At 22.7% G+C, this 133,636-nt stretch overlaps 25 protein-coding genes across 25 annotated transcripts; 11 read left to right on the top strand and 14 right to left on the bottom strand.

Annotated features, from left to right (window-relative positions):
- Positions 1-155: 155 nt before the first annotated feature.
- PBANKA_0418500 (Plasmodium exported protein, unknown function) lies at positions 156-1,738 on the bottom strand (the record flags this gene model as incomplete). Its single annotated transcript, XM_034568232.1, has 2 exons — positions 156-1,535; positions 1,682-1,738. The coding sequence occupies 2 exons, from the start codon at positions 1,736-1,738 to the stop codon at positions 156-158; spliced, it is 1,437 nt and encodes a 478-aa protein (XP_034420242.1).
- A 3,347-nt stretch (positions 1,739-5,085) lies between these two features.
- On the top strand, positions 5,086-5,574 carry PBANKA_0418400 (conserved protein, unknown function; the record flags this gene model as incomplete). The annotated part of the gene is made up of 1 exon (XM_034568231.1): positions 5,086-5,574. One exon carries the CDS (start codon positions 5,086-5,088, stop codon positions 5,572-5,574), a length of 489 nt encoding a protein of 162 aa, XP_034420241.1.
- Positions 5,575-6,169: 595 nt separating this feature from the next.
- PBANKA_0418300 (protein RER1, putative) lies at positions 6,170-6,907 on the bottom strand (the record flags this gene model as incomplete). The annotated part of the gene is made up of 2 exons (XM_034568230.1): positions 6,170-6,222; positions 6,355-6,907. The coding sequence occupies 2 exons, from the start codon at positions 6,905-6,907 to the stop codon at positions 6,170-6,172; spliced, it is 606 nt and encodes a 201-aa protein (XP_034420240.1).
- Positions 6,908-8,885: 1,978 nt separating this feature from the next.
- On the bottom strand, positions 8,886-10,921 carry PBANKA_0418200 (ras-related protein RAB7, putative; the record flags this gene model as incomplete). The annotated part of the gene is made up of 7 exons (XM_034568229.1): positions 8,886-8,955; positions 9,190-9,338; positions 9,450-9,524; positions 9,660-9,806; positions 9,973-10,031; positions 10,135-10,202; positions 10,869-10,921. 7 exons carry the CDS (start codon positions 10,919-10,921, stop codon positions 8,886-8,888), a joined length of 621 nt encoding a protein of 206 aa, XP_034420239.1.
- Positions 10,922-14,947: 4,026 nt separating this feature from the next.
- On the top strand, positions 14,948-23,278 carry PBANKA_0418100 (conserved protein, unknown function; the record flags this gene model as incomplete). The annotated part of the gene is made up of 1 exon (XM_034568228.1): positions 14,948-23,278. The coding sequence occupies one exon, from the start codon at positions 14,948-14,950 to the stop codon at positions 23,276-23,278; it is 8,331 nt and encodes a 2,776-aa protein (XP_034420238.1).
- A 1,125-nt stretch (positions 23,279-24,403) lies between these two features.
- On the bottom strand, positions 24,404-31,835 carry PBANKA_0418000 (ATP-dependent RNA helicase DDX60, putative; the record flags this gene model as incomplete). Its single annotated transcript, XM_034568226.1, has 2 exons — positions 24,404-24,844; positions 25,014-31,835. The coding sequence occupies 2 exons, from the start codon at positions 31,833-31,835 to the stop codon at positions 24,404-24,406; spliced, it is 7,263 nt and encodes a 2,420-aa protein (XP_034420237.1).
- A 3,094-nt stretch (positions 31,836-34,929) lies between these two features.
- PBANKA_0417900 (nucleoporin NUP138) lies at positions 34,930-38,643 on the top strand (the record flags this gene model as incomplete). Its single annotated transcript, XM_034568225.1, has 1 exon — positions 34,930-38,643. The coding sequence occupies one exon, from the start codon at positions 34,930-34,932 to the stop codon at positions 38,641-38,643; it is 3,714 nt and encodes a 1,237-aa protein (XP_034420236.1).
- Positions 38,644-40,018: 1,375 nt separating this feature from the next.
- PBANKA_0417800 (conserved protein, unknown function) lies at positions 40,019-44,489 on the top strand (the record flags this gene model as incomplete). Its single annotated transcript, XM_034568224.1, has 17 exons — positions 40,019-40,258; positions 40,531-40,638; positions 40,799-40,936; positions 41,048-41,099; positions 41,308-41,315; positions 41,443-41,886; positions 41,982-42,075; positions 42,213-42,312; positions 42,431-42,493; positions 42,596-42,710; positions 42,807-42,920; positions 43,013-43,477; positions 43,614-43,676; positions 43,769-43,870; positions 44,018-44,085; positions 44,192-44,326; positions 44,456-44,489. The coding sequence occupies 17 exons, from the start codon at positions 40,019-40,021 to the stop codon at positions 44,487-44,489; spliced, it is 2,343 nt and encodes a 780-aa protein (XP_034420235.1).
- Positions 44,490-46,275: 1,786 nt separating this feature from the next.
- Positions 46,276-48,329, top strand: PBANKA_0417700 (alpha tubulin 1; the record flags this gene model as incomplete). The annotated part of the gene is made up of 3 exons (XM_034568223.1): positions 46,276-46,337; positions 46,755-46,875; positions 47,151-48,329. The coding sequence occupies 3 exons, from the start codon at positions 46,276-46,278 to the stop codon at positions 48,327-48,329; spliced, it is 1,362 nt and encodes a 453-aa protein (XP_034420234.1).
- A 1,265-nt stretch (positions 48,330-49,594) lies between these two features.
- PBANKA_0417600 (LCCL domain-containing protein) lies at positions 49,595-54,326 on the top strand (the record flags this gene model as incomplete). Its single annotated transcript, XM_034568222.1, has 2 exons — positions 49,595-49,789; positions 50,100-54,326. The coding sequence occupies 2 exons, from the start codon at positions 49,595-49,597 to the stop codon at positions 54,324-54,326; spliced, it is 4,422 nt and encodes a 1,473-aa protein (XP_034420233.1).
- Positions 54,327-55,745: 1,419 nt separating this feature from the next.
- PBANKA_0417500 (60S ribosomal protein L32, putative) lies at positions 55,746-56,466 on the top strand (the record flags this gene model as incomplete). The annotated part of the gene is made up of 2 exons (XM_034568221.1): positions 55,746-55,832; positions 56,158-56,466. 2 exons carry the CDS (start codon positions 55,746-55,748, stop codon positions 56,464-56,466), a joined length of 396 nt encoding a protein of 131 aa, XP_034420232.1.
- An 858-nt stretch (positions 56,467-57,324) lies between these two features.
- On the bottom strand, positions 57,325-58,359 carry PBANKA_0417400 (GTPase-activating protein, putative; the record flags this gene model as incomplete). Its single annotated transcript, XM_034568220.1, has 1 exon — positions 57,325-58,359. The coding sequence occupies one exon, from the start codon at positions 58,357-58,359 to the stop codon at positions 57,325-57,327; it is 1,035 nt and encodes a 344-aa protein (XP_034420231.1).
- Positions 58,360-59,515: 1,156 nt separating this feature from the next.
- PBANKA_0417300 (AP-4 complex subunit epsilon, putative) lies at positions 59,516-63,847 on the bottom strand (the record flags this gene model as incomplete). The annotated part of the gene is made up of 6 exons (XM_034568219.1): positions 59,516-59,564; positions 59,676-59,815; positions 59,929-60,024; positions 60,195-63,431; positions 63,571-63,642; positions 63,767-63,847. The coding sequence occupies 6 exons, from the start codon at positions 63,845-63,847 to the stop codon at positions 59,516-59,518; spliced, it is 3,675 nt and encodes a 1,224-aa protein (XP_034420230.1).
- A 2,397-nt stretch (positions 63,848-66,244) lies between these two features.
- On the top strand, positions 66,245-67,204 carry PBANKA_0417200 (PH domain-containing protein; the record flags this gene model as incomplete). Its single annotated transcript, XM_034568218.1, has 2 exons — positions 66,245-67,023; positions 67,123-67,204. 2 exons carry the CDS (start codon positions 66,245-66,247, stop codon positions 67,202-67,204), a joined length of 861 nt encoding a protein of 286 aa, XP_034420229.1.
- Positions 67,205-67,663: 459 nt separating this feature from the next.
- PBANKA_0417100 (conserved protein, unknown function) lies at positions 67,664-75,936 on the bottom strand (the record flags this gene model as incomplete). The annotated part of the gene is made up of 10 exons (XM_034568217.1): positions 67,664-71,148; positions 71,287-73,800; positions 73,887-73,998; positions 74,143-74,239; positions 74,384-74,589; positions 74,769-75,025; positions 75,169-75,219; positions 75,320-75,455; positions 75,595-75,621; positions 75,736-75,936. The coding sequence occupies 10 exons, from the start codon at positions 75,934-75,936 to the stop codon at positions 67,664-67,666; spliced, it is 7,086 nt and encodes a 2,361-aa protein (XP_034420228.1).
- Positions 75,937-76,655: 719 nt separating this feature from the next.
- PBANKA_0417000 (signal peptidase complex subunit 3, putative) lies at positions 76,656-77,213 on the bottom strand (the record flags this gene model as incomplete). Its single annotated transcript, XM_034568215.1, has 1 exon — positions 76,656-77,213. One exon carries the CDS (start codon positions 77,211-77,213, stop codon positions 76,656-76,658), a length of 558 nt encoding a protein of 185 aa, XP_034420227.1.
- Positions 77,214-78,584: 1,371 nt separating this feature from the next.
- Positions 78,585-79,082, top strand: PBANKA_0416900 (prefoldin subunit 4, putative; the record flags this gene model as incomplete). Its single annotated transcript, XM_034568214.1, has 2 exons — positions 78,585-78,795; positions 78,904-79,082. 2 exons carry the CDS (start codon positions 78,585-78,587, stop codon positions 79,080-79,082), a joined length of 390 nt encoding a protein of 129 aa, XP_034420226.1.
- Positions 79,083-81,245: 2,163 nt separating this feature from the next.
- On the top strand, positions 81,246-85,558 carry PBANKA_0416800 (ubiquitin specific protease, putative; the record flags this gene model as incomplete). Its single annotated transcript, XM_034568213.1, has 2 exons — positions 81,246-85,313; positions 85,466-85,558. 2 exons carry the CDS (start codon positions 81,246-81,248, stop codon positions 85,556-85,558), a joined length of 4,161 nt encoding a protein of 1,386 aa, XP_034420225.1.
- Positions 85,559-86,305: 747 nt separating this feature from the next.
- PBANKA_0416700 (bacterial histone-like protein, putative) lies at positions 86,306-86,982 on the bottom strand (the record flags this gene model as incomplete). The annotated part of the gene is made up of 2 exons (XM_034568212.1): positions 86,306-86,704; positions 86,818-86,982. 2 exons carry the CDS (start codon positions 86,980-86,982, stop codon positions 86,306-86,308), a joined length of 564 nt encoding a protein of 187 aa, XP_034420224.1.
- A 2,617-nt stretch (positions 86,983-89,599) lies between these two features.
- Positions 89,600-91,345, top strand: PBANKA_0416600 (replication protein A1, small fragment; the record flags this gene model as incomplete). Its single annotated transcript, XM_034568211.1, has 2 exons — positions 89,600-89,613; positions 89,899-91,345. 2 exons carry the CDS (start codon positions 89,600-89,602, stop codon positions 91,343-91,345), a joined length of 1,461 nt encoding a protein of 486 aa, XP_034420223.1.
- Positions 91,346-92,035: 690 nt separating this feature from the next.
- Positions 92,036-98,165, bottom strand: PBANKA_0416500 (copper-transporting ATPase; the record flags this gene model as incomplete). Its single annotated transcript, XM_034568210.1, has 3 exons — positions 92,036-92,054; positions 92,206-92,551; positions 92,678-98,165. 3 exons carry the CDS (start codon positions 98,163-98,165, stop codon positions 92,036-92,038), a joined length of 5,853 nt encoding a protein of 1,950 aa, XP_034420222.1.
- Positions 98,166-99,625: 1,460 nt separating this feature from the next.
- PBANKA_0416400 (conserved Plasmodium protein, unknown function) lies at positions 99,626-100,438 on the bottom strand (the record flags this gene model as incomplete). The annotated part of the gene is made up of 1 exon (XM_034568209.1): positions 99,626-100,438. The coding sequence occupies one exon, from the start codon at positions 100,436-100,438 to the stop codon at positions 99,626-99,628; it is 813 nt and encodes a 270-aa protein (XP_034420221.1).
- A 1,241-nt stretch (positions 100,439-101,679) lies between these two features.
- On the bottom strand, positions 101,680-107,992 carry PBANKA_0416300 (nucleoporin NUP221; the record flags this gene model as incomplete). The annotated part of the gene is made up of 3 exons (XM_034568208.1): positions 101,680-101,802; positions 102,005-102,235; positions 102,332-107,992. The coding sequence occupies 3 exons, from the start codon at positions 107,990-107,992 to the stop codon at positions 101,680-101,682; spliced, it is 6,015 nt and encodes a 2,004-aa protein (XP_034420220.1).
- Positions 107,993-110,489: 2,497 nt separating this feature from the next.
- PBANKA_0416200 (mitochondrial carrier protein, putative) lies at positions 110,490-113,765 on the bottom strand (the record flags this gene model as incomplete). Its single annotated transcript, XM_034568207.1, has 1 exon — positions 110,490-113,765. One exon carries the CDS (start codon positions 113,763-113,765, stop codon positions 110,490-110,492), a length of 3,276 nt encoding a protein of 1,091 aa, XP_034420219.1.
- Positions 113,766-115,844: 2,079 nt separating this feature from the next.
- On the bottom strand, positions 115,845-133,349 carry PBANKA_0416100 (dynein heavy chain, putative; the record flags this gene model as incomplete). Its single annotated transcript, XM_034568206.1, has 1 exon — positions 115,845-133,349. The coding sequence occupies one exon, from the start codon at positions 133,347-133,349 to the stop codon at positions 115,845-115,847; it is 17,505 nt and encodes a 5,834-aa protein (XP_034420218.1).
- Positions 133,350-133,636: the final 287 nt, after the last annotated feature.

Here is a 133,636-nt window from a genome sequence, read left to right as displayed (position 1 = left end):
AACCCTGAACCCTGAACCCTGAACCCTAAACCCTGAACCCTAAACCCTGAACCCTGAACCCTAAACCCTGAACCCTAAACCCTGAACCCTAAACCCTGAACCCTAAACCCCTGAACCCTAAACCCTGTATATTACATTTTATATTTTAATACATTTCATCGAAGTTTTTTAAATAGTTTGTTAAGAAATACACCATATAATGGCACACCAATCAATAATAGGGATCCAAAAATTCCAAGAACAATGGCTAGATAATCTTTTAGTAAAACACCAAATATTGTAGGAAGTATTATGAACAAAGCTATTAATAAAAGCAATAAAGCTGTAGCTATTATAAATTTTTTTTTTGCGCTTTTCAATTTTTGTGACAACTTTGAATTGGTTTTATTATTCGTAGTATCCGGCTCTTTTTCTTTTGCGCCTTGATTTGGAGCAGAAGATTTGCTTATCATTGCAGGTTTAGTTTGTACACTTTTGGTTGGAATTGAGGCAGCTGACTTATTTTCCATTACAGATTTTTCTTGTACATTTTGTGTTGGAACTGTAGAAGCTGGTTTATTTGGCATTGCAGGTTTTTTTATCATTGGGGGGTTAGTTTTTATATTTTGGATTGAAATTGTAGCAGCTGTTTTGGTTTGTACATTTGATGTTGAAATTGTAGCAGATGGTTTGGCTTGCACATTTGGAGCAGCTGGTTTAACTTGTACATTTGATGTTGAAATTGTAGCAGCTGTTTTGGTTTGTACATTTGATGTTGAAATTGTAGCAGCTGTTTTGGTTTGTACGTTTGATTTTGAAATTGTAGCAGCTGTTTTGGTTTGTACATTTGATTTTGAAATTGTAGCAGCTGTTTTGGTTTGTACATTTGATGTTGAAATTGTAGCAGCTGTTTTGGTTTGTACATTTGATTTTGAAATTGTAGTAGCTGTTTTGGTTTGTACATTTGATGTTGAAATTGTAGCAGATGGTTTGGCTTGCACATTTGGAGCAGCTGGTTTAACTTGTACATTTGATTTTGAAATTGTAGCAGCTGTTTTGGTGTGTACATTTGATGTTGAAATTGTAGCAGATGGTTTGGCTTGTACAATTGGAGCAGCTGGCTTGGCTTGCACATTTGGAGCAGCTGGTTTGGCTTTTACATTTGGTGTTATAATTGGAGAAGCTGGTTTATTTGGCATTGCAGGCTTTTTTATCATTGGGGGGGTAGTTTGTATATTTTTGGTTGCAATTGGAGCATCTGATTTGGCTTGCATATTTCGGATTACAGGTCTGATCACTCCCGGTCTAGTTTGTATATGCGAGGTTGTAATTAGAGAAAATTCTTTACTTACCATTGCAGGCTTAGCTTGTGGTTTTAAGCTTGGAGTGGGAGAGGCAAATTTATTTACATTTTTAACTGGTGGCGCAGTTGTTACAACATGTGCTGATTTAATAAAAGGAGACCATCCTGCTTTCTCTGTTAATAAACGACTGCGTCTCGAATATGAAGTAATATCTACAGACGGATTTCGATTTATTATTCCAATATCGCTAATCTAAAGTGGTAATGCAAAAAATATGCATATATATGTATCATTTATGTTATATAAAAATTATCTATTATAGTATATTAATATTATTATTTAAAAATGTATAACTTTATGTAAATAAGTGTTTATGCATATATGAAATTATTATATACCGCGGCATTATGTTGCAGCCAATTAAGCGATAATGATCTAGGTACAAATACGCTCATCTTGATGCGTGTACTATTTTTTTTTTAATACCACTATTAAAAAACATTATAAATGTGTTCATAAAATGTGATATTACAATATATTTGAAAAATACAAATATATATTTATTTTCTTTTTATATTAAATTTTCATAGCATTTAATTTATTTCATGTGATTATATATTGTTATATTTAAAAATAAAGTAATAATAATTTTTTTAATAGTAGTAATGATACTTCCTAATAGATTATAATATTTACTTTTGTCGTTAAGCAATAAATATAATTATATTTTTTTAATAATCTAAAATAAGAAATATATCAAAATGGTAAAAATTTAATAATTGTACATTTAAGAGCAACCAGACTGGATATTGTTGTATTACGAACTACAAAGTAATGTATAAAAACTTACAAACGTACACAAAAATTAACTAAAAATAGGCATTATTACTAGGGATATATCATGTTTTATTATATATATAGATATATACATAAACATATATTATTCAGGTATTTATTTTAATTATAATAAAATTTGTAACCAATAATAATAATTATTATTACATTAAAATGTTTAGTATAAATATTATACTAAGCATGAACTATCTAATAAAATAAACAATAAAATTGCAAATACTAATAATTAAAAAACTTTAAATAAAATTTATAATAAACAACTAAATTATGAATCTAATTAATTAACATTTATTTCATTTTATAGAAAAATATAAATAATAATAATACTTTTTTTAATCCTTATAAAGTTTAACTCTAATAAATATAGAACAATTCATATTTGCAACGCAGTTGTATTTATATAAATATAATTAGGGCGAAAAAAAGAATAATCATGCACAAATATAATAGTAATTATAATTTGCAGCATTATATATCTTTTATTTTAACTAGCTATTTTAAAGTTTATTATTAATACATAAATTCATATATCCATGTTTAATTTTAAATGCATCATATTTTTATAATTATTATATCTAATCACAAAGTTATAACCTTTTTAAAAATGGAAACCATATGTAAAGCGTTATTTATTATATGAAAAACAATATATAATAATAATAATTACATTACATAAAAAACGAATTTACAATTTGTTTATTTTATATACAATCATATATCTACATTGAACAAATTTGTATAAACAACAATGTTATATTATTTAAAAAAAATAAAAATATAATGTTAAAAGTATATGTAAAATATATTAAACGAAGTTTGATGATAATCAATAATTCATTGTAATACTTCGGCAATGTGATATTAAAGATGCATTAAATTTATTGAAATTACTAATTCACTTATATATCAAATTGAAGGGCTATATTGATAAAAATCATTTTATATTCATTAAAAACTGTAAATTATATATTGTAATTTTATATCTTATTCCATTGATGATACTATAGGCGAATGGTAGCAAATACAAAATTATATAATTAAAAAAAAAATTTATAAACTTATAAAATATAAATTTATAAACAATATGTTGGCTGTGATGAAAAAATGTAATATAATGATGCTTCATTTACAAAAAAAAGGCTTCATTTCGTTTATAGTGAATCATAGGAAGTACTCGAAAAAACACTTCCCAAAAAAATATAATATGTTGAATAATCATTATCACCATCTTTAATAAAAAGGGTAATATTTGTCATCGAAACAAATTTATCTCACAATGAATTATCAATACACACAAATAGAAATCAAACACACATAATACAAAGTTCGTATTTTAAGAACAAAATATTATAAATTAACTTTTTCAATTTGCCATATGTAATTATACTCGCGTACAAGTGCAAAAATGGATGAGCTAAAAAAGATGCATTACAGCCAGACATCAACTACCACATCAGCATTTATAGAGCACGTATCCGATTTAAAAAACTTGCTACACATGGATATTTCAAAAAAACACAATATAAAAGACATATTTAAATAAATAAAAAATATATATATTTCGAATTAAGATTTATAAAATGAATAAAGCCATTTATACGTATATAAGAAACAGTGGTGGTGAATAAATTATAAGGTATAAGAAATAAAAATAAAGCAATTATTTATATCAATATACATTTATCTGTTAATTTAGAAATATAATATATGGTTTTATTATTAATAATCATTAATATATCGAGTTGTGAATTAGGGGGGAAACATATTTCATTCTACATTTTTTAAAATTATCCATTAAATATATTTTTATTTTTTTGAAAAATAGATTATTATATGCTGTACAAAATTATGAATACATGCATATATGTGTGATAGATTCTTAAAATTTTACCACTGCAATAATCTGCGCTTTATTAAGACCATTTCAAATATTCATAGGCCTAATTCTCAATGTCTAACTCAACTATTTTATTTTTTAGTGTATTTAAAAAAATAATTTTATATATATACAAAAAGAAATATATGTGTATGGCTGTTTGCTCTTGTTCAAGCCTGCAAAATATTCGGAATTATTTTTTGAATTTCAATTTCTGTGATAGTTGCTTCAGTATTGTAAAAAAATTGGCATATAAAAAGTATATATGTTATATAATATTTTAAACAATTTTAAGCATATCCCCAAAAATATAATTGTGATGAATATATTCAAAAATACGTATATGATATATAACATATTTTTAAAGTTCCTTTATTTTTGAATAAAATGAATTATCATTAAAAAAAATATTTCCTCGATACTAGCATCTGTGTTAACACATTTTAATTCTTTAAACATTTTCATATGTTGGATTATTATGCTTACAATTATAAGTTTAATTATAATTTTTTTCAAAAAAAAATAAAAATTTATGTATTTTTTTTGTAGAATTTTTGTATATACTACAGCAAAATACTTATATTTTTAACAAGTTTATGATAACATAAACAGGCAAAGTATTTTTATATTTTATAATTTTTTGTATATAATTTAGTACAAATGCATAAATTAAATTCCTAAATATCATTAAACAATCGAATTAATCAAAAGAAATAAAAAATAATGAAAAATAATAAAAAAGCAAACAAAGAAAAAAAATATATCATTTAGAAGCAATTAGGCTAAATTTCCGTATCCCCAAACGTTGTTTACATTCTCTGCTACAACTTTATATCATAAATAATTTTTACTTAAAATATAGCTAATTATAAAAGTTATTATTTTTTGTTTTCCATAAATTAGTTTCAGCCAAAGCTATTAAAAATAAAATATGTATAAAAGAAGGCCATCCACCATAATAAAACTCCTATTTATATATATGCATATGACACACGTAACCATATAATATACTCACATCACAAGCAGGCGTATCATTTAAAAGTAAATAAATACAAAAAATGCTATAAAAAAATGAATTATGTCTCTGAAGCAAAAAAATATTTCTCTATTTTTCAATTAAATCATATATTGTGCAGACAATGCAGAGTAAATAATATAAAAGAGCATTGTTATAATAAATTCCATTTTACCACGAAAAATGGTGACTATAATAACAACTCATTAAATACAAAATCTACTAATGAAACAAAAAATAATAATAATTATGATTTTTCAAAGCCTAAATATAAAATAATTAATTCACAACCAAAAAGAAATTTAAGTGTCTTTGGGTATAATAGAGGAAGATTTTTTGTAAGCATAAAGAAAGATTTTACTAGTTTTGTCGTTAATTCTTTAATTATTTTTGTTTTCCTTTATTCAGTTTATACATTAGCGCCAAAAGAAACAGTATCCCAAAGAAGAAAACGAATTATTACAGAAAGATTAATGAAAGAGTATAATATTTCGGATAAGGATCTCGAAATGATTGAACATTATGATGATGTTACTGGAAGATAACACTTTATTATTAAAAATAATTAAAATATATGTATTTATCTTAAATTGTGTTATTTACTATTTCCTTTTTTTGTGTTATATGCCATTATTTTTTTTTTGAATTACATATTTACTTCGCCTTGAACTAATTATGTGTATACCAATTATCATTGTTAAACCTTTTTGTTTTTATTAATAAATAAAAATATGCAATCACCAATTATTGATAAAATATTTATTCTCCTATTAATTTATAGTACCAATGATTTAATTTGAAATGCCATCGGTGTTCAAATATTACATAAATAATTCATAAAATATATATAAACTATATAATGCCACAGCTTAGTATAATATTCATTGAAACATAAACTTTTATATTTGTTTATTAAATTTTTTTAGTATTTAAAAGATTTAATTTACAAAATTACATGTAATAATTGTATAAATAATTTGAAACAATTGTATATTAAACAGTTTAACAATACATGAATAAAACAACAATCTTTTACTAAAATTAAAAAAATATAACTATAGTATATAAGAAAAAAACTATACATTAATTTCGTTCAAATATGAGTCCTCCTATATAATAATATGCATAGCATATTTAACTTTATTTGTTTCTCCCATTCCCCCGAACAATGGAACCATAAGTTTGCTTGGTAGCTGAAAAAGAAGAAAAGTAAATGGATATATGCACATGCCTATATATATGTATCATTATCCAATAATATGGTTATATACTTTCTTTAAAATTGAAAAAAAAAAAATCGTTTTTTTTAAATATAAAAACATTACATGTGTTAAAGGGTAAATATTTAAATCTGATCATATTTTTAATTTGCTCCTTCATAGTAGCCAAAAATAAACATATAAAATAAAAAAGTAATAAGGGCCAAAATACAGGTATGTCCAAAAATGGGAAAAACGTGCAAACTATTGATAGCAAAATAGCTCTCGTTGAATATAACCAAAATTTAAATTCATTTAATTTCCTTAAAAATGGTCTAAATTCTTTTTTGTCATCAGGATTATTATCTCTTTTTTGTTCGTTGACTTGTTTCATAGGAAGCAATAATCCATTATTCTCATTTTCATATTGTTCATATATTTCTTCAATATTGTGGGGGGTTAAAAACCTTAAAAATAAATTTAACAAAAAAATTGATAATGCATACGATACAACATAAAATCCGGTTACATAATAAACCCTAAGTACATATATAATAAATAAACACAGTAATGAAAGCCATCGGGTTTTCAAATATAAAGTTGTTTTGTCTATATAATAGTTGTGAGTGTTAATTAGTTTTTTTAATAAATCGGGAACAGGTACTTCAGCTTCTTCCATTTTTTTATATATTAAACTTATTTTGAATTTATTTAATTCTTATATTTTTTCTAAATTTATAATTTTCATTTAAGATTAATTATTATTAGCTACATATATGCATAAGAAATATGTACGCCCTTATTTCCTATATATAACTATTTATTCACATATAAGTGTAATATAACAAATCAAAAAAATCACGCGCACATTAACATATAATACCAAATTTAAAAAATATCATAAAAAACAAATTTTATATCCTACTATTTTAAATAATTATTGATGATTGTAAAAGTCAATTTATTTTTTTTGTCTTAAAAATATCCATATTATATACAATGATTTCCATAAAATAATACATGTTTTGCATTATAATAATATCACCAAAACATAATATTATATCAAATTATTTATTCATTTTTCAAAAAAAAATTCATATATATATAATAAATAGTTATATGAAAAAAATATTATATATATAAAATATAATTTTCTAACATTTGGCATACCAAAGTGTACATAATTATAGTTTTTCAAAAAACTTAAAGTAATACCACGAATTCTTCCCTTTATAAAAAATTCTTAATACTTATAATAATCAATTATATTATCACAAAGGAATACTATAATATTTTTTGTTGGTGAAAAAATACAAAAGTATAATTTCACTTATTTATTTTTTTTATAATAATATTTTTTTAATATAAAGAATATATTAATTATCCTTATGGAACAAATATAAAAATAACATTTTTATTTTTCTTATAAAAAATTATATATAAATGTTATTGTAGCAAACCTTTTTACTGAAAAAAATTTTATATGCACAAAAATGCAAAGAAACTGTGCATATTATAGATATTGCATATATTATATTTTTTTAATCTATAAACAACGAGCATTCAATAACAGTATTTTATTTCCATTGTCTTAAAATATTCATAAAAATTATATTATTACGAAAAAAAATAATAATAATATAATAGTTATCACCCAAAAAATATATATGATATTAAAAATTATAATAATTTATATTAAAACTATCCCCAAAATTACTAAATGTCATATTTTCTCACTTTATATATATATTTAAAATATATGTGATATAAGCATTGATATAAGTTTTATAGATTTGAATTACATATTTTTTAAATGGCATAATTTAATATCACCAACTATATATAATTCAAATATAAACAAAGAAAATGATATATATAAATATAATAAATAAATGAGTATAATTTTGAAATAAAAAGGGCTGCATTTATTACCATAATGTGTTTATATTAATTTTTACAAATATTTAGATTTACATTGTGGAATAGACTAATAAAGAAATAAATCCATTATTAAAAAGATGGAATGAAGGGGAAAATATAATCCGCATACACATATTTATATATTGGTTTACTTTTATGGAAAATTGTGATATATAAACTATCATCCACAGCTTCGAATTATGTTTGCCCTTTAAATAATTTAACATTAAAAATAAAAAACTATTATATACTTTGCGATTATATATATACATATATTGCTATTTATCTATTTAGAATATTTACGTAATAGTTAATTATGGAATGAAAAAATTGTGTTTATTCCTAAATACTAAAAAATATATTTGAACACAATATGTTTTCCTAAATCCACATCCTTGGGTATAATAATACATAAAAATTGGATTTTCATGATTTTGTTTTTAACGTATTTAAAAATAGATAAAATAATAATAAATTTCATTGAATGTCTCTTATGTGTTACCAAATGATAAATTGATTTGCATATAATATCATTATTATACATATATGCATTCATTCTGTAATAATCACGCACATAAAGACATTTATATACATATATATATAATTTTGGAAGGTATATATAATTTCCAGTGAAAAAATATAGTTTCATAGAAAAACAATTACAAAAGGCATCGGATAAAAAATATAATAAATAATGTTTTTTAGTAGTAAAAAAATTTATTATCTTAATATTTTAGTTAACAACATCGGCTTTTGTATATTTTTTGATCATTTTGGCTATTTAGAGTAAAGGTTTCGGGTAAATATCTGATTAGAATAAATAAAACAAGAAATCATTAATAAAATGTGATGTGTGCATGGTTTTCAGAAAATACTATTAATAAACAATAGTATTTTCGCATGAGTTATGCATAAACGCAGAAGATAAAATATGAATTCCCACATAAATACATGTATATTTTTATTTTAATGTATAAATAAAGAGAAAAAATTTTTTTATTTCCTATATTTATTAATATATTTGTTGCCGCATTTTCTTACATTTGCTCTTCTTGAAGTTCTTGTTTCATAGCCTTTCTTGCTATTTCATCAAATGCTTGATCAACATTAATTGCATTTTTGGCACTTGTCTCAAAGTATGGTATATTATTATTTGCTTTACACCACTGCAAAACTTTTACAGATTGAACCTGAAAAAGGAAATAACAATATACATATATTGTCCCATACCCACAAATATATGTATATATAGAGTATGCTAACATATTTATAAATAGCTGTGTTATTTGCTTAAAAATTACTTTTCTTTTATTCGTTTCATCAACTTTATTTCCAATTATAACAAAGGGGAAATTTTCAGGATCCTTTGGACTTGCCTAAAAAGGAAAAATATAAATTAATGAAAAAGTACTATCAAAAATATTATATGAACGTAAATATGTTAATGGTTATGAAAAGAGAACATGCTTCTGCATGCATTTGAATAATTTATTTTTCTTCATTTTATTTACTTGTATTAGAAATTCATCTTTCCAAGATTCTAAAGATTCATAAGTTTTGTAATTTGTTAAATCAAAAACTAAGACACAGCAATCTGCTCCCCTATAAAAGGCTACGCCTAAACTTTGAAAGCGCTCCTGTCCTGCTGTATCCCATATCTAATATAAACATTTTGTAAAATATGTACAAATACCAATAATGTGAAATGTGGCAATATATTATTATGTAATTCGTGATATTATAATATTACAATAATAGAAGTTAATTAATACACCAAATACATATATACGTCTATTTGTAATACTTATTTCATTCTCATATAACCTGCATAGTTAATTGCTCATTATCAACTACTGTTTCCTTTGTTAAAAAATCTGCTCCAACTGAAAAAAACAAAGTTTTATTAAATTAAATTAAGGAAATAATAATAGAATCTCTTCATATAGTAAAAACATCCTAAAATAATATATAAGATTATATAATTACTTGTAGCTTTGTATTGATTCGTAAACTTTTTATTTACGTATTGATTCATTAATGATGTTTTTCCAACACTGCATAGAGATAAAAAAATACATATAATTAATAGAATAGGCACAAATTATTTGATAGTAATATAGTCAACTTGAATCAGATAACAAGGAATGTGTAATATGAATGTATTTGTTAGCTATATAATATTTATTAACTCAAAATTATTAATTAAATTTTAAAAGTTATTGTTCTATATTTAATTGTATTTCGTTTTTTGTCCCATACAATTTTGATTTTTAAAAAAACGACTCCCCTTTATTTTCTTAATCTTTTTATCTTTCTAATATTTTACACAATTCTGCATATCAAAATATGATTGCTATTAAAATTCCATTTTTTTACAAACAAAATTCAAAACACATATGTGTAAATTTTATATTATAGACATATATATAGATATGCTCATTTATTATAACATTTCAGTAACCCTTTTATAATTTTAAAAGTATATCTTTAGTTTAGTAACATGTGTAATGCATTAATATGCATAAAATATACATTACTTAAAAAAATAGTACAAAATATGTTAATCGTATTTTCCTTCATAATTAATTATATCTGCAACGTAGTTTTCTTTTTTGTTACCCTTTTCTTTATATTCTTCTTAAATATAATATATGATTACATTTTTTATAAAATATTTAAAATATATATAAATAGATTGCTTTTATGTTTTTTGTGTTTACCCACTATCCCCAAGAATGATAACTTTTAAAATGGTTCTCTTTTTGTTTGACATAATTATTTTTTCTTTTTCTAAAAGTTATTTTTATTTTATTGGAAACTAATTTCAGTTTATCTTATATGTGTAAATAGCAGAAAAGCCTGAACATAAATATAAGAATATGTATATGGTTATATATTGTTTTTCTTTTAATTTAAAAAACTATTATGCTAGCATCCTTTAAAAATATACTTCGATAATGTTTCCTTATCGTTTTTGTTACTATACAATAATATAAGCTTTTTAGCTAAAGATTAATTTCGAAAATAAAATAAACAATATAATAATAAATCAAAATAAGAAACTTAAAAAATATATAAATATGGAAATAAATAATAAAAATCAGCGTTATATTGGTATATGCGCATAATATATTTTTTTAATATTTTACAATATATGTTAGGCAATTTATAAATACGATTTTTTTTCCCGTTTGTGCCTTTCAAAAATATATTATATATATATAATATATAATTGTTCTTATACAAAAATTACCCCATATGTATAAAATATAAATATTGTGATAGCAACCCATTAGCTCAATTACATATTTATATAAAAAATATGCATGACTTAATTGTTTGTATATCATGTTTTTATAGGATATTTATTAAAATTTAATGTAATATGTTTTTATTACACCAGTGTGCAATTATATGTTCCCTTAAATAGTATGAGCAAATTTTTTAAAAGTACATAAATTATATGGGCACCTTTTTAAGTAATATAGCAAAATATATTTATTTTTATATTCATTTGTGCTAGGGATATGTTCGCTCATATAAATACCATTGTACATAGGTGTAACAATTCTTATGATCCTTAATAATATGCTTCGTATACGTTTTCTATTCTAATACATATACAAGTATACACATATATAAAATCTTATAAATTATTAAGTAGCAGAAAAGGAAGTATATACAAATGATAATAATAATGCCTATATTATATTTTTTTGAGTTTGATAAATTATAGCACAATATTTATTTTAGATGAAGCAAATATACACGTATGTTCATAAAAATAGAATTATAATCAAATATTCACACAAATTTTATGTTTCTTTTCAGTCCCTGTTATAATAAACATAATTTCCATCCTACATACAATTTCATTAGTAACTGCATTCTATCAAAAATATTTGCATAGAATAAAAAATTGAAACCGTTAAAATAATGTAAGGAAATCATTGTTTTCTTTTTCTTCTCCAAGATGATTTATGGAGCATACTAAATTACACCAATCCTTTTTAATATCGTAGGATTTTAATGTTCCTCAGTATTTTGTTTTTTTATTTTACTTCTTTATAAAAATCATAAAAAATGCATAAACAAAGTAAATATTCCAAAAAATATGACATTAAAATAATTTATGGAAATTTGCTCATATTAGTACCTTTTACTACATATATAGTACATTGAAATGTATGCTTATATATTTGCATATCAATATATTATATCCCATAAAGAGGTTATTCCACCGAGCTACTTTAATCCTTTATCAAAATATATACTATTATAATGATATCAACGATAAACAAAGGCTGTAGCTAGTTCCAAATTCGAATATGCAGCATTTTATTTCATGTGTAAATATTGAATACTTTATCATAAACAATGAAAAATGAAAAATTTAATGTGAACGAAAGCATTAATAAAACATACAATAAATGAAATTAATATTTTTAAGTTAACATTATTTCAGTGTGAAAAAAAAAGAGAAATAGGTACTTGTTTGTATACCGATTTATGTATGCGTAAAATAATAGCACGCACGTAAAATAAAAATATTTTTATGAATGCATTACACATTATGGATCAAATATAATATTCATTTAATACATGTTTTATCATTCATTATAATATGTGTTTCGTTTTTTTTTATTGCAATATTTTTATTCCCTTTCGAGAAATTATTTAAAATGCTACTGGAATGGGGAAAGGGAAAAATAAACAAAAATAAATGTAATAAATACAATAAAAAAGTATAATGCTCCACTTCTGAAATGCATAATATTAAAGAAAAATATATTTTGTATTATTAAAAAGTATAAATAATAATTTGCATTTTATACATATACATATGTGTGTAACCTTAGTAAAATTTATTTCAAAAGTTTATATAACCATCATTGCATGTATCAATATAATAGTATATTTATATTTTTTTTGCATTAGCATAAATATCTTATGAATTTTATATAAATTTTTATAAGCATATATATAATATTTTTTTATTTTATTCTAAAATACATTAATTAAATTTTAAGAATGATATGTATATATTTATATTATCCAGTTTTCCTTTTTATCAACATAAATAAAATCATATTGGAAATATGCTAAGACAAATACTACTATTAATACAATAATCTTATATACATATAACTTATTCAGAGTTTTTTTTATGTTTTTTCGTATAGAAAACCAAAATTTTCATTTATATGAACTTTATTGAGTTTCGTTAAATGTGTATACATTTATAATTTTTATAATTAAATATGCATTTTGTCAATATTTATGAATAATATTTGTATATATATATGATATGATACATTTTGGTAAATATTTACTAAAATTTACAATCTATCTTTAATTTTGTTCTTGTGTATTAAAAACAGTTATAATTTTTTTTTAATCCGATGAGAACAATTTTGTTTTTTCCTTTTTTAAAACTAATATATTTGCAATTGATAGATATTTCTTATAAGCTTGTATAACATTATTATTTATATAATGTTCAACTCATCCTTTTTACCACATAGTACACGCCAATTTCCATTTTGCTATTCATCATTTCCTCTTATTTACTATATTTTTGGTTGTTCATACTTATCAATTTGTATATAAACACATAATTTATGATGTTTATTCTATAAATCATGCATAATAGTTAAATAGCACGTACATGCATATGTATTATATACATATATATGCAAGTGCATATACATGTGGTTTATTCTTTAGCTATTTCTATCATTCTATGTAAACATGTGAAGAATACACGAATACAAAATATGATTTATACATGACATATATTTATAGCGGTATTTCAATTCGTATATATGTATAATTTTCATAAAAGTCTAATAAGAATGTAAATGCTTGTTTTAACATGGTAAATATAAAATGATATTCTCGATACATTATAAAGTAGCTTACTAATAGAAATTAAAATTGCCAAATAAATATATATGCACAATTAGTAATAATGCATGATCCTTTAATTATAAAAAATATATAAAAATCGGGTTATTTTAATTGGAATTTGAATATCTCTCATTGAATTTATTTTTTTAAATGTAATTCTATATTATTATATTCCCATTTCATTTATATATTATGTTTTTTATTTTATGAAATCGATGGCCTATCTAAATATGATAAAAAAAAACCTTCTCTAACTAATAAAATGTGTCTTACTACAGCAATTATTATAATATATAACCATGTAATATATTTATACTGTTTATTGAATTTCATCATTTATTTTTTTTTTAATAAAATGCATACAACTCTTGTTTTATATTTTTACAAATGTTTTGAATTTTTTTGTATCCCTGTGCATATATGATATGTGTACTCACATATTTATAATGTAAACGAATAAATAAATAAATTGTTGTATATATGTAAATGAATGGAACTTTATTCGTTAGAACGTACATGTATACGTATCTATTAGAAAATTATATTTTTAATGTTCTAACATTTTATGTATTTTGTTTTTATTTTATTGATTTTGTGTCAATATATATTTTTTATGAATTATTAACATAATAAAATTAATAGTTTCTATTACATTAAGATATTAATTTTATGTAACGATTTACATTAATATAATTAAATAGATAAATGTCATAATTATATTTGGTCAAAACAAGACAAAAAAATAGTTGTCTTCATTAAATAAAACGTACATATTTTTTATTATCCACAAGTGGAGATTTAAGTAGTTACTATTATATAAATATGTTCTTATGTATTTTTATCAATTATATTTTAATAATATAAAAAAACTTTGAACATACGCAGAAAAATGATATATTTGACAAATTTAAGAAGTGATGATCTCCTTTTTAAATATCATGATGCAGAATTCGTACTAAATAATTATAGAAGCAGCCATATTTTTTTAAGTAATACATGTAAACTTAATGGATCTTTATATGATTTAATAGAAACTAATAGGGACAAAAAATATATAAATGCTTATTTATCATGCTTACACGAAAATAGACACATTTTTTACAACGAATACAATACTCCTCAAAATGATGATAATATTAACCAAGGTAATAAAAGAAAACTGCAATATAATAATAATTTTAATAATTATAATCCCAATCTTACAGGCTTATATAAAGACAAACCCAATTGTGATCATATCAGAAATCATAAGATCGTGAATCGCAATACTATTTATAATAAAATAATAATTAAAAAAATTATAGCAAATAAATATAAGAAAAATATAAAACACACTATGCTTCGAAATAAAAGAAAAATTTCACAAAAATATATTATATCAAATAATGTAAATAGCATTATATTATATTCATCAATATTCCCATATGGTAAACAAAATGAAATTAACAAATTATATAATATATATATAAAACTTAATATAAATCAATCCAATTTATTTTATTTGAAAGAAAAAATAATGCAAGATATAAAATATTACTTTAACCAATGTATATATAATGATTATCGATTAAATACTTTACTCCATAGTTTATTATACAATGATGAATATATAAAATGTATTCAAAAAATTAATTTTAGAGAATGTGATAGTGTTAAAAATACTGAATTTATTCAATTTCAAAGAAAAACTATGCGTGTAATAAAAATACAAAAAAAAAAAAAACTATGTAATTTATTTTATAAACGAATATATATTAATAAAATACCAAATAATGTTGAAGAATATGTCAAATTGCTTCAGCACATTATTGTGTTGTACTTTTTTATTATTTACCATGTCAATTATATTAAATATTTAAAAATAATTAACCGATTATATATTTATTTCTTAATTTTTATAAATATAGTCTCTCATACCAACTTTGATGATACTAACTACAGATTCAAGATTAAAATGAATTATAATAAAAAAATTTTGATTGTTAAAAAACCAGAATATTTAAATGTTTTCATCTATCAATTATATGAATTTTGCTCAAAATTATGTGCTATACATAATACCATTTATATAATATTCTTAAACAAATTTTGTGATATCCCAAATATTGGATATAAAAAAATTGTGCCTTTATGTATTATTATTGTTATTTCCCCTTTTTATCTTAGTATTGAGATACAAGAAATAATAATAATATTAGTTATTTTTAATAAAATTTTATTAAAAGACAATGTGAAAAACAATAAATTATCATCATATGTAAACTCCTATGAAGTCGACAAAACATATTTTATGATATTTAATTTTTGTAGAATAATTAATATTTCCTATGATTATGCCTATTTGTGTATTATTCATGTGAATCCGCTATTTCAAATACACCTTAATAATAGCACATATGATATAAAATATTTCCATGGACTTATATCATTCATCTCAAAATATAATAATATCCATGCTCTCTTAGATATTTACCATATCATCATAATTTGTACTCTCAAAAATATTAAATTGTTTTCCAGACATATAATACTATCAAAAAACAGTTTTTTTAATTTTAGAATAATTTTATACTATACATGTTCAACTGAATACATATATGAATATATCATCGTATTGCATCTCGAAAATGTCCTTATTATCCTTCTAACATGTAATTTGCGAAATATATGGTTGCAAACAATAATGCCAATTTTAGGAAGATGCGCAAATGAAAAAATCCAAATTATAATTCTTTATATTAATTCTAAGCTATCCAAAAATATAGAAAATTGTAGTAAACATGAGCTAGTAAAAATACACTTTATTTCAAATAATATATGTTTCATACGCGAAAATGTAGTAAACTATCTATACTACAATGTCCATAAGCAATTTTTATATTATCTAATAAATTGGAAAATATATTTTACAGTATTCGAATGCTTTAAATTCTTTCAAAATCATATTTTTAGCATAAAATTACTTGAGGAAAAAGAAAAAAGCATTCATACAAAAATTATATTAAGAAAATTACTAAAAAAATCAAAAAATTATAAGAAAACGAAGCATCATATTATTTATATGTTATTACTATTCTTTATATATTTTTATAAAGTTATAAAATCAAATTTATTTTTATTTATTGATGGAATCAAAAAATACACAATTTCAGAATTGCTATATCCATTATTTGTTGTAATGCAGTATTTATACAAATTTTTACATATCAAAAATGTTTTTTATTTAGCAGAAAAATGTTTTTATATATTTTTGAATAATAAAATAAGTCATGGAATCTTTTATTATACCATTATAAAACGCATTTGTTTTCAAAATTATAATATGGAAAATGTTGTCTTATATAAGATACTAAATTTATTTATATACCAATTTTGTATTTTAGGTAATATACTTATCAAATTATTAAAAAATATAATCCTGTTTCGTAACGAAAAAAATGATATCCATATGATGATCAAGGGGGAAAGAAATTTTCATCAAGAAAACGTTTTTTTTTGTAGTAAATGTAATAATGCCAATATGATTAAAAAATTAATGTGTGCAAATAATTTGAAATATTTCTATATTTTAAAAAAAAAAAAAATTATAAATATTGCTAAACATTCTAAAACAAATAATATTATCACCACATTTAATAAATGTATTACTAAAAAGTTTAATCATGATAAAGCTTGTTTCAATTGTGTATTTTCTTTTTTCCCTAAGATTTTCGGCAAACCATGTAGAATTTATATGCACATTTATAATATGTTTTTAAAACGTCAAATAAATAAAAACAATTTTTATAAATATGCAGGCATTTTAAATAATAATAGTCAAAATAGTTTTGGCTATCGTGAAAGTAATAATATAACATGTTCAAATAATAATGAAAAAGAAAACAATCATAGTACTAAGCACACAGAAGATAGTAAAAAAGAGGAAAGGCACACTTATAAAAATAATAATAATAAGAATAGGTCAAATAATTATGAGCGAACTAATGAAGGAAATATTGGAAATAGTAATAGAAACAATGATGATAATAATGATGACGAAAAAAGGAAAGATAATAACAAAGAAACGAACAAAGAGAACAGTTGCAGGAAAAAAAAAAAAAAAAAAATAAATAATAATAAACTAAACTACAGTATTTGTAAAAATAACAATAATAAAAAATTAAAAACGAACAAAATAGTGGCGCTTAAATCTAAGAGCAATACACAAAGAAAAACAAAATTTACCAAAACAAATCACATGCATAAAAAAAATGAAACCCTAATGGAGTATGATAAAGTAAAAATAGGCAATGTAGTAAATACTAAAAATACATTTATTGGTAACCAACACGAGGAAGACAGTAAAAAAAATATCGTGGCATGGGCTGTTCCAAAATATAATCCACGAATTTTTTCAGAAAATGAAAATGATAATATAACCACTAATTGTAATCCATTAAACAAATATTTAAACCATTTAAAAAACATAAATTATGATATAAAATTTGGAAATGCATACATAAAATTAAGAAAAAAATTAAGTTTGCAAAATAAGTGTCAATTTGAAATATATGAAGCGGAAATTGTTGCAATTGATAATATTTGTAACATGTTTTGTCCATACGTTCAAAATTTTGAAAAATTTTATCATTTACTAAAAAGAAATATAAATAACTATGATTTTTTAAAATCAAAAATGCTTGAAACGAAAGATGTAAAAGATCTTGATATTAATAAAGATAACATAAATGATTTTATTCAAACAAGTAAAGACTATGATTTAATTATTGATTATTTTATTAATAACAATTTCTTAAAGAATCAAAATCTCAAATCTGGGATCGAAAATGGAAACAATTATATATTTCCAACAAATACCAGTACAATCAAATCAATGGTTGATGATTATGTATATCCTTTATCGGAAGAAACGCAGAAAAATTCAATAGAAATGAATAATTCATTTCAAACTTATAATAATGATAATATTAATTTGAAAAGACAAAAAATATCGATTAGTAATAACCTTTTAGAAAAAAACCCAGATAATAGTACCCATAGGAACAATTGCATCAGCTCCATTAACAGTAATAATCGCAATATCATTTCCCAGGATAAAAACAAAGATAATATAATTAACAACGACAATACTATAAATTCAAATAATATGCATAATTCTATAATTATAAATATTGAAAAAAAAAAAAAAAACAATGAAGATAGCAATGTTCCACTGAATACATGTATTCGAAATACATCAAAAAGGAACTTTCATAATGTAGCACCAAGCAAACAAATATATAATGAAAATAGAAATATATTAATTAACAAGAATTCAAATATCACATATTCTATTATTAAAAAGGAAGAAAATCATATTAATAGCAAACAATATATCAACAATAATAGTAGTTGCAGTAGTAAGACAAAATTACTTTACAACAATATTCATACTATTTCAGGACACTATACTAGAAGTAATAAAGAGAAAACTGATTATGAAATAATACCGAATAATGAGGATAACGAAAAAGATTATAAATACAGTAATAAAGAAAGCAGCGAAATGTTTAATGGTAATAAAGATGACCCCATTAGTTTATTACTGAAAAGAGAAATTCTATGCAAACATTTAATTAATGAAGTTAAAAAAATAAGCTTTCTAAAAAAATTTGGATATAAATCTCTATATGACATACTAAAAGAAAGATTCAAAAAATATATACAAACTAACATGAACATAGAATCACGTATAATCTATAATATAATCAAACATATAAGTAAATATATAAACATTAATGAAGTTATAAACAATCCATTTTATATTTATCAAAATTCGATAAAAAATATTCCTAATAATAAATTTGCAATTAAAATATTAAATATTAATGCCTGTAATATACATAAATTAAAATATAAAATACACAGTTTATTATCCGAGGGGAAACAACTTAAAAAGGTCAATATGGAAATTACTAATTATAAAAGAAAAAAAAAAAATGAGCGAAATATTTGCCTATCGCACGAAGAAAGTTTAACATCTTATGAAATAAAAAAAAAAAAACATTTAATACTTTCTAAAAATGACTTTGATTTTGATATTATGCTATACACACATTGCAATTCCCATTTGCCTAATGATAAACAAGCACGTTTATCAAAAAAGCACCCAATAATCGGCAATAATGTTTATAGCCATAATTCTATACCTAAAATTATAGATATAAACAAAAAAAAATTGTATACAAAATCGTCATCAAATTATATTGACAATGTTAACAATGAAAACTATCCTAACGTTTTATTGTCTAATGAAAATTTTATTACTAATGAAAAGTATCAAACAAAAACTATGGGTCAAGACTCCTTAAAAAATCATGAAAAAAATATTCACCATATCAATATAATGAGCAGTAATATTAATCATAATAGTAGTAACGCTATTATTAATGCCATTAATATTGATATAAGCAATATTGAAAGAAATTTTAATAGTATGCTTAATTGTAGTATTAACAATCAAATTAGCTATACCAACCCTAGTCAGGATAATGATACAAGTATAGAGAACAATAATTGCTCTTATTTTTGTTGCAAATATTGCCTAAATATCTATTATGATAATCGTATTATTAACACATGCAAATTGAATCAGGAAACATTTGATAACAATGTGCTCAATAGTCGTTGGAAAATGTGTAATGATAATATAATCAATGAAAATGACATACACGAAAGTTTAAGGAAAAAATATATGACCATTTCAAATAAAAGTAAAATGGAAAAAAATACTAAAAAAATCAAATTCCAAAACAAGTTAAAAATAGTGAATATGACTAATGTTAGGAAAAAAAAAGTGGAAAGGAAAGATACTCAAGAAGCCAACACAAATCGAAACCGTGTTTCATCCAATAAAAATATTAATTGTGCAAAACTCGGAAATAATATTAAAAAAAATAATATAATTAAAAAAGAAAGCAATAATACTTCCAAAAATGTAAAAGAGTCACAATTAAAGCTGAAAAGCATTATTATTAACAAAAAAACAAGCAAACAGGCAAATATACACACTAATATTTTAAAAACAAAGGATGAAGAAATATATGAAAAGAATAAAAATAATTATATACAAGATTATGCTAAAGACAAATTTGTTAATGAAAAAAAACAAATGGAAGGACCAAAAAAAAAAAAATTAAAAAATATTATTTCAAAAAATGCTTTACCATACTCCAGTCTAGAATCAGCATTACAAAAGGAGATATTACCATTCAATTCAGGTGCGAAAAATGAAAATTATTTAGAACTTAAAAAATCATTTAATGATTGTTATATTCCACGCAATTCACTCAAATTGAATACCAATAGTTTCAAAAATATTGAACTTAAAGTTTGTAAAAACTGTGAAGAAAGAAATTTAGAAAATGAAAATTCCTCAACAAAAAAAAAAAAATATAATAAGTGTATATATATGAATGCAATACCAAAATTTTTGTGGTCTTCAGTTGGAACTACAAAAAATAACGAACATGTTCTAGGTGTAGCAATGCAAATGATTGAAGGATGCACACTAACATATATTATACAAAAACTCAAAGGCACCGAAAATATAAATTATGGATTATTTTTATTAGATATTTGTAAAAAGTTGGTTAAACGTTTAATGCTGATAAGTGAATCTATTGACAATCCTATAATTAATTGGGATACAAAACCAGGAAACATTATGGTAGAATATAAACTTTCAAAGTCAAAAATTATATGCAAAAACGTTACTATAATAGATATAGGAGATGCATTACCAGGAAGATGTTTTTTCTTTCCAACCAATCCATCATATTATGAAAAAATAAAAATTAATAACGCAAATAAAAATTTTAACTTTTTATATTATGTTATTTGTACAAAAGGCTATTGTTCTCCTGAATGTGCATTGTTAGTCTTTTTGTTATCTTCCTTAAATAAATCTGATCAATTTAGGAAAACATGGTATGGCCCAGATTCAAATATTTATCATATTAACAAAACGAAACAATTAAGAATCAAACACAGATGGAAAAAGTTGCTAGATCTCCGTTTTATTCAACCAATTGTAAAAAGAAAGGAAATAACAGATTGTGAAAACCCATTAAATGCAATAATTAGAAATTGTAATTGTACTACTGGAACAAGTGGTAATAATGCAACCTCATATTTAAATGAAAATATTCACATTGATTTGAGAGAAATACATTTGAGTTACGAGCAAAATAAAAATATCACTGATCATAACAATAATGATAACATACATATTAGTAACCACAGCATAAATGATACCAGTAAATGTAACAGCAAAAAAAACAGTGATAGTAGTATTACTAATATAAAAACTGACTTTTCTGAAAAAAATGACTTAAATACATATATAATGTCCACAAACAAAAGCACATATCTTGCTGGATGCATGAACACAGATTTTAACAATAATAATAATCATGATGATAAAGATTACATTTCTTTAAGAGAACAAACTAATGGTAATAATATGCTGAGTGGAAAAAAAATTTATTTACCTAATAATATTTATGATAAAAAAAACAAATTGCATCTTGAATACCCTATGAAAGAAATTGATGAAAATAAATTAGAACATAAAAATTCAGATGAATACCAAAATGATATACTAAAAAATTATTATTTGCATAATGTATGTCCACACGATATCCCTGATGATAATTTAAAAACTGAATATATTGATAATGATGAAATAATGGACTATTTAAATAATAAAGATTATTTATTAAAAAAAATGGAAACTGACTTAAATAATTGTGATAGAAAAGCACGAAGAAAAAAGGAATATGATTATTTAGAAATGCATCCAGTTGATACTTGGGTTATTAAATTTACAACTCAAACAACGATATTTAGTGTCGGCCTAGTATTATGCCAATTATTCGGGGGAAAAAATTTATTAACTGTTGCCAATAAAAATGAAGTCAAGGTTGTTGATTTGTTATGCGAATGGAATTGTAAAAATAGTACTAATATATACTCCGGAGAAAAAAACATTACTATTAATGATCTATTACCAAATAAAGGAATCTTTTCAAATGATATATGGAAGAAAAAAATTGATAAAATTATTAAAAAATGTTTACATTTCATACCATCACGACGATATTCATTTCAACAATTGTATAAAGATCTAAAAATTCTAAAAAAGGAATACGAAACATATTATAATTTAAAAGATTCGTGAACTGCTTCCTCACTGCATAACTACTAAAATTTTAACATTTCATAAGCATTCCTAACATAATGTAACAAAAAAGAAAATCATATCATAATCAAGGCAGATTAATAATATTAATCCGCATATTTCTATATTCTCGAATTTATAGATACCCATATTTACATGGTTAAATTTAATTCCGCTTTTTTTTGTGAATATTTTGTCTATACAAATGTATACTAAAAATTAATAATAAATTATTGAGAATATTTTTTTTCGTTATCTTAGTGAATCTTTTACTATTTTATTTTTCTTACAAATTTATATTGTCATTTTTTTCGGTTTACCCTATTTTTGTCATTTTTTTTATTGTTTAAACCGTCATATATGCGAATATGCATATATACATTATTCACTAGTTCACTTATCGGTATAACATGAATGTTTCACATTCACCTTGTTTTACAAACGTGGCCATGCTTATAGATGCATATATATGACTTTAGCATGTTACTACATGTGCATGCATTGTTTATCCTTTGTCTCTCTATGGGGCAAACTATATTTTTTTAGAAACTTATTAAAAAAATATTTGATCAATATCATTTTATTAATGTAACATGCTAAAAAATGAAAAGGGTTGAACAAAATAGCCAAAGTCATCGAAAATCAAATAAATGCCCCACACAAATCACATCGCCTATATGTTCTCTTATAATGGCGCATAATATATAAAGGATTATGAATATTACTAAATATTATATCCTTTACTTATCTATTTCGAATGTTTTGTGATAAATCTCATATTTTAAACACAATTGTTTCATATTATTATTCCAAAAAATAAGCAGCATAAAGCGAAAAAAACAAAATAAATAATTTAATTGAAATATTTTTTTATTTACGCAAATAGCTAAATGCAGGAATATATTTAACAAATTAATGCATCAAAAATATGTAATAGTCACAATAACGTTTAAAAAGGTTTATTTTTTTACCTTTATAAAAATTAAATATATGTATATATATATATTAATATATACTTATTCATCCATATTAAAATTATATTTTTTATAGTTAGCTTCACCTGCTCTTCCTCCCGTTGTTTTCACCCATTACAATTTATAGCAATTCATCAACTTTTTTCACTCCTTATTCTGAGTTAATAGATTTAAAATGCTTTTGTAAAATGTCCTTCATTGAACTTAGACACGTGTAAAAAACGTCATTTGAGAAATCTTTTTCTCTCTTAATTTCATATAAATAATTTTCAATGTTTTTTAAAGAGTCAATAAATCTATCTATAATATACCAAGTATATTGTCCTAGTTTATTTTTGTTTCTTAAAACGTAATACTTTCCGTGTAAGAAATAATCTATCATATAAGAGTTTTTTAAACATGCTTTTTCCTCTTTTATTAGTCCATTTTCAAACTTATAAAAATAAACATAGTCTTCCATTATATCTGGAATCATATTTTTTTTCATATCCAAATCAATTAGAGATGTGTAAAGTAATTCACATAAATTATCGAATTTATCGTTTTTATAAAGAGGGGCCAAGAAAGGGGATCTTATATTGTAATTGCCAACCTATAAAAAAATTATCAACAATGAGGAATGAATAATAACAAAATAGTAATACGAGGGTGCACATTAACAAAATGATAAAGATAACACACTAATAAGTAAACAAAAATATCGCAATTAAATTCATATCCACAATCTAGAAAAAATCATATTATATAGCTATGGTTATTACCTTTCCTTTATAATAATTTATGAACTCTGAATTTGTTTTATTGAAAATGTCAACCAAATTTGAAGAAGGGTGCTCCTCAAATATGTATAACTGTGTATATGGAAGTAAGTATGTTTTTTTCCTATTCCACAATTTTAACTTGCTTATAATTATGATTGAATAATTTATTAAATTATTTAATATAAGTTTTTCTAAATTATTAACATGATTTTGTACAGATTTTGGAAGCGTATGTAAAAGAGGGAAATATTTATGACTAAATAATTCCAATCGGTTTCTACTTTTATTATTATAATTGATTAATATATTGGTTAGAGCTATTTTATTTTCTTTTATTTTATTAATAAAATGAGAAAAAATAAACAATAGAATAAAATTCCCTCTTGATTTATCATCTACTATTGTGTTTCGAGAATAATTTTTTTCGAAAGTTATGCAATCAATTATTTTTTGTAAAGATACTTCACTATTTAAGTATGATAAGAATACATTGTCTCCTATAAGATTATGTATAATTCGTTTTCTAAGTAAATGTGTTAATAAAAAGTTATTATCACATTCCTTTTTTAATAATATAGATAATTCAGTTAAATTAATTACATTTCCATCATCATCTAATGCTTCCATTTCAACAAGAATGTTTATATATATAAGAAAATGAATTTTTATCATAAAAGATAATTCTTTTAAATTTTTCTGGTTTTCAAAAATTGATATATATTTTTTTTTCTTCTTATTTTCAATAATTTCGCAAATTAATTCGTTATATTCATATTTTCTATTGATAAAATCGGATGATATATCTTTTTCTTTATATTCTAAAAATTCTTCTTTTCGAAAATTTAAATAATCACTTTCACAAATTACATCATAATTATTCGTGTTATGTGATGCGCTATCACCCTTTATTGTTTTATTTACTCCATCTTTTATACGTTCAACAATTGGATTACTTTCTCTATCTGCTATTGCTTTGTTATTTTCATCATGAAACGCATTTATATAATACAAAGTATTGTAAAACAAACTTAATATACCATTAACTCTACTAAAATAGTTAATATTGATAAATCTGTTTTTTTCGAAAATTTCTTCCTTTTCAGCTACACTCATAGTTTCTTCTTTTTTCTTCTTTTTACTTGGTTTATTTACTATAGCTTTATTTCTATGTGCAATTTCTTCCATTTCTCTATATTTTTTCAAGCAATTATATAATAGCATACTTCTACATATATTTGTAAAATTAACACAATATGTACCTGAAAGTGTTTGCAAAGGGCACGTGATTAATCTTTTTAAATTCTTAAAATTAATATTCCATATTATTATGTTACCATATAAATCAAACCCACGTCGACCAGCTCTTCCAGAAGTTTGTTTAAACAAAAGAGAATTTAATTCATAAGTATGCCCAGTAAATATAATAGATTTACAAGGAATATTTATTCCTAAGGACAAATTTTTATTACTAAATATTATCTTAATATATCCTAATCTAAATAAAGATTCAACTATAATTGTAAATTTGTAAGGTAAAACTTCATAGTGTAAACCTATACCTCTTTTTAAACCTTCAATTAATATGTCCTTATTTTTACGTCCTTCTATTGCTCTTTCTGCGTCCTTTATCAAATCTTCTATTTCAAAAACATAATTGTGATATACTTTTCTATTACAAAAATAAAAATCACCATCATATTCTTCTGAAATGTCTATAGGAGGTTCTGGTATTTCATCTTCATTTAACATATCTAAATAATCTTTATCTAAATTTTGTTCTAATCTTTGGTTTCTAGATACAGTTTTTATTTTTAATAGCATTTCTCTTTGCTTTAATAAATTTTCATATCTTTCTTGCCGTAGCTTATTTTCCATCTTAGTATTAAACGCCCTCTCATCAGTTCCATAGTATTTATCATGTTGCCTTCTCATAAGTTCATTAATCAAATTGATAGTCATATCTTCTAATTCTTTTCTTTCAAAATTAAAAACAATGCATGGTAAAAAATTTACATCTTCTAAGTGTTTTAATAACTCTATTAAATTACCGCTATCTAAATATTCTTGCTCAGCATTTACAGCTTCAGTATATTTTACTAAATCGTTTGATTTGTTTAAATAATATTTTTCATCCAATATAACATTTTTGTATAATTCCTGAAATAATTTTTCTTTTGGGATATCATCTTGTACTTTTCGCTTGTATAAATGTTTCGTTGTGCTTTGCATACTTGTTATTTTCTTATTTTCTTCATCACTATCACTACTACTATCAACTTCTTTGACCATTTCCCTTTTATCTACCTCTTTTTTTTTATTATGTGTTTCCTCTTCTTTCTTTTCCTCTCGAGATACATCAGTATTCTTCAAATAATTTGATAACAACATGTGTATGAACATATCATAGTCTGAACTAGTAATATACTTATTTTGTATTAAATATATTATCATTTCTTTTACACTGTGCATGTAATATATAAATTGTTTCTTATTTATACATCGTGTATATTTGAAATAAAATGAAGGTTCTAAAAATTCTACCAAATCATAAAAATTTTTTTTTCTAGCTAATTCAAATAATAACATTATAATTTCATATATTTCTCGAGGATTGCAATAAAAATCTTTATTAATACCTTTATATAATATATCTCTATAATTATAGCAAGCCAACGGGTTTAAGTGATGCAAATTTCTATTAGTATATACATATAATACTAAATCTGAAAATCTTTCATAAAATTTAATTAAATGCAAATCTTTTTCATTTTTTCCCTTTTTTATCATAACATTTTTTAACCAGTCATAAAAATATTTTATATTACCAATAGTAGCAGATAATGCTAAAAATGGGCAAGTTGTTAAATGAATAATGTTTTCAATTTGTGGCCCATAAAATTCTTTATCTCCAATACAATGAATTTCATCAAAAATTATATATTCAATTCTACTAATAAATTTAGATACTTTTGTCTCTAAACCAGTATTTTCACCCATCGAATAATAAGATAATAAAATATTTTCTAAAACACTAGGTAATATTATAACTATTTGAGCCTCTAATGCCTTATCTTGTGCATATTTATCTGTTAAATATGAGCACAATTTATTTTCCCCATATTTTGAATAACTTTTTGTATTAAATCTTCCATTTACTTCATGAAATACTTGTAAAGCTAATGTATCATTTGGGGCAACATATACAACTACACTATCATTATTTAATCTTAATACCTTATCCATAACATAATAACAAATAAACGTCTTACCACTACTAGTTGGACAAGAAACTAGAATACTTTTTCTTCGATCTACTAAATTTAATATATTATATTGCCAAGTATCTAAAGTAAATAAAACACGTTTATCTTTTATGTTTCCTGTTGTTCTATCTAATAAATAGTACATATAATATAATTGAAATACATGTTCTTTATCTTCATCTATTTTTAATTCACTATATGTTTTTACTGATTCGATTTTATATTTATAAAGTTCTTTTAATTCTTTCCTGTCGGTTTTTTTTACCCTACTCTCTGAATTACTTTCTTCTCTTCCTTTTTTTTTTATCTTATCTAGACCCAATTTTTCCTCCTTGTTTTTTCCACCTTTTGCTCCACCTTTCAATTTTGTTTTTTCTTTTCCTTTTACATTTTTTTTATTTTTACCCGTTTTATCTTCTTCTGCATCGTTATCATTTTCTTCTTCCATCTGTTTCATCTTTATCTTAATATACTCTTCAAATAAATTATAACTACTATTTCTAAACCCAAGTGATAGCAAAACAGTTTGCAACTGAACAATATCTTTTTCAGTTAGATACTCTTTAAATTTGTTAAAAATTTCATTAACTAATTTATAAACTAGCATTACACTTCTAATTGCGTCTGATTTCTGTTTATTAGTTTTGACATTTTTTAATTTTGTGTGCATAATAATATCAAACATATTACTTAAAACCTTTATACTAATCTTAAGTTGAAGAGTTGCATTTTTTATTAAATTACTAACATTATTAAAATTGTATACATCTACTAATCTATTAAAACCTGATATTATATCTAATGACCATGTGTTCATTTCAGAATAATTATTATTGCTACTCAGTTTATTTATTTTTGCTTCTAATACATTATATCTTTCTAAATCTACTTCATATAATTTTTTTTCATTTGATAATTCTTTTCTTTTTAAAATTTCATCTTTGCGAGTTAATTGATTTGAATTTCCTCCTTTAATATTTTTCTTTTCTTCCTTTTCTTTTTGCCCTTTTTTCCCTTTATTATTTTCTTCATCATTATCGAGGTTACTATCATTACCACTTGTATCATCTAAAACTTCAAACATTTTAATGTAATTTTGCTGGTTTATATTTTTTTTACTTTTTTCATCGCAAATACTTGGTATATTCTCTTTCAAAAATGTCTCCTCAAATATTCTTTTCATCCTCATATTAATTACTTTTTTATTTTCTTCATTTTTTAAATAATTATATAATTTTTCAATATTATATATATAATATTTCAACCATGGATGATTTTCTGATATAATAATTGGATGATGTAATGAGCTAATATAAAAATATTTTGCAATTATAGCATTTCGTCTTTCTTCTTTTTGTTGTCCTCGTAATACATTTCTTTCATCTTCTTTTCTTACCTTTGATATTCTAGAATTTTTTGACATTTTTATATAACGCCTATAAATATCATATACTTCTTCTCTCTGTGTAATGTGTAATAATCCACACAACTCAAAAAATTCGTTATCATATTCTATACATTTATCTACATAATTTACTTTATACTTAATTTCTTGACTTTTATTATTTTCATTTATTATATCGTTAGTATTTCTTTCGACTTCATTTGACTTATTATTAATATGAAAAAAATTCTCTATAAACTCATTTTTAATGTTTATCAAGTTAACGTTGAATATTTTATTATCATTTGATATTTCATTTTTGCATTGATTTGCATTTTTAATAGGATTTTCATCTATTTTGTTATAATTTTCAATCTTACTATTTTCTATATCATTTTCGTCTACAACATTTGTTTCATTTTTAGGCAATAAATTAGTGCAATTTAGTAAAAATTCAAAATTAATTGGAAAAAATGGCATATCATCATTTCCTACTACATTTTTAAACGATTTTTCAAAAAACTCTGTATCTTCAAATGAAAAGTCCTCATAATTAATTATATAAATATTTTCTCTTATTTTATAACAAATAAAGCTTATTAAATTATGAACTATTGAAGAATTAAAAAAGTGCAATATATCTGTATTTCTAATATTTTGCAAAATATCACAATACATATATCCTTGTAAACTTTTCAATATTAAATTATAAATATTTAAATAAGATAGCACGTATCCCTCTACTTGTGATTTTATAAAATTATAACTGCAATAATCTTTATCCATTTTTTCGATATCAGGTATACAATTTAAATTTTTCATATTTAATTTTTCTATTAAATAATTATGCATAAATATAAGTTTCACAGCTAAAAATGTGAAATCCTTTTTCTCATCACCCTTAATAATTGTTTCTTTAATTTTGGAATAAAACACATTTAATACGACATTTTTCAAATTAATGTTATCTGATTTCACATTTACTGAAAACAATTCAAGCAGTTCTAATTCTTCTTTACTATAATTTTTTTCATCATTATATATCAAATCATAATCTTTTATATTTTGTGATATATTTATCTGTGTGTAATTACTATTAACATTCTCATAATCTATACTTTCTTTAATATCAATATTATTATATACACTCCTTTCAAATAGCGATGTTGATTCTTCATTTAATTTCTCGACTGTTTTAAAATTTATCATCTTATAATTTATAGAAAAGGCATTCACAGTGTTCTTCTCAATTTCCACATTGAAAAAAAGCACCGATTTTATGTCTCTTAATATATTGTTAATTAAAAGAAAATAAAAGCAAATTGATATTTCTCTAATTTCTTCATTATAGTAATCATATATTTTTTTTTTTTTCAAATATTCCCTACGATTTTTTTCTCCATCTAAAATTTGATCACTGTTGTTATTCGTTTTTTCGTCAACTTCCCTTTCCTTTGATAATGTTACATTATTGTCTAATTCATTTTTTTCATCAACTTCGCTTACATAAAACTTATTAAACAAATATAAAAAAGAAGAACTGTCTTCAACAAACATAAATAAAGGTTTATACTTTATAATGTATATATTATAATTATTATCATTATACCAATTATCAAAAATATAATAAGGAATCAAATTTTTTTTACAATGAATTATAAATGCATTTCTTAAGATATTATAATTTTCAAATAATTTTGTTTCTTTTTCAAAAAACAAATTAAAAACATTAAAAAATATTATATGAAAATTTGAATTACATAAAGCAAAATCCCTTAACACTTTTTCAATATAATATATTATACTACTAATATTCAAGCTATTATTAAAACTAAGAATATTTTGATCTTCTTCATTTTGAAATAAATAAAACTTAGATAATAACATACATACATGAATTAATAAACCTTCCCCATTTATAATATATAGACTAGTATAATCTGCTATTATCCTAAATATATCATGTATGCTACTGTTTAACTTGGAATAAAACAACTCTATTTTAATATCTATACTTATATCCTTATTATTTATTATGTTCTCTATATCTTCTAATTCATTTTCCTCAAATTTGTTAATGAACGAATATCTATTTATACTATCATTCTCTGCTATCTTCAAGTTTTTCAGGTCTTTTAGTTTAGGAACTTTATAAACATTATTAGCTAAAATCATTATATACGCTCTAACTACTCACATATATATATAAATCAAGTATTACTAGCACTTTTTCCTGATCCCTTTTAATATATTTAATCTCAAATACAATTGTGATTGTATGTATATATTTGCTCTCTACAATTCGAGCTTGATGAAATTCATGTAGACTATTAAAAAATATATAATATTAGCACAAGGCCCATATATATTTTTTATATGTATATTCTATGTTATAATAAAAAATTTTATAACAGTTTGATACATATATGAAAAAATATCAATAAATGAGCATATATAATATGTGGAATATAATATAATGCAATACTAATATTTACATATCAAAATGATACTATAATATTTTTTGTTCTGTTCAATTATAATGGATTATGTTTTTTATGAGTTATTAAAAATATATACCCTTAATTGTATATATTATTAATGCCCATTCATAATTTTATGGATTTTTTCTTAAATATGAAATAACAAAGGCCCTTTTTTACATTTAAAATGAAAAATTATATTGAAAATACAAATGTTAATATACATATATATATTCCTATATTTTGCAGAATGTTTCTTTATTCATATATTTATATTTTATGCTATATTAAGTTTATTTGCTATTTTCAACTAATTTGTTCTTTCAAAAAAATAACTTTAATATTTCATTTACTTATTGATAATTTTTATTTATTTATTTTTTTTATCTCCGAATTGTGTTTTAAATCAATATTGCTATATCAATGGCGCTATAAAAATAAATATAACAGTACCAATGATATATTTGTAAAATAAGAATGTGAACTTAAAACGAAAATATAAAAATAAATAAATGTGGAAAATAAATGGTAAAATATAAAATAATATTTATCCGTATTTTCGATAAGATTCGTTTGGTTTATTTATTGTTAATATCATTTATTTTTTACCAAGCTCTCTATACATATTAACAGTATATGCATAATATATATAATAAAATTGGGGCGCCAAACAAATAATAGGTTTAATTATTTAAAAATGTGCGTAAATATATATTATATAATCTTTACTTTGTATCAATTCTCGTGTTTTTACACGTTTATCCAAAAATATTAAATATGTATAACCGTAAAATACAGAAATACTAAGAACCGAAAAATGTTTTCATGGGTTTTCTTCTTAGTATAAGGAATACTAATATTGATTATTAAGAATAAAATGTAGAGTGTAAAATTTTAAAAGCTATTATATAATTACATACAGTAGTTTTTTTTTACATTTTATCACTTTTTTATTTAATATGTATCACAAAAATATAATTGAAAGATATACATAATAATAAATGTTATGATATTCAATGCAATTCCTATGGGATATATCACAACACTTCCTTAATAGTTTCGATATATTTGGTAATTCAAAAAATATACTACTCTATATAGTCATATTTATAAGTATTTTTTAAATAACATACCACATTCAATCTTTAAGTTATAATCTGCTTAATATTTATTTGTAATATTCAAATTAAACCTTATTTTACTATTGTTGTTTTGTTATAAAGTAATACCAAGAAATGCGCATGTAAATGAACAAATTATATGTATAAATGATTTCGACTTTCTTCAGAGTATTATATATAGCAGTTTTGCATTATTTTAAAAATTATAAACAATGGTACTAAAATTTTACCTCAGATTATGCATTATAAATAAAATTTCATCGTAATGTTTTTTATACTACGAATAAAATTATGAAAATTATTCATATTTATAAAAATATACAATTCATACAAAAATATATTATATGCAACTTCCTACCCTACACAATACATTTTTTCTCTAAAAATGCGAAGGGATAAATTTTCCTTTATAAGAACGATGTTCAAAATATATTTATTTAATATATTGCTTTTTTGTTTTTTTAAAAATGACTCTTATTATGTACTCCGATTTTTGAGAATGTCTACAGTTTATTCTATAACATTTGTATGCAAGCAAAAATGGGTCTTTTGAAATATACGAAATTAAAATTTTTTTATAAACTGTTATTTAAAAAAGGAGACGCATACATATGTATATAAATTTTATTATGTTTTTAAATAAAAAATTCTTATACAACTTTTTATATTCTACAAATCACCAAGTATATATCACACTGCTTTCTCTATTTTCCTCATAATAATACACCCAACTTGTAAAATATTTGTATTTGAAAATAAACATACATATGTAAAATAAATATTCTGTGTATTCTATTTGGATTCATTCATTTTTTAATATATAAGCATAATCGCTTTACTAAATTACAAAGTATAAAAAGCTTAAGCGATTTAAGCTGATTTTCCTTAATCACCAAAACCCATGAAAAATTCAAATCTCATTTTCCCAAAAAAATAAGCACAAACTTAAAGTTAGTATGTTAAATTTATATAAATATCAAAATATTCTTTTAATATAATGGTAAAATTAAGCATTATTGTCCTTAAATATACACAATTATTCGTGTATTTATTTATATATATAAAGGCACACGAATATATTTTTTATTTTACATATTTTAAAATAAAAATTATTCAATTTAAAAAAAAATAATTTTCTTTTTTATGTTATACTTTCATAATGTTATCCCTATTTAATATTTTTTTTGCAACTTTTGCTGATTTGAAAAGTAATTAATTTCGCAATATGCTTGCTCATTTATATGAAAATTCATATTTACTGAACAAATTAAAAAAGAGAAATTTAATTTGTAAGAAGTTTTATATTAAACATTGTGTTATAAAGGAAACCAAAGATAATAGGAATATAGCATTAAGTACAATTTTTAAAATATATTTAATTTTTCATTTACAAAAAATGCATATTTTATATATCGACCCTTCGCCAACTATATGAATATTATAATAATGGTGAATTGCCTTAATGATATAAAAATATAAGGGTGTATATATATATTATACATATTTTGTTCTCTATTCATATTTTTTTGTCAATTTCTTATATATATAATACCTCCAGTTTCCTTCTTATATATCTCTTATTCATTACAGCATAGCAAAAAGGGCTATTTAAGAGCAATAATAATAATAATAATGAAAAAATAAATTTGTTCACAATAAAACACAACAATGAATAACAATGGAGGAAATGCAAATAACCCCAATATGTGGGGTATGCCAAATAATAATTTAGGGAATAACAGTTTTTTTGGTACTAATATGAATAGTCAAAATGGTTTAAATGAAAATAATAACAATAGCTTAAATAATCAAACAAACATGACTGGGAATAATATGTTTTTTGGAGCGAGTGTAAACAATCAAAATAATAATATTTTTGAAAATAATATGAATTCTCAAAATAATGTTGGCAAAAGTGATAATTCTATTTTTGGAACTCCATCAAATGATCTTAATAAAAGCAACAATACTAGCTTATTTGGTAGCCTTTCTTCAAACACTTCTGTAAATAACAATACGACAAATGCTTTTAATGCAAACTTATTTAATGCCGCAAAAAAGGATGTATATCCTGGATTTACAAGAAGTTTATTAGGGAATTCACCAAATAATAGTTCTAATATATTTAAGCAAAGCACACTAGGTAGTTCAATAGCATTAGGAAGCCAATTAAATGAAGATAGAGGATCCGAATCAGGGGGGTTATTTTCAAAGGAACAATTAGAAGCAGCTAAGCAAATATTTGCAAATTCATCTTCAGGAAATTTATCAAGCTTTAATAATAAAACGAATAATAATAAGTTAACATTTAGTGGAGGTTTTTCATCAAGTTCTAGTGCGTTTTCAAAAAATAATATAAACCCTTTTCAGAGTATGGCTATGCAAGCAACTAATCAAAATGATAAATCATCACTTATGAATAATAATATGAACAAATTATTTTTTGGTGATACAAATAATAATAATATTAATGGTGGTGGAAAAATAAACCCATTTGGTATGCCTACCGTGAACAATTTAACTTCACCAAATAAATTAAATGAAATTGGTCCAGGTGGATTTAGTCAAGCTATTAAGTCATTTAATCCAAATACTAATAGTTTGTTTTCATCACAAACCAATACCGGTTCTACTGCTTCCACTAGTTTTAATAATAATGATAGTTCTCAGAAATCCCTTTTTTCAAATTTTGGTGGCGGCTTTAACTCATTTGCAAAGACAAACACAAATGATATTTTTAAAAAAAATACTACAGAAAATGCTACTAATAATAATAATACAAATACCTCATTTTCCTTTTTGCCATCTTTTAATGGTTCAAAAAATAATGATAATTCATTCTCTTTAAATTCATTCAATGCAACAAATAATGAAAAATCAAGTGGCAGTTTGTTCAGTTTTAATAATAATAATACTAACACAGCATCACCAGATTTTTCATTATTTTCTAATAATAATATAAATAAAACCACAACACCAGATAATTCAATTAATAGCAGTATTAATAAAGATGCTGAAAATAAGGCAATTGAAAAATCTAATCAAAACATAGGAGAAAGTAAAGATTCAGGAATAACAAGCGTAGTTAGTGAATCCTTTAAAGCTAACGATGCTAGTGGAACAGATAAATCAATTTTTTCTAAAGAAACTGAAGCGGAAAAGGACAAAGAAAAGGCTGGTGACAAAAACGAACAAAATGACAACGATAAGGAAAAAGATGAAACCAAAGAAACAAATGTTACCCTTGAAATTAAAAAGGATGAAAATGATTCAACCAAAAATCATGATGAAAAGTTAATAGATCATAAAAGCGAATCAAAAGAAAACCAAAATAATGAAAATGAAAAAGATGATAAAAATGATGATAAAAAATATGAAACTTCAGACAATGCTAAAGATAATAAAGATGGCACTAATAATGATAAGATGTCACTTTTTGGAAAAAGCTTAACATTTAACTCTTCATTTTTTAAAACGAGCACAGCCAATTTGACTGATAAAAAAAGTAATTTAGAATCATCTAGCAGTTTAAACAACGATACAGAAAATAAAAAGGAAAAAACTGGATTTTTCTTTGGAAATGACGATAAAAATGAAAATACAAATACTAGTACTGAATCAAAATGGGATTTCTCAAAATTTGGAAATAATAATTTATTTAACAAAGAAAAGGAGTCATTTTCCTTCAGTTTTAAGGAAACTAGTACTACTGACAAAAAAAATGAATCTACAAATTTAAAAGATAATAAAAAAGAGGAAGATACCAAACCTTCAGTATCTACAGAATCAAAAGATAAAAATAAAGAAGCTACCGCTACACCAAAAAAATCAATATTCAATTTTGGAATTAAATCGAATTTTTTAAACCAAAGCTCAAAAGATAGTAAAGATGACAACATAAATGAAAGCAATAAAGAGAAGGATAACGAGAAGCCGACTAAAGGAGCTGAAACTGACGAAACAGATGCAGACGGAACTAAGGATCACAATACTACAGGAGTGTATAGTAAATTAGATTCAAATGATGTTGGTGATAAAAAAAAAATTTGGAAACTTTCTTTTACAAAGAAAAAGGATCAAACTTCTACAGATGCACAAAAAGAATTGAAAGAAAATGAATTAAAAAACAACAACTTGCTTAATAAAGGTCCATCTCTGCAACCAAGCGATATAACACTAGGAAAAGGAAGCTTGTTTGGAAGTTTTACTAAAGATAATGAAAAAAAAAATGAAGATACAAAAAATACAAAAAGTGATCACTTTTCAAATATTAATTCTTTTGGGAAGAATAATACAAGCATAAGTTTTAATCAAAGTAGTTTATTTGGAAAACCTGATGAAAAAGGTAATACGTTATTTTCATCAAGTAATAACACTTTCCAATTTTTTAATTCTTCTCAAAATGATAAAAAAAAAACTGAATTTCAAACAAAAACTCAAAATATACCAGAGATTAAAAATAACCAAAATGCTGACGATGAAGATGTAAATAATGTAAGTAATTTAATAAATTTTATATCTTTAGAAGATAGGAAAAAAAATGTATATATAAATAATAATGCACAATGTGATGACGAAAATCATGAAAAAACGTACATTTCGTCAAACTTGAAATCTAACAATAATAATGAAACATCACATCGTTCACAAACTGCTAATTTCCAATTAAAAGAAACAAAAGGAACTCTTCGGATGGATAATAATGATGATTATGCCGATTTTAATGACATTGATTTTATAAATGGACAACAAAATCTAGAAATTAATATGGAACACCAAAGACAGTTAGAAAATGATAGGAAAAGCGTAGAAAATAATATTAAAACAAACGAATGTTTTTTAAAAAAAAATTTAGATCAAGAAATGGCTGTTGATGTTATTAATAATTTATCATCTTTTGTTAAAAATAAAATTAATTTTATGAATTATTGTTCTAATGAAATCTTAGATATATATAATAAAGTATCTCATTATGAAAAAATGTATGCATTAATATCAGAAGATCAAATCAAAATTGAAAAAAAACAGGAGTCATTAGAAAAAAGATTAAGACTTATACAAAGTGAGCAATGTGATATGCTTTCTTTACTTAATGAACTCGATAATGAAAATTCTTTAACTTTTTTAAAAGTTCTTAATCAAAAAAATTTAAATAAAGACGACAGTATAAATAATAAAAATCTTTATCTTGACATTGATAAATTTGAAAAATTAGCTGATAAAATAGAGAACTTAGAAGAACTAATAGATTCTATACATAACACTTCCAAACATGACATAGTAAATGATCTAGTTAATAAATGTTATACAAATGAAATCAATTGTGAACAAATAGAGAAACAACTTAATGGTTATTCTCACGAGCTTAGAAATATGAAGTAACAAAAAATCAAAAGTAAACAAATACACCCTTGAGCGATAAAATTAAATCAAACATTCAATTTAAAAAAATATTAGTTTTTTGTGTGCGTAATATTATTACTTTCTTTTCTATATTTATCCCATAAATTCGTATATATATATACATAACTTGGGAATAAAATGTGTATGCATATCTTTTGGAATTTTATATGTTCTCAATGATTTACATTAAACATAACATTCAGTTGTATTAAAATTTTATATTTGTTTTTCTCATTTTTAATTTTACTTTTTTAGTATTGCATTTAAATATTTACAACATATTTTTTCCAATTTAAATAAGTAAATAAATAAGCGATTCGTGAAATAAAGCATATTGTAAACACAAATTAATATGTTTACATGCGAAAGAATATAATAGATGTTAATTTATGACACTATTTAGTTAACTGCTTATAACTAAATTTTTCGCCATATTTTTTTTGTATTCATTGTTACTTTTTATTCTTAAAAATTGATAAGAAAAATGCCTATATATCCATATACACACGCATAACAAATTTGCATATATATATTTACTTATGTATATTTTCCAAATTATCTATACTCTCATCGTTAAACTACATTATAAACCAATGAGAATTTTCTATACTACACCCAATTCATCTTTATTTGCATTCAATCAAATTTAGTGCAATTCAATGATTGAAAAAAATAGACAAATAATTTATCTTAAATAAAAAAATAAAATATGTATATATAAATATTTTTAAAAGTTAGAAATAAAAAAAAAGAATGACCAAAATCACATTTTACAATATTTTTCATTTTATACTTTTTTTTCTGATTTTTTCCGTTTTTTTCCAATGTGCGTTCGTATATACAATTATGCAAATAAAAACAAAATACGCATTAAACAAAAAATTATTACATTCGAACTTATTTAAAAAAAATTGTAAACATTTTATATTATTTGTTATATTGAAAAATATAAATTTTTATTTTCCTTTAAAAATTATAACTATATTGGAAAATTTACATTGCATTATGTATGCATTAACTATATAATAATAACAATGCAATAATAATAGACAACTTTTTATTTTTTGGGGAAATTATCACCTTTTTTTCGTTCAATTTTATTGCAATTATTTCATATTACGTGAAGAAAATTTTATTTCAATTTACTTAATTTTAATTATATATATAGTTTTTTGTATCAAAGTAACCAAACAACAATTTTAACACATTTTATGGGAAAATAATAAAATTGTAAATTATGTGTACCTAATTTTTTTCATTTTATAATGATATATATAATTTTTTTTCGTTATATGCCCATGCGCCCCAATAAATAAATATATTAACAAATTTTTAATAAATTCACTTTTCCAAAATGAAAGATGCTGAGAAAAACATAAATTACATAAAGGATTTTATTCAAACTTTTTATTTCGCAAAAAATATCGAATTGATAATTGACGAATCAGCACTTAAACAAATAAATAAAACACATAAGGAAAATAACTCAAATGTAAATATATATTCATGCTATTCTATATGGTTATGTATGAATGAAATATATCCATCATGGTTTGACATATCTATCCATCCTGCTCAATTTGATTCGGAGATGGTAAGTGGCATTTATACGAATACGTTTTATTACAATGAAAAAAATTAATTTGTATGATATTTTCGCTCACCAAACACATCTTAATTACAACCATTTTATTAAATTACATAAAATAAACAAAGAATATAAACATATGCACCCACATATATATGTAAATTTTGTATTCGTTGTAATCGATATATAGTTTAGATATTTATCAAATACATTTCCATGATCACATTTGTTGTTCCATTTTTGCTTCATTTTTTATTTGATTTCTTATATTTTCAAAGGACGCCTACGAATGCATACTCAAATATCTTAATGAATACCACGAAAACAAATTCGAAATAATTATAAAAAAAATATTGAGGAATTTACTAGGATTGACAATAAACGACGTAAAAAAATTTTGATACATATATTCATGAAAACGTTTTCATTAGTAGCATATAGACACCTGAATAAATAAAATGGGAAAATTCATAGATATTTGCTACATATTCAATAAAATAAAGACAATTTTTTCATAATTTATTTATATATTTTTTTTCTTTTAAGTTCATTGACATTTACAGTTTAGTCATATTAGCAGCTCTCGTATCAGATGACAAACAAAAACATATAAATAGCATTTTATCTCTTAGCCATGAAACACAAAAATATATACACAATATTGTTGAAGTTTTGGATAAAACGGTATTATTCATTTACATTCTTTTGGATATTATTTATATTCTACAATTTATTATAACTTTTCAATCCAATCTTTTACATCTGATTTTCCACTATTTATTTTTATTTTTTCAGGAAAGTGCAACCAAAGAAACAAAATTGTCTCCACAAAATAGTTCCAATAAAGGTATATAAAATAAAAAACGAATTTAGAATTTTAAATTATTTATAATGCACATAAAATGCATAAACTCGATAAACAAGGCATACATACACACATACATATATGTAGACACATTTAATTGTGTATAAAACTAATTTTTATTCAATTTTTTTATTTTAATGAAATTATTTTCAATAACAACCCCACCATTATACATAACCACTCTATATAGATATTACGGTAATAAATTATAAAATACTATTCTTTTGCAAATATGTACATATATATCTGTACGTTAAATAAAAGAAAAAATATATCTAAAGTATCCCGTTAAATAATAGTTGCATATATATGTTTTAATATGCAGAATATAAATGAATCCATGAAAAATGAAATAAAGCAATTGAAAGAAAAATTGAAATATTTGGAAATCGAAAACGAGAATTTAACCAATTCAATAATAGAAAAAAACAAAATAGTTGAAGAAACAAAAGAAAAAATTAATAGCTTGCAAAAACAAATTAACACTGTTAACGAAAAGGCAAAAATTCAATATATTACTCAAATAGAAGAACATGAAAAAAAAATTCATGAACTCCAAAGCAATCTAGAAAAACAAACCAAAGATAAAAATAATATAGAGAATAATTTAAAAAATAAAATAAAAGAACTCGAAGATGAGCAAAACCTACTTAAACAAGAAAATTCAAATATAGATAATTTGCAAAATAAAATTAATAAATATAAAGAAAAAATAGACAGTTTAATAACAATTCAAAATATAAATAAAGAATTAGAAGAGAGACTTAAGGTAATTTAAAAAGACAAGGAATAAAAAATTATTTTTATGAATATATATATATATTCTAAATTTTTAAAATACATCTTTTATTAATTCATTCATAGGAAAATACCAAGAAAACTATTGATATGGAAAATGAGGTTCAGAAATTAAGAACAGAGCTAAATAGCACGAAGATGTATAAGGATAAATGTTCAGGTTAGTTTTTTTATTATTATTTTCCCCTATTTTTTCCATTTAGTTTATCTTTATTATTAACTTTTAATATTGTATAATATAATAAATATATATATATATATATATATATATATATTATTTATATGCACATTTATTAGACCTATCTGTAGAATTGGAAAAGACAAAAAATGAATATGAAAAACTTCAACAAGCCATTGGAGAAAAAAATAAAACCATGCAACAATTGAAAAACGATTTGTAACATAAAAAAAATAAAATTTCGCAATAGCAATTTTAAAATTATCATAATAAAACCAATAATGAACGAATATATATTCATTAAAATTATATATTTCTATTTTTTTTAACTATTCAGGGAGGAAAAAACAAAAGCTTACGATTTAATTAGAAAGGAGCAAAATCTTAATAAGTTCAACATGTAAAAAAATTAATATATATGTAGAATGCCAGAATATCAATTTATGTGTCTTAAATTGCTAATTTTATATTTTATTTTTTTCTTTATCCACCCATTATTTAGCGGACTAAGTAATGTAGATCAAACAGAGGAATTATTAAGACTTAAAAAGGAAAATGAAAATTTGAAGAATGAAATTGATTTAAAAAAAAATGAAGAATTAAACAAAGTAAAAGAGGTAATATTCAAGCAAAATTGTTATTGCATTGTGCCATCTTTCACCAGATACATAATATATATATATATGTGTGATTTTATTTATTCATTTTTGAAGCTTGAAAAAGAAATTTGCGATTTGAAAAAAATAAATGAAGAATTGAAAAATAAAACTAATGAAATTATGAAAAACAATTCGGAATCTGATAAAAAACTATCAGAAAATGATAATGTAAGAAACAAAATATGTAAACCTTTGAGCAATAATATAGACCATATTAATATTGTTATGCTACATTATTTTGTTTTGGTTTTCCATTTTAGTTATACTTAAAAGAGATCGAAGAGAAAAAAAAACACATAGAAAATAAAGAAAAAGAACTAAAAGAAAAGCAAAAGGACTTAGAAGACAAACAAAGAGATATAAATAATAAGCAAAAGGAATTAGACGAAAAACGCAAAGAAACAGAACATATAAAAAAAGAATTGGAAGGAAAAAATAAAGAAGTGGAAGATAAGAAAAAAGAAGTCGAGTCAAAACAAAAAGAAGTTGAATCAAAACAAAAAGAAGTAGAATCAAAACAAAAAGAAGTAGAATCAAAACAAAAAGAAGTTGAATCAAAACAAAAAGAAGTTGAATCAAAACAAAAAGAAGTAGAATTAAAACAAAAGGATATTGAAAATAAGGAAAAGGAAAACAAAGAAGAAAAAGTCGAAACGCCCAATGAAATCGAACAAATGAAAAAAAACATAGAACAAAAACAAAAAGAAATAAACGAACTCAAAGAGGTTAATACATATATATTACATAGTTTTCTATTTATATATAAATAATAAATTCGCATTTAAAATATTGATCATTACTTTGATAGTAAATATATGTGCAGTATCTTTATATATACATATGTATATTTTAAATATGCAGGTTAATGAAAAAATGGTGGTACAATTATCTTCTGTGCAAGGAAATGTAGATACTATTATAAATGTAATCCAATTTTAATATTTTTTATATTTTTATTATTTATTCATATATAGAATATCCATATAATTTTATTTTATCATTTTGATTCAATATAGGACAAAGTAATAAAATTGGAAGCTGAATTACTCATGGAAAAGAAAAATGCTGGATTTATTGAAGAAACCACAAAGAATAAATTAAGCAAGGAATTCAATTCGGTATTTACATATGATCATTAAGAACAAATATTTGATAAAACTTTTTCTTTAACCACATTACCATAAACTAACATGTATCTCTTATAAAAAAATAACAATTCTTTTCATATTTTTATCATATTCAAATTACATTTTACTTTTAATTAGGCTCTTCAAATTTTTAAGGAACAATTACAAATTAGAGAAAAGGAAATTGAATATTACAAGGACGCATTGTATGCTATATAGAAACAACTAAGTCTAATATACATATTTTTTATTTTATAAATGAAATCGTACACACATAAATAATAAAATTCCTTGTTTTATGCATATTTTCAGGAAAACGCAAATAGATATATCTAAGGACGAACAAAAACTGTTAAGCGATATTATTCATGGTCTAGGCCTCAAATATAAACAGCTGCAAACATATAACCTTTCATTGAAAAATGAAATTATAGGAATAAAACAAAGGTATTAATTTTATATTTATTTGCATATACATACAAATATCCATGCAGACAAATATATATGTTTATAAAGATTGCTTACCAAAGTATCAGTAATTATATATGTTCCTCTTTATTACCCTTTTTGATATAGAACGCAGGCATATGTAGAGCCAGAGAGAAAATGAAATTACCTTTTTTAACTTAAATTGTTTTATGTTTTCTTAATTGTTTCTGGATTTTTTTTGATTTTTTATAGAATTGGTATAATTTACAAATGAAAAGTTGTATTATTAATTTTTTTAAAACTTCTAACATTCATTTTGTTGTGAATTTCTATATCCTCATTTTAAAAACATTTTAATTACATTCCGCATACATATAGAACGTCAATATACACAATTATGTTTGTGCATATCCATAAATACATATGAAAGAAATGTATGTTAGTTCGTTTTTTATTTCTTTGTTTCATATGAAAATGATTTATCTAAAAAATACGTGCTGAGAAATTATAACATACTTTGTAGTATTTTTTACAATCATTGAAACTTGTACTTAAAACAAAATAAGTACTAAAAAATTTAAGAATTATTTGTGAATATTTTACATATAATATCAAAAATAAATTTAGGATTAATATTTAAGTCATATGAATAAGGTATAAAAACACCAAAAATATATACATATGGAATTAAAGGAAATTAATAAAACTTAAAAGCACTGAATTATATAAAGAAATATGTAAATATATGCATATAGATAAAATAATACAACTAATCTTATAAGCTTTGAAAAGCCCTAAATGCAGAACATAAAATGTGCTCTATATATTTTTTGTTGAGGTGCTTGTAATAAAAGTCAATAAATTCACACACATAATAGTATTTTTGTGTGTGTAAGTTTTTTTTAAATAAAATTATTTCCTATAACCTTTTAATGAGACTATATGAAAATTTTTATTTATTTTACACATGTGGAAAAAATAATATTTACATATGCATCGTTTACTAGAATAAACATATAATCACATTGTAATATTTCTTAGTTTTATTCTTAAAAACAATGAGAAAAGAAAAATATACAAAACATTATTTGGATATTTAATGTTTTCAGTTTTCCACTTAATTTTAAGAGCCAAGATATATAATGTTTTATTTTATAAATATTAATGTATAAACAATTTAACATATAATTAAATACCTAATCATTTCATTAATATCATTATAAAAAAATTAAGATAATGATAATGACAAATACTAATAAGAATATATACATACAAGCTTATTTTTTTTATTATCACAGCATATGCTAATTATATATACTTATAATATACAGAATTTATATATATCGTGATTGCTTGTCTGAATACCCTTAACAAATAAAAATTCTTATAAGTGCACCACTTAGCTTACATCCTGACAGAATTTTTTTTATATTTATAAGAAAAAATTATAATATAATTTACACCAAATATGCGTGTAAAAACCAACAATATATGCATAGTGTATTTAATCCATTTAAAGGAAAACACAATATATATTTATTTTCACCGCGATAAAAGTATAAGAAAAAAAAATATTGCATAAAATACTAGCATTACATATTTGTGAATTTTTTTTTCTTTTTTTACTTCAAAAAATATTGTTATTTTGATTTTACATACATTATTTAAATAAATGAAATTGAGAGTATTATATTATTTTATATATATGTGTGAGCTCTCAACCTCAATGTTTTAAGTATGCATAGCAATTTTTTACAAGTAATTAATAAATTTTACCCGAATTAAAAAATATTACAAAATACAAAAATTAGAACAAAATATAAGTAAATATATATACACATATAAACAAATATATATATGTATAATATCATTAATTAACATATTATCACATATTTTATTTACTGTTTTATATTTAATTTTTACTATATTTTAAAAACAATTGTTTATTTTATAATATACAAGTAAAAATGAGAGAAGTAATAAGTATACATGTAGGACAGGCTGGTATCCAAGTTGGAAACGCATGCTGGTAATTAAAGATATTATAATACTCTTGTATATCTTCCGTTTAATATTTTTCGTTTCCACATTCTTTATATGCATATTTTTTTATTTTATGTTGTATAATATTTTTCACTGAAATGAAATGACGATGTATTATTAACTTTAAACTATGCACACATTCGTTTTATTTTATAATGCATAAAGACGTATGCTCTACGCACTTCGCCATACATTTACTATTTTGGTGTTGTTATTATTGTTTTACTGATTATAAAAAAATTATTATTATCAATATACTTCATATTTATAGAGAACATTTCTGAATATATATATTACTACATTGTTGTATGCTTGTAAACATTTTTTGTAATCCATTATTACTGCCATTGTTATTTTTGCTATTATATATGTATTTACAAAATTCTAATTAATTTTTCTTTAGGGAGCTATTTTGTTTAGAACATGGTATACAGCCCGATGGTCAAATGCCTCCTGACCAGGCTGGTAGAGCAAATGATGATGCTTTTAATACCTTTTTTTCAGAAACCGGTGCTGGCAAACATGTAAGGAAATAAGAATTATATATATTTCAATAATAAAAAAAAATACAAACTTCTTTCTGCATTAAATAATGATTTTTTTTTATATATTATGATTATTGTTTTTTTCATACTTTTGTTTTTATTACTATTTCAAAAAAATATTTCAAATACGTGAGATTAAGTTGTGTTTTTATTACTTCTCATGAACTACTTAATAGCATATGCATATGGGTGCTCCGTTAAGCAATTTAATAAATGCACTATACACATATATATATTTGATCAAATTTTAACAGGTCCCACGTTGTGTTTTTGTTGACTTAGAACCAACTGTTGTGGATGAAGTAAGAACGGGCACATATCGCCAGTTATTTCACCCTGAGCAGTTAATATCTGGAAAGGAAGACGCAGCAAACAATTTTGCAAGAGGTCATTACACAATTGGTAAAGAAGTCATTGATGTGTGTTTGGATCGAATTCGAAAATTAGCTGATAATTGCACAGGATTACAAGGATTTTTGATGTTTAGTGCTGTTGGAGGTGGTACTGGAAGTGGATTTGGATGTTTAATGTTAGAAAGATTGTCAGTTGATTATGGAAAAAAATCAAAGTTAAATTTTTGTTGCTGGCCATCACCACAAGTTTCAACTGCTGTAGTTGAACCATATAATTCAGTTTTATCAACACATTCATTATTAGAACACACAGATGTAGCTATTATGCTAGATAATGAAGCTATTTACGATATATGCAAAAAAAATTTAGATATAGAAAGACCTACTTATACAAATTTAAATAGATTGATTGCACAAGTTATATCATCTTTAACAGCTTCATTACGTTTTGATGGTGCATTAAATGTTGATGTTACCGAATTTCAAACTAATTTAGTACCATATCCACGTATTCATTTTATGTTATCATCATATGCCCCTGTAGTTAGTGCTGAAAAAGCATATCATGAACAATTGTCTGTATCAGAAATTACAAACTCAGCATTTGAACCAGCAAATATGATGGCAAAATGTGATCCTAGACATGGAAAATATATGGCTTGTTGTTTAATGTATAGAGGAGATGTAGTACCAAAAGATGTGAATGCCGCTGTTGCCACTATAAAAACGAAAAGAACTATTCAATTTGTTGATTGGTGCCCAACTGGATTTAAATGTGGTATTAATTATCAACCTCCAACAGTAGTACCCGGTGGAGACTTAGCAAAAGTTATGAGAGCTGTTTGTATGATTTCTAACTCAACTGCTATTGCTGAAGTTTTTTCAAGAATGGATCAAAAATTTGATTTAATGTATGCAAAGAGAGCATTTGTTCACTGGTATGTTGGTGAGGGTATGGAAGAAGGAGAATTTAGTGAAGCTAGAGAAGATTTAGCTGCTTTAGAAAAGGATTATGAAGAAGTCGGAATTGAAACAAATGATGGCGAAGGAGAAGATGAAGGATATGAGGCAGACTATTAAATTATTTTCTTATCATTATAATGGTAAAAAAATTAAAAAGCATATTAGATGTCTAAGGAAGTGCATATATGTATATGTGCATTTAATTTTGTAATCTCTGAATTACAAACTAGACAATAATTATTATACACACATACCTATCCAAAACATCATAAAACAAATATATACATGCATGAAAAAATAGTTATAACAACATAAGCTATAATATATTAAATTCATAAAAACATAGGTATATACCATAATTATTATATATTTATACATTACATATTTTTATTTTTTTTTTTCTTCCTTTTTTTTTTTGTAATGCAACAATTTTCAATTAAAAAAAAATTAAATATATAAACAAATAAAAATTTTTAATCCATAAAAATATGTTTTCTCTACATTTATTTATAATGCTACTATATTACAATGTTTATTTCTACATATATACATGTGTGGGCATATAATATTTATTTATTATTTTAAGCATATGTATATATTATGTATGCGTTGCTAATCCACGACAATGTACTTCACAAATATTCATTTAAAACAATATATTTATTTCTGCTGAAATATTAAAAAAAAATTATTTTATTAGTTTAATAATTTTAGGAAATGTATAAATATATATAAGATATCAGAGAAAATGGCAATTCATAAAATAAAAAAAAGTATATAGCATATTTTATCATACTCATGAAAATATTTACGCATACGCTTTGTGAGCATATAATTTATAAAATTGAAAAAAGCATTGCATATATTTATTTTTATATTGTGACAACAACATATCGGTCCATACCATTTTTTAGACATTACTTTATTTTACTATTTTCTATTATTATTACAGTTTTATTTTTCCTCTCCTGCATCTACAATAATATTTAATAATATATAAAAATAAAATTGTGTAGATACACATGGGAACATGGATATTCTTCTCTATAATAACATGTATTTCGGTAAAAGAATTTAATTTTTTTATGCTTAAAATATTATATCCTGTTGTATATAAAATAACTTCTACATATTCTAATATTTAAATAAATTTATAATAAAACTTTATCTTATATTTATTTAGTTTGTCTTTGTTTTATCTCTATACTTATATCCACTTATCTTTTGCTTCTAAACTTTTTGTTCATTCTCATTTTGTTCTGGGACTTTTTTGATTGAATAATTTTAATTAATTATGTATTAACATTGTTATTAATATTGTTAATTTAATTATCTTTTTGATATAATTTTAAAAAGAACAAAGAAAAATATTTACACACAATATGAACATTTATTTTTTTTTAATATGTTTTTTTGTTTTCGCATGTATGTGTGAATGTAGCACTAATGATTATACGTTCAAAGAAATATTTTTAAAACATAAAGGATCCTATTGTTTATATCCTGAAAATGCTATAGATAATACAAAATTCGACATAGCTTTAGATGAATGCGATAAAATATCGCATGAACATGAGGTAAATAAAATATTTTATAAGTTCCCTTAACATATTTATATATCCGTTTCTTTGTGTATTTGTGTCACTGTAAATATGTTAAAATAGTTCAAATTAAAATTACACACTTTTACCAAATGCTATAAGCATCCGAAATTTTGTTTGCTTATTAATTTAAATAAACGAATTATAAACGATAGAAAAGATAAATATTTTTTCATGCTCCAAATTAATGACTTGTTAATTCATTTCTTTTCTATTTTTGAAAATAAAAAAAACAATAATTTAAACTATTCCAAAACATTTACATAATGTTTTTTACCTTTTTTAGGGGAAAATATCTTGGTTCCTTTCCCCTAACGGAAAATTGAGAACCAAAAACGGATTATGTTTAAAAACTCACAAAAATTTTTTAGTAGCTTCAATATGTTCCCCTAATAATGATGAAAAATCAGAAATATGGAATATAGATCATGAAAAAAAACTAAAAAACGAAACCGATGATTGCGCACAACTAGCTGGAAATAAAATATTCTCATTTAAATGCAATCCCTTGTCTACTAAGGAATTTGAAATAGTACCATTTTCCTTAGGTGAATTAAATTTAATGAAAATAAGATATACACATAAAAAATTAATAAATGTGAATGAAAATACAAACATAAATAAATATGATACAATAATTAATGATTATGATCAAATAAAAAATAAAATAGACAACATATTAAATACAGAAAACGAAATGAAAAATGAAAAGGAAAAAATAATCAATTTGATAAATGATATAAAATCATTAATAAGTATAACATCTCCTTTAAATAATTATGGGAATGGTGCATTAATGTATATATACGATATTAATGATATAGATAATACTAAAAGCTTACTACAAGTACCTTTAGATAAATTACAGCTTGATCGCACAATTTTAAATGAATTAGGAATTGAAAATAAAAATGTAAAAATTATAATACACACCTTTCTCAGTATACCAAAGAATAATTACTATACATTCGTGGCAAAAAGTGTTACAGGAAATTTAATAGTTAAATTAAATGGTAATAATATATTATACATTCAGAATGCACAGCATAATAAAACTATTACTAGCGAGGTTTTATATTTACCAGGAAGCAGCTTACTACCATTACATATCGAAATAACATCTACTAGAGAAGAAACATATAACAATAGTTTTGAACAAGAAAATATATCCTTTTCCATATTTTGGAGTAGTAAAAATATTCCTGAGCAAATCATAAATTCGCTATATTTGTATATGACAATATTTGAAAAAAATTGCTATAAGCCATATCAAAAAAAAATTTATTGTTCGACAACATTCGAAAGTATAGCGATTAAAAATCAGCCATTTCATTTATTATGTCCATTTGGATGTTTAGTAAGTGATAAAAGTGATCAAAATTCTTTATATTCTACCAAAAGTGATACTGTAATTTCTGAGCAGGCAGATAAAAATGGAAGATGTCTGAATCTGAAGGAAAAAATATGCGAATCCGCTGTGCAATCAAATTTTTTATCCAATGAAACTGAAGGAATCGTAAAAATTATAGTCAAAAGTATACAAAACGAGTCAGGAAATTATGAAGACTGTGGTATATTATTACCAAACAATGCCTATGATAATTCATTTAAAGGAATAACAGATATAAAATTAGTTGATATGGATGATTTTTTTACAAATTTTAATTCTAATAAAGATATTTATTTAGGTTATAAAGGCATTGTAACAGATGATAAACATTCTCTATTAACAAAAAGAGATTTGTCTAAAAGGTATATTTCAGATATAGATATAAATTGTGATAATAATATAAAAAATGATTATGAATTTAACTCCGGTTCATTTGTAGTAAAAAGAATAAAATCATCTGATCTAAAAAATGAACAAACTAGTATAGTAATAGACACATTTGCATTGTTTGATAAATATAGTATCAACAATACTGATGAACAAAATTCGAATATCCCTATAAATTTTTCTGGATGGACACGAAAAATTTGTAAAAATATTCAATTATATATTAAATATGGGAAGATAAATAATGTTATGGATTACCCTTCTTTATTATTATCATGTAATTATACGTTTGAAAATATTACTCTCGATAATAATCAAACCATAGTTGCACGATGCTTACCAAATTGTTTTAATCAAAAAAATGATATCTTTGGTTCTTATATCTATGCGCCACATTCCCCAATATGTAAATCTGCTATACATTCTGGTATTATTACAAACTTAGGAGGTTTGATTGAAATAACAAAACTTACAAATATTACTCAGTCCTTTAGTACTACAATTGATATCACTAGAAATGGCGTTAAAGCTATTATAACGGATAATAAAAACAAGGATTCCTATTATTTAACAAAACCAAATGGATCCATATGCAATTATCCAACTACTTATTATAATAGAAATCAATCCATATCATCACAAAAAAATAATGACCTAAATAAAACATTTCCTTTTTTTATCCAATTAAATTCCAATACATTCAAAATACCTCCAGTAGTTTTAGTTAATAAAAATCACGCTGCTTTACAAAACCAGTTGTATAATATGCACAATTGGTATAACACCGAAAATTATAAAAAAGAAAATAAATTCATACCGCCTGAAAATGGGAAAGAAATACCAATTCAGAAAAAAATGAAAGAAAACAAAATTAATATAATAAGCCCCAGTTCAGACATAAACAATAATTTGAAAAATGAAATAAAGACATTTGAGCAAAATTACAATAGAGACCAATTTAAAGCTTTGCAAAAAAATAATCAAAATATATTTTCTAAGTTATTTAATAAAAAAAACAATATAAATAATTTCCATAAAATACTAAAGGATATAAGAATAGAGCAAAATAATTATGATTCTTTTCTTAAACAAGTGGAAGCAGACAATTTTACATTAATCAAAAAATTTGATATTATTACGGCAAAAAAGAAATATATCATAGAAATATTACAAAAGTCTTTAAAAAATATTAAAATCATGACAGTTAAAACGTTTGAAGAAACATATGATTCTGAAAATGTTAATGATAATTACTATGTAATGGATAATAATGATGCTGAAAAAAATTACACCACTAATAAGGGCGTGAATAATGAAAACATGGCATCAAATTGGAGAATTGAAAAATACACAAGTGGGAACTATTTCTCATCTATAACAAACGACAGTCTTGCAAAATCAAATCACCATATATATGCATCCTATGTACTTTATAAATATATTAAATTGTCTAGAGGGTTTATATCTTTAGATGTGAAAATACCATACGAAGGGGATTTTGGAATTATTTTTAAATATAAAGATTTTAATAATTATGTCAATTTGATTATTAATAAAAATGAAATATATTTTATTGAATTAATAAATGGCGTTCTAAGTGAAAAAATAAATTATCAAAAAATTAATAACTCATTTAGACAATTAGGAAACTGGACGAAGATATTTATCGAATTTGGTAACCAAAATGTTAGAACATACATAAACAAAACATTTGGAGCTGGATATAAATCGAAAAATAATTTATACGGATTATTAGGTTTTGGAATAAATAATTCAAAAGAAAAAATATTTATAGATAAATTAGTTATAGGCTCTTTAGACCAAGCTAAGTATTATAAGGAAAATACTTACAACCAGGTACATAGTGTAAACATGGAACAGGGTTTGCAAAAAAAAAAGTTAAAAGGTAGGACAAGCATAGACGAAGTAAATGGTACAAAAATTGGTGACACTAATATGATTAGTCATAATTTTACTAATGATCAGATAAATGCCAATACACCTAATATCAATGGCCCCTTAGCAAACTCATGCAAACCATATCAAGAAGATTTCAATGCTCCACTCGAGTATAATTGGATTATGCCTTTGCAGTCTTTTTGGAGGGTTCAGAAAAACTTTGACTTAATTCCATTTTTTGGTTCAAAGAAAAATAAAAATAACTACACAAAAATTGCTAACTGCGATAATCTGAAAAGCAATGAATATAATCAAAGTTTAAATGAAGAATGCAATAAAAAATTAAAAAATGAAGAAAATTATTTATATGGTGCCCAAAAAAATGCAGAGGATAACTTGGTTATACCATCTATTACACTTTTAAAAACAGATAGAATATGTACTAATATAGTGTCATATACATTTAGTTCATCTATTTCTTTAAAACCATTTTCAAAATCAGGAATAGTTTTTAGAGTTTTATCATCAGATAATTTCTTATCAGTTATATTAGATATTTCAGATAAAACAGGAAAATTGTATCTTTTAAAAATTTCAAAAGGAATTCCATATCAATTAAATACAACAACACATATACCAATCAACCAAGATACTTGGTATAATCTAGTATTATTATATAACGGATCAAATATAAATATTATGTTAAATGATGAAAATGTGTTTAAAACACAAATTAACGAGTCTACAATAAATAATAATTTAGGGAATGTTGGATTAATCGTTTTAAGCGGAGAATCAATGTTTAAAAACATTTTATTTATTCCTCATAAAGATTAAAAAAAACGATTAAATGGGTACAAAATATAAAAGGGAAATAAACTTAAGGGAATATTGACTTATAAAATGCCAATTTTTCTAAATTCATAACTTTTTAACAAATTAACTGAATTATATATTATGCTATATCGATATATTAACAGTTTAATAAATTTTTATGACAAAAAAAGTATATTTCAAAGAAGTATAAAAAACGTTGTCTATACTATTATAACTACTTGTTCACAAGTACAATTGTTTTTCTTAAAATATGTTTTAAAATTATTTTTTCGTTTTTTATGTATCAATCAAATTAATTCATCATTGATTAATGTTTACATAAAAATATAATATGTTAAATTTATTGTTAATTTTGTTTTGTTTTTTTATAATTCCCATTAATTGGAGAATGGCTATCCATATATATAAATATGTTATATTTAATAATATTTTAGAATAAGTAGTCTCATTATAAACTATTTAATTTTTTTTAATTTAATGGCCTCACTATTTTTGAATTTTTTATTTTATAACACTTTAAAGGGTTTAATAGGGTTGAAAAACTTTATGCTTACCAATTCAAGCAATTATATAAATAAATATATATTGTAAAAATATATGTTTTTAAAGTATGTAAAATTAATAGTATTCCTTTTGGAAAAAATATTATATATATTTTCCAAAAGCGTATATATCAAAATACCCTTATAGTACCGACATTCTTATTTTTTAACAAAATATTTACATATATAATGGGCTTCCCTATAATTATTTTTTTTTTATAATAATAATATAAATATAATAGCGCATGACCCTCATTCCCTAAATATATTATACGTAAATTTCGTGATATAAAGAATAATTGCCTTGATATCGAGAATTGAATACATGTTGAGAAATATTATTTATATAGGTTTCAATATATTTTCGGATTTACCCCTATTATAAAATTATATAACATATATGTTCCTCTTCCAAATTAATATGCAAAAGAGGAATGCATATACTTTTATGCCCAAAATGAAATAAACAAATAAATAATACATAAGTAGCGCATGAAACGTATATATATTTTTTTTAAATAATATTATATATGCTATAGTTAGTGCTATACAATGACGATTTTTTTTTTAATTCATATAATTTAGGAACTTAATTTTTTACATAAACATATGTTAAATATAAACATATTTTTAGCAACTTGTAGAAGAAAATAAAAATAAAAACTTTAGGAAAAAAATAAAGAAATTAAGTATAAAGTAAAAAAACAAAAACAACAAAAGAAAAAGAAAAAGAAAAAAAATATAGAGATATATAGCATATCAGCATATAAGGGAAAACATAAATAAAAAACAATTAAAATTTTTTATTATTTAAAATAAAAACCAAAATATATTTTTTTAAATATTAAACATATTATTATAATAATCATAGAATAAAATGGCAGTAAAAAAAGTTGGAAAAATCATTAAAAAGAGAACTAAGAAGTTCACTCGATTTCAGTCCAATAGGTTTATGCGTGTTAAGGTAAGCTCCCAAATTTTTAATAAATAGTACAAATATACATGCATATGTATGTAATACTGATAATGTAACTATATGTTCATAATATTGCCAAAATAAAGAATATTATTTTATTTTCTTAATTTTTTACAAAATATATAAAATTATATTTTTAAAAGTACGCTAATTCATGATTTTCTTATGCTATACAACTACATAACAATGTTGACTTCATTTTTAGAATATACTAATAATTATATGCATTTATGTATGTGTGCATATATGAATTCATATGCATATTACTATATGCACATTTATTTTATTTTTTTTATTTGTGATATATGAATAGCCTGCATGGAGAAAACCAAGAGGTATTGATTGTCGTGTAAGAAGGAGATATAAAGGAACCAATTTAATGCCAAGTATTGGATATGGAAGTAATAAGAAAACAAGACACTTATTACCAAATAATAAATATAAATACATTGTAAAAAATGTTAAAGAAATGGAACCTCTAATTATGAATAACAGCAAATACTGTGTTGAAATTGCTCATAATGTTTCAAGTAAAAAGAGAAAAGAAATAATTGAAAGAGCAAAACAAATGAATGTTTCCGTTATTAACGCCAAAGCCAGATTACAAAAAACAGAAGAATAATTATTTTTATTCATCTCTCGATATGTATGTGTGCGTGGTGAGTATATATATATTCTATATGTATACCGTTCATTCGTATAATTATTTTATTACTACTATTTTTTTTAATTTTACTATAAACCAACGACCAAACAGATGAATTTTAAAGTATAGATCAAAAATCCAATTATTAAAATGAACATTTACTATTTATTATATATATTAAATAGTAATTAAAAAATGTAAAATGCACAAAATACCTCTTTAAAAAAAATATATACATCCATATATATTTAATGCTCTTGATGGCCTAATAAAAACTATGCTAGTAAAAAACATTATTACATAACCTTATATAGCTATGGAATTCCCATGTACTATTCAAGCATTTAAAATATATATGCTTTTAAATGGTTATAAATTTAAAATTAATGATAGTTTGCCCATAATCTTAAAAAATTAACATAAAAAATATGTTGCTTCAATAAAACATGTTTAAATATAATTTTTAAGCATTATCAAATTATATAAAATAGTAAAAATACATAAATTTCAAACAAAAATATAAGCATGTATCATTATATGCAATTAAAACAATAAACAAAATGTACACATGTATATATGTCCTTACAAACAGGTGCATATGTATAGATAGGAATGTAATGCACTTATGTTTATTCCCGTCGTAGGAACATATATATATTTGTGTTATACAAATTACAACTTCAAAAAAATTAATGATTAATTATTCAGTATAATTTTCGTCCCTAATATAGCGAATGCGTTTATGCAAGTTTGATAAGCCCCTTTCCTATTTTTGTACTGCAACCATTACTGCTGTTACTCATATTTTCTTTTCATTCTTCTCATTCGTTACCACTAAATATCACACTCTCTTTTTTCCATTTTATCGTCCTTCATGTCGCTAATTTTACTACTTTTTCCACTTTTACTACTTTTGTCACTCTCTCCATCTTCTATCTCGTCAGAGAAAATAATTTCTTCATCACTTAAAGATCGTTCCATTTCAAATTTTTTTCTCCGGTCTTCTTCTATTTGCATTTGTTCGGATGCTTCATCTCTTAGTTTATCTAAATCGATATTAGTCATATCAATCTTTGAAGCATTTTTTATTATGTTTATAAAAAATTCACCTACTTTATCATTTTCAGACTGCTTATAATCATTTGGAAAGATAGACGAATCCAATCTTAATAGTGCAAGTAATCTCGAAACATCTTTTGTTTTCATGATTTCTTTTTCTAATGATTTACACAACGATATACTATATTTGAATAAAAATATTTCCCCCTCTTTTAATAATTGTTCAAAAAATAACATAAGCGATTCAAACGTTAAGACATGTACATTTAGACCGATAAACCATTTCGAAACAAAAGCTTCAGGCGTTATTAAATTTTGTATATGCTCATATAAATTTGAATGAAATTTATTTAGTATGCTTAAAAAAACTCTTGAATCCCGTACATAAGCTTTGGGCATAGCTTTAAAATAACCTTGTAAATAGTGCTTATGTAAACCTATTACTATTTTTGTGACTTCTTTTGGTTTTAAAAAAAGTAATAAAAATGACGAAACAAATGACATACCTTGATGATAGTCATTTACTATTGGATATATGGATTTTAACACTTCAATTAATAATGCTCTATTCTCCTCAGTTGTAAATGTTCTTTCCGCATCCAATCTTATTATTCTTAATATCTCTTTATCATTACATTCATGTTTTGCCTCAACATCTATCTCATCTTTTATATAGTTTAACATTATATTATAAAATTGGTCAGCACGCTTACATGCATCTTCATAATTATCCTTACTAATAAAATTTGAGTTTCTTTTTAAAATAGGGGCATCATTTTCATTATCCCAAAACTTTTTACTAATAATCATTTTATTTAAGCCTTAACAAATATACATACAAATAGAAGATATGAAAAAATATATTATATAACCAAATGTACATATATATTATGTGTGTTTATAAGTACATAACATATTTCCTTACGAATTTTTAAATTGTTTTAAAATTATAATAAATAGTCATAATCTTAAAATTTAGAAAAATTTACAAATATTTATTTTATTGTACGTACTACCCTTATATAATTTTGCTGTAATTATTATTATTTTACACTATGGGAGTTTGACAAAATTAAATGTGAAAAAAAAAGTATACATAATTCTAATGTGTATTATACGAACTTAAATTAGTCATAACTTTTTATTTTTTCCCAATTTTATCTTAAATATTTTTTTCAATTTTATATATCCGTAAAAGCCTTGTAACTTAAATATTTTTTAGTTCCATTAAAAAATAAAGAAAATGAGCTATAAATCAATCATGTATGCAAAAAGTAAAAATATATTATAATGTGCACAATTAATGTTATGCATTTCATGGAATTTATTATATATATTTTCTTTTTCACATTATTTATTATCTTTGCGCTGGAAAATAAAATTTTTTTTTTTTTTTAATTATTGGATCATGAGAACAAAAAAATTATTTTACAAGCCTCAATGAGTCTTAAAGTACGGCTAAATAATTCAAAACTCTCCCTTTGTAACAACAATATAAATACATATATTTTAAAATATAATTTTAAATTATTTTCAATATTTTTTATTTTTTAATTTCGCTGAAAAAATTTTGCATTTTTATGTATTATAAATATGCCGAAAACATCTTTCCCTGAATATGATTTCATTATTAAAAAGAAATTTATAAATATTTTTTTTTTAATCTACCCACTAATCTTTTGAGATCACCAAAATAATTGTTATTTTACTTTAATTAAAGATTGATTGTTATATATATATAGACACATGCTAGATAATGCTTATAAGTTGGGGATACACATTTTTATGTATCAAAAATATAATATGTTTTATAAAAGATAACTTAAAATATATTTCACTAAAACAAAATAAATATAGTTGATTATTTTTAAATAATTTAACAAAAAAAAGTAAAGCATAAAAGTAAGAGATAAATGCGAATTTCGCAGTTTTTAAATATATAAAGTATATCATATATACGTACAATTTATAAATGAAACAAATTTCGCAGGATATCGACAACATGATCAATTATACTGAAAAAAATTAAAAAAATATATATATGCATATATTCCATATTAATTCAAATGATATTTTATACTCTTTCTAACATCACCATATAATTAAGTTTCAATTTTATGACTTACTTTTTCTCATGAGATTTTATTAAAAAAATTAATTTATTGTCTTCGATTTTTACTTTTATTAAAATTTTATGGTTGTTGTATATACATGAAACCAAAGCTTCAGTTTTGCTAACATCCACTACATTAGAATCTAAATTTGTCTGTAAAATTAAATATAATATATATTAGTAGCTTATGAACATAAACGTAAAATAATTCATTCAAATTTTTGAAAAATTAATGCGTATTTTATGAAAAAGGAGTTAAGCTATACCTCAAACTTCTTAATTGTTTGGAAAATGCTTAACTTGGACTTATTCAAAAATACGGCCTTTTTCTGATTCTTAATATCATCCCACATCTCCATATCCTGGTAACGGTAATAAAAACAGATATTCACATGAAAAATATTTCATAAAAAAAGTGAAAAATGTACGCAAATAAAAAATTATACATATATAAATATATGTATTATTTTTTGTGTCTTATTTCAGAAGCTTCACCGTGTTATATTTTGCGTCTAGTTTCTATTATTCTCACCTTCTTGTTTTCATTGTTTTCTAATGTGATACCCCTGATTTCTGGAATTTCATTCAAATCAATCATGTCATATGAATATATTTTTTTGTGGGAGGCTTCTAATTTATTGGAATTATTTAAATTGCTTTTTGCTATAATGGAAGCTGAAGGATTGCGCTCCTCATTTTTATTTGTCATTCTATTATCATACTGATTTGGAGGGGTTACAGTATTTTTATTTTCTTCCAAAGAATTATTTTTTACATTAATTTTATTACTACTATCTTTCTTATGTTTTAAATCGTTTTCATTACTATTTGATATAGATAAGCTTTTTTTATTTGGAAAATTTTGAGAATAAATATTTTTTGAATCAAAAACAGATGTATTATTTGATATTAAACCATTAAATAAAGCTGCTGCCATTTTTTCTTTTTCGGATAATTCATTTGTTCTATCTTCCATTCGATTATTTCGAAATTTTGATTGTTCATCTTTATTAGTCGCTTTCTTATTAAAATTCGAATTGCCATATTTATTATTTTTTATATCTTCAATGCTATTACCATACAAATTTTCATAATTTGTATCAGTATAATCATGCACAAGATCCATTCTTTTCTCATGTTCATTATTTTCACTTGTATAACTACCACCATCACTATCTTCTTCATCCTCGTCTGCATCATCTTCACTATGTTCATTATAAACTTCCCTTTCTTCATTAACCTCTTTATTTTTTTTCCCCTCATAGTATGAATTTTTAAAATAAATTTCTCCCCCTTTATAGCTCTGGTTCACATTATCCAAATTATTATATTGTTTTTTATTCGTTTTTTCTATACTTAATTTATTTCTATCGTCTCCTAAATAGTTAATAATACCATTATTAGTTCCTGGGTATATGCTAACGTTTTTTTTCCCCTTTTTTTTTTTTTTTTTTTTTTTATCATTATTTTTATTTTCATTAATTTCAACGTCCTCCATTTTGGATGTTTCTTTTTTCCATTTTTTGGGTCCAACCACATTAAGTTTGAACATTTTTTTCCCTTTTTCCCTTTGACTAGAGCAATCTTCATTTATTTGACTATTGGAAAAAGAACTCAATTCTCTATTTTTGGGGTATAATAAATTAGGGCTAGATGCATTATATATATCTGAGCTTATATTATTATTTATTGGCAATTCATAAGGTGTAAAATTTAATGCCAAAGATGGGCTTTTTGATGTTTCAAAGTTATTTTCACATTGTCTTAAATCTTTTGCTACATATGATTTTCCACCACTTTCTAAATATTTTTCTATAAATGGATTTAAAAATAATAAATTTTCATCTATTACTATATTTTGGGTTTTGTTATTTTTTGAAAATACATTTTTAATTAATTCACTATTCTTTAATATTAAATCGTATTCATAACATTTCTGCTGTATATCTGTTATTTGGCTGTTTTTGTACTTTTCTATTATTTTATTCGTTACAACATGGTCTGTTATATTATTATGGCAGCATAATTTAAATATAGCTGTTATTATACATGATTTTACTCTATCAGGATTTGTTAAATTTTTCTCCATGCATTCACATAATAAGTCAAGAATATCTTCAGCTGTATAATTTTCTAAATCACATAAATAACTGTATTCTCCTAACACAAAACATATTATTTGTATTAAAACAAATGGTATATTTTCATTTTCTTCGAGCATTTTTATATATGTATTTACTGCATATTTTCTTAAATTCAATGTATCATCATTTGATTTTTTTTTCTCAGTTTTATTGTTCTTTGGTGAGTTGGTATTATTGGGAAAATCTGTTTCATTATCTTCTTCATTCTTTAATTTTTCGCTGACATGGTTTTTATTATTTTCACCATTTTCATCATTTAAATCATTTCTTGCATCTTCACTACCTTTTAATAAATCTTCACCATTTTGTAACTCTGAAGCATTTAAATATTTATCTTCTTTATTAACATTATTAGATTGATTATTTTCATCATTTGGGGAAAAATCATCACTAATATCCGAATCGACATCTATAGGGCAATCCTTCAATAACTTAATAAGAGAATAAGAATATGCTTCATCTATTAATTCCCCAACTGATAAAAAAAGGGTATTTATTTTATTTAAAAACCAAATATCGTTAGGAGGATATCTCTCGATTAGCTGTATAATTTTGCATGCTAAATCATGTTTAAAATGCATATCTTGAGAATTTTCAACGTGAAATATTAACTTATCTACAATAACTTGAACATTTAATGGATTTGTCATTTCATATAATAAATCTAAAGTCTTCATTTTTAACGTTTCATCCTTATCTTCTAAACAATCAACAACAGCTAATTGATGTTTAGTTGCATACATTGGATTTATCTTAACAATAAGAGCTAATCCTGTAACTCCGACATATTTTAAATTATGATTTTCAGAAGATATAAATCGAGAAATTGATAAAGATGCTAATTCTAGCAAACGGTGAGAAGGGTATATTGTTGTTATTGTTTTTACACATTCATATATAATAGCATAACCAACATTTATACCATAATCGGCTCTTTGCATTGTTTTTTGTAATACTTCATACATTTGTTCAGATATTTTCTTATTTGAAAATCCTAATATTCGAAATATAGATAATATTTTTATTTGAATCCAAGGTGCTGGAATTCTATGATAATCATAATCTTTAGGTAATTTGTTTTCACATATTTGTTTAAGTATTGAAACCAAATAAGGCACTAATTCCATGCAATATGTCACATCATTGTTTGCTATAGCAAATATTAAATTTAATGATGCTCCCATTACTGATGGGTCAACATCACATAATAATTTTTTTAAATATATATCAATTTCTTTTATTAATGTAGGATCAATTAAATATATCTTGTGTAATAACATACATACTTTTTTTCTTATTAACTCATTCTTATGATTTAATAAATTCTTTATTATTGGAAATATAGCTGGAATCATTTCACTATTTAATAATTTACACACACAGTTTAATGCTGCCCATACTTCTAAATGATTATCACTTTTTAAATCCTTCTGAATTGTGTTTATTAGCAATAACATCAGCTCATGATCTTTATTTAAAAATAAATTACAAGATAAATATCCTGTTCTTTTACATAGTATATTTTTTTCATGTGCTAACTTAACAGCATGTATATAAGCAAATGATGCATCATGCCCCAGCATTTCTATATAAATTGCACGAATCAAATATTCCTTTATTTGTTTCTAAAAACGAAAAAAAACATTGAAATTGTGATTTAAATATGCAAGTATATTCCATACATAAGCACTGACATATATATATATATATATATATATATATATATATATATATATATGTATAGCAAATGATATATGAACTTACCACTGTCGCATTGGGATTGGCAAATCTCGATTTCAGTAAAACGATCTCATTGCATATAATCCTATCTTCCTCCTTCAGAAATTATGCAAAATAATCGAATGAAATAAATATATTAAAATAACGCACCTATCCACAATCTTTTACAAGTGCTATTACTAATATAAATTATATCTGCAATACTAATAACTATATTTACCTGCTTAGAACGGGAATCCCCTATTGATTTTGCCAAATCAAAAAATTCCTTTGATAAAGATGATCCTCCCAATGAAATCATCTTATACTCATTTATTCACTTTTTTTTTATTCTTCTGCTTTTTCCTTTTTTATTATGTATATATTTGTGTTTTAATTACTATGGCTATTGAATTAAAAATAATTACACTTATATTTTAGCGTCAATTTTATAGTAAATAAAAACTAAAAACAATATTAAAATATTAATTTAATAATTGCGACAGTTGTAATAATCACAACAAATCGCAGCAATCCATAATAATCCAAAAATAACAGTTTTCTTCTTTTAAAATTATCAATTAATCAATAATCATAATGAATAAGCTCAATCTCATGTATAATTGTTACATTTTTATAATTATAAATTTCCAATATGATAATGGAACATAACTTAGTAACATCTCCTAATATATTTTATATATTATTGAAATAAATGCATATATTTATATACCATTACTTTTGTAGGTATATTTTAAGAGTAACTATATAGGCATAACACAGATAAATAAGCTAATAATAAAATAAATATGTAAATTATTAAATAAATAAATATATATATAATATATATATTAATAATATTTTATTGTATGCATATATGCATATGTATAATAAAATAGCACATTAAAAAATTCCTTACTGTTCAAGAATATATTTTTAGAGAGAATTTTACATTTATTGCACATTAAGTATTTTATATGCAACATTGTACTATATTATTTTTATTTTAAATGGTATTTTTTTTGTAATATAAATTTATAATTACATAACTATAACACCCCTCATTTTATATGCTAAATTACATCTTTAGTATAAAAAAAAGTATATATAAATTACCCTTAAACATTTTCTGCATAAAAACAAAAATTACTGTATATTATTTCCTATTTAAGCATATACGAAAAAAAAATTCCTTTCTACTTAACTCCATTTACCATGTTTAATCATATCAAAAAGGGAAACTTATTGTCTTTAATATTTTACACATTTATAATAGTAAATTATATATATAAGATATCCAAAAATAGTAATGAATGAATTATTCACAAACGAATGTTGCTTTTATTATATACTGTTGTTATATATTAAATTAGTTAAAAATTGTGAAAAGGAGAATTGCAGCTAAAAAAAAATAAGTAATGACTTATATTCCTTTTATATTTTTCATAATTATCGGAAATAGGTATACAATGTTATATAAAAAAAAGAGTAACCATACGTCTCATCCTTAAATGAGAAATATTATTTTGATTATAATTTCTAATAATTTTATATTTTTCTCTTTTAAAAATATATAGGTAATGTTTTACATTAAGCAAATGCGCACATATTTTCATCATTTGCCACTTTCAAAAGTTTACTGTTTTAATAATTATGATTTATAAAACTTTGTTTTAAAAATATTTTATCGATCTATTAGGAATCATAGACAAATTTTTTCTAATAATATTTGTATGAGAAATACTCGGTAGGTATTATATTTGTTAATTTTAAAACAGAATAAATAATTATCAATATAAATTTTGTCTCCTTATTTCTATATAGTTTTTATGGCTTATTCATGTTACATTTATATACTCTCTTAAATGAAATTCCAAGTAGTGAAATAATGATAAAATATAACGTAACATTATACCCATTTTATAAACAAAATAAAAATAATATAAAATTGACGAGTATTTTCTCTATAAATTGATAATAGAATGGTGTAAACTATTTTAGTGATACAATTTTTATATTATTTAAGTTTATATGAAATATGAATAATATTCACACTTTATCCTCATTTTATATATCATTGTTTTTTTATTTCATTATAAGACACATTTCCTCACAATATTTATATAATAAATCCTAACACTTCATCGAAAAATTAACAAAACAATTGTCATAAAATAGTTCTTGAAAATATTCTCACAATAAATTTTATATTTTAATAAATATTCTTCATAAATTCCAATCTCAATTGGGAATAAGTATATAAGATGATATATACATGTGTATATTGTTCGCTACATTTCCCTTTGCAAATCCTTTGTACGTACACAACTTTAGCTAGCTTGGGTGTTATCAATTTTGAATAGGCTTAATTTGGAAAAATAAATAAGGGCATATAATTTAAACAAATTGTAATATAAATAATTCCATTTTTATTAGCTTTTGTTTTACAAATTTGTTAAATAAAAAATATATATATTTGTAAAAATTCATAAAAATTCATAAAAATTGTATTTTTACCTTACCTAATAATATAATTATATTTATATATATAGTGTTTGTTATAGACTTATACTTATTCCTTTTGTTTTCTGTCTTTCTAGCTTTGTTTGATTTAACATTAGTATTTTTTTTACAAACTTATTTTTATTTGATTTAATTACTTTTTCTTTATCTATTACCCATTCTTATTTTTTTACTTTTAAAATAAAATATTCTAAAGATGAATTTAGTTCACTTTATTTTGCCAATTCTCTTTCTTCAAGCTTGTGTAGTCATAAGTTCACCCTTATTTTTTAATAAAAATTTAGATAAATGGACTAAGGAGCTTATTCAAGTTTCAAAAAATGAATTTAAAAACTTAAAAGAAATGAAAGAACTTATTAATAGAAAATATTGTGGTGAATCCCTTAAACATTTAGCGGGATTAGTTTTAGATAAATCGGACAAGGATGCAAAACTAATCATCGAAGGTTCGATAGAATCAAATAGGTTAATTTTTAAATTAGGTAATATTAAAGAAAAAGAAATAAATATCAAGGACATTATTTTACCAATTGAAACATTATCACATAAGTGTATAAATATCAGGCAAATCAATGAAAATAAAGATTCTACAGTTCTATGTTTAGCTAATAAAGTTCTTAGAAACTTTTGGACAAATTCAATAACAGATGCGGTTTTATGTAAAATAACAAAAACTAAAGGAAAATTACCTGAGTATAATGATTCTATACAATTGGAGGAAACAAACACCTCAGAAAGTAACGATCTAAGGGATAGCGATGCAGAACAAGAAGATAATCAAAAAACACAAGAAAATATAGAAATCGATGGAAAAACCAAAAAAAAAAATCAAATAAAAAAAAAATTACTTAACGAAGAATTTGAAGATGATGAAGAAAATCAACAAAAGGGGTTACAATTGAGAATATCCAAAAGTAAATCGGGTTACCCTAAAATAAAAATTAATGGTGAAAATATCGATGAGATTAAGGAGAGGTAATTAAAAGAAAGCCATGCGTTTTATTATCATTTCTATTTTTTGTATAATCCTAATTCACTTCAAAATGATTAATAATATTCTATTTTTTTCTTTAGGTCTGAAAAAGAAATAAATCAAATTGAAAACTCACAAAAAGATCAGTCTTCTGGCAATGAAGAAAACGATAACGATATGTAGATATAGACATCACTGAATAGTCAATTTGGTGGTACGAAAGCGACACTTTTTTATAAGGTAGACCTTTTTTAGGATATTACCTATTATTAATTTCATTATATGTGAAAATACACAAGTTTTATACATTTTTTCCTTTTTAAAAGGTATAATTATTTTTATAAAGAAAAGTATTCCAAATTTTTAATATATACATATAGAAATGAAAATACACACTGGTTATACACGCTAAAATATAATTCCATACGTGCAAATAATATCATTACAATTCATTTTTATTTACAAAATTTTATATACTAATTTTTTAGTATATTTTTTTTTTGTTATTTTGTTGATATTTTATAAAATGAAATCACTTATAAAACCTGAAAATGTGTTTATATAATTGAAAAACATCACAATTCTCACAAGCAATAAAAAATTGTCCAAATATAATACATATATTTATACAAATTTATTTCTCTACAAACTATAATTGGTATAAAATTCCTTAATCTTATCATCATTAATATACTCAAAAACTATTTTAATAAATTTGTAATTACCAAAAGGAGCAGAGTATTCATTATTTGTTGATAAACAATTTCCAAAACATGTTATAGCACTACGGCATGATCGACATGTTCCTACGTTAGTATTGTTTATAAAAAATGTTTGTTGATTATTTATGCACCTAGTTGTTAATAATATATTTTTGTTTAACGGATTTTCAAATTTATATCCGCAACTATAAAATTTTTGATACGCTTCTTTATATCGAATCTGAGTGAAATTACCATAATCATCACCCTTAATATCATTATTATATTTTTCATTTTGTTCATAAATATTTTTATTTTTAAAAACTTCTTCATTTTCCAAAACACCTAATGTCATATCATCATTATCAATAGCGATATGAGACCTTCCATTTATCCCCCCTACTAAACAATGGTAATTTGCCTCATTTATATAGGGTATATTAATAAGCGTAAAAATTGTCCATTGTTCAGGTAATACTATATAATTAATAAAATATATATTCAAATTATTAATCTGATCATTTATACTATTAAAAATATACAATTTTTTATTTATCATAGATACGAGAGACAAAGTGAAATAATAGTTTTTAGATTCTTCTAAAGGATAAATATAAACATTATAATTTTTTGTAATATAAAAAAATATATATTTTTCTTTATTGTAACAATAAAATGAATATGTATCATCACTTGATATTGTATCTGTTCTAGTATGTGATCTATCAATTAAAATATTTTTTGAAACAAATGATTCATCATCGTTTTCCTCGTTATTTGAGAAAAGAATAAATAAATAATAATAATAATACAGGTATGTAAAATTATTGTATCCAGACGAAATGCTATATTCATGTAATATTTCATTTACGGAAAGAACGCGTCCTATAACCTTTATGAAACAGATATAAGGAAATGGATTAATAAATAAACTAGTATTACCTATATATTTTATATTATCAAAAGAACAAAATTTATGATATCCTTTAAAACACCCATTTATAAAATAAAATTGTCCATTTAAGGTCCCTACAACACTCAAATAATACCACCCCTTTTTAATGTCTTTAATACTGAACCCAGAAGAATGATATACCGTACATCTTTCATTATTTTTATTGGATCTAACATAATTTTCAATTGATCCTAGGATCATATCGTCACTGAACACACATATGTGAACATCATTTGTACCACTAATCAAGGATAAAAAGGAAATACTTTTTTCAACTGGAAAAAAAACCCATCCAGATATAGTGTATCCACAAGGTTTAACAAGCTCATTATATATACATAAAGATGGATATAAAACAATTGTATAAAATTGTGATAAGTCGCAACCAAATATTAAATAATCAGAAAATATATTTATTCCGTATATTTTAGGAACACCATCCAGTTTTTTACCAATTTTTTTATAATAAAAATCAAATCCATATTCATTCATATTGTCTATATTAATAATTTTGAAATGATATTTCATGCGTATGTTTTCTTTATTCCTATTTTCCTTCATTTTGTTGCATTCATTTTTTATAATAACGAATTTTAGTTGGTATATTTTTATCCAATATTTTGGATTATTTATAGTAGGTACAACTTTATACTTATTTTTTTGAGACTGTATAAAATATATAAAATATTCTTCGTCGTTGCCTTTCATATAATTCATTTTAATATCTATCCCTTCTATGACATTATTATTTTTTTCCATGTTAATATTATCCCCTATCATTTCTTTATTTTTCACACTTTTTATCAATTTGTATCTTTTTTTTATTTCTTCATTGTTTAGAAATTCGAATATTTTAAAAGACGAAAATAATCCGACATTATTATTCCCGAAACACGAATTACCAAATATGCATATTTCAAATGATTTCTCTAAATTTAATATTTCATGAGAAATATTGCTTAAATATTTTCCATTAATATAGTAAACTAATCCAGTTGCACATTTTGTTACGTTTATTAAATTCCATTTATTTATCTTTACTATTTTATTAATTTTTTCCCATTTTTTTAATTTCTCACTTTGGATATAAATACCATTATATACTTTTTGATTAATAACCAAATTTTTTTTTTCTTTTTTTCCACATTTGTTATTTTCATTACAAATATAATAACGTCTTTTATAATTTTCACTTAAAAAGCTTATTTCATTTGAAAAAACACCGATGCTTTCAATTTTATCATTCTTTCTATCAATTACAAATATAGAGTTCCCATTCTTATCACAAACAATAAAACTTTTTAAATTATTATTATTTTTTTTTTTAGAATTAAAATATAACCATAATTCTATTGTAAATGCATTTGGTAAAATTACAGAAGGAAATATCCCAATTAATGAGTTTCCATTTCTTAAGTCTATTCCTTTCAAATCCCCAGTAACGCCTTCATTACATTCATAATTATTGTGAGAAAATATACCAATTCTTTTATTTTCTAAAAATTCACAATTTGTGTAGTTGTACTCATTTTTGTTTATCATCTTCAAATGTATTTTATTCAACAAATCATTTTCTGTGATATTATTGTTTACTAAATATCTTTCTCTTTTAACCATCTCTTTTTTAAGCATATCTTCATCTGTATTGTTCTCCATTTTTTCGAATTTGTTTTCTTCTATTTTCAATAAATTTTTAAAAAAACTCCCACAAATAGAAATAACAGCCCCATAGCTGTCCATTTGAAAGTAATTTATTTTACTACCTTCATAATTCTTTAAAATATATTCCTCTATATATTTTTCTCCCATAGTTTTATATAAAATGATGAATTTTTTTTTTTCTTCAATTTTGCTTATTTCATTCATATCTAAATATTTATAATTATCCTTTTCTATGAAAATTGGAAATGCATTACTAAAAACTTTGAAAAAATCATTCTTTATTTTATTGTCTACTTCTATATTTTTTATTTTTTCGATTTCATCATAATCTGTGTATATTTTTGAAAACTCAACTAAACTATTATAATTCAAATAATCTCCTTCCTTTATTAATTTTTTTATCTGAATCCTATGCCTTTTACCTATTTTTTTAAATATATTATAAAAATCAATATTTATTACATTTTTGTTTATATAATCTGATATATTTAAAACAAAATTACTATCGATATTAATATTGATGTCATTATTATATAATAATATATCCATCATATTATTCTTATTAAATTTGTCTATATTTTCAAAATATCTTTTCATATATAAATTATTACTTATATTATATCCCCATAAGTTTAATAGATTGTTGCATATATACTTTTCACATGTATAATTATAATGTATATTGAAATATAGTTCCCCTATATCTACTAATAAGCAATGAATATAAATCCTGCACAGCTCTAAAATATACATATTATAAATGTCGACTAGCCATTTTTTTTTCCTCACTTCATTTTGTTTATTAACTTCTAAAAAAATAATACAAAAAAATGGTGTAAATATTAGTATAAACAATAGTAGTGCATAATAAAAAAAATAATAAATAGAATAATATATATTTATAAACAAATAATTGATCCAAATTTAATTATATATTTTAATATTACGCTTATTTTGATTCCTAACGAAACGATGCTCTATATTTTTCATATTCTCGTTTATTAATAACCCTGAAAAGGACCCTTTGTTATTATACTCTCCTTTAGTTGTATAGTCCATGACATCACCTCTTATATCGACTGATGTTAACATTCTATTATTTTTAGTAAATATCATTTCTTCATTTGGGCTATAAACACTTTTACCCATATCATTATAAAACGGTTCTTGAAAATCTTTTGAATAAATTTGAATATTATTATTTTCTTTATCCATAACATTTAAATTTGAATTAGGGATTATATAATTATAGCTGTTATTAAAATCCAAGTTATTATAGGGATATAAATTCCATTTTACATTATGTTCAATTGAATTTTTGTTGGCATGTGAGAACTCATAATTATAATAAACACCAAAATATATGTCTACGATATTTTTAAAATACCGGCATGTATTTAATACATTTGATACATATAATAAAATATTTGATAAATTATAATTTATGTCTTTTAAATTACAATAACATAAAATACTCATTCCCCATGCGAAAACAATTAAGTTCTCATAATCTTCGCATATTATATTATTATTCATATTATTATTACTTTTGATTTCATCAAATTTTGTACCCACCTCACAATTATTAAACCTAATACTCATATTACTATTCTCCGATAATCTTTTTAAAAATTTGTTTCTATATTTAATAAAATTTTTTAATACTAACTTTAAATTGCTTATTTTGTAAAATTTATTGTTTTCTAGTGCCTCTAAGCATCTGTCTAAATTCATATTAAGGAATTCATTTTGCAGAGTTAAGAAAATTAGCATAGCCAAACACATCTCAGGTTCATTGGATAAATCGATTATATTATATAAAAAATAGATCCAAACCTTTGAAATATTTAATAATTTATATCTTTTAGCTTTATTCTTTATATTTTTATGATTATTTTCTACAAAACTGTTAATCCCCTTAAAATTTTGTTTGTAATAATTATAACCCAAATTTTTCTTTATAATATTATTTATTGATTTTTTATTTTTATTTTCTTTATTTAATACTGAGTCTTTTTCCATTTTTGTCTTTTTTTCTTTTAAACTATTATCACTTTTTTTAACATCTTTGAAAATATCGATATGTGTATTCTTTTGGCTAGTTCCTATACCAATTAACCCGGGTCTTCTTATTTGTTTTATAATTATATTTAATGCTCTTTCGCATTTTTTTTTAATATCATCTTTAAAATAAATTATAAATTTACTAAAAAGGAAAACATATATTGCTACATTACATGCTATTACAATAATAGTTAAAATACCAGCAAACTTGTTTATATGTATATACGATAGGAATAGATAATAGGATAACAAAATAGTGCCATATAAAAAAAAAGAAAAGGAAAATAAAAATTGATCTAATTTTTTATCATTACTTTCAATTTTATTCATAGTCGGATTTTTTACTTTTTGTATTAATTTGGATAGGAATATTTTCATTTTAATCATACCAATATCATTATTGTTATTCAATTTATCAGTTTTATTCCAATTATTACTTATAGCTTTGCTATCATTTTTTGGTTCTTTTTTATCTTCTTCAGGTATTATCGCATTAAAAATATAATTATTTTTTCCAGATCCTTTCTCATTTTTGTCAATTTCTACGTTATCAATGGTTAGATTATTACAAGAATGTAAGTTATTACTTATACATTTTATAATTTTATATTGTTTTTTCTTATCTTTGACAGCCAGTTTTTCTGAATTTAACTTTTCACTATTACAACTGTTTTCATATTTTCCACATACACTATCGTTAAATTCGTATACATACAAATACATAATTAAAATATAAATAAAAAAAAGAATAATAATTAATATATATTGAAATATATGAATATTACCATTATATAAACCGTTTTTATAATTATATATTAAGGATGGGTTTGAATTATTTAAAAAACGTTTATAAAATAGTATTAAAAAAAATAACAACAAAATATTGTCTACTTTATTAAACTTTTCTATTTTTTGGTATAACAATAAAATATCTTTCACAATCCAAGTGTTTTTATTATTTTTAAATAAAACAAAAAAATAATTCATAAATTTTATACACGTACAAAATACTATTATTATGATAACTTTCCCATAATATCCTATTTCTGAACATTTTAACGAATCGTCAATTATTAAAAAGTATTCCTTTCGATTTTCGTCATAATTACAAAAACCAAAAAAAATACATAATCTGATTATTTCAAAATATAGAAAATTATTATATAAAATATAAAATAAAATGAAGCATTTTTTTAAATTATCGATATCATATTGTTCATCTTCATCTATCGTCATTTCTACATTTATATTATTCATTTCAAAATTATCTATATTCATATTGAATGGACTTGAAAATTTTATATCGGTTGATGTCTTTTTAGCTAACTTTTTATCTATAAAATGACAAGGATTTATCATCAAACGCTTTTCCCCATTTTTTGAATCTTTTTTGTTTTCTAAAAAATAAATTATTTTTTTTTATTATACAGATGTATAGACACATGAAAACGCACATAAATACTAATATACTATCTTTTTTTACTTCGAATTAGAAAAACAATTGAAGTTCCAAGTATGGTCAATGCTGAAAACAATAGAGGGCAGCATAGTAAAAAATTTACCTTCTGCACTATTCGTTCACTATTCGTTCCTCCCTAAAAAAGAAAAAAGATAATACTCTATCTTTTAAATAAATAATAAATTTATTTTGAATTAAATCAAGTTTTATATAAATTCGCTTTAATTTATTTTATAAATAATTTTATAAAACACATTGCTATTATACAATGATAGCATACAGTAAATATACAGTCCAATATTTCGTTCAGCGGGATTCCAACAGTAAAAAGATAAACAACATTTATGATTCCATTATCATAATTCGAATTAATATATCTATGGGAAATTAAACATGTTATAGAAAAAAATATATATACTGTATTATTAGAAGTTAAAAAAATAATTTTCTATTATGATAAAAAGGCAAACATGTTCGATTCATATGCAAAACAATTATATAACAATGCCAAAAAAAATAACCTTAGAAGAGAAATATAGTGAATATATTTGATAAATGCGTTTATTATTCTTGTAATTTCTAAATTATTAATATATATAACTCTTAAACTGTTTATAAGTATCATAATTGTCATAAAATAAAAAATTGCCAAATATGAAGCCCAATTGCAATAAACGCACGAATTTATTGCCGGGCTTATAAGGTCATATCTGTAATTCTCTTCGCACTACAATATCGTTTTAAATAATAAATATATATATATGTGGTAAAGCTGTCTATATGGATATATAAGCATGGTTTCGAAAATCCACAATGTATTATTATAAAAAATAGTCAAACATATATGAAGCTGTATAACAAAAAAACTAAGATATAGATTATTTTATTATATTTGCAAATACTTACAATTTTGCATTGTATTAATTTATTCCCATCGACACAGCTTTTATTTTTCTCCATGTTTAAACATACTCCTTTTTTAGGACAAAATATGTTTAAATTATATATTTCCTTTTTTTCAGTTTCTTCACACAATTTTACATATTCCTTAGCTTTTTTTTTCATGCACATGTTTTTAAATGACCATACACGCTCATTATCATCACAGAATTCCAAGGGGTTGCATTGTAGACACATATTTGTAATTTTGTCGAACTTGAAGCCTTATAATAAAAAAAAATTATTACATATTTTTAACAAACTTACATTTTTTATATTCTCATTTGAAATAATTAATATGAAAATGTTTCCATTTTCCAATTACCACAGGATTCAATATATTTATTATTTTTTCGCTTTTTTTTACCCACGTCACAGACACATTCTGCAATAGATTTCGAGCCAGTATAATGGGTTGCTAATTGTAAAAAATTACCCCCAAACATGTATATATAATATATTGTGTATTTATATATTTATTTATCGTTTTTTCTTTTCTTTTTTTTTCTTTTTTTTACTATATCCATGAGGGCAATTTACACACATAACGGATCCCAATTTATCATTGAAAGTCCCCAAAGGGCAAGGAAAACATTTATTGTTTTCTCGAGAAAAATTATAAAACCCCTTTTTGCATGATTCACATTTATAATCCTTTTAAATAACGTTCAAATATGTAAAAATACGATGTTTCAAACAATACAAGATAGTAGATATAAAAAGAGGGCACATACATACATATGGATCCATCCTATATATATCTTTTTTTATTTTAATTATTTTATGTCTATACATAAGTAAGTCTTTCTCCCGCTCGGCACTTATAAAAATAAATAAAACGTATTAAATTAATTATATTAAAAAATTTTCATTTTAAAAAGTTGAATAACAATTCTAATAAATACATATGGATATAAATAAATAATGATAATACCTTTCCATTCAATATCCTGGTTGTTCTTTCCTTATAATCTATTGTGAGTAAAATATCGAGATATTTATTTCGATTTACAAACAAATGGATAATTAATGCGAGCATTTTTATTTTATTCCAAAAATAAATTTTCATTTTTTTTAATATGACGATTTTTGTTTGTCTAAATAAAAAATATATTAAAACAGTCAACAATATCATTTAAAAATTATAAAATAAAACATAAACCAATTATAATTTTTTTTACACGATATAAAATTAAATATACGTAAATATTTAATACTCTCTTTTATTTGTACTTATAAAAAGCATGAATATATTATGTATTGCTAAGTAAAAAATAAAGACAAGCCAGATTTATGCTTACTATTTTGATTTTTGCATATTTTTTGTTTTCTATTATTTTTTTTTCATTTTTCTTTGTTGTTAAAAAATAAAAATGTTTAATTATAAAAAAGCAAATAAAAACAAAACATTCGTTCTATTTCATGTGCATAATTTTATTGAAAAAAAAAATATGCAAGCAATGTGGCGTATATATATACAAGCTTGTATTCACAATTAAAATTACTTTTATAAACATAGGTTACTTTTTTCACGCCTACAAAAATGTGCACATATATATCACAAGATTGGATTAAAAAAATTAATTAATAAAAAAAAAGAGAAATAAACTGGATGAAAATACATATTATCATAAATATTATTCAAATAAGACAGAAATATTTATACGTATATAATTTAATAATATAGAATCACATGGTATAACTTTGCCTTGGTACTATACTTTTAGTTCTTCTAGTGTTGTATATAAAATATAGAAATGTTTAATTTTATTTAATTAATTTCTATTTAATTCGCTTCAATTTAATCATTATATTCCCTTTTTTATTTTATTATGTTTTTAATTATATAAACAGTTATTTGTCAGGATAATATAATGGATATTTAGCTGGCATCGCATCAAAATATTCATCAGGCATCATATATGACGTTTTTGCCCCGTGATAAGTTCGTGATAATCCGATTAATGGCATATATTTATAACATACTTGTATATTTATTAAATTATTTCTTAATCCATTATAATAATCTTTAAGGGAATATTTTGTAATGAAATTTTTATACGTTTTTTTTGCACTTTTTTTGTTATTTATAATATAGTCTTGTATGATAACTTCATTTTCGGCTTTTTCAGGAGTTTTATATGTTACTAATACATATACAAATAACTGTTTTAAATTCCAATTAAAGGCTTTTGTCATATCATATGATAAATCTAAAGATAATACTGCTTCATCACCGTTTATATATTTATTATAAACTAATCTTTTTACACTTTTCACTTTTACATCAGTTACTATACTATTTTCATCAAATAAATAAAATGATGTTCCATAATTAAAAAGACACAGGGTAACAAAGCATAATGCCATCGAATAAAAAATTACATTTATTCTATTTAAAAGGCTATCCATATTTTTTAAAACAATTATTACATATATAAATAAAAATAATGGATTATGTATTCATTCGAATTATCTCGAATTGTATACTCTTAGTTCTATATAGAACGTTTATGTACGACAACTTGTGTAAACTTTTTTTTTATCAAAATTAAAACATAGAAAATTAAAATTTAACTTTTTACAAGTTCATATATGTGTATAATCTAGTTATGCACATATTCATTCGTATATATGTATATGAATCACTTAAAACATTGTTTTTGTCCAGAAATATATATATAGTAAATATACATAATAATACTCAGTAAGCACAAATTGTAAAATCAAAAAGGTTAAAATACTCGTTTCCCTTGTATTAATACAAAAAGGCCAGCCCTAAAAGTTTCTGTATTAAGTACTTGCTAAAATCAGATTTTCATTTAATGCCATATATGACAATATATATTTAAGCATATGTGGATATGCAATTCAATAACTTTAGTAAAATACTACATGCCAATATAAACACTCAAGGCTATTATATATAATATGTATATCCCATAAATATATATCTTTTCGATTTTTTATTTAACTAAAAGTAATATCACTATGATAAATTCTCATATTAATAGCAACAATCATAAATATGTATCATTACACATATTTTTTCCTTATTTTTTTTTTACGTAATTTGTAAAAGATAAAATTGTTAAACATCTTATTTTATTCGCTTCTTTTTTTAATATATTTGTTAGATTATCTTTTAAAACATAGATTTTATTATTATCCATACATTTTAAATACATATAATATATACTTTCACTTAAGTACTAAATTTCATGTTATATATATTTGTAGTATTATGTACTTTTCCGTTTTATTGCTCTTAATATTTTTTTACTATACTTATTTTAAATATTATTATATTACATATATATAATAATATATTATATGCACGCTTCAGGGTTTTTAATTGTTCAGGAAAATGAATGTATAGCCTAGAGAAAAACTATTATATTTTAAATAATTAAAAAAAAACAAACAAATTACTAAAACCCCAAATATTTACATTTTTGTATAATTGAATATTATATGTTTTTTATAAATGTAAATTATAAATATATTCTATGTAAAAATTCAAGCACATTTTTGTGGTGTGAAGGGGAAAATTTTCATTATCATTTATAATTTATCATTATTTTACTAATATATAAAAAAAATTCTGATAACATCTTTATTTTATTTATATTTTTCTTTCTACAAAAAGTAAAATAATAATAGATTTAAATGACGAGGTCTTGGTTATAATCATTCTTTTAATATATTTCTTTGGACACATATTATTTTTACCTTTATATATACGTATTTATAATTTCATTTCATCACTATATTTATTTCAAAATGGCTGATGTTAAAGATTCAAAATATGATTTAGGTTTAGATATGACCATAGATGATCAAAAGAAAATTGGAAAATTCACGAATTTACATTATAAGCAGTCCCTTTATCAACAAAAAATAAAATTAATGGAAGAAAAAATTTCAAACATTGATTCTGCTATAGACGAAGTTTCGCTTGTATTCGATCCTAATGATGTTATGCTAGGCATAGGTAATATACATATATAGAATGATAATTTGTTTCCTATTTCATTTTGTGTAAATAATACAATTATATACAAATTATTAAAATATGTATTTTCTTACTACCCCTTAACAGGTGACTGCTTTTTCTGCTTTGACACAGAATATGTAGAAGAAAGTTTAGAAAAATCCAAAAATGAAGAAAAAGTAAATTTAAATAAATTAGAATGTGAATACAAAAATATAATTGATGAAAAACAAAAACTAAAAACTGAGTTATATGCAAAATTTGGAAATAGAATTGATCTTAATTAAGTGTGTTATTTTCTAAAATTATGTATATCATATCTTTTTCATTTTTTCACGTATGCATATTTATATCTTCACGATTTATTTTGTAATCATTTTATGTTTTAATTAGACTTTTACTTTTTTTCATTGTTAAAAAAATTATTAATTTGTACATATGCTTACCACTATATGTGCACATATATATATGCTATTATACATGAAAATCTCATATAATGCTTTTTTTTCTATATTTAATTGAAAAAATGTTTTGTTACAATATTTTGTTGTATTTTTATTTTATGGTTTTCCTTTTTTTATATAGTGTGATATATTTTATTATTTGCATCACATATTTATTGCAAAATATATTTTAAAGCATTATTTACTTAGCTATTTACTTAATGTTTTTTACCTTACAAATTAATAAATCTCCAATAAGGAGGCATTGGTAAAATACAGATATTCATGTTATAACAAAAACCTTAGAAATAGAAAACGAGTTAATATGCATGTGCTGAAAAAATGCCTAGAATATATTTACGCTCTTTTACATTCATATGTAGTTGACAATTTTAATTATAAGCACATACATATTGGAATACCAATTCAAAAAATAACGCTTGAACTTTTGATGTTATAGTATTTTCGTAAATAAAGGAAAAAACACCTTAAAATTCCACAAAGTATTTGTAAATATATGTTGAATGAGAAAAAAATATTAAGCCCAAACATATTTAGTTAATTTTTAAATAGTTAAATGCTATACTTATATATTTTTATGGTTCCAAAGCAAAAAAATAAATTTGTTCAGTCCAAATATTTATCCCATTTAATCTACTATTACACTATTATTATATTATAAAAAAAATCAACTAAAATATAAATTGGGGTATATATGATATACTAAGAAAATAGTTATGCGTATAGGATGAAACAACATATATAGTCCAACATTCTTATTTTATTTGTTATTATATATACATTTTTTCCAGGTGTATAACACAGGTTTGCTAACCTTATACACATCACAAGTATTGCATAATGCAAAAAAAAACGTCATTTCCCCATTTTACATTTGAGCATATGTATGCCCTTATTTATATGAATGTATTTTTTGCATATTATATGTAAATATAAAATTAGTAAATCATATAATCATTATTCCTTTTTTCAAAAAAAATATTAAAAATAATTCTTTAAAAGCAATTACATTATATAAAATATATATTTTGAAAAATAAATGTATATGCAATTTATAATTATATTCTTATGAGCACTTGTATTATATATATATATATTTATTTATTTATTTTATTTTTTATAAGCAATATTTTTACACAATATATTTATTCGCTAGCATGCATACATAAATTATTTGTTTCATTGGTTTAACCATGCACCTTATTTATTTTATACATATATAGAAATACGATGAAAGAACAAAATTTGAAGATCGAAATTTTAACGTAATTTAACATTTTTTTAAATAACTATAACGTAATAATTATATATATATATATAATATGCAATACATATATCTTCCATAATATTATTACATATATATAATAATATATTTATTTTTGCAGATATTTTTAAGAATTTTATATAAAAAACTGTAGCTTTTTTTTTGCATTTCGAATTTTTAATACTGAAATTTTTTTGGCCCCAAAAAAACGAAATAACGAAATGAAGAAATAAAGAAAGAGGAATAAAATTAATTGACGAGAAATGATTTATAATAGTTTCACTTATTAATAAGTAGTGATTTAGTTATGTGAATATAAAATCATTGAATCTTTTTATTTACTATATCATCCAACTATTTACCGATATATATATATATATATATATGTGTGTATCCATAAAACTGGAGCATATAAGGGGATGTAAATATGCATATATACATGTATATAATTTTCCTTTGTAAATTATCCCAAAAATCTAGAATGCTTTGTTAAATTTAATACATATTTTCGAAATATTTTAATTCATTTCTCTGTGGATATATATATACATTTTTAATAAAACGCTCATGCCTATACATTAACATCTACTAATTAAAGTTTATACCGAGGTTCAACGATTTATATAAAATGTAATATAAATTTTCATATATACATATATAAGTATATGTGACTCTTCATAATTTCTCAAGATTAAGCTTGACATATTATAATATTTTAAATAATGATTAAAAGCGAAAACATTCCAATTGATAACATTAACTATAATTTAAAAATTGAAGAAAACGATGATGATAATAAAAAGCCTAAAAAGGTATGTGAATTAATAAATTGTAATGACAAAAATATGATTAATTATATATATAAAGATATAGTTTCTGAGGAAAATGAATATGATCTGCCAAATATAAACAAATTTAACAACTATAATAATGAAGATAATACAAATTATGATATAAATAAAGACAAAACAATTATGAACATACTTGATATGAATAAAAGGGTACAAATTCACAATAATATGAATAAATCCGATGCTAATTATGAAATTTATATAGAAGAAAATAATGGTGTTATAACTGAATTAATTAACCCTGAAATATCGAAGAAAGAATCACTTCATAATATTGTTCCTCGACCTCAAACATATAATAATAACAAAAAAGAAAATTTAACTAAAACTAAATTAGAAATACCAGAGACACATTTGAAAAATTCAAAAAATACTATATTAATAAAAAAAACGAATCAAAAATTATACCCAACTCAAGAAAACATATTAAATGAAATAAATAAAGGCAACAATGTAAATAATGGCTATGAACAAACAACCTTAAATAATAAAATATTAGAAAATACTCCACAAGGAAATACTGAAATTTTGGATGAAAATCAAATAATATATAACTCAAAAAAAAATGATAAAAAAGTAGAAACTGATTTATTTTTAAATGACGAAAATAATTATTTACACATTTTTAAAAATTACAAAACATATCAAATATTAAAAGTATTGAATATTATTGCCAAAGAACATATATATACCAAAAGTTATCATTCAGATAATTATGCCAAGAAATTTGGAAAAACATCAAATATAAAATTGAACGATTTAATAAGCTACAATGATCTAGGTATAAACAATGAACAAATACAAATAAATATCATGGAAAATGAAGATGACCCTAAGGACAACATTATTGATAACTATAAAATCAGTAATAATAGGATGCCGATTTTAAAATCGATGAACAAAAATGAAAAATTAATATACTTATCACTTTTGAAAAATGTAGATAAACATATTTTACAAAGTATTAATAAAAATATTTTTTTTTTAAAAAGAATACAACAATATTTCTATAGAAAATATATTCACATTAAATTTCCAAATGATTTGGATAATTATTATTATTTTATAAATATGGATTGGTTTAATAAACTTAAAAAATTTGTGTTTACTGATTCTGGAGAATTTCCAGGTGAAATCACAAATTATAAATTATATAACAATGAAAACATTAATGCAATGAATTTTGAATATATCACAAATATAGAAAACTTTAAACCTGATTTAAAAGAAGGTAGAGATTATATATGTATTAACAAATATATGTGGAGGTTCTTATATTATACATTTAAGGGTGCCCCATGTATTAAACGAAATAGTAATAATATCTATGATAAATTTGTACCTATATCAAATAATGATATACCTAATAATAATATTATTTATTCATTAGAATCACAATACATAGATAAATTATTTTCATTATTTAATTACTTTCATGATGATACTATAAATATAGAAAATACTTCACAAAACGAAAATCAAATAAAAACAAAAAAATACTTTGCTGATTCTTATCACGACCTTTTAATATATTATAAATTAGCAAATGAAAATCCTAATACAACTATTCATTATAATAATAAAGAAGAAAATCATTTTGAAAAAAAAAACCTTGATTCAATAAAAAAAAAACCTATTGATAATATACCACCCATTATATCCAATAATTCAAATAAAGAGTTGAGCCCCCCAAAAAATAATATAACCAATAAAACTGCCATCCATGAATTCTCCTTAAATTCGGGTAATCAAGGTAGAGCACCTAATACAGAAGTAGCAAATAGAAATAATTTCAAATGCCCTCAAAGAAAGGGTTCAGAGAGAGCTAATAACAGCGATAACCAAAATAATCGCAGTCAAAATAACACTAACCAAAATAATCGTAGTCAAAATAACACTAACAAAAATAATGGCGGTCAAAATAACGCTAGCCAAAATAATGGTGATCAAAATGAAGGTGACAAAAACCGAGACGATAAAAATAGTGATAATCAAAACAGAAATAATAGTGACACCAGTCAATCTAACAGTAACGATGAAAGCGTAAGAAAAAAGGAGATGCATATGAATATTGCGAATCAAAATAAAAGAGGTAAACCAAAATATGGCCCAAACAAAACTAATAACCCCGAAATTGGAAATATGAAAAGAGAATGCTCTGATGGAAATGACACCAAAAGTACTAGCATTGAATATAATGATCGTGCTAATAATAATCCCCTCAAAAAAAACGCCAATTTTAAAGGCCATAAAAATATAGAAAATAAAATGAACCCCCAAAATGGAACATTAAATAGTAACAATGATACTAATCAAAATTATTTGGCACTTCATAATACATCATCAAAAAAAAATTCTATTGCTTATCATTCATCAAATGGAAATGATATTTATAAATCGTGTGAAGAATATAATAATGGTGTTACATCAAGTAATGGATATGTTACTACAACTGAAACAGATTCTAAAGGAACGATAGAAAATATCTTGAAAAATAACTTCAATAAAAAAAAACATCAAACTAACGCCAACAGTAGTAGTTGTACTAATATGAGCAGTACCAATAGCAGTTGTAGTTATAACAGTGAACATAATAAATCGGAGAAAAGTGGCAGGAATTATTCGCCAAGAATAAATAAACAAGTTAGTGAAAACGACGCCAATAATATCATGAATCATCCTGAAAAAGAAAATATACAAAAAGATAAACAAAATAATAATATGAATAAAAATATATCAAAAAAAAATAATACAACGATAACCTACAAAAGCATTTGTTCTAGTGACAGTAGTAATGTTGCCAATAGCAGTAGCTATCAAACGAAAAGTAGCAATAGTAGCAATTTTAGTATACGTGGCCAAAGTTCTTCTAATTTTAATAGTGATACTTGTAAAATGAATAAGAAAAATTCAATGGAAGAAAATAAACAAAATGAAAATGTAAATAGTATATTAAAAATAGAACACCCAGCTGGTATTATAAATTACTCTACTACTTGCTATGTTAATGTAGTTATGCAATGCTTATCAGTTTTTCGCATATTTATATACACATTACACAATTATGTAACAAGTAAATTTAAGGATTTCAATGCATCAAGTGATGATAGTAATAGTAAAAATAACTCAATTGTTAACAAAAATTTTTTTACAAATTCTATACCTTTTAATTTGTTTGGAAATAATAATAAAAATAATAATGAACTTTTACTTGTATCACTTTCAAATAAATTATTTGAATTAAGTAAAATGCATAATACCTCCAAAGTAATAGAAATTAATAGATTTTTAAATTTATTAAATCAAAAATATTCTTATTTATTTGAATGCAATGAACAACAAGATTGCCATGAGTTCCTTTTATTAGTTTTTGATTATATTCATAATATGATGAAAATAGTTGATGAATCGGTTGATAAAAATAATCAAATCGATTATTATCTAAAAAAAGAGCAATCGATTATATCAGATCAATTCTTAGGCTTAATTGAAGAAAAAATTACATGTTCTAATTGTGAATATGTCAATTGTATATATCAGCCTATTTATAATTTAAGTGTTAATTTTTTTAAAAAAAATACAGAAAATAATTTAAATGACAATCTTATTGAATATTTTAAAAAAGAAGAAGTTAATTCTACTTGTGAAAAATGTAAATCAACAAAAATGTATAGATGCTCTTATGTATACAAACAACCAAAAATTCTAATTGTTCATTTAATTCGATTGTTAGAAGATGGATCGAAAATAGACAAACCCATCAAATTTGATATCTCCAATTTTAACATCCAAAATGTATTAAAGAAGGAAAACGATAATTTTATTGAACCGCCAAAAAATTATGACCTATGTGGTGTTATTGTTCATAGGGGACTCAATTCGAATTATGGCCATTATATATGCTACACTAAAAGAGTACATTCCAATGGAAAGACAGTGGTAAATAAAAATAAAAATATGAAATGCATGGTGCATGAAAAATTCTATAATATTTCTTAAAAATAGTATACATGTGAATGCACACTTTGTGCTCTTCTGTATATTTTTCGTTACGTTACTTTATTACTTTATTTTTTTTTTATTCCTTTTAGTGGTATAAATTTGATGACAGCCTAGTGCGAATGGTCGATATTAAAGAAGTGGCATCAGCCAAAGCATATTGTCTTTTTTACGAAAGCAAATAATTAAAATGCTTTTCTTTTTCGATTTCTTTCCCTATTTTATCGTTTTAAAAGTTATAATAGGATTTATTCATATGAACCACATAGTTATTTTGCAGTTTATCCCTTATACTATTGTCATTATCATCTTTATTATTTATTATCATTTATTTTTTTTTTTCGAGGTCATATACCTTTAATACCCATTTGCATATTAAACTATACATAAATATATATTGTTATTTTTTGATGTCTTTATTTTACTTTTAACATATATTTTTTATTTTGAATTTTATTAAACCCCTTTATAAGGTATTACTCAATTTTTGTGTGTTAATTTTTTTGACTGTTTTATTTATTGTAATGTTCTACGCATTAAATATGGCATTCCCTTAAAAAGGTATGCAATAGTAACATAAAAATGTATATATATAATTTTTCTTTTTAATTTGAGAATAAATATTTTCATTACAATATTTTTCCAGAAATAATAGTTGCACACTTAAAAAAAAGAAAATGCAATTTCGCATTTGAATATAAATTCAATAAATCATTACTTAAAAATGTAGAAAAAAACAATATGTATAACATATAAATAAAATATAAAATAGCAGGGATATGCTCCCAATTGATCCACAAAAAATAAATAGTAATAAAAAACATTTATAAAAAAATATACACTCATATACACTTATCTGTGCATTCTTATTTTACTGTCATTATTTTGCTAGTACTATTCATTTTATTTTATTTTCTTTACAATAAAAGGCATTAATAAACTAATTTTTCATTGACATTCTCCTTAAAGTTTTCATTAATATTATCCATATCTAATTCGTCGTCCTCGAATTCAGTTTCCTCTTCGTATCCTTCTCCCTTTTTTGCCTTTATATTTACTTTTATCATGTCTTTGAATATTTTTGAGAATTTAAAATGTGGCACATGACTGCTTTCTATTTCAATGTCTTCTTTTGTTCGCATATTTTTAATATATCTTTTTTTTCGAAAAATGTTGTAATACATACCAAATTTATGGATGTATATTTTTTCATTATTTTCTAAATGTTTATATATATTATCAAATATCCCATTCATGATTTTTTCAACTGTTTTTTTACTTTCTTTTGTTTCCATTGAAACTTCTTCAATTATCTGCTTCTTAGTAACTGCCTAAAAATATATAAAGTAATAAATAAAATGCGTATATATGTACAAATAAGTTATTATAAACATTTTCCAACAAATTTATTATCATTATGTGTTTTATTATTATTCTTTTTAACCTGTGAAATAGGCACCTTTGGAGAATTTTGATATAATGCATTTTTATTATATGAGTTGTTGCTAATTTTTTTGTTTATAATATTGTTCTTATGAACATTAATGAAAGCCTGCCGTGAATGGACATATTCAAACATAAAACAGAAGAACAACAATAGGATGTGCATTTTGTTCTCTTGTATTTTAAGATATATATTATATTGAAAAAATTGTAATATATATATGAATATTCTGACTTTTTTTTTAATTTATCATTTTCAGTAGCAAAACAACTAATCTGTATTTTGTATATATTTCTTAAAAATTGAAACTCAAAATGCTATTACTTATTAAGCTGTATAATATTTAAACAAAACATAAAAATTTACATTATAAAAATTAAAGGATGTTTTTATTAATATGTTTTTTTACTAAAAAATACATTTTCTTAAAAAAGTAAAACAAAAATGAAAATATATATCATATGCCCTGCTTTTGTTTTTATCGATTTATCGCAAAATGCTACTATATTAATAGTGCATCATAAGAATAAGAAAGAGAAAAAAAGTAAATAATTAAATAGTATATATGTATTTTTTTAATTGAAAATATAAATAGTAAATTAAAAAAATAAATGTAAAGTAAATAATCCTCGCATATTCGGTCTATTCTCTTTGGATTAATTATTCATATATATTTGTTTATTAGAAATGTTAAGTATTATGTATACCCCTTAATTATTGTGTATAATTTAAAAGGCTAAAAAATCAAAAGATGTGCTTATTTTTATGTGATTTTATAAAGTTTACACTTTTTGCATGCTATCATACATTGAAGTTTATTTTATTTATTGGTGCAGTATTATGGGCTCTCTTTTTTTTAATATTTTTTTTAATTATGCAATGGAATATTTTATAGTATTTCTATATATTTTTACACTTTTATATTTTTTATTTGTAACCTTTTTCTAATTCACAACAAAATGATTGATATATTATACAGATATATTATCATTCTATTCCAGCATTATTAATTTGGAATTCTATGATATATATTTCCATGATGATGTATTAAACGGAAATTATTTTATCACTTTAATTTTTATTTTCAATTTTTATAAAAAACAAAAGTATATATTTTTATTATCATTTTTAACACACAATATATAAAAGTTGGAATATTTTATCATTTTATTAATCATTTTTGTTAATTTCATAAGAGTATATAAATATTAAACATGATACATTTTATTTCGCAAAATAATTCAAATGAACCCATACACACATGCACAATAAAAAGTGAACATATGCTATCACTTTATTTCCATGAAATTACTCTTACCCATTTTCCATATCTCATATAATTGGGGCAATAGTATATTTTACATAAAATACATCTTTTAAACAATTTTTTCAAAGAAATAAAAATATTTAGGATAGTGATAAGCTCAAAATGTTGATTAAAAATACATTTCCCTAAATATACAACGTCAAATGGGCCTAATAGGAGTAAATTTTCGATATTTTAAGCTATATACAAATAAATATAATTATGTTCGGTGCAAAGCTTTAAAAGATATGCAAAAAACTTTTTTAATTCCCTTATTCGAAATAACAAATAAATTTATTATATACGTTAATTTATATCACCTTAAAAAATTACAAATGTTGCAATTTTATTTCTTTATTTTTGTCTTTTACTATTTTTAAATTGAATATTATTTAAAATTATAAGCTACTTGTCTTTCTCATCATATTAAATATAAATATCATTTTAATTTTTTCATACGGTACTTAAATTTATCTTTTTACAAACTCTATAATAAGTTCCTTAGTAATATTCAAATAAAAAATACACCCATAAAATTGCTTTAAGTTTGTTAATTTTAAAAATTACGAATTAATAAAAAAATAGCATATCGCATATAATTCCATAAGGTGTTTTTTCGATTTTTTTCTCCTTTTTCCAATTATATTATTTTCTGGTCATTATTTGTGTAATTATTAATGCACATTTTAAGTATCTAAATTTTAAGAATAAATGCTGTCTATAAATTTTTTGCCTCATTAAAAATTGTATATATATATAATTAGTCTATTATACATAATAATTATAATTTAAAACACAGGTAAATAGTCCTAATAAAAAAAAATTGAAAATTATAAGTTATGATATTCGTCATTTATTTAATATATAAAATCTGTAGTTTATGGAAAAATTGTGACCATTAATCATTTTCATTACATTAAAATATATGATAAAGCGGGAAGCCATAATTTAGTAAAATAATAAGCTAATATCATTATTTCTCATTCGATTTTGTTATATCTTTTAATATTTATTTATTCATTAAATCTTACTATTTATTTTTTTTTTCACCCTTATATATATAATATATGCATATTACTCTTATAAGCGATTATACGCATGCGTATTTTTCTGTTATATATACCTTTTCAAAAAATTATAAAACAATCCTGAATATATTTATGCTATTTTGTTATTCTCTTTTTCTCCACGCTAATCATATATGTACACTCTTCGTATTTTTACGCATTTTTTTTTATTTATTGCTTTCCTTTTTTTAAATTTATTTCGTTATTTCTTTTTCCTTTTACGTATATTATTTTTGATAAATATATTAGAATATAAAATACTAATATAATATTACACACATTTATGTTTGGATTTTAAAAGAATTATTTCGCTTAATAAATGTATAATATTGGCTCTTAATTTTTAAAAATCGAAAACACCCATAATTATTAAAAACCCAAAAAACATTTGTTTGATGCAAGATTCAAAATGAGTGAAAACGAGTAAGCTTATCAAAGAAAAACATTGAAAGATTAATAATATGCATTTATGTTGCGGCGCTATATATGCATATATTTATGTGTATGCCCCCAAAAAAAAATCGAAAATGAAACAAAGAAAAGCACGCATCCCTCTTTAAAACATAATGCGCAGCATGTATAATAATGGAATGTGTGTATATAAACTAACATGCTAATATTATGCATTTTCTTACAATATACAATTTTTTTAATTAATATTTTCCCCCTAACATTCGTATATAATTCCATCCTTCTTTCATTGTGCAGCCTCCTTTTTCGTATTAGCCAAATAACGACATATGTTAGCAAATGGATCATAAAAGCAAAAGTAGTTAACAAATCAAAACTCTCTACATTTAAGAACAACAACAGTTTTTTTAGCATAGACATAACTGATGTACATGGTGATTCGATTTCATGCAAATTTTGGGGAAGCTCAGCAGATAAATGGTTTAATAATATAGAGTTAAAAAAAGTTTATATTTTTTCCAAAGGAAGAGTTTCGATTGCAAATCCAAAATATAATACTGTAAAACATAAATATGAATTAACATTTAATGAAGATAGTGAAATTCATGAAGTAAAAGATGATGGGGAAATCAAAATTCAGAAAAATATATCACTTGTAAATTTAAGAGATATAAAAATAGCCACAAAAGAAACACCATTTACAGCCGATTTAATTGGTATAGTTAAACATATATGCCCACCAAATAATTTGAAAACGAAGCAAGGAAATGATATAATTAAACAAAATATAATAATTGTTGATGATACAAAGCATTCATTTGAAATATCTTTTTGGGACAGTAATGTAAATTTAATAGAAAAGGATTTAAAAGAAAATGAAATATACATATTTACAAATATAAGTATTCGAAATTGGAATGATATGAAAAATGGAACATTTGGTGTAACTAGTTCTATCGAAAAAGTAGAAAATCTAAATGACGAATTAAAAGAAAAATGCTTAGGTATTTCAGAATGGTATAATAATAATGGAAAATACGAGCAGTTTACTAATATGAAAAATATTTTATCCAATGATGTTATCCAAACACCTGATAAACATTATGCATTAAGTGATGTTAATGATGTATTAGCAAAAATATCTGGAACATATACATTAGTAGGTAGAATTAAACGAATATATTGGAAAAGCAAAGAAAATGAGCATAGGTTTTATTACCCTGCTTGTACTAAATGTAAAAAAAAATTATTATCAAGTGGACAAGATAGTGCTCAAGGCGTTGATTACGATAATTCGAATTTCAATAATGAAGAAAATTGTGTATATTCATGTATGAATTGTGATGAAAATAATGTCAAACCCTTTTATAATTATACATTTAATTTCTTATTTATGGATTTCTCTGGTTCTATAACTTTAAGAGCTTTTTCTGATGAAGGGTTTAATTTGCTAGGGAAAAAAGCTGAAGAATTAAAAGGATTGGATGAGGATACTTTAGATTATTTATTTAATTACGATTTCTTATATAAGGAGTATAAAGTTGTTGTTAGGGTAAGTCAAAAAATTTATAATGGAATAGAAAGAGTAAATTTTACTGCTATGAGAATATTCCCACAAAAATATTCAGATATCTCGTATTTACTCAATGAAATCCAACTACTCATTCCCAGTGATAATAATACAACTAAAAATAAGAGATCCCTGAACAACAATTTTCATGATACAAAAAAACAAAAAATATAAAAATTAATTTTTTTAATCGTTAAAATGATATAGCTGATTTTAAACAAAAATTAATCAATCCTTTAAACGCATATATTTATAAATTTATATTTTCGTTCCTTATATATGCAAAATAATGATAATATTCATTCTATGACAACACTATGTATGTGCGCATTATTTTCAATTATACAATTTGCATGTCTATTATTTATTATATATAAATTATCGCAAAGAATTTTTAACATAATTATTTTACAATATTGCATATCTATAATATTTGAACTATTTTTTTTAAGCCGTCTCATAAAAATTAAAAAAAAAAAATTCAGCTTTGCTATATTAAGTTTTATAACTCATTACGTATATATCACACAATTTTTGTACAATATAAATATATATTTTATGTGTCATAGTTTTGTAAATTTTAATGAGGGGAAAATAAAATGTTATGTTTTTCCTATAGTAATATTATGCACATATTAAAAAAAAATAACTCAACAAATATTTTATGCTTTATAAAAAAAAAGGAAATTTAATGTTTATATATACAATCTCATATATTTGAAAATACTATCACATATAAAAATAACACATTCATATAAGATAAAATGAAATTTGGCAAAGCGGTATAATCTTTTCTTTATTCATTTTTTTTATTTTTTCATCATTCTGAAACTGATTTCTCTTTTAATACCTTACGAATCCCAATCATACATTTTTCAGAATCCTATAAATGTGTAAAAAATGTAAAACACGTAAATGTCTATACAATTTATTATATATACATGCTAAACATAGTTATGCAAGTATACACATAGCTAATAACGATTATTTATCATATATATATATATATATATATTGGGGGGCATTTTCCTTACAGCTTCAAGGATAGGGACGATAAAATTACAATAATTGAACTACAAAACATTAAGAATGTGAAATGAAAGGGCGAGAAAACAAAATTTATGGCATAAAAAGCTCCACTTGCCAATAAAATAAAAAATATATTAATAAAGAAAGAAAAAAGAAAATTAAACTTAATAACTAATATGGTTTTTTTGCTTATTTCAAATAATTTTGTTATAACACTTATATCATTATCAACAATACATGCGTCTGCACTGTCCATTACAATATTTGATCTTGTGCATAATGACAATCCTAAATCAGCAGTTTTCAAGGCAAAACAATCATTTATACCGTCTCCAATAATGCATACCTTTCCTGTTTGAAGAAAAAAAAATGCACATCATTTTGTGAAATATAAAATACATATAACCTAGTATACTCACATATATACATGCACAAATAAATGTAAAGGATGAATATGTAAAACAAAATTGTAATTACCATCGTTCAAAGATTGTATTTTCTTAACAAATTGAGCCTTCTCCATAGGTAAAGTATTTGAAGAAACGTTGCTTTTTGGTATTCCCAATATTTTTGAAATATACATAGCATTAGTATAATTATCACCTGTACATACATAAATTTGTTTTTTCTCTTCTTTTAAGTGATTAATTAAATCAAATACCTCCAGTTTAATATCATCTACTAAAATGAAAAAACCAACTATTATTCCTTCAATACCCATAAAAATCATATTATGGCTTTCATTTTTTTTACTATTAGAATAATTATATAAAAATTGATAAGTTTTATGCACACTGCAATCACAAGAATATAAATATTTTTCAAAATTTTTTATATTTAATTTTTCTTCAGAAATTTTTTCCATTTTATTACAATAAGTATTTTTATATTTTGTATAACAGTAAAACAACGTGCCTATAGTTATTGACAATTCATTTATTATACCAGTAATTCCTTGGTTTTTTTCATTCTTTATATTATTAAAATCATATGTTTTATTTATAAAATAATATCTATTAATAAAAGAATTAATAGACTCAGCATATAAATGATTACTATATTTTTCGATATTTAAACTTAGTCCTAAAAATAAATATATCCAATTACATATTTTCTCTTTTAAATCTTTTTCATCAGAAAAAGATAAATTATTTGAACTATTTATCATATTATTACTTCCTATATTATTTATAACGTCTATTAGATTATTATCATAGTGATTGTCAGAATTGCTATCAATATATTTTCCATGATTTTCATATTTCGAATAATTTTTATTATTGTATAATCCAGTTAAATTATACTCACTACTTGTTTCGCTAGAATATGAATCATCATCCGAAGAAAATTCAACAACAGAATTATTTATAAAATGTTCTTTTAACGATTTATCAAATGACTTATCATATTTATTACTACTATTAATATTCTTATTGTTATATTGCCTGTATTTTTTTAAATTTATTAATGACATAAAATAATTTAAAAATGTTTGTTTTCCACTACAATTAAAATGCATATCATTTTCATCTCTATTTTTTTTATCACCTTCTCTTTGTCTATTTTGTTTCAATCCTATTGCTTTTCTCATTTTGTATTCATTATCATTTTCAGTTGAAAAAGAATAAAATTTGACATCTTTACCTGCACAATTAAAGCTTTCTAAATAATTCAAACATTTTTTACCATTTTTCACATTTTTTCCTTTACAATGCTTTAGAAGATTCGAAGGATCATTATCATGCATTTCATATACTTCCATATATTCACCATTTTTACAATTTTCCACTTTTTCATAATCTTCTATTTTGTTGTAAATATCCGAAATATTTTTGGAACCAGTCAGTTCTTTAAAGAAACCAATTTCACCGTCTCTATAATTACTATTATTCCATAATATTTCGTCATTATTTGAAATAGCACACATATTTTTAACATTTTTTGCATATTCCCAATCGATTTCTAAATTATTTCCAGGCCGATCCTTCAATAACTGATCAATAAATGTTTCGAAATTATTTGAAATAAAAATTTTGTTAACAACAGGTTTTCCAACTGTCAATGTCCCTGTTTTATCAAATATAAAATGATTACAATTAAGAAGGATTTCAAAAATATTAATATTTTTTATAATAATTCCAATATTACTGCATATATATGAACTGATAGCTATTGACAACGGGCTGGCTAAACCTACTGCACAAGGGCATGCGACACATAAAACTGATAATGAAAAATGAATCGAAAAAAATACACAAGATAAAAATCTATTTAATTTAAAATAATTTTCGTTTCTAATATTTACATAACCAAAATATGTTAAATAAAACCAAATTAAAAATATTACAATACATAATATTATAATAAATGGAATAAAAATACTAGCAATCTTATCAGCATATAATTGGAGATTTGTTTTTTTAGAATTTACTTCATCTAAAATTTTCTTAACATATTCAATATAGTTCCTTTTTGTTACATCAGAAATATATAGTATACATATCCCTTCAGCACATTTAGATCCAGCATATATTTTATCACCTTTATATTTATTTATTCCATTTGATTCACCACTTATCATACTTTCATTAATAATTGTAACATCATCATTAATTTTTATTCCATCTACTAATATTGTTTCACCTTGATAAAAAACTAATAAATCATATTTTTGGATAAATTTTACAGGATAGCTCTTAATTACATAATCATTTAAATTTATTTTTTTCCCTTCTAAACATATTTTATCAATATCTTTACTTAAATCAATAGGTTTTCCATTATCAATTGTATTGCTTAATAAATATTTTTTAAGTGGGAAATTTTTGGAGGGTTTATTTTTATTACAATTGTATATATCATTGCTACCACTTTTTCCAATTCCATCATTTTTTTCATCTCCAAAATATGTAAAACTTTCTTTCTTTGTCAATTTATTTGAGCTATTTGTTTTTTCTTTTTTATTTAAATTACTATTATTTTCCTGGCTATTATGTCTTTCTTCTAAAATATTAACATGCTTTGTTGTTTTTTCATATAAATCTTCCATTTTTTTTTTCGAAAACTGCACCAAAAAATGTTCGATTTCAGATCCTAATTTTATTATACATATTAATAATGCAGCTGTATCAAAATATAATGGAATACCATCTATGTTTATTGAAAAGATTAAACATGATATTAAAAGAAATAGCGAATAAAAATATGAAAATGATGAACTAATAAAAATTAAGACGTTCATATTTATTATATTATTCTTTAAATTCTTATATCCATTAATAATGAAATTATAACCAAAAAACAAATATATAATTGAGGATAATATATATATCAATAATAATCTTAATGATAAGACACTAAATATTTTTTTGTCTAAAATACCCGCAAAGTTTTTATCATCAATAAATATGTGTAACAATTTATTTAAAAGTATATTCAACCATGCTTTTTCTGAACATGATTTATCTTTCCTTATTCGAGTTTTGTTCTCCTTTTCATTGTTTTCGCAATTTTTTTTATCATTACTATATGCTTTTTGTTCTTTGCATTTATTTACATTATTTTCTTCATTAGAATTATTTTCAAGATTGACATTATTTTCATTTTTATCATTTCTAAGCAATTCCATTTTGTTATCCACATTTTTTGGTTTTATTTTGTTCATAAAACGGGCATAGAAATTTTTTAATTTTTTCGAATTTTCATTTTTCTTTAAATTTTTATTATTCTCAGAATTTTTAGAAGATTTATTATCTATTGTAAAATCAAACAAAAAAGTTTCCTCCTCATCAACTTCTTCTGTTTTTCCTTTCTCTCTTTTATAACTTTCTACATTTTCACTATTCTTATTTTTATCATCCCCTTCCTTTTTTTTGAAACTTTCAACATTTTCAATATCCTTATTTTGATCGTCATTTCCTGTCTCCTTTATATAGGTTTTTATATTATCCTTATCTATATCTTTCGATGTTTTCTTTTCGAAGGTTTCCTCCATAAAATCATCCGGAAGATGCTTTCCCTTCATATTGTCTAAAGGGTTTTGCTCCACATTTATAGAATCTTCAAAATTCTTAATGTGGTTACAATTGTCTTTTTCGCCATTTAAATTTTGTTCGCCAATATTTTTTTTAAGGTCTGCATTCGAAGCTATTTCTTCTTTTTTCTTAATTTTTTCTTCGTCATCATTTTGTTTTTTTTTCTTTCGAAAATCTACATTTTCATTAGAATTATAATTATTGTCCATTTTATGCGAAACAGAAAAAGGTATGTTTTGAGACAAACTAATATTATTTTGTTCAAAAAAATTATTATTAAATGCTTTATGCTCGTTGTTTAAATTACGAACAAATTTGAATGTTTTAAAATAATTTTTATAATTTCCATATGCATAGAAATTGTCCATATTCCCCATACTCATTTGATAACTATTAAGTATAATAATAATAATGCTTATAAAAAAACAACATAATAATTCAATTACTTTTCTAGATGTTTGTGTTTCATTATTTTTTGTACTTCTAAAATATTTTTCTTTATCTTCATCATAATATGCATCAATATTATTTTTTTTTTTTAGTAATTCTAACATGCATCTAATCCCTATAATATCAGGATCATACAAAATATAAATATATTCATTTTGTATATCATATTCTACTTTTTTTACTCCTTTTATTTGGACGAACAAATTATAAGCTTTTATTATATCATCTCTAAATATATATAATGTTATATCAAATAAATTATTGTCATTTCCATTATCATACTTATATAAATCTATCAAATCATTATTAAATCCGCTATCTTTAATTTCAGACATTATTTTGTTCACATAAAATTTTACATTATTACTCTTGTTTTTAATTCCATCAGATATATCATTCTTATAATTACTCATATTTTCAGGAATGTTTATTTTTAACTTGATTTTATCGTCAATAGCAAAACTATTACCGTCTATAATTAAATTTTTATTTTTTAAAAAATTAATTATTTTATTTCCACAACTATTACATGTCATATTATATATTCTTAATTCACATATATATATATTCTCATTATTACTTATATAATTTTCATATTCATAAAAAGCTTGATTATGGTTCATTCCTTTGAGATTAACTGTATCTTCGTTATATACATTTTCAGTATCATCTAATAGTTTTTTTTTTTCAGGTTGAATATTATCATTACTTTTTATTTTTTTATTTTTTGTTATATTTCGAAAAATATTAAATACATCATACGTTTTTTTCCCTTTTTTCATATTATCGTCATCCTTATCATTTTTGCCAATTTTTTCATTTATATTATTTCCTTCATTTTCATTGCATTTATTTTTACACTTATTAATAATATCACAATTTGTTTCAAGGTTGTCTTTATATTTATATATAGACCCTTGATCTATATAATTATTATTACTATCTCCGTTGGCCTCATTATTATAAGCATATTTGTTCAAATTAAAATCATTTTTCTCGATTCCGTTTTGATCAAATTTCTTATCCTCATTTACATTAAATTTATTACCTTTATTATTCATTTCACAACAACTTTTATTTTTATATGTTTCGTTCTTTTCATGTCCTCCTAATTCAACATAATCATCTCCGCATGCTTTCGAAGCCATTTCTTCGACACATGGACTTATATTAACTTGACTATCACACGCAGTTTCACTATTATTATAATTACCATTTACATAAAAAGTAAACCGAATAATATCATTACTGCTCCCCCCATTCCCTTCTACATCCTCATCTTCTATAAAATATCCATTAATACCTATGTTATTTATAGTATCAACTATTTCTAACGCATTTATTATATTATTGTTGTAAATAATCGAAGCAGATTTATTTGTAAAGGTAATATTATCAACACCATCTATTTTAAGTACACATATTTTCTTCTTTATATTTTTACTAACGTTGTTAAGTATTATTTCCCTTTTCCCCATCATGCATATATATATAATATATGTTCATACACTAATATGACCCCCAAATGTGCATCCTTCATTAATTTTTATGTGGTCCCTAATATTTATGAACGATTTTCTCAATAATACATATATATATATTATTCAACTATATTTTATTTTTTATACTTAATTTTTTTTTTTTTATAAATAATTTGCAGAATTTTATTATTATATATATATAACATTATTTTGGCACTGAAAATGTAACATACATATGTGTACATAAATACATAATTCTTCGGAAAAATTATGCGAATAAATATGCCTTAATAAAAACTGTTTCTAAAAATAACACACTCAGAACAAATAATATTTATGCATTTTGCACATAAACAATATGAAAAATAATTAACAATAATAAAATAAATTCTATAATTGAAATAATATATTGCCCCTTAAAACTAATAGAAATCTCAACATTTTTATATCCTTTATAAATGTATATATATTGGGCACTATAATACTATACATATATAAATATAGCATATCATGGATTCCTGCCTGTTATACGGAGAAATAGTTCCAACATTAAAAAATATATTATGCCCCCCCCAAAAAAAATTAAAAATATATAAATTTATAAGAAAAAAAATATTATAAAAGCCCGAAATTTCATTTAAATACACATTTGAATGTAAACAAAATCAAATAAAAAATGAAGAAGTGTAAGCTCGAATATAATTTTTTTTAATGCATAAACTATCTAGTTTTTTTTTATAATTTAAGAAACTTTACTTTAGTAAAAGTTGGAAGTGCTATACCTTACTTTTCCAACAATTCGTACATTTTATTGGGCTTATAATATTAATCTTAATAATAATTTTCCTTTACTTTTTTTATATTAAACAAATTAATGGCATTGCACATATATATATGTGCATCCTAGGATGTGTTTTATTCTTTTTAAAAAGCACAAATTCATATTAATCGTTGTAATTAGAACTATAAAAGAAAATATTTAATTAATTTTTCTCTAAAATAAACAAAGATATTATTTAAAAATAATGTACATTTTATATGGTATCATGTTATGTTCCACATGAACAAAATAGAAATTCACTTAACGCTATTTCCATATAATTTTCATGTATAAAAAATGTGAAAATATAATAGTTGACCATATTAAATTGATAATATTACATTCATTGATTAGTTATATAGAAAATATATATTTTTATATGGTAATAGGTGTATTTTAAAATACGTTAAAAGTAGGAAATATAGAAATATATGAAAACTATGAAAATATTATTGAATAAAATACATCCTTAAAACATATAAATAATATATTGTTTATATAAATACAAAAAAATAGCATTGTTTACGAAAAATAATGCACATATATAATATTTTAAACACGGGCAATGTAATTTGTTCGTAATAAAAAAAGGTAACTTATATTATCCACATTCAATCCTATTTTTTTATGTATCAGCCAATTAAAAGGTATTCCAATTTTCTTTATGTATATTTTGATTATCAATGTCTATATATTTAGTATTTAAATAGTTGCTTTGTTTCTTTATGCTATATATATATTTATTATTATATGAATGAAAAAAGTCTATATTTTTTTGGACTTCATTTAAAAATTCTTTTAAATAATTCTCATCAATAGGCTTTTCATAATTTATTTCTAATTTTTTTCTGTATATATGGTTTTTATATATTAAACAAACACATGGGACATATCTTACATCGCAGTTATATGAGCCTTGTGGGCACACATTAACATCAAGAAAAATAAATTGTAATTTTCGATTTTTCTCAATTATGTCTTTAAATTTTTCAAATAATATAATACTAGTGTTATTTTCATAACTACCAAAATATAATACTTGTAAATCGTTTGATGAAATTATATTTTTTGAACTATTGTCACTATTCATATCTTCTATATTATTTAATATGGTGTTATTTCTACTGTCTTCCGATTTATTATCAGACATATATGTATTGTTATTGAACCCTTTTTGATCATCTTGAAATGTATTCCTCATTTTTGAATAATCCTTAAAATACTCATTTTTTATAACTAAATTATAATATTCATCATAATTATTTATTATTTTCAAGTTGTTGTAATATATGTCATTTAATTTGTACATATTATGAATATGTTTGATATCTGGGTTTGCACACAATGTTTTACTACTATTGTAATTTCTGTATAACCCCCCTATATTCCCAATTTTTATATTCCCATTATTTAATTTTAATACTTTCCTTAAATTTTGCATTTTAACATACATATTTAGTCTATATATATACCGTATCCTTATTTTTGTTCTCTTCGGCTTTTAATTCAATTCGCGCTCATAATAAGGCTGAAATAATAACCGATAAATAAAAGGTAAAAAGTAAATAATATATCAAATAATATCAGAAAATAATTGAATTTATAAATACTTCCGTGTATATATTTTCCACAAAAAAACGAAACTCATCTTTTATTTATTTTTCACATTCATACATTCCTATATTTAATTTTTTATATTATGTTATAAAAACGAATATATATTATAGTCCCACATGTATGTTTTCTTAAATTATGCAATAAATATTTTTACAATGTGTAAGCTTATTATATGTAATATTTTTTTTTTCATTAACAAAAATAGCACAAATTAACAAAATGCAATTAAAATACAGGCTACTCCTTTGTTAAAAAAACAGAGAAAAGCCTTATAAATAAAATATTGAATGCAATTAAATAATTCAATTTATTCGTGTTACAAAAAAAATTTCATGAAACATTAAACAAAAGATTAATATTTTCTCTAAATTACTCATGTAACACTAATAATATTGCAGTTTACCATTTTGTTATATCATTGAAAAAATATTGCGCATATATTTTTTTGTATTAATAAATTGTTTGCTCACTATTTTGCATTAACACAAAAACCTCATAGTCTAACTTTTATTATTATCATTTCTTTGAGAACATTGAAAAAATATAATTTATTGAGACTTATCAAATTTTATTTATTTTCTTATATTTCTAAGGATACAATTAACATACACATATGATATGGTCTCATGTTAAAATCGGAAATACACTGTTGTATAGTCCGTTACAATAATCACATAAAAATAAAGATTTCATGATCCTTTGAGTAACAGGCCATCATAAATATATATTTTTATTTTATTTATTTTTAAAACAATATGTTAAAACATGTTTTTTCAAAGTATTAAAAGGTTATTATATTCCATAAAGCATATAAGCATATTTTTTTGAACTTATATTTTTAATGCATTTGAGATATACATAAAAAGTAGTGCATGCATTTTGCTAAAATATTTAAATATAAATTAAACAAAATTCATGATGCACATTTATTTGTAATTGCAGTTGTATGCATATGTAAATAATACCCGCTTAATACGGTTTTTTTAATATTGTATATATCAACAAATTATAAATGACAGAACAAATTTTAAAAATACAAACATTAAAAAAATGACAAATGATATTATAATATCTATATTAAAAGCTTAAGGATCCTAAATAGTTAATACTTTCAGCAACTTGAGCATCTAACTTGTCTTTAATAGGCAACAAAAATTTAATAACTGAACGAATCGTTGACTGATCAACCAATTCACTTATCTGTAAAAGGAAAATGGAAAAACAAATTGAACAACAAAATAAATCATAAACACAAAACGATAATCACAATATATTTCACTGTTAAAAAAACATCTATTATATGAAGCACATATATATATTTTTTCTCTTATAAGAAATACATATAAGAATGACAAAATTTAAGTACGAACTGCATATACAGTTTTCATAACATAGGTTATACCTTGTAATTTTTTTTACATAATTCTCTTAAAGTTACTAAAAAGTTCGATGATAAATCAATGTTATAATAATCTGCAATTGAAAGCTTTTCTAACATATTATCAGGTATTAAAGCTAGTGAAAAAATAGCAAATGCTTCTTCAAACATTTTCTTTTTCATAAATAAGATGCTCAGAATTAAGTATGATTTTTGTTCGATTGACTCAAGCTTGACATTTGAAGGCCACATATTCTGAGAAAAAAAAAAAAAAAAAGTAATGTAAAAAATTAGTACTCTTTATTTGGTAAAACTGGTATACATGAGAAAATATAAGAAATCAATACTAACCTTTGCCAAATGGTAAAATCGAAAAGCACACTTTCGAATATACCCATATTCCTTCTCGTTATTAAAATAATAGTATATAAGCTCGTCATTGTATATTCTCAACAAGGAATTTATGGCACTTTGCTCATCATTTAGTATATAATAACATATAAATGATACTATATAATGTTTTCTCTGATTTGCAAAATATGCTAATATTGAATAGAATTGAGATATTTTATACAAAATTGAAGAATGAACATTTATAATTGAATTATCTAAAGATATTTTATTCAGTGTGTTAATATTTTTATTTTGAACAAATTTGAAATTTCTACATTTATAATGATACTCATTATCAATATCTTTTCTAATTTTCCTCAAAATATTACTATTATAAATTTTTTTTTTATATAATACATAATGCATCAAAAAAAAACATTTTACATTTCTTCGGCTTTTTACTTTATTTTTAAATAAAAATAAAAAATCATGTAATTTTCCATAAAATATATTTCCATCATTGTTAATATGACCTATTATTGACTCATTTAATAATATTCCTTGATTTTCTTGTACTATGCTTTTTAATAATTTAATACATATATTCGTTTTTAAATTAAGTAAATAACTAGCTTTTAATAATATATTTATATTATTATTTCGAAGCAAAAAATAATCAAAGGGTATATCTGTATTATTCATACTTAAAAGTATTAAATTCATATTGTCTGAGCCTGCTGGAACATTATCGTTAATATCTTTCGAATTATAAAGAATTGTATTATTATCAGTTTTTAATTTTAAAAATCCTAATGTTTTTATTTTTATATTATTTAATTTGCTATTTTCAAAAACATTGTTTTTGTGCAAAAATATCGTTAAAACCAATAATATCCTTTGAATGTTATTTGATATACATGATAAAAATCCAACTGTTACATATATATTCCCTACTAATAAAAGATAATAAAATAGTTTTATATATAATAAAAAATTTGTTCTCAAAACTTTAAATACATTACTTTTAACCTTTTCTGATATTTTTCCATCAACAATAATAAAATTATTTATAACATCATCAGCACGTAATTTTGAACACACTGAAAAATATTCTCTATTCTCATTTATAATACAACTTGAAATAGAAATAAATAATTCTTCTATTTTACTATTTATCATATCTCGTCTGTGTTTTGTATCATTTAAAAATGCATTGTTATCATCATCATAATTATAGTAACTTAAATTTGTATCAAGGATATCAAAGTTTTCTTGAAATTTACTACCATAAAGATCAAAATTTTTTGATAAAAATAAGCTTAATTCTATCCATATGCTTGTTTCAATATTACAATATTCAAAATTATAACTATACTTATTAGTTATACCTAACATTTCAGTATTACTTGTATTCATATTTTCTCTGTTAAGTTTTTCAATTTCTTCATTTATTTCCATAGTTTCAAATGGCTCATCGTCTTCATCATCTTTTGATTTTTTGGATTTATGTAACATATTTGTAAAGACATCTAAAAAAAAACCTTTACGTTCACTTCCTTTACCTTTCCCTCCCTTATTATTATTGATACTATTACTACCTCGTTCAATATTATTATTATCTCCTCCACTATCATAATTATCTTCATTACTACTATTTCGATCACTATTATTATCAACATAATTACTATTTCTTTTTTTTTTCTGTACATAATAAAATATATTTTTCATTTCAATTTTTTTTTCTCTATTTGTATACATATTTCCCTTCTTGTAAAATATATCCGAAAATAATATACAAAGCAAATCATATGCATATATATTATTTGAACATAAATAAAGAATCGAATGAAAAAAATTAATTAAATTAGACATGTGAATTTTTTTCTTAAAAATGTCACTACAATCTATATCTATTTTCATATTTTCAAATATACTTATTTCATTATTTTGGTTATATATTAATAATAATATTCTTATTAACAATATAATAAAATCATTTAAATAGCTATCAATGTTTAAATTTTTTATAAACTCATCATTCTTTATTATCTGTATTAAACCAATATAATTACCACATCGAAACATAATATTAACAAAATAAAAAAAAAAATGAATAGTACAATTTTCTTTATCCATTTCATTTTTATAAAAGTTGTCATAACAATATGAAAATATTTCATTAGATTTGGTATCAACAAAATATTCGTCTATCTGATTCAAATCTTTTGATAAGTAGTTGCTTATTTCGAGTTTATAAAATTTGTCATGCAAATGCTGTAGTGTACCAAATAAATAATTTATCAATAAATTCTCATATATATAACTACCACAATTTGCACTATTTTTATTATTTGGATCACCATTCTCATAATATTCTTCCTTTTCTTTTTTTTTAATATTCTCTTTAGTTATACTCAAGTTCATATTTAATAAACTATTTAATATATCTTTTAATATCTGTTTATATATTGAATCGATATCTAAAACAGAGTTGTTCATACCAATCGATATCGAATTTCCACTAACTCCACCATTACTACTATTTCCTATCCCATCTTTATCCAATGTACTGTAATTATCATGATGCTTATTTATTTGAGATTTTAAAAAATAACTCTTATAATTCATATAATAATGATCATTAATTTCAACAAAATTTCTAGGCAAAATACTTTTATCAGAATTACTAATAAACATCTTAGAATAATTTAAGTTTGTATCACTTAACAATAAATAGTAAAAACTTTTAAAAGGTATAAAATCTATCTTATACGAATTTATATTATATAACCATATCAAAATTTGAAATTCATGTTGGTCTAAATCTAATACATTACTTTTTATAACCTTCTGATTTTTTTTCTGTTTAAAATTAACTAAATAATCGACAAAATTCTTAAAAATGTTACTTTTAAAATTGTCCCACATTAAAGAATCGTGATCATTTAGTAAAGAAAATGTTGTTTTTTGAATATCATTTATATTATCATTTATTATTAAATTTATATAATTATAAAATGTACCGTCTTGGTTTTTTATTAAATTTATTTCATCATTGCTAATATCATTGTCATCATCATATGCCTTATTAAATATATTCTCCTTTTTTTTACTAATTACTAAATCATCATCAAACTTTGTTGTTTTAATCAAATTTTCACTACTTTCTTTATTTATATTCAACTTATTTGTTAACAAATCATTACTTTTATCTTTCCCATCTACTGTTAATAAGTTATTTTGCATATTTCCTCGACTTTCACCTATTAAATTCTTATCGCCTAAAAATGATATTCCTGTCTGGTTCATACCAGAACCATTACTTAATAAATTCCCACTTAAACTAGTATTATTTAATGCATTATTATTACTACCTAAAATATTACTACTACTACTACTACTAATTCCAATAGTTGGTGATGTTGTTGCTCCAACTCCTAGGGTACTATTACTCCCTATACCCCCATTTAAACCAGTTAATAAATTTGTACTTCCAGTAGTACTACTGCCAATATTTGTACCTAATCCACTACTTGTCGTTGTATTCAAACTTGGGCTTAATAAACCGCTTACTAAATTTGTTCCCAAACCTAAATTTGTACTACTTTGCCCCGAAATATTAGTTGCAGTGCCAAGACTAAAACCTGGTTTAGATCCAAATAAATTTTTATTATCACCTAAAGACATTGTATTTGTATTCGAAGTTGAACTTAAACCTCCAAATAAATTACTACTACCACTAATAGTAGAAATACCAGTAGTTGTACCACCTGTAGTATTAGTAAGATTGGAAATGTTCATACCAGTATTTGTTCCTGTTCCTCCTATACCACCACTTGATATTCCTAATCCACCTCCTAACCCAGTTGAAGTATTTGTACCAGATCCTAAGGCTGAAGTTGGAGATATTCCTGATGTTCCATGTCCAGTACTTCCAAATGTACTACTCATTGTACTGCTTTGATTAGCACTTGTTCCTCCAAAAATATTACCAAATTTATTTTGATTCATTCCCATAGATGATCCAAAAACATTACTTCCCATACCTTGATTTGCTGTTTGTGTACTACCAAATATATTACCAGTAGTACTACTACTACTTGTAGTCGCACCAGTTGGTTGTGTTGTTGATGACAACGATCCAAATATGTTACTACTTGGTTTACTTTGGTTCATTCCTGAAGCAGTATTATTATTTCCAAATAAATTACTTGTTCCAGTATTTGTCGTAGTATTTGTTGACATACCTCCAAAAAGATTACTACCTGCACTCATAGGTTTTAATTGGTTTCCTGGCATTCCACCAAATAAACTATTAGTAGTATTTCCACTATTTTGAGCATTTGGATCTGTTGATTGTAAATTACCAAATGCTCCACCTAATTTATTTTGACCCATAGTTGAAGTACCCCCAAATAAATTATTTGTCGTATTAGTAGTACTTGCCCCAGTATTGGACATACCAGAAAATAATGTAGTTCCTCTATTTTGATTCATTCCAGAAACAGAACTACCAAATATACTACTATTCGTAGTAGTCCCTGTAGTTCCTTGGCTTGGGCTTTGTAAATTTCCTAAAAGTCCACCAGGCTTGTTTTGATTCATACCAGAGCTCATACCACCAAACATACTATTACCAGTAGTCCCTTGATTTGAACCTTGTAAATTTCCAAAAAAAACACCAGACTTATTTTGACTCATTTCTGAAGTATTATTACTAGAATTTCCAAACACACTGCTACCAGTAGTCCCTTGATTTGAGCCTTGTAAATTTCCAAAAAAAACACCAGGTTTACTTTGGTTCATTCCTGAAGCAGTATTATTATTTCCAAATAAATTACTTGTTCCAGTATTTGTCGTAGTATTTGTTGACATACCTCCAAAAATATTACTACCTGCACTCATAGGTTTTAATTGGTTTCCTGACATTCCACCAAATAAACTATTAGTAGTATTTCCACTATTTTGAGCATTTGGATCTGTTGATTGTAAATTACCAAATACTCCACCTAATTTATTTTGGCCCATAGTTGAAGTACCTCCAAATAAACTGGTTGTTGATGATACTTGATTTGTATTTCCAGAAGTCCCAAATAATCCGGTACCTTTATTTTGATTTGCTCCAGGTGATAATCCACTATACATACCTCCTGGATTTGTTTGAGAAGATAAATTACCAAATAAATTTCCGCCCGATGAACTTTGATTGTTTTGCTGTAAACCTCCAAAAAGTCCTTTATTACTTAAATTGGTTCCTTGTGCATTATTTAAATTCGAGCCGCTATCAAAAAGATTTTTCATATTTAAATTATTTTGATTATTTGTATTCATAAATAAATTATTTCTAACCGTACCCCCTCCGCTTTGCATACTATTATTATTTACACCTGATGCCCCAAATAAATTCTTATTACCTAAATTCGATTGACTATTCATACTATCATATATACTTTTATTTCCATCTAATCCACTTGTAGTCGTTCCCATACTAAATAAATTCTTATTTACCATCATATTGTTTGTCTGCTGTGGCTTCGATCCCCCAAATAAATTGGAGGTGTTTGTATTTGTTAAACTAGATGGATTTCCTGCATTTCCGAATAAACCTTTATTTAAATTATTCCCTTGGTTATTGTATGATCCAAAAACATTATTTGACGATGAGTTTTGCATATACATATTTCACAACATGTAATATCATTAATATGGTAAATGTGTATATATTGTATATATTTGTTTGCTTCCACACTTCAAATTCGCACTGATAAATTTTTCTGAATAAAACGTCTCTAATGTACTATTATTCTTATTTACATAAATGTATCATTCTAAAAAAACTTCCACTAGTTTAATGTATATGTATACATATAGTAAGCATACATATGTGTATGATTCAAATGCTTAAATTTCTCTTTTTTTATTTCAATATTTTATATTCTAAAAATTAATATTATATAAGACGTATATACTTACAGTGTAAATATATACGTGTATATTATGTCACTTCGGCAAGTCATGTGAATTTTATACAATGTTTTTTTCGTTAAAAAACTACAATACATTTAGTTTAACACACATATTAATAAGGCATGTTATATATATAAAGTAAAATAAAGAAAAACAAAGAGAAAAATAATAAAAATTTCAATGTATATAGCACTTTCACATTTAATATACTATGTTTTTTATATAAATAATAATAATTCAAATTAAATCATTAGTTATTTTTCTCATCATGTATCTTTCTTGTCATAATAATACACACTATTTTGAGTTTCCAAAAAAAACAAATTTTTTCTTAAATCGTATGTTTATTAAAATATATATAGTAATTTAATAAAACAATGCTCGCATTTAACATATTTATTTTCCAATATATGTATTTCTCTTATATATTCAAAATATATGTGTACATTAATATATTCATATTTTCCCCGATCTTCCTTATACAAGCCTTAAATAACTTAATATTTTTACATATTTTCCAGTGATAAAAATATATTCAAATTCTTAATTATTGATATTTTGCTTCAATGAAAAAAGAAAAATATATCTAACTTTTAAAATATAAAAAAATAATATTTATACAAAAAAATAAAAATAAATGAATAAGTAAAAATACTAATAAACTTGTAATGAAGAAAAACAGAAATTTCAAACACAAAACACTAAATATTTTATACATGGGGAAATATATATGTATTTTTTTTTAATATAAAAATATTGAAAAAAATAATTAAATAAAATATTGTAAATAATCTTATAAAAAAAATATAAAATAAATACAAAAAAAAATGAGCGTATATAAAGGGAAATCATAATATTAAATCATTGCAATTCAAGAGTACCCATATATATAATATTAATTGTGTAGAGAACGCCTCAAAACATATATTAAAATAAGTATAGGGACAAACATTCCCACGGTATTAAAAGTATACATGTATATATATATTATTTATTTACAAACTTAATAACAAATGAAAATGCAACCTTTTGTATATTAATATGTATATTATATCTTCCGAATAATTAAAATAATTTTTAATTAAATAAATAAGTCTTGTTACAATTTAAAATAATGAAATTTATAAAGTTGACAATATATCTATAATATATAAAATATAAACCAACAAAAAGCAAATACAATCGAAACCATAAAAATGAAAATAGGTATTTTATACCATTATTTTTGTTGATATATTTATTTTCTTTTTCCATTGTTTTTAAATAAAATATTTGTAAATTTCACAATAAAATGATGAAAAAAGTATTATATAAATTGTTATTGCTGTCCTAACACAAATTTGCAAATTTAATTAGTAAGATAATTCAATTTTCTGTATAACCCTCCTATATAAATCCACATTCGGAATACGAAGTTTGCATATTTATTTTTCCTGATTTAATATAAATTATATTACGAACAAAACGGCAACATGTAATTATTTGTTTGTTTCATATACATGCTTATTTGGGATCCAACAGTCCATCTCATCAAAAATTATATAATTAAAAATATTTTCTCAATTTTACAAAAAAAATATTCACCCATTTCCACTTTCTATAATATTTTTTGTGGATATTTCTCAAAAGAACAATTATAAAGCAAATAAATCGCTATAATTTTATTAAATTTATATTATAATAAAATTTTAAATATTATTTCTTATCGATAATTTCAGTATAAAAATTATTATTAATAATATAGCTATTTTAATTATTTTTTAATTTTTTTTTTTGCTTAAATTTAGCCCAAAGACTAATTAATTTGCACATAAAATTTGTTAAACTCAAAAAACAGAAAAAAAGTTGTCATAAATATGGAAATTTTGTTCTAGAACAATATGTAATTTTGTAATAAATATATATGAGCATATAAAAGCATAGAAATAATATATATTCTAGCACACATATATGTGTAAAATGTAAAAAAATAAAAAACATATGGATAAATGAAACAATCTAGACATAAACATATAGTAATATTTGAAGGACGCATTGACATATTTCAGCCCTTTCGTAATTGTAAATCAAAATTATTTCCATAAAAAAATTTAATAGAGCAAATCTGAATACACTCTAGAATATAAAAAATAGAAATTATTTACATATTAGCTATATATATAAGTATTATAAATACGCCCGATTCATTTTTTCTGAGGAACCATATAATTTATACATCGTTAAAATTAACTTTGAAAAACTGTTTCATTGTTTCATAAGTTCCCCATGATATTGCTGACGCCGGCACGCACAAAGCCATTCTTGCCATCGACCCTTTGAAAAAGGAACGACAACCTTCTTTGTAATATATATTTGAAACAATTCTAAAAAAATTGAAACTTTTGGAATTAATGCATTCTGTTTGTATTCTTGTTTTTATTACATCTAATGGATTAGTTGCAACTGCTGCTATACCTCCTCCAATTCCAGCACATACAAAATAAGACGTTATATGATTAAAATATTTACTAAAAAATTCATTTTTGTTATAATTAGAGGCATATCCATTTTTTAATTCCATATTATTAAAATATTCTCTTTGAAAATTTAACGAATTATTCATTTTATTAATCCCATTTTTATAATTATTATAATTTTCTGAATAATTATTATTTGATTCTTTTTCTGATTTATTAATAGAATTTTTAAATAAATCATTTCCATTATTCTTATTCTCACAAAAATATGTTACACCATACTCATCTATATTTTCCATGCCTCTATCCATATATCTACTCTCATCATTTATATTCAAATTTTCCATAGAATATATATCTTTTTCAATGTGTTGTTTAATTAATTTGTTATTTTGGCCATCATTCATATTTTTTAAATTACTTATTAATCCATCTTCTCGACTTATATTTTCAGTATTTATATTTTTTTTTTTTTCGAAATTATTATTATTTTCCCTCATCCCATTTATTCCATTTGCATACTCAAAATAATGCTTCTTCATTTTTTCATTAACGCATATCATAATAATTTGATAAGGTATATTCATAAGTAATGTTATTGGTAAACTTAAATATAAACTTCTTATACCATTTTCTTTCATTAGTTTTATTGAATCAAGTAAGCTTTTATTTATTCCCAATTGCATTCGTTGTTTTATTGTGTCAATTGGTGCAATAATTAAATCATGAGCAATTGTGGCAAGGAATCCACAAATAGCTATGCTAAAATAATTAAGATCATTTAATTTATAATCAATTTTAGTTATTTTATCATCATTTCCATTATTTCCAATATCAGTTTTCATTATCTTTATAGGGTTAGTATTTGTATTAATATTTGAAAAATATTTCTTAGAGTATTCAAATGTCGAAAAGTATAATGCATGTGCAGGTATACATCCTAACACTACAACATTAACACCTTTGTATAAATTTGAAACATTATTTTTTATCAACCCACTGTTTTGAGATGTTGATATATTTATTCTGTTAATATTTTTACCATAAAATATATTTCTTACAAAATTTATATTTTTTAAATTGTTATTGAATGCACTATAAATCGAATTAATATTATGACAATTTTTGGGGTAATTTCTTTTATTAGACAAATATATTTTTTTATCATATCTATTATGCTTATAATTTTTTGTGGCATAACATATATTGTTAAATAACATTTTATTACTATTTCTTAATATAGAAAAATTATTTAAATCGTTTTTTCTTATCTGATCATTAACCGAGATTAAAGAAAATCCACCTCTTATACCTTCAAAATTTTTTATAAATTCTTTTTTTTTTTGTAATTGTTTTATTTTTAAAAAACTATTTTTAATTATATGAGGAAATAACTTAACTGCGTTTTTTTCATTATTTTTATGTAAATTCAAAATATTAAAAAAATAGTTACCACTTATTTTATAAGTACTTGATTTAAATGGGTTTCTACCATAACTATTGAAATGCGAATTCGTTGAAATACCAGAAGTATTATTATTATTACCACGCCATTTAATCAAATTATCTGTAAGCATATTCATTTTTTTATTTATATAATCATTACTGTATATAAATTTACGCATTGAAAGATTAAAAGATGTTTTCCCATTTTCTATATTAAAATTATTTGCATTAGTGCTATTTGATAAGCATTTATTAATCACATTATTAATTGAATTTTTTAAAATATTTATAATGTTTATATTGTCATTATTCATATTTACACCCATCAATTTTTTAGGATTTTTTATATTTTTAATATCTTTAATTCTATGAACAAATTGTAACAATAAATTATTTTCATTTTTTATGTTAATAATAATATTTTTTTCTTTTTTTCTTTTTAATTGATTAACATATATGTCTCGAGTATTTAAATTCATTCTATTCTTATGATTTTCCCCACTTTTTAAAAGATGTATTCTTCTATTTCTATTTGAAAATTTCAAGCTATTTCTTTTACATTCATTTTTACACATTTGGTTTCTTTTTATAATATATTTCCATATTATCTTTTTAGATTTTATAAGTTTTAATTTATTATCAGCACAATGGAAGGGTAGCAATTTTTTTATTCCTTTATTCCCAATATAATTTTTATTTATACTATAATCTACAATTTTACCACTATTTAATTTTTCATTATTTGTAAATTCTTTTAAACTTTTTTTACTTTTGTTCATAAACTGATTTAGAGATCCACTTTTTTTTTCAAATGAACCTCCATAATATTTACTACAATTATATTTTTCAATATTATTCATCACCAATTTTATTCTTTTATTATCACTACAATATGTAGATGGTAATTTATTAAGGGAATTTCTATAGTTATTTTCAATAACATCAATTTGTTTATTATATTCATTATTTGCACTAAAACTTTTACTGTTATTATTTACTATTTTATTTAAATATCCATTTTTTTTTAATTTTTTATTCATAAAACAAGATGTTATCTCCTTCTCATCTCTAATTTTTATATTGCTATAGTTAAAACTATTATTAATATCTATTTTTTTCCTTATTTTTATTTTGTTAAATGTATTTATATTTCTAGCATCCTTATTAAAATGGCCAAATGGTTTCATATTATAAATGTTATCATAATTACATGATGTATTATATATACAACTGTTACAACCAATTGAAGAAGTACAAAATTTCCTTTTGTCAGTATACATAATGTTATTACCATTTACTTCCTTCAAATTTATATTTTTATTAATATTCTTACTTTCACAATTATATATATTACATTTTTCAATACTATTTTTATTTTTCACATAACCATTTGTTTGAATATAAGTTTTAAGAGTGTCCAGTGGATACATAAACACATGCTCCATTATCCCTGCAATACTACCACAAAAAATATGTTGCCATAGCGGAATATCTCCTTTATATTCTTCCCATTCTTCCCAAATAAAATCAAATGCCTCTACTTCAATATCATCCAACCCATCGTTAACTGGCAATTTGTTCATATTTGCATTTGAATTAAATTTCTCTTTATTTTTTTTGCATATCTACAATATTTATATATGGATATAAAATTATGTATGATTTAAGCAATATACATATACCATTATTTTTATTTTTTCACTTTCTTCTTCTATAATTTATATTTATTCATTTCTTATTTTTTACATATTTTATAATATAATAAATATATTATTTTATATTTTTTTAAATTGTTTATGGTGTTATTTCTCCTCTTCTATTTAATATCGTATACAAAATCGAGCTAAAGAAAACAAAAAAAGTATAAACTGCTAAATATGGATATCTCAAAAAGCAAACAAATAATATTAATATATGTTTATCATGTTGATTTTAGAACAAAATTGGCATATTTAGTTAATTTTAAAAAACTTTATTGAGATAAATATAAAATATATCTATATATATTCATATCTCCTCAAATAACATTATAAATTATTCCCCCATCATTTTTTTATATAAAAATTAAAATTAAAATTCGAAAATTAAAGAAAACGAATGAATTTTCTAAATGTAAGCATTTAAATCCCAATTCAAAACAATAATGGGTAAAAAGAGCGTCGTCTATTTGCCTATACCTTTATATACTATTTATATGTATAAATATTTTATGCATTATTTTTTTATAATATATATAATATTGTAATATATCTATAAAAAAAAATAAAACTGAAAATATTTTTATTTTTATTTTCAATTTTACAATTAATAATTAACAAAAATTATGCCCCCCAAAATAAATATAAATAATATCCAAATAAATATATTATTATAATACAATATACTGATATCCAAGGCGGGTCTTACATAATAAAATGGAAGTGCTCTTATGATATCATATAAGCAATTATAAATTATATATATATGCTATTATTTATATTATAAAACAATTTAATATATTTATACTCATTAAATATTTTCATATATAAAGTAAAAATATTAAAATGGTGAAAAAACATTATATCATATGCGTTATAGAAAAAAGCAAAAAACTCGAATAAAAACAGTACTACATTGTGGATATTTATTTGTATATTTATTTTATTTTTATTTATTTTTGTGATAATAAAATAGCCTTATATCTCATTAAATGATAAATCCCAATAAAAAAAATGTTTTATAATCAATCCACCATTTATATTATACCATGTAAAAGAGCGAGTATTAATATGCCCTATATATATATATATTTTTTTTTTCTAGCTCTAACTAATATGTCGTGTTAACATGAATGCATAAATTGTTTATCAACTCCTATGACATTTTTTTTCATTTAATGTTGCAATTGATAGTATGAGGAAAAATAATGGGAAATATATTATATGTATAAATATCTGCAATTGTATGCACATTAGTGTGTATATTTGTTATATGCTTTGAAAGTTCAAGCTAGAAAAATGAATTTAAAAACCAAAAAAAAGTACTAAAAATAGCAACACACATATTAATATATCTTATATTCAAAATAATAAATAATAATGATGTAAAATTTTTAATTCTTGTTTTCTTGTGTGTATGAAACATAAAATAATAATCTATATCGTTGTATGACGCAATATATAAACATATTATCCAAAACTTTTTAATTACCAAATTTTGACGAAATATATATATTTATCCAATATAAAGAAAAATCCATTTAAGAACTTTTAAAAATAAAAAAGACTAATATTTATTCATCTTTCTGCTGGTTTTTAACGCACTTCAAGAGCAATGCGTGTAAAAATATTTTTCTCTTTAGATAAAGTTCCACGTTATAATATATTTCCATTTTAGTGCCTTAGAAGTACAGAATTTGCTCATATATATATTATTTAAAGTTTAATTTTTCGAGAAATTGATCAATGGAAAAAAAAAACAAGGTGGTAAAAATGACAGAAATCAAATGATGACTAGAATTAACAATCCCGAAAAGCATGCTAAATGCAGTTAAAGTGTTCCCCATAAGAAATGTATAAACAACTGTGGTTTTGTGCAATATAGTATTCTAACATACATATAGTATAATATATAAGGACATATGAAATATGCACATCGAATGAATTGTAAAACTACCACATTCTTTAATCTTTGGAACATAACAAAGATGTTCCACGCAATTTCCATATTGAAGGATCGACATCAGTTTTTAAATGAATTCTAAAAATAAAATATTTATCAGTTCTTACATTATATTTATATACTGGACAATTATAAAACATGCTCTTGTTATTTTCAATAAATTTGATTTTTTTATCTTTATTTGAAACAACGGTAATATGAATAACTGGCATATTTTCACACAAAACCTTTGGTGAACTTTCTTCTAATTTCCCTTCTTGCCAATTCCATTTTGATCCTTCAATAAATAACCCATGTATATAAAACCCATGCTCAGGATATTCTTTTATTTTTTCTATATCAAAATTTTTAATATCAGCATATAATACTACTTCATCGAGAGAAAGTTGATCCTTTTTATTTAATCGCGTAATCTCTTGTTTCATACTTGTTAGAAATCCTTGAGGATTAAAAAATCCAGGTAGCCAATATGATTTCAATTTACCATTTTGGAAATAGTTCATAATTTGTTCATACCTTAAATTAAGGATATTTAGCCATTGATTTAAATTATTACATACCCAAGATATCTCTGTTTCGCTAGCATCATATATCCAATGTTTAGGTATTGATTGAGAATATATGCATTTTGTATCATTTTGTAAATCAGCTACCATTATTTTAGAACCATCTATAGCGTTTATAATATCATTTAAATTTGTTTTAACTAAATTAATTACTTTTTGAATTCTTTCCATTTCTTGTAAGAAAAATACTTGTAAAGGTGAAAAATTATACTGTATACTATTGTCATCATTATTCGATTCCCAATATGTTATATCTAAGTTTTCTAAAATTATATCATTTTCGTTTCCAATACCAGCTGTATTTTTATTATATCTATTATCAGATGTGTTTGTATTTTTGCCAGTATTTGCATTATTATCAATTGTATTATTTAGTAAAAGACTTTTTTGTAAGGCATTGTCACTTACATTTTTATTTTTGTAAAAATAATTTTCTAAATTATTAAAATTTTTAGCACCACCATTTAAGTTGGATGTCACACTTAACTGTTGATTTGTTTGGTTATTTAATTGCGGGTTCTTATTTTTTCTATATATCATTTTTTTAATATCATCAATGTTTATGTCCTCAGGGAGTTTATCTAATATTCCAATAGATATTTCTTTTACTACAGTTTCCATACTTTTTTCATCCCCATGATCTATATCTCGAGGCTGAATTTCTAAAATCGAATTTAAAACTTGTCTAGATTCATTAACCCGATAAGTAATTTCAGCATTGTTATGTAAATCTAAAACAGATGGTGTGTCTATATTTGGTAAACTTTCAATAAAATTATCAAAATTTGTAATTTCAGAAAATCTAGGAACATTATTATCTAGGCTATTCAACATGCTTGCATTATTGTTGTTATTATTTGTATGTTCTGAATTTTCAGGTTTACTTTTAAATAAGTCTTCACTAAAGTAATGCTGTACATAAGTTAGCAACAATTCTCGATCTAAATCATCTGTTACTTTACCACCATATTGAACTTCTGCTAACATATAATGAATTGATTCCCAATTTATTGGCCTATTCACTAATAATGTTGAATATAAATGCTTTTCGATAAATAAAAATGATGCAAATAAGTCAGTTATACTAAATTCATAAGGTACACACCAACCTAATGGCCCAAATTTTTTCCTTTCACATAAAACACAATGAAGATAGGCCAAAGCATATATAATTTTCCTATACTTTTCATCATCAATTTTATCTATTATATCTTCTTTTATCATGTCTTTATATATTTTTCTCATATTGTTTTTTATTCCTCGACTTAAAGAAGTTGATATTTTAATACTTCCATGTAATATACATATAGGAAACTCATTATCTGGTTCTGAAGTTAAAAATAAACGAAAATCTTCTTCAATCTCATTTAGACTTTTCAGCATATTATAAACTTCAATAATAAAAGATTTATTTAAATGACAATTTTGTAATATTAACCAATTTCCACTTATAAGCGCATTTTTTAATTTTTCCTTGGCTATAACTTCTTGTCCTTCTCCCATAGATATTTTATCTGTTGGGTATTTTTTGAATTTTTTTGCAAAATCATCAATCATATTTGTAGGATCACTAGCCAAAGATAATAAGAATAAAAATGGTTTCCTATTACTTGATTCAGAAAATATATTTTCTAAAGTTTCATGTTTTATACTATCGCTATTCCTATTTAATACTTCATCTACAAATTTGTTTGCACACAATATTGTTCTATCTTCTCTTAAACATCGAATTAAACATAATTTTATAAAAGAACTTATTTTGCTACTTGAATCTAAACGATCATTATAATAAGGAATATCTCTATTTTCAATATCTAACACATCATAATAATTTTTCCATATATTTTCATTTAATTGTATAACATTTAATATGTCGTAAAAAAATCGATTATTTTTATCATTTCCAAAAGAATGATAAGATAATGAATTTATATTTTTATAAAGTTTCTCATTTTTAAATAACCATTTTGTTGAACTTCCTTTATTTTTACATTTTCTTTTATTCGTATCAATTTTATTCTTATTAATGGTATTATTATCCATAGTTATATTTCCTGTGTTATAGTTTACTACATCATCACATTCTTCGATATGTTCTTTCTCACTATTAATATTATTGCTATTTCTTTTATTACTATTTGCTCCGTTTGAAATCTGTGCAACTTTTTCTTCACTAGCTAAATAGACATTTGTTGTATTATTCATATTTATATCAGTAGAATTTCCTTTTTTCCCTCTATTTTTTATATCCATATTTCCATTTAATATATTATTATTCAGTAACTCATTAGTTATATCATTTGATGGATTATAATTAGAAAGTGGGTTTAGGAAAAAACTTATATCCTTATTACTTATAATACCGTCATATAATAATATTTTCAGAGATATTAATAATTTGAAAATAATTTTGTGCTGGTCAAATAAACATCTTTCCATATAACTAATAATTAGATTTGTTAGTGTAGACAGTATTGATTCTACTCTTTTTTTTATATGTTGACATTTTTCTGCTTTTTGGATTGATAAATCAAATTGCTCAAGAAATTGATGTAATGACGTATTATATATATAATTAACATTTGTTATATCAACTATGCAAAAATATAATATACTTCCTCTTAATGCTACACTTCTATACTGTTCTCGTTTTTCATTTATTTCTTTTTTCTTTTCATTACTATCTTTTAGCTTTATTTCCAACTCTTTTGATAACGCTTTTGTGTTATTTAATACTTCTATTAATTCTTCATCTTCTATTAAATTTGAACTACTTGTATTTAATTTATATAATAGTTGTTTATCTAAATCTTGCAATGATTTTGTATTGTCCTTAAGTTCTATCATAATATTTTTCAAAGAAACTTCTAAATGTTTCTGTTCTTCTGTTAATACCCTTCCTAGCAATTGATCTTCTAAACCTTTAACTGTAACAGTAAAATCAATAACACAACATTTTGCATATATTTCCGGACTATAACTAGGATTAGGTAAATTTGTGGTCATAAATAAATTAAAATTATCATCAAAATAAATTAAATTATTTTCTATTAACACATAATTTTTTTTTCCTTTTTTAATAATTTGTTTTTCTAAAACTGAATCTAATATAGGATCAATATATTCTTCGACATTTTCAATAAGCAACGTTTTTCCTTCACTTAAACAAAATTCTAAATTGTCTTTAAATTTGGGACTATTAAATGTCGTGATACATCTTTGATTTGTTAAATTATTTTGAAATTCTTTATTCTTTATCCAATTATTTGCTTGACATTGAGGATCTATAAGTAATCCATATTTGTTACTGTTTTCACTAATTAAAGCATTTTCGATACTTAACTTATCATTTGGAAGCTTTTGAACATTCCAATCGCAAATTTTTGTATCGTCATAAGATAATACATATTTTATTACATCTATATTAGATGAAACTGGAATATTTTTAACATTTTTCGTATAATGATAAAAAACATCATTCATAAGATAATTTCTAAATTCAGTATTAAACATACCACAATAAGAAATAAATGATGAACACATGAATACATCACCAACTATTTTTTTTTTGATATTAGAAAAATTATTTGAATCTTCGGTCCATCGTGCTTTTTCGCTAGCTAAACCATTAATCAATTTATTAGCTTGCTCAATTCTTTGTTTCGTTTTCAATGCAGTTTCTTCTAATGTTTTTTTCTTTTTACACATATTCTCAATATCTAATTTCAAATTATCTACAAATAATTGAGCTTTTAGTAATGAATCTTCAGCCTTTTCTAATTGTTTTAATGCATCTTCTAGTCGCCCTGTTTGAATTTTTAAATAACTCATTTTAGGTTTTACAATTTTTGACGCCTGGTTATACATAGCCATAGCTCCAACCCATTTACATAATCCTTCAGCGGCAGCTGATGCCTTTTTTGCTATTTGAGTTTTAAAAAAATGAGATTCGATGTATGGCTTGAGTAATTCAATAGTTTCTTCATTAATATTATCTTTTTCATTTTTTGAAAAATCGAATAATAAATTTAAAAAACGAATATCAGCCATTAATGGTTTTGCATATTCATCAAATGAATCTTGTATAAATTCCACATGCTGCTTATTTACATATTTCATGTTTATTTTAGGTTCTTTTAATTTCCCTTGTAATAGTATTAAAACACCATCAAAAACAATTCTTATAATATCAGATGGTGTTTTCATACTTTTTAATTCGGTTATATCTTTTGCTGTTATACTTTTTATAGCTTCTTCTGCTTCATGCAAATATGGTAATGCTTCTTGTAAGTCTTTGTCTGCTTCTTCTTGTTCTTTCAATATTATATCCTTTTCTTTAATACATTTATCTCTAAATTTTGAAACTTCAATACTTTGTGTTTCTGCTTTTAGTGATTCATTTTTTACCTTTTCTAGTAATATATTCATTTGTTCATCTGATTCTTTTAATTTTTCTTCTTCAGATGTTAAACTTTCTCTCATTTTTTGTACATCCATAGCTGCCTCATTTAATTTCTTTAGCCCAATATCTACACTTTCTTTTAAACATTTTATTTCATCATATTTATTCACATACATCTGTTTATATAAACTAATAAATGTTAAATACGATTTCGGTGTTACATATGTATCTCTTCGCATTCTTTCTTTATAGGTTTCGCATGTTTCTGAAACCTTTTGATGTATAATAGCAAATAAATTGTAAAAATCATTTTTCAAATTATCTTCAATATCAATATTAAAATTATCTAAATAAGCAGTGGATACATTAACCAATGCTTCTAAAGGCCATTTTAAAAACCAGTCTATAGTTACACAATTATATATACATGGGAATTGTTGATATCGTAAGGCAAATTCTTTATGTATAGGTGAAAAACACAAAAATATATGTAAATTATTTCTAAAATTTTCTAATAAATAATCAAAAATTGCACTAGATGGTACATTAAAATCATTTACAACTTTTTCATCTTTTTTTTTATTTCCTGCATTTTTCATATCTTTACTACTAATAATACTACTACTATTTTTGTTGCCATATTGTGTGTCAAAATTATATTCATCAAAATTATTTAATGAAGATGTGTCACTTTTCATTTGTGAATCATTTGAATTATTGTCTATTTCTAAATCGTCTAATGTGTAATCGTATTTTGTATTCCTTTGTTTTTTTTTATTTCCTTTCATTTTTGATGATTGGTTATATTTATTCATTTCTTTAAGATATGCTTCTTTCATCTCAGAGCATATTGCTTCTTTTTCATCCTTTATAAAAAGCCCATAAACTAATCCAGTAGATAAAATAGAATTTACATGTTCCAATATAAAATCATTTTTTTCTATATCATTATCACTTAATAAAAATGTTGTTTTTTTATTCATTTGCCCAGCTGATATATATAAATTTTTTAAGTCTTCAAAAAACAAATTCTTTGTATATGTTTTTGTAATATTTAATTGAAATAATACCTGTTCACTTATAAATACACTAAGCTTTGTTAATGATCTTTTTCCAGATCCCCCTACACCTACTAACATACTTGAACCTCTAGGAGTTTGCATAATTCTATTAATAATAATTAAATGCTTTAATGAATCATCAAAAAAAACGAAATCAAACTTCTTTACATTATTTACATTATATTCTTTCATATATTCATAAGCAATATATCGTAATCTTTCAAAATCGAAAACAATTTTATAATCTTTTTTCATCCAACTAAATGAAAAATTATTTATATTTTCTTCATTATCTTCTATTGTTATATCATTTTTGTTAATTGCCGTATTGCCCTTATCATTATTTCCAATTTTCGTGTTCATTTTGCTAACCCCGGTTTCTATTCTAGATCCTCCTATCCCGGTATTCAAATTTTTTATTCCATTTTTATTACCAGAAATATTTGAACTACCACCACTATTATTTCCTATACCACCAGCTACTCCACTATTTTTCTGATCCTGGTCACCATTTTCTATTAAATCATTCTCTATCATATATTCTTGTTCTTCTTTTTCGGAAACATAGAAATAACTAAAATATATATTTTTATCTCCTATATCTGCATAAGATGGATAATATTGTTTAAATATTTGTTTTATTTGATCTAACGAATATTTTTTGTCTTCCACTCTAGATAACTTATCAATTAACACTCTTTCACATTCATGTTTCCATAAACATAAGAAATTATATAAGCTATTATCTATCGTTTTATGGGGGCATAATAACATTGAGTTAAATATTTTTGCTAAATCCCTTGTTGTATATAAATAGTGAAAACGTGAAGGCACAGGTAAAAGATATTTTTTTAATCGACCAAATAATTTAATAGTACACAAAATAATCTTATCAATGTTATCAATTATTTCTTCAGAAAATTTTCTTTTTTTATTAAATTTTGTTCGTAGTACTGTTCCATATATCGTGTTTATAGAATTTAAATTATATGGAGGGATATTAATATTAAACCATTTTGATTTCAATCTTTTAGGTATATCATTATTTCCACAACCAGGATGATTAATACATCCTATATATTCTAAATCTATAATTTTTTTAAAATTCCCTCTTTTATCTTTATCTAAAAAATAAAATCCTTGGAATTCAATAAGTTGTCTTAATAATTCTAATGTACTTTGATCTCCCCATTCATTAATTTTTGGCATTGACATATCATCAATGAAAATAATTGATTTTGTATTTCCTATGGGGCCATATGTTTTTCCAGTTTTCCTTTCTAATTCAGATTCAATAAATAGCTGGAATTTTTCTGGAGTTGTCACACTTGAAAAATTAAATCTTTTTGTATTCTTATCTTGTTTAGATGTATATAATAAAGCTATAGATGTCTTAGCAGATCCAGTAGAACCCAATAATAATGTACTCTTATATGTATGCAAATTATGCGATCGAATAGGAATATTCGATATCAATTTTATTATATGTTCTACCTTATCAGTTTCGATTGTTGGAATTAATATTGCAGATATTGTGTTCATATTTTTAGGCATTTTGAAGATTGATAAATTAAACTTTCTTAATTTTCTTAATTGCATATCAAAATAATAATCATAAATAAGGCACTTATCGTTTTCGAAATCTTCGTCCATATCTACAACATTTTCAGATTCTAGAAAAGAATCATAATCATTTTTATCAGTCATATTTTTTTCCAATTCTCCAGAGTTATTATCTTTAAAATTAGTGGTATTTACAACATTATCTCCAGCATTATTATAAATCAATTTTTCAGAAATATTATTTTCTTTCGTTTTTTTTAATTTTTCTTTTTTTTCTAATACTGATCTCAATTTACTCACATTATTTAACAAATAATTATGCACCTTAACCCTATATGCATATTCTAGTAAACCACATAAACCCCAAACTATACAGTATATCATTATATCTTCACATTCTTCAACTTTTATTTGATCATATTTTGTTTCAAATCCAGGATTATAATTGTTTGTGTTTTCCATTTTGTCATCATATTCTCCATCATTTGGTTCAGTTTGATCATTTTTAGAAATATATTCACTTTTTTCAATTTCACCAACATATTTTTTCTGTGTATTTTCCTTTTCACCTTTGTCGATGATTTTAGGCTCCTGTTTTCCACTTCCAGTATTAGACAATACCTGGTTTTTGTTAGATAAACTCAAAGCCAATGTTTTATTCTCATTATTTTTATTAGACAATAATTTGTTTTTTTCAGAGCCAGGTGTTTGTTCTTTTTGTTTCTGTAGATCTATCTCTTTACCTTTTTTATTTTTTGTTCCAATCAAATTGATAGAATTATCAGACTTATCTAAATCATTGATCAGATTGTCATTGCGATTTTGTTTTATTAATGTACTACCATTTTGGTGCAATAATTTTTTTTCATTTGAATCGGGGAAAAAATATATTTTATTTAAATCTTCTTCGTTATACATAAAATTGTTTATTGCATTTATATACTGAACTAATAAAGAATTTAACAAATTGATCATTTGAGAAACTAAAATTGAATCTGATACTTCCATAACAAATTTACAATTTTCTCTTAAAAATTGAAGAATTTTAATTTTATCCAAATAAAAAACAAATAATTTATTAAAAATCGTAAATAAAGTATTACCATATACATTTATATCTTTTATTTTGCTTAACCAACTATAAATAAAAGGTTTATATCCTAAATCATTGTCAGAAATATAAACTATACCTGTTCTACTTACAGTAGCTGGAGAAGCATTATTTAAATTCTCTACTTCAAAAGCTATTTTCGTATTATCTGTCATAGGAATTCTATCATTATTAGCTAAAGTCAATATCTTGTTGTCATCTAAAACTGTATTTAAATTTTCTATCCAAATTGCATCAACTGGTCCATCACATACTATCCATGTATTATATTTTAAATTGCTGTTATTGTATCTTTCCCATATATTAGCAAAAATACCAGGCGTCCATTCTTCACTTAAATTATCTTTAACCCCATACATATGCTCAGATGTTATCGATTTAGGATTTAGTGTAATTATTTTAGTAAGAATATCTACATTTGATAATGCAGATGTCAAAATATTTAATATTTCTGTTTTACCAGTTAAAGTATTTCCTACTAACATAAATCCATGTCTAACTAAAGATGTTTCATATAATTGCAATATTTTTAAAATCCATTTTTTTTTTGCACACAACTTTTTATTCTTAATAATTTTCAATACATTTTCTTCTATTAGTTGATAGTTTTTTTTTGTAATATTATGGAATTTAGGAAAAACATCATTTAATAATGATAAAAATAATAAAACATCATCATGGACTAATTTAGATAAATTCATATCTCTTAAAGTACGCATTAAAAGTATTTCTTCATCAATGTCATTTCCTGCTTCTGTTCTTTTTGTATCTCCAGCAGTTCGTAAAACTGACAATATATTTCGAAGCCCAAAATCATAATGCTTTTGTTTTGACAATTGTTCTTCACATAAATTATATAATGATTTAAATTTGTTACTCAAATTATCTATATCTAAATACCCAACAGATGCTAATTTTACTTTTATTATAATTTGCCTATCTGGAACCATCATAGAAATAAATCGAAAAAATATTTTCAAATTTTCTGGTAGTAATTGTCTACCAGCATAACCAGGATTCATTGTAATAAAATAAGCAGATGATGGATTTAAATTAATTGATTTTGAATCACCAGGAAAAAGAAAATGTTTTAACGATTGCTTTTTTGCTGTAACAATAGATTCTATTTGCATAGCAACAACAGATAATACATCTAAATTTATTCTATTAAATTCATCAAAACATCCCCATAACCCACTTCTACATAAACCTTTAAATATTTTTGCCATATCTTTATGTTTGTGCTGATTAGAACAATTTGTTACTATTACATATATACCTAATGTTCTCCCTAAATCTTTTACTGTTTCAGTTTTACCAGTTCCAGCTGGCCCTGCTGGGGCACCACCATAACACAGTCCTAATGCTTGAGCACATGTTAAATAGCATCTATCAGTTAAAGGGGTAATACATAATCTTTCTTTTATACCTAAATATTCATAAGAATATATAAAATCGACATCTGATATACTTATTAAAATAATATTTTTTTCTGGTTTATAATATATTCTAGTTTGTTTTAACCAATCAAAATCTGTACATGTTTTTATTTTATGTTCTTTTATTTTTTCAGATATCTCATTAAATAAATCTCTTTGATGCACATGTATAGTAACAAGAGTTTCATATTTTGTTCTATTAAATTTTGTCCCTAAATCAGAAAGACATATATTTACTAGCTCAGACATAATATAATTAATTTTTTTATTAGTAACTTTTAATATATTTTTTTCCGAGTTATATTTATTTATACATTTTTCAATATCATTTGTCCACATAACTTGCAAACATATTAAAGAAACTTGCGCAATATTTTTATCACAAAATTCTTTTAAATTCATACTTTTAAATAATTGAGCAGAATTAGTTACTCCTAATTTACACTCTCTTTTTATAGCCTTTTGCATTTCTTTTTCTAAAAGTATTAACCAATTTTCTATATTTCCATCAATCGTTACATGGTTAGCTAATTCCACCGTTTCAATATCATCTTTTTCTTTATTATTAATACATACAATTCTTTTTTTATTTTGAATATTTTTTATAGTTAAGTAATTTATTGCATCAAATAATTTTATTAATTCTGATTGAATAATATTTATGTCAGACCCTTGTGATAAAATTTTTAATAACACTAAATTAGATACAAAATAAAAACGAGGAAATTTACTTCGTTTTCCTTCTAAATAAGATTCTAAAGATTTTTGACAGCTTTCTAAACCCTTTTGCATATTAGGTAATAGCTCTTTTAACATACTACTTTGACAACATTCTACAACAATAGATGATTCATTAGCAATGTTAATAATATTAATCCAATCTTTATCTATTTGATGGAATCTTTTTGATTCAATTGGCATTTGTCTAGCTATATCGCCACTTGTAAATACACTCTCCATAGAGCACCATAACATTTGAACTTTTATCCATCTCTCAACTATATCACTACAATCAGATAATTTATTTAAAAGTATTGATAACTTATTTTTAAATGGTTTACTATATTTTGTAGAATTTATATTATTCAATAATATCTGACTTTCTTCTAAGCTTTCTTGAATTTCTGTGACTTTACTACCTACCAATATGCATGCGTAATCTCTATTTTTCCATTTACTAAAACGAAAACAAGTTTCATTCCATATCTTATATTGCTCATTTATTTTTTCTTCTATACTAGCTTCTTTTTCTGCACTATCACATATATCTAATATATCATCTTTTTTTTTTAACAAATATTCATTTATTAAATCTTTAATTAAAAAGTCCATATTATCTAAATCAAGATTATTTAAATTATTTATATATTCGGCTTCATCTAAATATCCATCATCTAACATTATATCGTTTTCTATAGGTTTATTTTCTTTATTTATTTTTTCTGCATCGTTCAGAATTTCTATTTCCATTTCTTCACCATATTCAGTTTGATTTTTTCCACTTATATTTTTATTACTATTATCGCCATTATTTTTATCATCCTTTAATGTAATGTCATCTTTAAAACGTTCTACATTCTCTTTTACTAAATCTGCTTCTTTATGAGTTTCAGACATATTTTTTTTAACTTTTTTCTCCTTAATATTTATTTCTTTTTTTTTCTTATCTTTTAATATATTAATTATTTCAATCCAATGTCTTTTCAGAATTGTCTTTTTCTCAAGTTCTTCAATTATTGGTGCGATCTCTTTAAAATACATAATTTCTTTAACTAAATTTTTATATATTATAATAGATTTTAAATTTTTAGGTAATTGCAAACATTTTTTTTCAAATATTAAAATTTCTTCTTTTAACTCCTTTATTTTTATTATTCCATCATTCCATTTTAGATTTTTCCATTCATTTAATTTTTCTTTGAGTTGCACATATAAATCATAAAGAGAATAAAAATTATTAACTTCGGTTATACTTAAAAATAAATCTGAATGTTCTTGGTGTTTTAATCCAAATATAGATTCTCCTTTATAATAACTATTATATTTTTTTTTTAAAATATTAATTTCTTCTTTATATCTTTTTAAAATTTCAAAAACAGTCAATGGATTTGCATGTTTACTTTTAAAATTCATTTTTAGAAAATTTGTTCTAAATAATTCCATACTATGTTTAAAATTATATATATTATTTATTAAATCACTTTTCATAATACTTTTTTTTTCTTGTATTTCTTCTTCTACTTTTTTTGTTAAATATATTAATTCGTTAAATTGGCTCATAATTACATTATTTTTTTCTACCTCAATTCTATACAGACTTATAAACTTTTTTTTCATTACATTTAATTTGTTAAATGTGTTTATAAAATTTTTATTATATGATTCATTTAATTCGTTAGAAAGTTCTTTTTTATCTAAATTTATTCCAAAATTTTGTTGATAACCATTGTTATCATAGAAGTTATTACCACAAATATCGTTCCCTTCACAATCATATTGATTAAAATTTTTAAATTTATCAATTTGCTTTTTTAAAAAGTTGTTCATATAAAATTCAAGTATGTCTAGCATTTCATATATCGGGTTTAATACTATATCTATATTTGATTCAAATACATGAATTTTTTTTATTACATCAATTACATAATAAAGAGAATCGATATCTACAATATTCTTTTTCAATTTTGTTTTATATCCATTCATTTTTTTTATTAGCCAATCACTTTTTCTTTTTACAGGATAAATAATTTTGTTGGCACATTCTAATGCTTCATTTTCAATAATGCTTACTAAATACATCTTAAATTTTTCTAAATTAAATTTAAATACATTTAATATATATACATTTTCTATATTATTTATTTCTTTTTTTATATCAATATATTCCTTTATCTTTTCTTCTTCTTTGTAAATATATAAGTCATATTCATCATCATAATTATCACTAAATTCTTCATCACTACTATAATCACAATTTTCTACATCCTCATTTTTATCATTGTCTTTTTCCACAACTTTATCTTTTCCTGGATCAGAATCGCTATCTACGCATATAGATGTTTCCCCCTTTTTAATATGTTCCTCAATATCCTTATCATATATTATTTCACCCATTGGCATTGAATAATTATTGTTGTTTACTGATTTTATTTTCTTTGGCATATTTTTTTGTTTTTCCAAATTTTTTAATCTCTCTATCTCAAATTTGTTTATTATATATTTATACTTATCAAACTTTTTAATAAAATTATCCACTACATTTTGAAATCCGCTTAATTTCTCATTTAGCATTATAAGCTCTTTTTCAATATTTTTGTCGTCTTTTATTTTTTCATAAAAATCAAAATAATATTCTAAATTACAAACACAATTGTTACTTTCTATGATAAACTCATCATCTTCATTCCTATTTTTTTTCAAAAGCGAAGAAGAATCTAAAAGTTCATCAAATATGCTTTTTCTATTATTTTTTTCCATTTCTTTATTTCCTAGCTCCTCATCTTTAATTTTTTCATTTTCTTCATCTTTCTCAAACTTGCTTATCAAATCATCACTACTAATCCAGTTATCTACATATATCAAATTATTTATTAAAATGTTGATCATTTTTTTAATACCCTCTTTTATATTATCTATAGATGGATTTATAATAATTTTATTTTCATGAATCAACAACAATATTTCAATAAAATTTGTTTCTCCATAAGAATTTGCTGTTTTATCGATATCATTGCTATCACTTTTTTTTCCTTCGAATTTATCAAATGAAGACCATTTATTAATTACCATTCTAATATTTTTTAAATATATTTTTTTAAGAGTAGATAAAAATATGTTATAATAAAAATTTCTTGTATTTGTTATTTCTTCTTTTGTGATTTTACTTTTTAATTTATTAGTATACACATATTGTATATTATTTAAAAGATCAAATATTGCTATTTGTATTTTCTTTGATATAGAATTGCATAAAATCATCTTTTTATATATATTTTTTTTCTGTCTATTTATATTAAATTTCTCATTTTTGTGTTCTAATATTTTATAAAGTGACTTTATATTATAATTAATATGATCATCTATTATATAATATAATGAATTTATATTTTCATCAAAATATTTTATTTCTTTTGTTAAATTATCAACAGAATCTTCAACAGCATAATTGTTCCATGTATATTTCACAGCATATGGTACTATAAGTTTATCTATATATATAAAAAATCGATTTAGTGTGTATTCTATATCTTTTTTTTTATTATTTTTCATTTTTTTTACAAGTATTAATATATTGTAAAACTTATAATATAAAGTATAGATTCTAGATTCTTGTGACATCATACTTTTTATATCTTCAGGTATTTCAAAATTAAAAGACATAAAAATTTTCGCTTCTCTAATTATTTTTTTAATTCTATTATCAAAATTTACTGTAACATTTTGAGTTTTAGGATGCTTAACAAATATAGTAACATTCAAACTGTTCACACTTTTTGTAAACAATACCCAATGTTTAAATAATTTGTTTTTATATTCTTCAATAAACTTATAAATTTTTATGTATAATTTTAATACTTCTTTCCCGCTAGAACATTTAAAAATCATATTTTTTATTTTTTTATTTTTATTTTCAGATTCTTCTATTTTTACTAATTTATCTTCATTACATTCTTTCTCTCCATCATTTTTCCCATCTTCTTCAGATACTACTTTTTTTTTTGTATCATTTTTTTTTTTTTTTTCATGTTCTTCTAATAATTTTAAAACTTCTTCATTTATTTCGAAAAAAATATTCCTACATACTATTGTCTCTTTTTTTTCATCTATACAACAGTTTTTGTCTATTCCCTTACCCGATATTCCATTGGAATTTACAACTTTTTCTGAAATATTTAATAATGGTTTTTCAAAACCTTTTAAAGCATTGGCATTCTTCAATTTTGCCATCTCAAAATGAGAAGAAACTTGATTTAAAGAGTTGAGCATTAAATTATTTTCGTCCAAAAATATTTTAATTATATGATTAATTTTATAATTAATACTAATTATCCAGAATATATTTTTAAGATAATTAATATTTTTATTTGAGTTTAAATTTATTTTATAGTGTTCTAAATCGTTATTAATCGAATTAAGAATTTCTAAAAATTGTGCAAGTAATATATCATATTTTGTGTGTAAAAAATTTATTAAATAATCTCTCATAAAACACTTTTTAAATTTAAAAAAAATGAAAAATGAAAACATAATATTTGAACTTCCATTTAGTAAATTTATTATACTTTCTTGTAAATCACTTTCTAATTCTGATATATAAACCCTTAATTCAACAAAATCTCTATCAAAATAATTGTCTGTATAATTTAACATATCATCAATATGCTTAGATTTAAACTCTTTTATATATTTATTAAATGATGTTGTTATATTTTGAATTATATTAAATTTCACTTTTTTTAATTCTTTAAATTGTTTTATACACAAAAATAAATCTACCAACTTTTTTAAACGTCGACAAAATAAATCCATTTTACAAAATATAACTTGTGTATCCAAATTAACAGATTTATTTTTAGAGTTATTTTCAAAAAATGTTTTTATATTATTAAATTCTTCTTTATATTTTTCTTGTAATTTAAAACATAATTCAAATTTTTCTATTAGTTCATCAGGATCTAATTCCCACAAATTCTCTTTATCTTTTGTCATTTCATCCATTTTAAAATTCATATTTATTATATTTTCTCCACAAATTTTATTATTATTTCCCTCTATTTCTTCATTCATGTTGTCCCCAATGCTATAACTATTTTCTACATCGCTTTGTTCATCATTTTCGCTATCATGATAATCAAAAGACGAATCGCTTTTTTCCATTTCTTCATCAGAATCATTATTTCCATCTAAACTCATTTCAACATTCTTATTTTTCATATGTTTGTCATAATAACCATATTCTTTTTTATTATAATTATTTTTATTTTTATTAAAATTTGATGAGCGTATATTATCTACTCCTTCTTCCAAATAATTATCCTCACTAATATTATTGCTGCTATCATTATCATTATCTTTTTGTCTATTATACTTTTCAGAATTTTCTGTATATTCATAATTATTTTTATTTTTTTTATCATTTCTTTTTGATTTTCTAAAATTTTTTTTTTTTTTTTTTTTTGCAAAAAATATTTCATTTTTGCATTTTAAAACAAGCTGATTTGTAATTTTGATAAACAAGTTGTTAAGTTTGTTCGGGGTGTTGTAAAAACGTGCAACCAAATAAATCATTTTAATTGAATTTAAAAGTGAAGGAATGTTATCAATAATATTTTCAACATTACATAAATATAAAGATAATATAAATTGTTCAATACTTTCTAAATATTTTATATTATCCTTACTTTCATTATATTCATTTTCTATTTTTATTTCTAATTCTCTCCATTTATTTAATATATCAAAAGTATATGCATATTTCTGTTCTTCATTATTAGAATTATTTATATTTATATTATTTATTATATTTTTTATTTCACTACTTTTTAATTCTTCTATAATAAATAATAAATATCTATGCTTATATCTCCAATATTGAATTTCAATGAATGGGCCTACATCAAAATTACACTTTTTATATTCTTCTATTTTATGTTGCATATCGTTAAATAAACATTCTATAATATTTAAATATTTTGTTAGTAGTGTTGTTTCTGTCTTTTTTTTTTGAATCTTATTTTCTATTTCATTTCCACTTTTATTATTCCCTTTAACATTTGAATTTTCTTTTTTCTCATCATTCTCATTTTTATTAAATATATTAGCTCCATTTTTTTCACAAATAATTTCATATTCATAAGTTTTTTGCTTCTTCACCTTTTTAATATCTTCTAATATTAAAATAAATTCATTTAACTCTTTTATATATACATCAAAGTCCATGGAAAATTTATTTATTTCATCTATACATATATTTTTATATATATTTTTGTTATTAAAAAATAATGGATATATAACTTTTAAAAGCATTATTTTTAATGTATCTAATATATTTGGTGATAATATTCCATATAATATGTTATTTTCGTCTTTAATATATCCATTCATATATTTATGAAAATAAACAATTTTATCATCAAATTTTATATTTTCTTCTTTTTTTAAAACTATTTTATTATCTTCGATATTAAACAATAAAACATCATCTTCTTCTTTACTCAAAAAGTTTTCTATAGCTTCTTTATTTTCTTCATCATTTCGCTCAATTAAGTCTTCTATATTATATTTTTCTTGGTAAGAAAATCTTAATCGATTCAGAACCCAATTATACACATTCCTAACATCTACTTCGTCATTTTTTCTATCCATTTTTTATCATTTGGATAATTAATTCTTATATTTATTCTGAATTAAATCAAACTTCCTATTCATATGTACATGCATCTATATGTATGAAATACATATAATACTACTATATACCACCAAATTACATATCCAAATAACTTGTGCCCTTAACACTGCATATATATGTTTGTCCATATATTTGCAAATATCTATATATACTATAAACCTTATGCACAAACCCCTTTTTCGCATATAAAAATGAATATATATATATATATATATATATACTGTCATATGAAAATATATATCCA

This window comes from Plasmodium berghei (genome assembly GCF_900002375.2).
Source record: "Plasmodium berghei ANKA genome assembly, chromosome: 4".
In the NCBI taxonomy this organism is placed as follows: domain Eukaryota; phylum Apicomplexa; class Aconoidasida; order Haemosporida; family Plasmodiidae; genus Plasmodium; species Plasmodium berghei.
This window is presented reverse-complemented; position numbering and strand designations above follow the sequence as displayed.